Source organism: Balaenoptera acutorostrata, chromosome 10 (genome assembly GCF_949987535.1).
Source record: "Balaenoptera acutorostrata chromosome 10, mBalAcu1.1, whole genome shotgun sequence".
NCBI lineage: Eukaryota > Metazoa > Chordata > Mammalia > Artiodactyla > Balaenopteridae > Balaenoptera > Balaenoptera acutorostrata.
The window spans coordinates 78,313,874-78,458,052 of NC_080073.1; the positions used below are offsets into that span (position 1 = coordinate 78,313,874).

General features: G+C 43.0%; 1 protein-coding gene, 1 long non-coding RNA gene and 2 pseudogenes across 2 annotated transcripts; 1 reads left to right on the top strand and 3 right to left on the bottom strand.

Moving 5' to 3' along the window:
- Positions 1-16,648: 16,648 nt before the first annotated feature.
- LOC103020296 (uncharacterized) lies at positions 16,649-23,491 on the bottom strand. Its single transcript, XR_452132.2, has 3 exons — positions 23,449-23,491; positions 22,243-22,378; positions 16,649-16,902 (listed from the first exon to the last, which is right to left on the bottom strand). It is a non-coding gene; the product is annotated as an uncharacterized LOC103020296 (long non-coding RNA).
- A 15,304-nt stretch (positions 23,492-38,795) lies between these two features.
- TNFRSF21 (TNF receptor superfamily member 21) lies at positions 38,796-103,838 on the bottom strand. The gene is made up of 6 exons (XM_007193848.2): positions 103,330-103,838; positions 85,168-85,819; positions 83,125-83,619; positions 65,011-65,276; positions 41,557-41,785; positions 38,796-40,213 (listed from the first exon to the last, which is right to left on the bottom strand). The coding sequence occupies exons 1-6, from the start codon at positions 103,414-103,416 to the stop codon at positions 39,984-39,986; spliced, it is 1,959 nt and encodes a 652-aa protein (XP_007193910.2). The 5' UTR covers positions 103,417-103,838; the 3' UTR covers positions 38,796-39,983.
- LOC102999700 (CCA tRNA nucleotidyltransferase 1, mitochondrial-like) lies at positions 103,822-108,073 on the top strand (annotated as a pseudogene).
- A 19,302-nt stretch (positions 108,074-127,375) lies between these two features.
- Positions 127,376-135,358, bottom strand: LOC130709124 (60S ribosomal protein L24-like; annotated as a pseudogene).
- Between the last annotated feature and the right edge of the window lie 8,821 nt (positions 135,359-144,179).

The following is a 144,179-nucleotide window of genomic DNA, read 5'->3' on the forward strand; positions in this document are numbered from 1 at the left end:
AACAACCAGAAACATTAATGCTGATTCACTCCAGATCTAGAAAAACAACAAAGGAATCTTTTACTCCTGGTGATGAAATTCAAAGAGAGAGATTGAAAGAGACAGAGAAGTATTCCACCTTTGGAATCACAGTGTTGTTTTTTCCCCCCCTTCATCTGTTACATCTTTCTTCCCCACTATCCTTCCGTATGACAGATACTCAGCAAATTATAGTGAAAACTGCTTTGCCACCATACCTGGAAATTTGGGGGTATAAACTATACCCACTAGGTGGGTTTGAGGTCAGCTGATGGGCAAATATTCTTCTTCTAAGTCCTCAGTACTACGCCAAGCGCTAGAGAAAATAGAGGTGTTTACAAACTGGTCCTTATGCTGAAAGGGTGTATATACTTTTATGGAAAAAGATAATCACAAATGAGACAAGAGTGAGCCAATTAAAATATTAAATTATTACACTTTCTGGCATATACTACAAGTGCTGTAAGGTTTCACAAGGAAGGGGAATTGATTTGAAGGCTGTGGGTAGGCAGAATCAGGTTCGTTAAACTCCTCAGCCTCAACCTACCCCTTCCACAAGGCCAGCTCCGAGCCTGGAGGCTTCCCTGCCAGGCCAGTTGGCACCTTGCTTTGGTATTAACCATAAAGACTTCAGACATTCATCCCTTACTAGCTTCCAGTTCAAATAAACAGACATGTATTAATAAACGACCACGTGCAAAGGGCTTCCTGTCTTTTGAGGACACAGTGATCACTAAGAAACCAGCATTCTTCGACACTCACCTTCAGTCTTTGGATGTGGGCTGCTGCAGAAAAGAGGCGTGTGGCCTTGGGCAAAGCAACTCTCTTTAGCCAAGGTAAATATTGCGAAGCGCTGACAGCTGAGGGCATCTGCACATAGCACTCCCAGCAGGTAGAGGAATAAGCCCTTCAAGTGCTGATGGGGAAGCTAGGCAGGGCATCACTGCATACACTAGTCTTTCCTTTATACCGTTTAAATCCACTACTCTAAGTTCTGGAAACATCTCCTCTAGAATCCCGGGGTGGGGAGAGTCTTTTGAGGGAAACTTAAAAGAGGAAGGTTAGCCCTGGACACTACCGCTGGTTTCAGGGTCAAAACCAACGGTCATTATTTCCTTCCTCTTCAACCATTGTAGATTCTTCTACCTCCTGGCCAGCACTTCCGGGGTCTTGGTGGCTTACTTCGTGGCATCACCCACGTCCTCATCCCTGAGAAATCTCAGCCCTGGTCATCCAGCCTTTATCAGACCCTCTTTTATCATCAAACAAGGGAATTTCGAGAGGCGCCCAGGTGAATTACTTGTGTCTCCATTGTAGAACAGAAACCATACTTGATCCTGATAATCAGGGTTAATTATCCCTGTTGGATTGTGACGTGAGCACACATATACAGCCATTTACCCTTGAATCAAGCTGAGGCTTTTGCCTCATCCGTCAGCTGGTTGTTAGGGATCCGCCATATGGTCATAGGTGTGAGCTGAGGGAGAGGTTCTGTTGCAACAGTGATCCTCTTTATCTCCTATCTGGGCTACTTGCTCAGAAATCTTGCTTGTCCAGAAATCTTGCTTGTCCAGAAATCTTGACTATTTTTATTGCTCAAAAAAAAAAATCTCTATTTTCTACAGCACTGGCCCTGCTCAAGCTCCGTCCTTCACGTGCTGCTTCTATCTTGCAATGGATGGTTGCTGGACCTGTCCAACTTTGTGACTAGGTGGATCCAATAGAACTCTGCCCGTGATGGACACTTTTGACTCCATGATCATTGGTGTCTCCTGATGAGTCATTCCATCACTTCCATGGCTCAGTAGCACGCCAGAGGCTGTTTTTCAAAAAGTATAAAATTATTTGTTAGAATTGGTATGGTCTTGCTCTAGAATCCTATGGTCTGTGTTGTGATTCTTCTTTGGCACTTAGTATAACTTCTATGAGGAGTCTTTTCCCACCACTGGGGATACTTCTAATCTTATAGGCCTACTAGGTCATAAGGCCAAATAATGCATAGCAGCCTTGACCTGCTTCAGGGCTCTTTCCTGCCCCAGCCCCCAATCAAAATTAGTGAACTTCCATGTCACTAGGTATATCAGCTGGAGCAATATTCCAAGGTGTGGAATGTGCAGCTTCTAGAACAGCAAGAGGCCCACCAGGTGTTGAGCGTCCTTCTTTGTGCCAGGAGGCACAAGATGAAATAATTTGCCCTGTTCTGATATACCCCCAAATAAATGGACACCTAACATTTTTGCTAATACGGGGCCCCCAAAAATTTTCAGGGTTTTTTCTATCCTCTGAAGTGTATGGGCTTCCAGTGAACTAGCCATTATTTTTTTCATCTGGTCCAATTAGCATGATTCCATCCATATAGTGGACCAGTGGATGTTCTATGGAATGTCCAGCCGGTCCAGATCTCTGAAAGTTAACACAGCCTTAGAGCCAGACTATAAATTTATACAGTTGTCCAAGTAAATTTATAGCATTCCAGATATGTTTTTCTGATAGAGATACAAAAGAATGGATTGTCCAGATCAAGGACCACATTTCATGAATCTGAGGCTATGCTGACCTGATCTAAAAAAATACTCTCAGGAATCAGCTGCAATTAGCACCAGTCCTTGCTTGAGCTTGTGGTATCTACAAGCATCCCACAGGAGCCATCTGGTTTTTTCAGGCTCATACTGGTGAATGTAATGGAGATAGGATGGGAAAGAATTTCAAAGATGACACTCATTTCTTTTGTGCCCCAGGATGTAGTATTCTTTTTCACTTACTACCCTGCTAGGGGAGCAGGGTGCAATTTCAGAGGCTTCCTTCCACCCAGTCTTCCCCATTACAATAGCTCTTACTGCACAGGCCAAGGAACCAATGTCAAGATTGTGCCTATTACCAAATATGTCTTCTTCAATTATATACCAGGGGCTGGAAGAAGGACTCCCGGCTGAGTCCATGCAGCTAGTGGACATTGTGCTTAGCAAGAGCCACCCAATTTCACTATCCTTAGAGTTACATTTCCCATATTTCCCAGACATGGCACTTTCGAGAACATTCTCTCCCACAAGAATACTTTTCCAGTTCACCTCCAGTCTACGTGTTCACAAGTGCACAGCTGTCTTGTGCCAGGCACTGTCTGGTGGTGGGTGGAGGTCCCCATTGCCAACTGAGGGGCAAGTGACCCAGCTCCAAAATCTCATCCTAGCATCTGGTTTCTCAAACCACTCCTGGCACCAGCTGTCATGGGCTGAGTTCCCAGGAAGCAGACGCTGAGACACAGGGTAGCATGTAGGAAATCTATTCCAGATTGCTCCTGAGCGTGATACCTGTGGAAGAAAAAGGGTTCAGAAGCAGGACTGTGCAGAGGGAGGAGCTGGGTTAGAAGGCAATTTTGAGAAAGCATCAGTTGACTCATCAGGCAGCTCAGAATCTGGGATGACCTGGAGGGTTGTGCAGAGTTGGGGCAAGGGGCCAAGCATTATCTCCACGTCAACTAGGCATTAGATACAGGTTGACTCAGGAAGAGGGTCTTCAATTTGAGTAAGGTGACCCTTTTTAAATAATTCTGAAGAGGATGGACAGCTGAGGGCTCTGTGGACAATGCTCCCTGCAGCTGGGGGAAGAGGGTCCTTCAGTGTTACCAAGGGACCTAGGTGACACATTGCAGCATCTACTCCAGCCACTCTCTTCCTTGTGTAAGGAGATGGGATAACTAATGAGGGCTAAGAAACTTCAGAGGACCAACTTTGAACAGCTGGCCCTGGAAGGCCATGTGCCCAGAAAAGGACTGTTTTGTCCAGAAAAGTTGTGTGGATTAAATTGAAGAAAGGTTGCTGAGTCAGCGAGGTAAAGGCACTGCCTGAAGATTCAGGAGACAATGATTTTGACCTTTCCTTCCTCAGCTACTAAGTGACCAGGAAAGTCACTCCACTTCTCTGTCCTTCACTTTCCTCATCAGAAAATGAAAAAGGTACTAGAGGGTAATACAGGAGAAAACCTAAATGACTTTGGGTATGGCGATGACCTTTTAGATACAACACCAAAAGCATGATCCAACAATGAGATATGACCGCACACTTATTAGAAGGGTATGAATTCAAACCACTGATGACACCAAATTTTGATTTGGAGGATGTGGAACAACAGGAACACTCATTCATTGCTGGTGGGAATGCAAAATGGTACAATCACTTTGAAAGACACTTTGGTGGTTTTTTACAAAACTAAACATATTCCTACTATACAGTCCAATAATCATGCTCCTTGGTAATTAAACAAGGTGAAACCAAATAAGAACAGGAATTACTTAGGAGGAAATAGCCTGGAGCCTTGAGAGTGTCAGGGTGGAGCAGGGGTAATGTGCAAGGGCCCAAATTTAGGTTGGAGGGGCATACAGTAACTGGATTGTATAAGCTTCCAAGGCTTATTAAGGACTTTAACTCAAGAGCAACGGGAAGATGTGGAAGGGTTTCAAGCAGAGTAAGAGGTGATTGAAGCTGCACGAGAAATCTAAGCTATTTTAGGAAATTTGCAATTACAGTAGTAATTCAGCAATGGAATGGATTATCAACAGAGCTTGGGGGAACATTCTCCCAGAATAAATTGAGTTGACAGTTAAGGAAAATAAATAACTTCACGTGCGAAAGTTGCAGAAGAGAGTGCCAGGGGGCTGCAAATTAGGTCAGAGTTGGGGCGGGAAGGGTGGACAAAGCAGAGATTTCAGGCTCTTGTCCCTGAGATTGGAGTCTTCAAAGTGGGAAAGGAAGAGTAGACACTTTGCTCCTTTTGTCACAAGCTGAAAATCTATTCTGAAGGGATATAGGACCATTTTCCTGTTGTATCTTGGGCTCGCTAAGATGCAGGATAATAGGACAATATTTCAAAAGGGTAGGAATGATTATGACAGCCAGAAGAACTGCTCCCCCAAACATCTGCAATGACTTTTTCAGAGACTCCTCCATCCACATCAATGGATGATTATTTTCCTTGAGCACAGCCTGTCCCCAAGGTGGGCAACTTGTGAGAAAGGGAAATAAGAAAGTAGATGGTCTTAATTTTCAACAGATTCTCAGAGAACTTTTTCCTTTTTCTATCCAGTCTCCCTAATCTCAAGCTAAACTCTGTGACTCCTTTTATTTTATTTCACAATTTCTGCTACTTAAGGATGAATAGCTTCAATGCTGGAGTAGGGAAGCTTGTAAAATCCATGGTAACTAACAGGTCCATGGTGATCATTTCGAAGTACTTTCTAATTCCATTTGTGCTTAGTAATGACATGAACGTCTATTGACGACATATTAAGTTCCATGCACTATAAATTTTATGTTTTATACATGTACTTTTTAGAGAAGTTTTAGTGCAAATGTTTATTGAATGAGTGATTGAACAATAATTGGTAGTCACCATTAGGTAACTGGAAACTGACAAACTATATGAATGGATCAGCTAGGGGATGAGTGAAAGAGGGTCCTACTAAGTTAAAAAACAACACAAAACCCTGATTGTGCACGTGTATCAGAGAATAAATCTGGCTGAAAAAAAAAAGGGCAATAATCTTCTAATTAACTGTATTGAGAGATCTCTAAATTGGCTTGAACCCCTGAAAACTCAAGCATATTCTGGCTTGAGCCAGTTACTAATATATTTGATGGAATTGTCAATGAAAAGTTAAACAAACTAGCAGAGACTCCTGCATAAGCTCAGATCTCCTGTAAAAGAGATTGGTTTGAATGCATTTAATGGGAACTACCAGTTAAGAATCCTTTAATTGAATATGACCAGAGTTAGAAATGCTGAATAAACTATGGAAATCATGACCACAATGCGTAAGAAAGGACATGTATATGTATATGAATATTGTTGGAAATTGAAAATTCCATACCTAGTAGTACTTCAACCTAAGTCTTCCACTCTAATGTCTGATTTGGTATTTAAGATTCTTCATCACTGCCCCTTCTTAACTCCTTTTTTTTCCATTCATTGAACCCAAGGCTAGAAATTAAAGGAGAAAAAGCTGAGAAGCTGTAGAATGGTAATGAGATCAAAGCATATAGTAATCACCAGCATTTGGGATCTTTATTGTTCTATCAACCTGGGTCCCTGAGCAAAGACCCTCTGTTGAGGGTCATTTTCTTGCTTTAAAAAAATTAATCCATTTTATCATACATATATAGACCTAGGCAGTATATTGTTTTGGCTTTTGAACTTTATAAAAAGTATATCAAAAAAAAAAAAGAAAAAAAAAGGGCTTCCCTTGTGGCACAGTGGTTAAGAATCCACCTGCCAATGCAGGGGACACGGGTTCGAGCCCTGGCCCGGGAAGATCCCACATGCCGCGGAGCAACTAGGCCCGTGCGCTACAACTACTGAGCCTGTGCTCTAGAGCCCATGAGCCATAACTACTGAGCCCGCGTGCCTCGTGCCCGTGCTCCACAACAAGAGAAGCCACTGCAACAACAAAGAGTAGCCCCAGCTCGCAGCAACTAGAGAAAGCCCGCGCACAGCAAGGAAGACCCAACGCAGCCAAAAATAAATAAATTTTTTTAAAAAAAAGGTATATCATACTGTATACATTCTCCTGGAACTTGCTTTTTTTCAATCTAGTTCACCTATGTTCTTATTTATAGCAGTGATTATTTAATTACTGTATAATATTGTACTGTATAAACATCTCAATATTTTATCCATTCTACTGTCATTGACATTTGAGTTGAGTTCAGGTTTTTTGCTACTATGAATTATGCTGCTATAGTCATTCTTGCACAGGTCTACTAGCATACATTGGCAAGAATGATGAGAGAAATAAAAATGAAAACAATAAGATATCATTAGGTATGAAATTATTTGAAATGTCAAAAATGAAAAGGTCTATCAAGATCAAGGTTTGGAGTGATGAGCAGCAATTAAGATCTTGTTTACATTGCTGATAGGAGTGTAAGTACCAACACCATTTAAAATAACTCCGCATTATTGTTAAAGCGGAACATTGGCATACCCTGTAGCACATCTCAATAAATGTTGAATGAATACCTGAATGGGTAAGTCATCAATCAGAGAGTTAGTTAAGATACTTTCAACCTCTTTTTCATGTTTGTCCCTTTTCAGTCTCCTAGTGACTTTTCCATCATCATGGATTTTGATCCCTGGCCCACCATTTTCCTCTCTGCCTCATGTCCTGCACCATTTAGTTTACTTCAATTCCCAAATGGATGACCCATCCAACACGCTAACCTTCTCTTTACATGACATCAGTTATGAGGACTAAACAAGCTAATAAGTCCAAAGTACTTAGAACAGTGCCTAGCACAGTGTTACATAAATGTTCATTATTGTTGTATTTCCTTCAGTGCTCTTCCAGAAAAATATGACAATGGTATATAATTCAGGTGTTCTTGGTTCCTTGGCCAAATATATTTGTATACCCATTTCCATTTCATTTTTATTTGGGGCCAAGATATTTGTTTTCCTAGCATATTTTTCCAGATTTTCCAGTGGAAGTCCCCCAGAGTGAAAGATCAAATGTCCATGAGCTCTGGGTCTGCCCAAATCATCCATTATTCAAGTAAGTCACACCTCCTTTTCCATTCCTTTGGAGGGATAGTTCCACTCTGATGTTACCTGCTCATGGTCATTACAACGCCTAATGAAATCTGGACTTCACCCCTTGGAGCCATGCCTGTACCTCCTTTAGTGAACTTCATCTCCCCTTAGAGTTCTGACTTTATAAATTGTCCAGGTGTATCAGTCATTTCTACATTCTCCCCTTCAATCACACTGCCACCTTGAAACTTACTGACCAATGCTCAGAACAGCTTACTCTGATCTTGTTCTTTTCTTCCTCCAACCATCCGAATTTTCTCTACTGGCTTGTATAGCTGTCCCAGTCATCAAAGGCAAGTTCCACTATTGAATTTACTATTGATTCCCTTTCTATAGCTTTAAGAGAACTGCTGGAAACTTTCCTCCTTTGTCAGGATCAAACATGTGTTAGGCATTGCTATTTTGGGATTGAAAGCATGTGTAATTGGCCCTGGAGTTTACCAACTAGATTCTCTCTAAGCCAGGAAGGACTTGGAGAGCATAGCAAAGATTTAGATGAAGTGGCTTCCATACTGATTATGTGAGCCATCAAGCACAGTCTTTCATTTTTATCTCCACCAGGCAGAGGTCATCAAAACAAGTCAACTTCCAGGGTCTGTGAGATGACTGTGCCCCAAGCAGCCTGGATATATTGTTTACAGGCTTCTGGGAAAAGGTTTGGAATGGGATACGGGGGGGTCTCATAACATTGCCAGGAGACAGCTTGCTCAGTCAGGAACTATAGCATAAACTGGTAAAAAGAGAACAGAAAGAAAGGTGGATGAGTAAGAAGAGTGGAAAACAAGAATCAGATAACAAGGGTTGGAAAGGGGTCACACACTAGACCATGCATGCCTTAGAATTATTGAATTTCAGAACTGAAAGCGACCTTAGAACTTGTCTACTTTAACCAGCTCACTTTACAGTTAGGAAAATTTAGCTCATAGGGGTGAATGGATTTGTCCAAGGTCTTAGAGCTGTCAGCTGGATGGAAAATCCAGTTGTGGGAAATCAAATTTTTTGTTTATATCAAGAAGTTTATCATAAGATGCAAAAATGCTTCCTATATTGAAAGTTAAAATAATATGATAATGTACTATGATAAGATCATAATAAAATAAAATTAAATTAACCAAGAGTTAATGTCGTTCCCCTGATCGAGATCCCATGATTATTATACGTAGGCTTTAATCATTAGTGGCAGTTTTCTCTGGTACAAGGAATTAAAGGTATTTTTTTCCTTCTACTCTTCTGTATTTTCATTTTAATCACATATTCCTTTCACAGTCATTAAAAAAATGTTTTACCCATTTGATTTAGAGTTATTGGTCCCCATCGGGTTGTTCAGAAGGGAACAGTAAATTAGATAGTCTAACATCTCATTTTACGATATGGGAAACTTGGCAAATTTCTTTTGGTTACTATTCTTAGGAAGGTACCATTCTAACATTTTGTTTCACAAAGATTCTCAGATACCTGTTCTGCTTTCCAGTTTCCAAAGCACTAATACACAGTAATCTAGGAAACAGAACAAATTCCCATGGGAAAAAATTCCTCTATATGTCAGTCATGTCAAAAACACAGACCTGAAGGGGAGGGATATATTGGGAATTTGGGATTAACAGATACACACTACTGTATGTAAAATAGATAAACAAGGATAGTACGGGGAACTATATTCAATATCTTCTAATAACCTATAATGGAAGAGAATCTGAAAAAGAGTTTTTATATGCATATGTATAACTGAATCACTTTGCTATACACCTGAAACTAACACAACATTGTAAATCAACTATACTTCAATTTAAAAAAATTTTTAAAAGACACAAACCTAGGAGGATTCTAGAAAGATGGTGTGTTCAGTTCCAGACCACCCCAACAGAGTGAGTTACATGAATGTTTTGGTCTCCCAGAGCATATAAAAAAGTTATGTTTATACTATGCTGTAGTCTATTAAGTGTACAATAGCATTATGTCTAAACAAAGTACATAGCTTAATTCAAAAATACTTTATTGATAAAAAACACTAACCATCATGTGAGCCTTCAGCAAGTCATAATCTTTTTGCAATAGTAACATCAGCGATCACTGATCTCAGATCACCGTCGCAAGTATAATAATAATGAAAGAGTCTGAAATACTGAACGAATTACCAAAATGTGACACAGAGACATGAAGTGAGCAAATGCTTTCGGAAAAACAACACCAGTAGAGTTGCTTGAGGCAGGGTTGCCACAAATGTCCAATTTGTGTAAAACACGATATCTGTGAAGCACAATAAGAAAACGAGGTGCACCTGTAACAAAATATATATAGTCTATATAATATAGTACATAATACATAGAATTATATATAATACACTTTTCTAGTTTAATTGTGATATTGACACGTAACAACTTTCAAGTATGCCATACAGTATTGTCAACGGTACACACTATGCTGTACATAACATCTCCAGGACTTACTTATCTTGTAACGAAGTTTGTAACTTCTGGCCACCTTCACCGATTTCCCCCACCACTCATCCCCCAACTCTGGCAACCACCAACCTGTCCTCTGTTTCCATGAGTTCGTTTTTTTTAGATTCCACATACAAGTGAGATCATATGGTATTGGTCCTCCTCTGTCCGACTTATTTCATTTAGCACGATGCTCTCAAGGGCAACAGCCATCATGATGCCCTTCCTCTCCCTTCCCTCTACCTGTTGCTAGAATTCGCATGGTCCTTTTGATCCATCCAGCTGAAGGGGAGCTCTAACCCCAGCTTTCAAGACAGCCATGAAGCCTGTGAATGGAGTCTGTCTCCACACACTGACCCCAGGTTGCCCTCCTTACTCAGGTGTTGTCATGGTGATCCACCCTCTATTCCCCGCTAGAACCTTCCTTCTGTTCTGTGTTACCCGTCAACTCCTCCAGCATCAGGGTTAGACTTTCTTAACTTTCCCCAAACCCACGTATTTCATACATCTTTCCCAGCGGGAAATCTCAGTACACCATTCTGCACCTCTCCACTCCAACCCGTGAGCATTTCCGTGACAACTTCCTGATAACAGTACTTTTGCTGTTGTTGTCCTTTCATCATTTGTTACACTGAGGCTCATGTTAACATGTCAGACAAAAACAGCTGTGATAAGTCACTAGAGACATTTAGAGGCAAATTACTCTGTTTAGCAGAGTAACCCTGGATGTCAGACCAGGGCATGGGGGAGGGGGCATGAGGGCAGCAGGACTTAATTTTCTGTTTTCCTCCATGTTCTTGCCGGAGGAGTGGGATGGCTCACTCCATGTGGCTCTTGGTTACACCTGCTTGGTAGGGAAGAAAGAGTTGAATCTGGAGGGAGACGTGAATTCATTGCTAACTCACTCTGTGGCCCTGGACTCAGTTCTTAATGCATCTACCTGGGCCTCGGTTTCCTCATCTGCAAAATGGGGAAGTGAATATCTACTCCGTGAGATTGTTGTCTAAAGCACCTGGCATACAATAGAGGCTCAGAAAATGGTTACTCACGACCAGCCTCCTTGTTCTAAGACTCCATCCTTGCTGCCCCCTTCTGAAGCGCGGGGGAGACGTGAGCACACATGTTTGGGAGGGCCTTGGACAGACTGGGTGCGGTGTCCACATTCAGAGAAACACCCTGGGGTGTGGCGAGCCTCTTGCTTTCCTTTCCCCAAGTTACTACCCCCACTGGCTTCCTACAGCTCACATGACTCTGGGGCCACCGCAAAGCTTCCTGCCAGCGTCCTCGCCCCTCCCTGAGTCCTCCCAGGGCAAACATGTCAGCACTTGGTGTTCAGAAACAAAGCTTTGAGGCCCATCCAGGTGCAGCCAATGGCCATAAAACTCACTTGGCCTGGATCCACATTTGGCAATCAGGGAGCATCAGAGGGTATGCTGCAGAGACATGCGATTCAGGGAAAGAAATCCCCTTTCTCCCTTTCCTTTTTAATTTGTTCTATTTGCAGAATGCCATCCATAATTGCTTAATAATTATATTCATGGACCAATCTCTTCCTGCCCCAGACCTCCCCACACTCATGCTTTCAACTTTTGATATTCCTGAGCAACAAAGATTTATGTCCCCACCGCATACATCAAAGTTAAGAAGACAAGCCCTCCGGGTTCCATCATGCCTCTGGGGTTATTCAAGCTGTTCATCTGGTTATATTCATGGACACAGGAAACCAGCTTCCCTTCTGTTGTGAGGCCCAACACTGTGTCCAACTGAGTCTTCCTTGGCCTCCCTCATTCAATCCCCTCGTGTCCCTCGTCTGTTGTGGTCAGCCCAGCCTGCGTGGTACTCAGCTGACCCCTCAGGCTGACCGTGGGCCTCTACCACGCGGGTCAGCAAAGCTTTTCTGTAAAGGGCCAGATAGTGAATATTTTAGGCTTTAGGAACCAAGAGACAGAATCAAAGAAATCATGTAGGTACTTATGCAACCCTTTCAAACGTAATAATTTTTTACTTTTATTAATTTCAATTTTTGTTCCTGAAGGTTCTATTTGGTTGTCCAGTTGGCCCAGTCATTTTCAATAATCTCTTATTCTTTTTTTTTTTTTTAATTTTTTTAAATTTATTTATTTATTTATGGCTGTGTTAGGTCTTCATTTCTGTGTGAGGGCTTTCTCTGGTTGTGGCAAGCAGGGGCCACTCTTCATCGCGGTGCACGGGCCTCTCACTATCGCGGTCTCTCTTGTTGTGGAGCACAGGCTCCAGACGCGCAGGCTCAGCAATTGCGGCCCACGGGCCCAGCTGCTCCGTGGCATGTGGGATCTTCCCAGACCAGGGCTCGAACCCGTGTCCCCTGCATTGGCAGGCAGACTCTCAACCACTGCGCCACCAGGGAAGCCCAATCTCTTATTCTTTACTCATCCATTTGATAGCATCTTTTCTTTGATAAGCATATTAAATATACTTCAATTTATTCCATAATCAATAACCGAATAGCTGAAGTGTCTGGCAGGCCGTACCTGTTGTCTGTTCTTTTTGCTGGTTCTCTCTCACGAGGCCTTGTTTCCTCAAATGCCCTGTGATCCTTCTTTCAGTTGTGAACTCCAGTTCCGTGGAATTTTACATCTGGGCATCGGTAAGGTCTATGATAAAGGTGATTCCTTCAGTGTGGATTTGATTTGTTTCTAGACTGAGAAACTTGGCCCCATTAAAACAAACTATCAAGTAGGGTTTTTCAAACTACAGGGAAAGTGTGAAGTTGGCTGCAAGCCTGCAAAAGGTTAACCGGTAGTCATAAATTCTCAGCTTGTTCCTCCTGTTATCCAGAGCCTGTTAAGGCAGGCAAGTTTCCTTTCTATCCTCTTCAGTGGGGAAATGGAGTTGCAGGAATTCCTGGTTTCAACTGTCACCGAGGAGATATCCTTTGGGGTTAAAGTACTTTATAAGAGGGTCTCTGATCTGACTTCTCATGTTCTCTGGACTTTGTTTCACGTAGGCTGTGCAGATATTAAAACCAAGTCTCTGGGTCACTTGAGGGTAGAAAGATACCCACAGGGGAGCCGTCAGTTTCAACATTCACTTATGTCTCTGCTTCCTCATCCGTTCATTTATTTTGCCTCTTATTTTGCAATCAGCTTAGTGATATATTTTGAAAGATTAAAAAAAATTTTTTTAAACAAATTTTTTATTGAAGTATAAGATTTAAAAAATATATTTTAATTCAGAAATTGTAGGTATTTTAAAGAAGAAAACTTTTAGGATATCCAGGTCCCCCTATGACCTCTTGTATATTTTTGGAAAGCTCTAATCTCCCCAGAATATGAATTCAGTGGTACCAGCATTCCAGATGCTCCCTAGCAGTCCCACCTTCTGGTGTAATTCCCTTCCACGTTGCATCAAGGATGGTCTGTGTGACTGATAAAATACTGCAGAAGTGATGCTTTCGGAGACTCATAAAAGGCCACAAAAGGCACCGAGCTTCCTGTTCACACCTTCTTTCTTCCATCGCTTATTCTGGGGAAAGCCAGCTGCTGTGTTGTGAGAACACCCATGCGTGGAGAGACTCGTGAAGCTGAGGCCTCCTGCCAACAACCACGGCCCCAGTCAAGGCTTCAGAGGACACCACCCTGGCCAATATCTTGATGGCAACCTCATGAGAGATCTCCAGCCAGACCTACCCAGCTAAAGCAGCCCCTGAATTCCTGACCCTGAGGAACTCTGTGAGTTACATGTTTATTGTTTAAAGCTGCTAAGTTTGGGGAGAATTTACTGCATAATAATAGATACCAAACATAAGCTCTGTCCTACCTGTGATTCCAAAAGTGTAGAAATGTTTTATAGCAATAGGTCCAGAAATGCTTCATTACAATGTAGCTCAGTTCTGGGGGTGGGTTTATACATTAATACCTAACCACAGCTTCTCTTACGTAACTACCACTCTTCAGACGTGACATGCGTGAGATGTGGGATGGGGCGGTTCTGTAGGAGGGAACCTTGTGCTCTGGAGTGAAGACTGTGCTTCAGAGGGGCCTGCTGTGTTTGGGGAAGGAGCGTGGGTGATGCCACGGAGTGACTGGGGTCACTGAGGTGCAGCCTTTCCCCACAGCACCGCTCAAACTGTGTTCTCTGCTTGCAATCCTGCCTGGGCTTCTCTGGTTTTCCAAGCCCTGACCATTCTTCACTCAACTCAAGTCTTACCTCGTGTAACCTTCTGTCACTGTACCAAAATAGAGTGATGGTCCATTCTCTAGGGAGCTCCTGTCGCTTTCATGGTCCACAGCACTCAGGCAGCACAGAGCCTGCACTGCCTACCTTCAAAGCTAGATTCGAAACATCTAGGCATCTATGCAGCCCATACCCTAGAACCTGGCAGAGTACTTTGCATGTAGTAGGTGCTCTATACAATGATGAAGGCTGATGAAGGCCACTCTGGGAATGGTTTACCTCCCAAGAAAAGTCTATGATCATTTAGTTGGTAGCTTTCAATAAGATGTTTTATTCTCCTAGCTTCCTCACTGGTGAAAGAGGGATACAATTAGAGAGAAGTAGTTAAGAAGTTCCCATGGCCACTATGAACAGTTACAGAGTGTGTACCTCTACAAAGCTGAGGGGGAGCTGGAGGTTGAAATCCAGCAGCTACTCTCCCCCCCTCAAATCTTGTGCCAGCCCAGAGGAAGGGGCACATTTTTGTAATTCATCCATTCTGAAGGTGCCTTTTGTAACATACACAGGATGTTCACTGGCTAACAGGGCTCTGAGCACTTCACAGTATAGAGCGGCGTGGTCTTGCCAACTACAACCTACCCTAAAGCACAAGCCCATGGGCTCTACCCTTAGAAGTCCTGGATGGTCAAGGAGTCATCGAAGAACCCAGGCAGGAAGCTGGTTCTGTGTCTTGCCCAAATGGTAAAGAAGTGAGTGGTATTTTCTCTCTTCCCTATGTGACTGACTGTATCTGGCTATGACCTTGACTTGGGTACTTTTTTCCTGGCTAGGATTCCTGTAAGTTGTCACATTTCTCTCTCAACTCCTGTTCATTCTCTCTTTTTTCTGTTTTTAAATGCTCATTTGTTTCCCGGTTAAACCAGTTTTCAGTGTTGATATTTAATACATCTGCTCATAATAAACCCTGCAGGGTGTTTCTGTCTGTGCAAACAGAAGAAAGTCAAATAAATGGGCCTCACAACTGCCACTTGAATGAGCTGCCTATGATCCCAGGGCCCTTTGGTTCCATAGTATGCGTGCTCCTTTCCACCTTTTTTTTTTTTTTTTAATTTATTTATTTATTTATTTATGGCTGTGTTGGGTCTTCATTTCTGTGCGAGGGCTTTTCTCTAGTTGCTGCAAGTGGGGGCCACTCTTCATCGCGGTGCGCAGGCCTCTCACTATCGCGGCCTCTCTTGTTGCGGAGCACAGGCTCCAGACGCGCAGGCTCAGTAATTGTGGCTCACGGGCTTAGTTGCTCCGCGGCATGTGGGATCTTCCCAGACCAGGGCTCGAACCCGCCTCCCCTGCATCGGCAGGCAGATTCTCAACCACTGCCCACCAGGGAAGCCCCCTCCACCTTCTTTTTAACGTCTTCCGGCACACCATCAGCAGCCTCCTATGGCCAAGGGAAGATACTCATATTCCCTTAAATTATCAGAGTAAGCTCTTGGTTATTTACATGTAAATGAATTGAATCAACTTTTTTGTTTTCTTCTTCTTGAGTAGAAACCCATTACAGGATGAAAATATATAGGGAGAGGCAAGTGGACAAACTTCTGCTTCAATTATTTGCCTCACTGGAGCTGAATAGCTATTATTTTTTGAAGTTAGTAGCTCTTAAATTCTGGAATATATTTCTGTTCCCCAATAATATTATCATGAAAATCAATATTTCTAAGTAACATCATCATCTTCATTAGCACTTACAAGGATATTCTGTGCCAGGCACTGAACTGATTTCTTTATATGCACAGATCATTTAATCTTTACAACCACCATATGAGGTTTATCACTACTACTACTATTTTTATTATTTTACAAATGTAGAAATGAAGGTTCAGAGAAGTTAACTTGCTCAAGGTCATAAACACACAGCCTGTAAGTGGTGCAGCAGAAACTCAGAACCCAACATGTCAGACTTCCAAGCCCACTCAATAGTCAACATTCCAGCAATATTTACACAGCACCTGCTAAACCCCACCATGATTCTAGGCACCAGGTACACAGCAGTAATCAAAACAGACTCGGTGCCTAGAAGATCTTACAGTTGAGCGGAGGAGACATAGTAAACAAATAAACAGGCCAATTTTTTTTTTAATAAATGTATTTATTTATTTTTGGCTGAGGTGGGTCTTCGTTGCTGCGTGCGGGCTTTCTCTAGTTGCGGCAAGCAGGGGCTACTCTTCGTTGCGGTGCACGGGCTTCTCATTGCGGTGGCTTCTCTTGTTGTGGAGCACGGGCTCTAGGCATGCAAGCTTCAGTAGTTGTGGCGCGCAGGCTCAGTAGTTGTGGCTTGTGGGCTCCAGAGCGCAGGCTCAGTAATTGTGGCGCACGGGCTTTGTTGCTCCGTGGCACGTGGGATCTTCCCCGACCAGGGCTCAAACCCCTGTCCCCTGCATTGGCAGGCGGATTCTTAACCACTGTGCCACCACTCCGCCAATTTTGTTTAGTGAATGAATTTTTCATGGAAATCATGAGTGCTAGATTTTGTTACGCCTCATTCAGCAATAAAAAAAAAACACCCTGAAATTCCCCAAAATGAAATTGGTCAAAGATCACGGTCCAAAGAAGTAGGCCAATGGTATTGAAACAAAGATCAACTTCAAATGTAGATCATTAATGGCACATGACAATTTTCTTGGCGGGGAAGACTTTCTAAGGTATCCTGAAGATGAGAGAATAGGGAAAAGGGAATACAATCAGCAAAATCCTTAAAAAGAAATGGAAACAAAAAAGAAGACAAAGTCAATTGAGCACATAAAATGAATTGCACAGCCTCAGCCTGCTCCCATCCTGGCCTGGAGAAAGATGACGCAGAGTGAAGATCAACAGAGAAGAAACAAGTCTCTGAAAACTGGGTAACTTGCTGCAAAAGATTTCCAAAGGAAGCAGTGTAAAATAAACTTGGGAGGGAAAAGTCACCGAAATACCTTCTTAAGAACTCTTTTCACACAGCAGAAGAGCAGAACATGCTGTTGCTTCCACCTCAGCACTTCTGAGCAGTTGTGTCCATATTTCCACAGTTACACAGAACGTGTTTATATCTAGGATTAATCCCAGCAACTGAGACAAATAATCCTTGACTACAAATCATAGGAAAGTTTTAGGACCCAAGTTCCACAAGTGGGGACTATGGGGGATCAAAGTAGACTGTGTTTGATCTTTTTGTCTTATATCCTAGTAAACTGGACAAGAGGACAGCAATATAATTGCGATGATTGTCAAAAATAACTAAAGAATCTCTGACGATGGGGTCCGGACGTCAATACGTTGGATGTACTGGGTTGATTTTAAACGTGCAGCCAGGGTGAAGAACTCTTGGCTTCGGCGAAAGAGCCGGAGGGTTGGAGTCAAGAAACTGGGTTTGAATCGCAGCTAGAAGGTACCAGCCTTGAGGCCTTAGAGCGAGTTCCTCACCTCGCTCATTCTGTTTCCTCATCCACAAAGTTGAGCACATCTACCTTATGAGCTCTTGTGAGTATTCGATGGGACTTTGTAAGCCAAGTATCTCATGGTGCCTGGTAGAGGGGCCATTAAAGTTGTGGAGCGTGGGTTTTGCACATAGCCCAGTAACAATAAATACATGTCAGATTTGAGTGATTTTGCTAATGGCCACCCATTCAACTGTGCCTGGATAATTAGGAGATGCCAGAATGACTTATTTCTTCTCCCATCACACACACACACACACACACACACACACACACACTCAACACATTACACACACACACACAAGGCAAAAGTATCCAAAGGAAGCTGCAAATAATTTCTAGTTGGGGAACAAAGCACCCAGGGCCAGGGGAAAGGGAGAAGAGGGAAGTAAAATATGGTCGTGAAGGGCTGGATGAGGCGCTACAACATCTCAAGGTGCTGACAAGGCAGGCTTAGAACAAGAGATGAAGAACTGACATCTTAGAAAGCCAGACAATACTTTAGCCTGAGAGTAGGACATACCTTTGGCTTGGGACACTGGAAAGAAAAACCAAATGAGTTAAGACATTTCTCCGAAGGAAGACTGGGATCCATCCTGCATTTTTATGTTTCCAAATGATATATAGCTGATTCCTTTATAGAGTCCTTATTGTCTGTAGCAAAGTGGTTGCTGCTAAACTCAAGCTATCTAGTCTGAATGTATTTCAGTGTTTCCAGTAGTAACAGCTAACAATTACTGAACATTTTCTACGGAGCAGACACTCTGCTAAGCCCTTAATGTGCGTTCAGAGGACAGAAGGTAGATAGTGACTACAGAATAGATACCCGTGTCTTCTTACCATTTTACAGATAAGCATGATTTGAGAGTGGGTGGTTTGCTAAGGTACACGTGGTTAGGCTAGTGATGGGAACACAACATGGTCTGGTCCTCTGATTCCAAAGCTACGGCTCTTAGGATCTGTGCTCATACCTGCTGGTGTGACAGTCCCTTTACTAATCAACAAGAATTTACCAAGCAACTTCTTTGAGGAAGAAACACTGGGGGATGCAAATGTGACAAGCTTGCCATCGTCACATCTTGTACCTTTCAGTGAAGGATCCAGAAAAGTGCACAGCTATCTGTTAAAAAGTTAAAACACACACACGCACACGCACACACACAGTACAGGGTGCTCAGTTAAATTTTAATTTCAGATAACCGACAGAAAAATTTTACCGTAAGTATTCCCCCTATTATATCTAGGCCATAATTATACTAAACCAATGTACTCATTGTTCATCTGAAATTCAAACTTCACTGAGTGTCCTGTATTTTATCTGGCAACCCTGCTGTGTGATAGGTTTCATGGCAGAGATTCAAAGTAGAAATTCAGAAGAGAGAGAGCTCTGGGAAAAATTAAAGCCAAGATATAAAAAATGGTGAAGAGATAGAACACTGAGGTAACTCCAAAGAAAGATCACACCTAGTTGTGCAGTTAAGGAAGAATTGGGAATTCCCTGGCAGTCCAGTGGTTAGGACTCCACACTCTCGCTGCCGAGGGCCCGGGTTCAATCCCTGGTCAGGGAACTAAGATCCCACAAGCCGCGTGGAACGGCTAAAAAAAAAAAAGGAAGGGCTCACAGGTGGTATTTGCACTTGACCTTCGAGGTGAATAGAGTTTGCCTTTATGTGAAGGAGCAGAGGTGGCATTTCAGGCCAAGGTAATGGTGTGAGCAAGGGCACAGAAGTGGGGGAAAGTCAAGTTATAGCTCCATCTAGTTAAGAACAGTGAATTGAGCTGGATTAGGAGCCGAGTTTTTCTGTTTCCAGAGCCCATGCCTAAAACATTCTACCACTGAGAGGAGACCCAGGTCACACAAGGTAGAAGCCAGGGACAACGGTTGGCTGGGAACAGACTGCCCAGGGATTAGAACGCCAGGCTGAATCCTGTGGGCTTAATTAAGAATAACTCAGTATGAGGAAAGATGCAACCATCCAAGGCCACTACGTACCCAAGCCATAGCTAACAGAGGGATTCCAGGACCTTTGGGACTGAGGGTCAGGAGAGAGGCAGGGTCACAAAGCTGTCTGTCCCCACCACCCCAAGCTCATACACTGCATGGACATCCTCAGGACCTGTAACTTGGTGTGACTGAAGACCAAGCAGTCCCATGGCATTTTATTGGCCAAAGATGCATTTGGCTTCAACTAAGTATCAGTATTCCAGGCACCGCCTCCATTTTGCACTCATTTTTACCAGAAAAGCTACAACAGTGGGCTCTCCGTTGTAAGTCAGAGAAAAAGAAAAAAGCAGTTTAACAAGCTCGTCCATGATTGTGCTGACTCTGAAAATGCTTTTCTGATGAGTAGCTCGGTCATGACAACAGTCATTCTAACCTTATCTTGGCTACAGAAAAATGCATCTTTTCACCCAATTGCTCTAGGGATTGAGATGCAGACATTATCCTGCTTCCCATACCCCTTTTAGAGATGAGGAAGCCAACTCTGAAAGATAATAGTTCTGCTCAAGTTCATGAGGCTGTCGTTGGGGAGGACGAACGTGAGCTAAGGCCAGGGCTCTGTCCACTGTGCTGCCTCTCGTTATAAACATTTGTCCAACAGCTGGCCCAGGAGAGGGCACACTCTGGGACTTAGGTACAGCACATCTAAGGACAGAGCCTCTGGGGACTGAATTTAGGATTTTTAGAGCCCTCCCAGGCCCAATCTTCTGCGAACCAAAAACATTCTTAATTCTCCTTCCCAGCATCCCTGGGAGACTCGGGAGGTTGAGGTACAGTGACCTAAAGTCCCTGAGAGCTGGATTTTCTAAGTGTGGGTTGAGATATTACAGAGGATGTGTCAAGACACATGGAGACATTTCTTCCACCCACTCTTTAGCCATTCATCAGTCTGATTAACCCCTTTCCTTTCTGGGGTTTAGCCTCCAGCCTCATGACTCATCCATCAACCTCAACTCTCTCCTCTGTGGAAACCATCACCTCCCTTAGTTATGAAATAGTGAGTAAATAAGGAAAACAACTAACATATCAGAACACCATAGGGACATCTGTACCACTCAAACTGATTAGAAGGTGATGGCCTGGGAAATCCAAATTGAAAGAAAGCGTGGAGCCCTTGCCCGCTCCTAGCGCTCTATGGCAAGAGAAGGCAGATGCTGAATTAGGAAGCCTGTGTCCTCATTCACACTCCTCTTCCAATTCATTGTGTGACCTTGGGTGAGGCACTTCCGGTGAGCCTTTGTCTCCTCATCTGGACCAATGTACGAGGCAGCTCACTCTGTGAAGTTCTATAACATCAGGTGAGAGTGCCGGATCTGGCATCACACAGCCTGAATGCATAACGCTGGTTCCACCAATTGTTAGAGAGATGAATCTGGGCAAAATACTTAGCTTCTCTGGGTCTCATTTTTCTTATAAATAAATTAAGGATGCTAATAATGTCACCATCCTTAGACTTATTGTAAGGATTAAATGATATAATATGAATTATGCCCTTAGCACATTGCCTGTCACATAATTAGCACTTAATAAATGTTAGTTATTGTTGTTACAGGTTAGTGATTCTTAAAGTGTGGTCCCTAAACAAGCAACATCAGCCTCAGCTGGGAACTTGTTAGAAATGCCAATGCTCAAACCCATCCTAGACATTGTGTACCAGAAACTCTAGGGGTCTGGAACACAGCAGTCTATGTTTTAACAAACCTTCCAGAGGATTCTGATGACACATGTTAACGTTTGAAGAACCACGGGTGTAGATGGTTCTAAGATCCCTTCCAGTTCTAGAATTCTATTATTTCCTTCAAGTGTATACATCTATCCAAGGCCCAAGGAAATCATTATTATTCACCCATGTTGTTCCACAAACATTTATTAAATCTCTCTTTATACTGGGACCTGGGGATAAAAAGAAAAACAAGACATAGCCTAAGGCCCGAAGTAGTTTACAGTTCATCTCATGACAATTTATACGTTTAAAATCGTTATTTGTACAGTTTTCTGTATTTGTTCATGGATACTTGAGGTTCACTATAAGAAAACAATATCTTTCTTTTAAAAAGTATTTTCTTGTAGTTACAATTTGAGGAAGATGTTAGCTAAGTGACCTTGAATCTCAGTTTCCTCAATTCTAGAACAGGATTAATAATATCTCACTAATTTGTTGTGAAGATTAATATGATAAAATGTGATGACATGTATGAAATGATCTAGTTGGTTACAGATGCCCAGTAATAATCAGTTAGATCTCAATATGAATGTAGTTTATAACTAAGTATCGTTGATGAGCATTGATTTGGCTTTATGGTGTATATTATTGATATACAAAGTAGAGGAAAAATAGATCAATTTATGATACGTTGATACGTATCATAAATTGATACGTTGAAATCTAGCTCCTGAAAGTTATAACTTTCTTTTTTCTAGAATTCAGGCAATTAAGACCCTCAGAAGAAACTTTGTACTTCAGAGATGTCAGAGAACTAGCTGGTGTTTATCCAAAAGGACTTCTGATTAACCAGACAGATGGCAGATTCCAGAAGAGTTTCAGCCCTTTTGTTTAAAATCCAGAACTTACCCAGAGCTTGAACTGGAAATGAGGTTCCCTGCAGTTTCCAAAATTCAATTCGACAAATATCAAAGACCTGGATGGACTGCCTTTGAAGTCCACAGCTTCTTCGATGAAGAGGGCTCATTCAGAGCCTGAAAACTTTCTACACGTGGGGAGAAAGATACCAACAATCAATCTGTTGATATGAAGCATTGTGTCTGCTTTTTGTTTATCCGCCAGAGCTACTAAAGAGTGTTTGTCTTGAAACGCTTCAGGTAGAGATTTGAAATGTGAACCAAGATTTCACTGCGCCAATAAGTCCCAGGCAGGGAGGAAAGGTCTGCTAAAAGACTAGTCTGTCACCTTATCTACAGATGGGGACATTCCTGCTATTTACTGAATCATTATTTCTCTGGGCACAAGAACTTCTGTCCTGTTCCTCACCCTTCCCCAGCCCAAATCTAAGTGGCTTCTCACTTGTCTCTGAATCAGGTAAGCCTTGGAGTTCTAACAAGGCAGTATAGTCCCAGGTCCTATGAGTGAGATAGCAAATCAAAATAAGAATGTCATGAGCACTTCGATGTTGAAAACTTCAGCTAAAGAAAAATGCACAACCTAAAAGTTGTGAGTTAAGTTTTATTCGGAGACCTTACTGAGCACTCAGCCCAGACTTCAACCTCTCAGTGACTGGCACATAGTAAGTGCTCAGTAATTTTCCTGGAATGAAAAAGAGTGAGGGTAGTATATGACAGGTGACAAGTAGGTTGTACAGAAAACAAGATAAGAAGAGTGACTGAAGAGTTTGAGAGAAGGAGGAGATCATAGTGGGCCGGAGCATCCAACAACATCCTCATTTTACGTAAGAGAAAACTGAGAAACAGGGAGGTTAAGTATGTTGCCCAAGGTCACACAGCTAGTAAGTAGTAGAGGTAAGATTTGAATCAAGTTGTCAGACCCCGGGCTCTATCTGTATAAACCTTTTGTATTTTAACTGTTATGTATTTAATTTACAGAATACAAAAATACAAATATGAGCCAGTGATTTCATGGATATTCTTGTTTAGAATGAGGATAAGAAAACAATGAGTCCATTTAAAGAAAATAACAGAAGAAGAGTGGTTGTCTGAAAGGACAAAAATCAGGACGGTGGAATGCTAATGACTAATTAGTGATTATTTTTATAAAACACATAATTAACTATGATAAAAGGTAACAGACCTGTAGTTTACATACCTGCGCAGATAGCTGATGAGGTGTGCTCTATCTTCAGGTTGACTTGACTCAGTGAAAATGTATTGACTGGTTAAACCTTGTTACTGTAACCTTAGGACCTCTCATTCCACTGTCAGTAAGTTCCTTTACACTTTGGACCTTGGCCTTAAACACTTTCACCTTTTCCTCTCCTTTCATTTCTCTGCACTACTGAACACCTACCTTTCTCTTTAACCTAGCTTTTCACACTCTCAAGTAAAGTTTACTTCCTAATTTCTCCTATATCTCAGTCAAGGAAGGGCACATTCTCATTACCCTCTACTCCACTGTTGCTTCTGGATCATCTCTGCATAACTTTCTACCTTTTAAACTCAACAATCTCTCCTCTCTTGAAACTCATGTCAGATTATCACTTTCTCTCCATCTTTGCCCTGCTGTCCACCAACTTTCAAGTTACTTTTCCACACTCTGAAGACTCTGACCCCAACAATATTTGAGTGTGACTACCCTTCTTGAAAAATCTCTTCATCTTTTCTTTGCTGACTTTGTGTTTCTCCACTGAAAAGGAGAGATTTCTTCAAGGTCCCCCTCTTTTTCCTTTCTCCTCTCTCCCTGGTGACCTTCATGTCTTCAACCATTACTTCTTGTCAAATGGCTCTCAAATCCACATCTCTTGCTCAAACTTCCTCTGAGCTACAGGCTGGAATTTCCAAATGTCTCTTTGCAATATCTCCAAAATATCCTGGCAGCTCAAACTGTATATGAAAAAAAAAAAAAGAATGAGTTCACTCTCTTCCTTCTAATCCTGGCTTTCCCTCTACGCCCCTTGTCCCAGTGAATGGTAGTGGTATAGAAGAGAATAAGTCCTCTCTTTCATCATCCCTCAACATACCTTTGGTCACTATGCCTCTTCAGTGGATCATCGTCTTTCTGTTCTTACAGTCGCTCAACCAGACTATCCTGTGTGCCTTACTTCTCAGGTCATACTGCACCAGTTAACAGAACAGACTACTAGACTAACGCTAGAACACGGCATACTCTCTCTTAGGTCTCTTCCAAGTGTCTATTTTGTCTATAGCATGGAGCTAAAATTTTTTTATTTGAAAGCCAACAATCTCTCCCAACCTATTTGTCCCCTCCTCTCTTTCTGTATACACCCTATTGTAACCAACCCAGAGTTCCTGATGTCACCTGAAGAAACCATTCATTCTTTCAAGAAGTTATTTATTAAGTACTTGGTATGAGCCCATCTCTGTCCTAAGTGTTGGCAATATAATGGTGAACATGACCTCTGAGTTTAGATTTAGATGATACAAGCAATGAAAATACAGTGTTGTAAGCACCGATCTAGGAAGATAGCTGGGTACTATGGGCATTTATCTAGAGGCTCCTGACCACACAGGGGCAAGATCTGGGGAGCAGGAAGATACGGAAGACTTCCTGAGCTGAGACCTGAAACGTAAATAAGAATTATTCAGATATAATATGGGAAGGGATTGTCTATTACAAGAGAAGAAAATGTATGCATAAAGAATTGGGGCAAGAAGGAATGGCCAGAGGAAGGGAACTGAGAATAGAGATTAGAGAAGAAGAAGGAAACACAAGATGTTGTAGAAACCAAAGGAGGAGTGAGAAGACAGGAGCAGACCACAGCATCCATGTTGCCAAGAGGTCAAATAAGATGAGGATTAAAGAGTGTCCATTGGATCTGGAATGGAGAAATCGTTGATGACCTGACCAGAAGCCCTCTGAGCAAGTGATGTAGACAAAGGCTAGACCACAGTGGAGAGAGAAATGAATTAAAAATGAAGCATTGGAATTACAGACAAATCTGAGGAAATTCAAGAACCACTACATCTTTATGCTGTATCCTCATTTACACCACTTTCCTCCTCTCTTGCTTCTTTCCCTATTTTACCTATACTGTCATCCCCAATTCTCTTCCTATTGAAAGCCTAGCCATTTTTTTGAAGATCAAATCAAATACAATCTTTTTTGAAAATTTTTTCCATCTATTGTCTTATTTTATTTATTTTTTAAATAACAGAACATACTTTATTTTTTAAATTAATTAATTTATTTATTTTTGGCTGCTTTGGGTTTTTGTCGCTGCGTGCGGGCTTTCTCTAGTTGAGGCGAGCGGGGGCTAGTCTCTGCTGTGGTGCGCGGGCTTCTCTTGTTGAGGAACACAAGGTCTAGGTGTGCGGGCTTCAGTAGTTGTGGCTCAAGGGCTCAGTAGTTGTGGCATGTGGGCTCTAAAGAGCCGGCTCAGTAGTTGTGGTGCACGGGCTTAGTTGCTCCGTGGCATGTGGGATCTTTCCAGACCAGGGCTCAAACCCTTGTCCCCTGCATTGGCAGGCGGATTCTTAACTGTGCCACCAGGGAAGTCCCCAGATACAATCTTATTTTGAGCTTCCCTTCACTCCTGGCAGTTAAAACAGATTACTCAGTACTGGCTACATAAATCTTTGCTGAATTAGCAAACTGTTCTCATCGCACTGATCACATGGAATTTCCTTTGTATGTCTGTTATAGCACTGACTTCTTATTACCTTGTAATCTATTTAGTCATACACACCTGTCTCCCTGACTATACAACTTGATGATGAACTAGCTATGTATTAGTCACCTTTAAACCTCTCATAGTTTCTAAGTGTGTTGGGCAGTGGCATCATCCAAATCGAACTCTACCGACTGTTCTCTAGCTTGCATTGATGTAAGCACATGCTATGTATGCCATGATCTTTGTCCTTGGAGACAATGGTTTTTAATGGTATCTATAATCCTAGGATTTGCTAGAGTCATCTTTAACCTCTCAAAATCTTTCCACTATTATTCACATGCTTTACATATTCTAAATTCTATAAAATGTTATCAGATTGGATCTCTGTATGAATACTCTACAAGCCAACTTTCTGATTGAAGAAAAACAACTCACTCAACTTTTAAGCACAGAAGACTCAAGTAGCAACTCATTAATGAAGTTAAGTCAATATTCACACATATCTCTCTTTCCAAAGAACAACCTAGGAAATGTTAAGCCAAGCCAAAATAGAAAAATGACATTGAACTTTTGGGTTTCTGAGGACTAAAACCAAAAGAATAAGTCATATTCTTAAATTCTAAGTACCTGATGATTATTTGGATTTGATTGATTTGAAGAGGGCAAGGACCATACAATGTTCGATGGATTTATTATGTTGTAGACTGAAAGACTTCCAAAAACTTTCAAAAATTTAGTAGTTGGGGAAATTAAGAGCAACTTAAACTCTGTTAAATTCATACAATTGATAAACTCCAGTTTTAAAATATTTTAGAATTTCTATTAGCATGTTACATAATTCTTCTGCAATGGAATCTGGAACTTTTGTCACCTCCCCCCTTTCAAAGCCCCACCTTTCACCGCATTTTAAACAAAAAGCACAGAAGTAGCCAACTCATCTCTGGGTCACTCAATAGAATTGGGATTAAAGTCCAAAACTCCATTTCTTTAGAAAACAAAATTCGGAAGCAACTATGGTTAAATGTTAATATCTGACAAAACTGGGTAGTGGGGACCCAGGCAATAGTGATATTACTCTCTGTTCTTTTCTTTTGGTGGGAAATGTTTCACACCTTTAAAATTAGAGGGAAAATATTCATGTCATCCAAAATTACTGGAGAACTCAATAACTGAAAGAATTTCTTGTACTGATTCTTAGTTACCCAATTTCTGTACTTGCCCCATGAGCACTTAGGGCAGAGCTATTTCTTCAGTTTCCAGAGGAAGAAACAAAAGTAGTTAAGAGAAACCAAATGATTCTGGAGTAAGGGTAGGTGCAAGTTCAAGTCAGAGTTAAAATTCCTGGAGTATCAAAGGACAAGAGGCTGCCTCCAAATACTGAAAGGATAATAGACATTCAATTAGCACTGATTTGATTAATTGGTTGCTTGTTTAACAGGAGCAAGAGCTCAGCGCTTTGAGAAAGATGGCAGATGTCACCTTTCATTCATCACTGACCATGGCAGTGCTGGACCAGACTCAGGCGACCTTTGTGTGACTTCAGGAGTGGTGAGAGTTTAATGTGGAAGCAATCACACTCTCAAGGGGCCGTGCATTTATAAGGTGACTTACCTGGGGTTATGGGTACTGTTAATAGCCTCCGTGTGGAGCAAAGTTAATAAATCCAGTGATAGGAAGAACTACAGAACCTAAGGACAAGAAAGAGCAAAAATATCCGCAAGGAAATTAACATCCAATCTTCCTCATTTTGCAGCATTTCTGTTGCCGAAGAGGTGACTAGATGGTGCTGATTTGGTTGGTGGAAGAGTCCACCTAACAAGAGAGAGAATGCCTGGTGGTCCCAGTCCAGCTCTTTAAATCTTCTCTGTCCTTCAGTTTAATACAGCAGCATCTATTAAGCACGAGATTTTACTGAGGGCCAACAGTAAGATACGCCGTCTTTTCTCCCTCACCTTCTCAATGTGTTATCTCTCTATCAATCCTTCTCAATCAATCCCAATCTCTCTCTCTCTCTTTCTCTCTCCCTCTCTCTCTCTCTCTCACACACACACACAGATACACACACGCACACACACACACACATTCCCAATATTGCTAGCAATTTGTTCTGCCTACAAGAAACCCATGTTCAAAGTCTATGAGGCATCACTTTAAGCAGCTGTAGGGAGTTGAATGAGCCAAGGAAGGCCAACCTCAACTCTCAGGAAAGATATTGGCTGAAAAAACAAACTGAGCTCTTGTCAGTGCTCATTTCCTCGAGGCTGTTATTAGGATTCCTTAGCAGTGCTAACTCATAAGTAAGTCGCTACAATCAGCTGACCTTCCTCAGCAGCGACAAACACAACCTGGGCCCACCTTTCTAGGTGCCAGCTGTTCAGCTCATCCCCAGCGTCCTTGACTGATGCCTCCTTCTTCTCTCCAACATCGTCTCCCACTGCCCATGAAACCCTGCCTCAAACAGGCAAGTCCAGGCTCATCTTGGACCTCTTCTTTCTCGCATGCATCTTGGTTCATGTTCTCCTGGGAAATCTCCCTGTATCCACCCCACACAACAAATCCTCCCAGCCCTCACATCTCCACTGCAGGCATAACCTCTAGAAAACTTCCCTGGACCTATCAGCTCCTCAGCTGAAAGGAGGACCCTTGTGGCATTGACAGCCTCTCCCCTCTCTGGGTAGTTACTACATAAGCCTCTCTGCAGGACTGCTCACCTGTCTCCCTTAACCAGACTGAAATCTTCCTTCAAGCTGAAACCCTGGCTTGCCCCGGTCTGGAACAGCACGGTGGGCCATGCCAGAGTCGCCAGTACTCGACTTACCCATCCCCTGTTGACTATTGCCGCTGTGGGATGAGAATAGCAGGAAAGAGGGTCTGGCAATTCAAGGATATGGGGCAGATCTGAGGATCCAGAGATGCTATGACTTAGGGACCACATGAGTCCATGAAACATATAGAATTTCCCTTAGCTTTGTCTTAACCAAGGGCCATTACACGGTGCAGGCGGATTCTAGTGACAAGGGCACAGGTGATATATTCACTGAAGCTTCTTGGGAGAAGTGTAGTTCAAATGCATCCTCTTAGAGAGAGAGCGGTCAGAGTCACAAGAAGCAAAGATGTGCGTGTGTCTATGTGCGTGAGCATGTGTGTGACTGCTGTTTGCAGGAGTGGTTCCTACATGGAGGTGGCATTCATGTGCCCTCCCTGGGCAGTCACAGCCCTGGTTGGAGCCAGGATTCCACCCCAGCCAGGGCTGAGGATGGGAAGGTCCTCAGGAAATCCTGAGGGCTGCAGCTGGAAAGGACTTAGCAAGGAGCCCAGGCCCCCCCATTGCACAATGGAGAGGTAGGACCTGGAGATGATGCTGAGCTTGGACCAGACTCTGGGTGAGCGAGAATGTCAGCTCAGACTCTGTTCCTGACCTGACTGGGGTTGGGCACAAATGCCCGCCGGGAGCCTTCTTTGTCACCTATAAAACACCGCCAGTGACCGAGAGGAGGAATCATGAGGCTCATGCTCTCATTAAGTCACCCTCCCAGGCTGGGCCGTATACAGTGTCTTTCCAAACCTTGCCCCTGGGACTGGCAGTGGAATTTCTCCTCCACAGCTCCATGAGAAGGAGCCAGAGAAAGTTAGAGAAAGTTTCAAGAAGGGTAATGAATGAACAGGTGGGGGAAAGGGCTGCACAGAGGAGAGGGGGTATAAGATGAGCCAAAGGGAAGCCAAGGTCAGCCCTGGACACGTGACGGCAAAGACCAAGTTGAGCAATGCTTTTCTCCTCTCTGCAAGGGAGGAGAGCCAGACTAGGCAAGTTCTGGGAGTTGCCTCTGAACACTCCAGCCTGTGGAGTCGTTTGGTTTCTGTGACCTGGAAATGGTGGGTGAGGGAATGGCATGGAGGCAAAGCTGGTAGTGGGATAAGTCCCAGACACACACAGTCAGTGCCCCCGAGTGAGTCCATCCTTCCTAAGCAGGCTGCCATCACTGCACCTGGGGGACCAACGCTGGGCCAGACCTCAGAATAGGATACCTCCTTCAGGACTTCTCGCCAACCTTTGGTCTGAACTTGCCTAAGACCAAGACGTCCTATGCCTCAGCCAGCCTAATCCTCTTAAAAAATGCTTTCATCTCACCCCTCCCCGGATTAGATCACTCTCCTGGCTCCAGAGTGCCTCCTGCTTCAAGTCTCAACTTCTCTGCCCCCTTCCAGGCGCCTCTAGTTCAGCCCTGCCTCCTTCCCCATCCTCAGATCCCTCCCCTCGCTGCACACTCACTCTGTCCACTCCTTCCTAACTCCCTTGCCTTTCTCTCACCTCTCTTACCCAGGAAATCCTGTCTTCTCCCTCTGCCTAAAAATAATCTGCTTATCCATTCAAGCGTGGCTTGGGCTGACTTCTCCCATGAATCCTGCTTCTTTACGAATTCACATGGATCTCTCCCTTCTCAAAATGTCACTGTAACAATCCAGAGCACACCCGGGAATGTAGACTCTGAGCTCCGGGGAAAGAGAGCTCCCTGGCAGCAAGATGAAGAGTCAATGGTCTGACTCCCAAGTCTGCTGGGCAGGTTCACACAGGGCATCTGATAGTCCGTATGACATCTTTGTGCCCATTAGAAAGAGGTGCCCCACCTGCACAGCAGTACACAGCAGACCTGGTGCCAATCCCTTGTCTGCTGCCCACTAGCTGTGTGCCCTGAGGCAAGTCCTTAATTTCTATTAGCCTCAGTTCCTCATCTGTAAAATGGAGGTAATAGTGCCTACCCCACTGGGTTATTCTAAGAGTTAAGTATGAAAGCTGATATAAAGTGCTCAGCATTTGAATCCATGGAGCAGTTACTAAATATTAGCTATTACTGTTATGAGCCTTCACTATCTCTTTGATGCGCTGTCTCTAGAAAAAGGAAAGGTCTTCAGTAATTTTTTAAGACAGCCACTGATGCCTCTGCCTCCTATTCTTTTTTCTTTGCCATCGTATCACCACATCCCATAATTGGCAATTTCAAAAACCCTGGAACCAAAAATAATATAGCTGTGGGGAAAAATTACATCTGAGGAGTAATAGGAATCAGATTTAGCCTAAGATAATCCAGGCATCAAGAATACAAGAGAGAGAAGAAATTAACCTCTAAAATGGGAGAAAGGGAGTGAGAACATTGTCCCTGAAGCCAGTATTCGAGAGTGGGGAGGTATGAGCACAAATGAAATGGATGTGGAAGCCGAAGCATTATAGGGCTGACTTGGGCAGTTCTTAACGATTAAATGAATTGACTTTGGAGTTTGACACCATAGGGTTCAAATCTTCAGTTTGCTCCTTACTAGCAATGTGATATTGGACAAGTTGCTTGACCCCTCTGTGCCTTAAATTTCCTTTCTAGGGATAGTAGGTGAGTGGAACCAATTAAGGGAGATAACATGCTAAGTGTCCCCATATTTGATACATATTTAATATGTAAGAGGCCCTCTGTGGCATCCATGGAGAGGAGAAAGCTCTGCCCATTTTTCAGCCATGGGACCATTAATAACCCTTACCATCTCCTACAGAATAAATCATCCCTGAACTAAGTCAGGGTTCAGGACAACCAGGATTCACATTGAGGAGGAAGCAGGAAACATAGGGACAGTTGCATTTATCACAGTAAATATGTGACGCCTTGTCAAGTATCCGACACATTAACTTTTGTTGAAGGCATGCATAAACAAGCAGTTAGTATATAATTTAGCCTGGAATATTACTTAACCAGAGCAAAATTCATAATCCTGATGAAGATTTATTTTGTATTTTTTATTATGAATAATTTATACAAAAGTAGAAAAGTTTCATAAACCTCAGCATATTCATCACCCAGACGCAACAACAGTCAACTCATGGCCAGGCTTGTTCCACAGACATCCCACTCTCTCCCTGCCCAAAGCCAAATTATTTTGAGGCAAATCCAAAATACCATAGTATTTCATGATGAGGATATATTTTTTGTAAAGGAAAGGGAGAAGGGACACATACCTTTTACATAAGTTTTACTTTTCCTAAAACAAGGCATGCACGGCATAGAGGAGGCAGGATGAGCAGAAAGTGACTAATTTTAGTCCTTTTTAATTGCTTCTTCACTTTATATTTACACCATTTATTCTTTATCATTGCTGTTATGTATGTTGCCCTGTAATGTGTAGCTTTAGTCGTCTCACTTGGATTTGTTTCATCAACTCCAATGGAATCGAAAACACATGGCTAGCAAGAACCATGTTTTCCTCTCACTGAATTTAATGTACATTCTAATGTTCTGTATGACATCTGGTCTACCTTTCCACGTCCCTTTCCTCTTAACATCCTGCCTTCCACCCTCACCAATCTCCTTACCTCCTAATAGCTTCCTAACTTCCTTCTGTTAATCCCATCAACATTGACTGGGCACAGATCCTGGCGTACAGTAGACAAAATGAAAATGAGATGGGAACACCTAGCAGACCACTGGAGGTTGAAAGCTGGCAGGAAGGTGGTGCATGCAGCTGAGTCTTAAAGGATAAGAAAGAATTAGCCAATAAAGGAGGAGTTGTAAGGCAGTGAGGGTGCAGGAAGATCATTTTAGGCAGAGGAAGCAGCCCTGACAAGGGTCTAGGAAGAAAATTTGGGGTCTCTTTGGGGAACTGCAAAATGTACCATGTAGCTGGACCAATAAATTTGAGTGGCTAAAGGGGGGAGAATAATAAGGGTTGAAAAGGTAGAATTAAACATAGTCCAGTCCTTGGAGAACAGTAGTGGTTGGTTAGGGTGGGGGCTTGTTGGAGTAGGGCTGGTGGGAGTGAGGACCCCTGATATGATGGAGACAGAGCTAGGAGGCACTCTCCAAGTACCTGGAAGTCTTTTCAAGTCCTACAGCATCTCCTGGGAAAGCATAACCTCCCAAGACTAGCATATCTGTTTGCTAGTTTACTAAAAACTGGTTCCTCCCCCAAATATTTTTTTTCTTGATATAGAACCTACATGTCAAAGTAGGCATAATATCCAAAGCAGATACATTTATTTTGTTTGCAAACATTTGTTTTCCCTGAAAATATTTTCAAAACAGAAACTAGATCAGACCTTATTATTATTATTATTATTATTATTAAATACATTTTTAAAATTTATTTATTTATTTTTGGTTGCATTGGGCCTTCATTGCTGCGCGTGGGCTTTCTCTAGTTGCGGCGAGAGGCAACTATTTTTCGTTGCGGTGCACGGGCTTCTCATTGCGGTGGCTTCTCTTGTTGCGGAGCATGGGCTCTAGGCGCGTGGGCTTCAGTAGTTGTGGCTTGTGGGCTCTAGAGCTCAGGCTCAGTAGCTGTGGCACATGGGCTTAGTTGCTCCGCGGCATGTGGGATCTTCCGAGACCAGGGCTCGAACCTGTGTCCCCTGCATTGGCAGGCGGATTCTTAGCCACTGCACCACCAGGCAAGTTCCAGACCTTATTATTTTTATCTATTTCTTTTACTTGGTGCAGCAAAGTGCTAATTAGGGTGGAAAGGTGGTGATGTAGACAAATCATTTTTATGGTGGTGGTTGTTTTTATTAGGTTGACTGTATCTGTAATGCACCTGTGGAAATATATTTGGAAATGTTCACTTCATAGCCCTTGAGCTGTTTAATCCTGTAGCTGAGGCTTTGAGATAGATTTGTAAAACTCAAAATGAAATCAATTGACCACTGAATTGGAGTGCGTAGATAATCATTGCCATGGAATTATCTATTGTTTTGTCACTTCCCCAATTTGCTTGGCAGTTGAAAATTCCACACTTTGCACTTGAGTTGTTGCACTTGACTACTTTTAGAGCTCAAGGGCTGGAGGGTTGTTTTTAAGTTTCATGGGTCATGAATTTGAATTGCAGTGAAGTATGCAATAGAGCACCTTGGAGTGAGAAGTGTGATTAAATGACCTCTAAGCTTCCTTCCATTTACATAATATTCTAGTTCCTGGACCACAGAGATCTGGAGCTACTAAATTTAACTATCTATAACTATATCTATATCTATATATTAGTATTATCACTTTTAAGGTTCTATAAGAAGGGAAAGGCTATTTTCTACCTGAGCCCTAGTGTGATCAGGAAGAGACCGTGTACCATGGGATAGGCTCCTTTCTGATGGACCCCACCCCTCCAGGGATGGGGGGCAGAGCCAGAAGTGGGCTGGAGTTAGAATTAAACTAAATTTCAGGAGCATGACTCAACGACAAGTTTGGATGGTGGAGGTAAGAGTTTGACCATGTTGAGATCTAGTTTCATATTTTATGATATTTACATTCAGGGACCACAAAGAATCTTGTTCCAGGACAATTCCAGTTCCCCTGCATCCAAAAGTGACTTCGTTTCCACTCACTTGCTCCCCCTTTGAATCAGGGGCTCACTCACCTGTCTTCCTCAATTCCCATGGTTTTTTATGCCCCAATTGTATCGTCTTGCTTGATTGCCATCCACCCACCTCTCATCCTCATCTATAACGGCAATTGTGCCCCCAACTCCAGGGATAGATCTGATCTTAGGGGAGGAAGGGCTCTTTGGGGAGAACTTGGAGCCTAAAATCCCTGTCTTTAAATCCCCCACTCTCAAACCATTATGAGTGGGTTTCCGCCCCTATTTCCATCTTTGAGGGGCTGCTTGCCGAACCCATGCTGCTGGCCTTCTAAGTACTAACATCCTACTCTCTGGGCTTTGGCTCATCTCCCACTCTACTCCTGCTTGGGGCCACCACTGATTTTCAACTGGGAGGCCTTGAAAATTGTCCTTGTGACCTACGAGTTCTAGATCCCTGGGACACACACCCTCTGGAACCCTCCTCCATCTGTCTCCCAGCTGGGCTCCCATGTGGACCTTCAGGTTCTGTCTTGACTCAAGCTAAGCTCATAATCCATAATCCATAATTCCCTAGTCTGTCCCAGCCCCTGCCAGGCCTATGACCCTGGACTTGGTTTCAGGCCGAGGAGAAAGTGAAGGTGAAATCTCTGGCTCTGCCAAAGCCTTGCCTCCGTTATCAGCTCCACATTATCACTTTCTAATTGCTTTTCCCTGTATCGATTTTATTTCTTATATGTCCAAATGCTGGTCTCTGACCCAGAGCTTGACCTGATGATCACGGTAACAGTGTCTGTCTTATGCTTCCTGCTTCCTTGGAACTCTCAGGGCCTCTTTAGCCACTGGGATATTACCTTACTCTGATAGATGGCTCAGATGTGCTCAAACCTCCCTAGTCTTAACCAACAGCAGCTGTGGGCTAAGGACTTCTGACCCCAAATCCAGTGCTCTTTCTAGGATGCCACAATGTTATGATTTATACCAGTGCCCTAACTTCCCACCTGAAAACCACAGGCTCCCTGGATGATGTCCTGTGTTCCCTACAAAGGTAAGGGCTACAGTTTTGGCTAAACAAAAGATCACATTTACTTTTCTCAAGTCAAAGGTCAAGATGGGACCTTGCTGCATCTACAGGACTGTGCAATGAGATGGAAGCCCCAGTGGCCCAGGTGTTGCAAAAGTCTGAGATTCTATGATATAGTCAGTGCAGGTTTATGACTCATGATATCTTATTTCATTTCTTTGAAGTTGGCAAACCTTCAATCAAATATACAGATAGAAACATAAATCAGGATAACATCACTTCCCAAGTGTTCTTGTTTAGTCATATGTTCATAACATCACTTCCCAAATATTCTTGATTAATCATACCTTATATTATGCTCAAAGCCATGAAGAACGGATCAGTTGCAGGTGGGTTCATCAGTGCAATTAAGCCATAAGATGTTGCCCCAACTGTGCTTGGTAGTGTATTGATTCCTAGCAGTTACATAACATTTTTAAAATTTAATTAATTAATTAATTAATTAATTAATTTGTCTGCACTGGGTCTTTGTTGCTGCACTGGGCTTTTCTCTAGTTGAGACGAGCGGGGGCTACTTTTTGCTGCGGTGCACGGGCTTCTCACTGTGGTGGCTTCTCTTGTTGCGGAGCACGGGCTCTAGACGCGTAGGCTCCGGAGCGCAGGCTCAGTAGGTGTGGCGCACGGGCTTAGTTGTTCCGCGGCATGTGGGATCTTCCCGGACCAGGGCTCGAACCCGTGTCCCCTGCATTGGCAGGCGGATTCTTAACCACTGCACCACCAAGGAAGCCCGCTAACAGTTCCATAACATTTTACAGCAGGGTTATGTGTCCTAAAGCAAGTCTGCAGGGTTGAGTGGGACTGGCTATAGCAAAATGACAGTTGCAGATCCCCAGGTTACCCCCCTGTAAGATTTATCCATCAGATCTGGGGTGAGGCTCCAGAAGCACTCTCTTCACGAGCTCTTAAATCAGCAGTTGTGCAAGCTGACTACACATTGGCATCTCCTGGGGAGCTTTAAAAAATGCTCATGTCAGGGTCCCATCCCTGAGAGGCTGACATAACTGGTCTGGAGTTTAGCTTGGGCATTGGATTTCTCAAAGCTCCTCTGGCTGATTCCAGTTGCTGTAGATTCTGACCAGGATTGGATTGCCTGACGGTGGAAATCTCTTTAGATCATCAGAGATTTTTTCCTTCTCTCCTGCGGAACTGGTGTAAGCTTCTCCCATATCAGTGCTACTCTTTGTAAGCCTCTTTGAAACCGAAGCTTAATCTCAGGCCCCTCAATGTGATCTGGGGGTCAGCAGCACCCATGCCACCCAGGCACCCCCTCCTCTCCCCGGCCAACAACTGAAAAAGAATCTGTGCTGTAAAAAGATCCCCAAGTGTTTCATTGCTTATTAAAGTTTAAGAAGCACAGCAAAGTGGCCTCAAACTATGCATTTCTAAAAGCTCCCAGATGTAGTTCGGCTGGTCCCCAGTCCACAGTGGCAAGGATCTAAAGCACTTTTCTCAATGTGACCCGATGAGGGTTTCCAGAAAAACTGTGTGGGGAAGCTCGATCTCCACGTCACCACGAATCTCCTGAATCGAACTTTCTAGGAATCTGCCTATTTAGCATTCCCAGACGAGGCTTACTTACATGAAAGGTTCAGAAGCACTGAAGCACGTCCAAGTTCTCCTCAGAGGAGGAATCATTCTCTTTGAAAACCAGCCTCACCTAGTTGTGTCAAAGCTCCTCTGTATTTAGCCTAAGTTGGTCTAGAGAAGACAGTATGACTCTCTAAAGAAAAATAGTCTCTTGCTTATTAGCCTTTCAAATCACTGAAGGTAGTCTTTCCCTTGCCTCCATGGATCTTCCTCATCAAGTGTAGATTTCTCAGCCATTGCTCCCAATTCTGTTTCTTACTCTTCCCCCCAAACCCACAGTGGAGACCTTCCAGTTCAGCAGACCCCTCAAAGCAGGGCAGCTCCAATCAGAGAAAACCTCCAAAGTGAGTAAGATAGTATACAAATGAGATTATCATCAGCTCCAATCAGAACATTCTATTTTTTAATACTGCAGTTAAAGGTTGCCTTTTTTTTTTTTTAAAGAAAAGCTATATATCATGTTAATTCAATATTCAGCTTCTGTTTAACCACAACTCCTATGTCCCTTTCCCCTGGGTCATCAAGAGATGCCACCCCTTCCCTATATTTCCACAATTATTTATTGAACTTAAGTATAGGGCTTTCCTTCTAACCCAGATAAATTTTATCACCATGATCTCTGTGTCCACTGTTTCAGCCTGACAAAAGAGTTCTGGATAAACAGTCCTGAATAAACAGTCTTGGATTCAGATTCAAGTCTGATCTCTACAACTCTGCTGTTGGCCCTTAAGCAAGTTCCTTAGCCTTTAAAATAAGCCTATTTTTCATCTATAAAATGGGCACAATTATAGTCCCTGTCTTATAGGATAGTTGTGAGGATTCAATAACATAATATGAAAAGTACTTTGTAAAGTATAAAGCTGTGTAAAAGATTAATAAAAGCATCTCCAAGCTATGAATAATTTATAAATTACCGTTAACGCTGATTCATTCAATTATGATGTTCTCAGCTCCACATAAAATAAGTGGCAGTCCTGAAATCCTCTGAAAAACAAAAAATCTGCCTCCTCCACTACCATCCAGGACCCATTCTGGCTTGTTTTCCTTTTGTGAAGAGTTTCTGTCTTCTGTTGACAAAGAGGAAAGGAAACTTGGCCCGAGAACCATGAAACCAAATCCCAGGATGGCGCTCTAGAAACCAGTCACGTGGAAGTGGACAAAACCAGAAAACCCCTTTCATGTCACTGACATGGGTGTCCAAGTGTTCAGACAGGGTATCTACTTCCAATTTCTCACTGAAAGAGGAACTCAAAGTTGCTGAGGGTTCTGGCTGTGGGAATTCTGTAGAGCCAGGGTTCCCAAACTAAGGGAGATAAGCAATGAAATATAAAATATAACATAATAGATAAAATATAATGTAATATATCCCACCAACATAAGATGTTACCCTGCCATACTGCCAAGAAAGCCCCCTGAAGTTAATCAGGAGAAATAAGGTTTCATATAGAAGCCTATGAGCTTGTGTAGATAGGCCCATGAACTTATATAGACCCACCCATGAGTATTAATTTCCAAGATGGAAATGAGTTAAGAAGAATATAATCCAAAACCTAGTCAGTATTTATACCTCTCCACCTCCAAATCCTCATTTCTTAAAGCAGAGACAATCTCAAAAGCAGAAGCCTCAGATTTACCCCCAATAAACTAGGAAATGCTTGTTCATCCTCAATGCTTGGAAGTCTTTCTCTATGAATCTCTAGGTACTTTTCCAAACACAAACCTTCGCTAATGTGCATGATTCACAGTTTAGAAATGCTCAGGTTTTTAGAACACACTTTTCCAAGAGACTAATCAAAGAGTTATAACATGAGCACACAAACAAGGCAAGGATTAAATATACTCAACTACTCAAGTAACAAACACCTAATATTTATTAATAAATTAGTACACTTGAAGGCATTTTTCTGATATCAGTCCCTCACCACTACCCACAAACCCCACCCACACAAAAGGGAGTCCACACCACCTTTGCATTAGAATTCAGCAACTAAGCATCAAAGAGCACGTTTATAAATGGGAGCAGAGTTGCAAATATATCAGACAAGAGTTCTTACAGCTGCAGCCATTTTTAACTAAAGTGATTGAATGAAGGAAACCCACCAAGACCAAGGCCTTGAGGGCAGACCGGACCTATTGACTATGTGTGTATAAAAAACAAGACGTCTTGTAAAGCAAAGCTGGACAAATTCCCTTTGGAAAAGGTGCCATTTGTCACCAGCACTTCAATTGTGACTTTCCAAAGTGCAGCAATATGTTCCAGAACAGCTCAATCTCTAAAAGTTGAAGTTCAAGTTCCTTGGTGGCCCAGTTGTCAAGCCACTCAAATAGCAAGTCATGATGGCTTGTGAGGATTTCATGTCTCCAGCCCAGAGCAGATTAGCGTAAGGGGAGCACAAGTAATCAAGCATTCAACACGGTGTCCAGGTGAAAACCATACAATCAGCAACAGTGTGGTCAAGTTTCAGCCATAAATATGAACTATCCAACAAGGCATGTTAAAAAGATACCTCAAGATCTAATTGCATTACAGTAACTCAATGGGGTCTTACATTTCTTGAACACTTAGGAAAATTCATAAATGACAAATAATAAAATAGTAATAATAATAATAATAATAATAAAGCAGATGTGAATGTTGAGACATGAAGACAGCTTATAGCATTCACAAGATGCTATGACACTTTTAAGAAGTTAAGAGCCTCATAATCCAGTGTGTGGGAAAAGCCACACTGTATTTGTGATACATTAAGTGAATTTAAAGTGCACAGAACAATTTTGAGAATACATACGAAGGCAAAACAGAGAAAATATGGAACCTAAAAAAACTTCAGTGGTGGATATTCTGAAACAGTTGAAAAGGTTTATATGCTAACTTCCCAGGAGGGTTTTTAAAAAGAAAGAATGAACTCAAAACACTGGCCATATACTCTGTTAAACACACACACGCGCACACGCGCACACACACACACACCAAAAAACAAAAATTAAAAAAAAATAAGAATAAAAACGCCACCCTGCCACTAAATTGAGTAATTTCCAGAGTGCAGTATTCCTCGTGTTCTACAACAGGTCGGGAAGATGGCTATAAACAGAGTCCAGGAGGGTCTGGCTGGCTTCCTGGCTCTTGACTCCAATGATCTCAAACAGCCGGTCCAGCTTGTCCTCGGCCTGAGGAATCTCTTCAATCACCCGCAGCTCCTCGGGATTCAGGATGTGGAGCATGTCATCAAAAATAGGCTGCAAGTCGCAGGGGTCCAGGCGCACCTGTCGCAGCACTGTGTCCTTCTTTTCTGCAGGGAAGAGAGGAGAGGGGACAGCTGTAACGGGACTGTATTGGGGGATGGAGGAGAGCTAAGGTGACAGCGACCCTCTCCCCAGGCTGTGCCCATCCCACCCCGCAAGGTGAGGGAGTGAAGCTCAGGCACATTTTTAAACACCACAGTGGTTTTTACTGACGTTGCACGTAAGATGACAAACAAGATGTGCCTGACAGAGATCAGACAAGGATCTGCTTATCTGCTTGAATGCGTTGTTGATGGAACACGACATGTGCCTAGACTCAAATGACGTCTCCGAAATTCTCCTAAAACTCAGGAGAATGCTGAAATACCCAAAGAAACTTTAAAAAAACAAAAACAAAAACAAAACTTCACTACTTTCCCCATCTGTAACATGTTAGTAAGCAAAGATATGAGCCCAGCCTTTCCCCTCAAACATTCCAAGTCAATAATCGGCTTATCTGACTTCCTAATTACATTGCCATATTTTAAAATTAAACTGCTAAGAGCAAGAGTACATAAATAAGAAAATATTGCTTCTTGGGTCATATCTTACAATGGAGTGAGGAACTATAACTTCTATTACCATTTATAAAATGTATTCTCTAAAATATAATATGTAACATAAATTATAGACTAAAATATAAATCTTTATATAAGTATAGAGATAAATGAATATATAAAGTATAAAATATAATTATGTAAAATAGAATTATTTTATAAATATATAAAAAACAACATAAAATATAACCCTTTCGGTAAAATATAACCGGTGTCACCCAAACTAGGAAATTTCTAACAAAAACCTGTCATCAGTATAGTGTACATGCTAATTCCCTACCCTGCTATTCAAAACTGCAAGTGGCAAATTATTTACCGAAAGTACCAACCCATGATGTTTAAAACAGTGTTATTTGCAACCAAGCCTAACAGAGCGAATTTTAACTTGAGTCACTAAAACCTCTACTCCAGACTCTTAAGATAAGTTATACTTTAAATCCCCGGATTCTGCAAGCCTAGTAAATAATTTGCACACACACACAAAAAAAACCTGCCAGACTACATGTTATCGGACCTTCCCCGAAACACACACTCGATAGCATCATGAGGCTCAAGGGTGACCAATACTCCTGGACGCAGGCTCCCGGCCAGACGGCCCGGGCTGTAAAGATTTTCTAGACAGGTCCCGACTGGCTAATGACATAGTTTCTCGCAGGTCAGCCTCACCTCGGAGTCCAGGGCAGGTCATTTAGATGACCCAGCCCCTACTGGAATGGGGAACTGATGGAGGGAGAGATCCCACGGGCTCTTTGAGGGGAGGCTGAAGAATGAATGTGGGTCCAAGCCATCCGTACCTTTGGTTATAAAGGATCCGGTCCTGCTCAGCGCCGAGGAGCCGCTGGACGTGGAGTCACAGCGAAGGAGGGGCTCGGACTCGTCCACGAAGAAGCCCTTGTTCTTATCCAGCGGGGAGGGCTCCACCGTCAGGAGTGTGGAATTCTCAAGTTTCGGGTTGGGGCTGGCGACCGGGCTCGTGCTAAGCGGGCTGGGGCTCCTCGGGAGAGCCAGCTTGTCAGTTTCCAGCTGTGGAAAGAAACAAACAATTTTGAATTATACACTTCAAAAATTATAGAAACTGGGACTTCCCTGGTGGTGCAGTGGTTAAGAATCTGCCTGCCAATGCAGGGGACACGGGTTCGAGCCCTGGTCCGGGAAGATCCCACATGCCGAGGAGCAACTAAGCCCGTGAGCCACAACTACTGAGCCCACGTGCCTAGAGGCCGTGCTCCGCAACAAAAGAAGCCACCGCAATGAGAAGCCCGTGCACTGCAACGAAGAGTAGCCCCGGCTCGCCGCAACTAGAGAAAGCCCGCGCGCAGCAACGAAGACCCAATGCAGCCAAAAAAATAAAAATAAAAATATAGAAACTAAATGGAAAAGCATCTGAAAAAGAATATACATATATGTGGATAACTGCATCACTTTGCTGTACATCAGAAACTAACGCAAGATTCTAAATCAACTATACTTCAATTTTTAAAAAAATAAAATAGGGACTTCCCTGGTGGCGCAGTGGTTGAGAATCTGCCTGCCAATGCAGGGGACACGGGTTCGAGCCCTGGTCGGGGAAGATCCCACATGCCGCGGAGCAACTAGGCCCGTGAGCCACAATTACTGAGCCTGCGCGTCTGGAGCCTGTGCTCCACAACAAGAGAGGCCGCGATAGTGAGAGGCTCGCGCACCGCGATGAAGAGTGGCCCCCGCTTGCCACAACTAGAGAAAGCCCTCGCACAGAAACGAAGACCCAACACAGCCATAAATAAATAAATAAAAATAATAAAAAAATAAATAAATAAATAAAATAAAATAAAAAATAAAGATAGAAATAATTTTTAAATTAAAAAAATTATAGAAAAAAAATGAAATTAAAAGCCCTTCTTGGATGCTTTTTTTGGTTCCATTTAGTATTTTGTGGATAAATTCTCCCATTTTGAGAGTCCATAACTTACATTATTGCTAGATACACACACACACACACACACACACCCTTCAAAATGCACGTGAGGATATGTATGAACATTAAAAATTAGGAAGCATATGCACCAAGCTGTTACCTCACAGGAGTGAAACTGGGCAAGAAAGTGAGGAGGAAGATCTCCAACAAAAATATAATTTCGTACCGCTGGAAACGGTCTTAGATATTATCCAGCATATTCCCCTCTGTTTCGGGATGAATTATGTATGTGCCCCCAAAATTTGTATGTTGAACTCATAACTCCTTGTACCTCAGAAGATGACTATATTTGGAGATAGGGCCTTTAAAGATGTAATTAAGGTACACCTGGGCCCTCATCCGATATGACTGATGTCCTTATAAGAATAGATCAGGACACAGACACACAGAGGGGAAGCCGTGTTGAAGACACAGGGAGAAGATGGCCATCTTCGACACGCCTAGGAGAATCAACCCTGCTGACACCTTTATCTCAAACTTCTAGTCTCCAGAATTGTGAGAAAATACACGTCTGATGTTTAAGCTTCCCAGTCTGTGGTAGTTTATTATGGCAGCCTTAGCAAACAAACACACCCTCTCTTTACAAGTAAGGAAACAGGCCCAGAGAAGGTAAGTGACTGTCTTTAGGGCACTCAGCCAGGAAGTGGCAGAGCTAAAAACTAAACCCTCCGTTTCCTGATTCCCATTTCAAACTAGCTCAGGAAGTAAATAAAACTGCTTGAAAAAAATGAGAACAGGAGAACACCAGAGCAAAAGCAGCTGGAAGGAGAGAGGGAGAACCACCTCCGCTGAAGCCAGTGGATAGGCTCTTCAGGATGTAGGGGAGACCGTGAAGCTTGCATTCCAGGGCAGGGATCAGAGAGAAAATAACAAGAAAGCAAGCAAACAAGATGGTTTCAGATGGAGACATTGAGCATCCAGTGGAGGCTGGATTTTAGGGAGGTAAGAATCAACACAGGAAGACACTGCCACAGGAGTGGGCAGGTGAGGTGTAATCATGGCTTGTACCAGGGTGCACAGTGGAGATGGGCCTAAGTGATGAGTGGTATCACCCCATTTTGCAGGTGAAATGACTACGGCCCAGAGAGGGCACACAGACCCGGGGAGAGAGTCAGTGCTCAACTCAGGCCAGCTGGACATCTCTAGTTGTCCCTGTCATTTGACACCATACCCTAGAAATCTGGAGACACTGGTGGCATCTCCTAGTCAGCTGACTTATATTTTTATTGGTTCTTCCAGCACAGAGGGAAATCTGGGAGCCAGGTGGCCAGATGACACGGGGCAGGTTGCAGACAGTGACGTGCGCTCTTCCCGGAGCTGTTAATCACCGCTCATTAGAAACCTCATGACTCGACTCCCACTTGTCAAGGGAAACATTTTCAAGTTCCTCAATCAGGAAGACATTGACCCTTGTTTCAAAGGATGACGTTCACCAGTTGTAAAACGCACAAAGCAAAGCACAACTGCCTCTTTTACAAGCTTTACGGCCTGAGAAATTCTTGCAACTGTGCAGATTCTAAAGGCCTCTGACATGGCAAATCTAATGTTCCGACAGCATTTTCCCTGTATAACCACCCACATCCTGCTTCTGCAATCTTAAGGCTTGGATATCACGCATTCCCACCAGCCCGCTTCTGATCCACAGACAAGATTTATGGATACGCTTTTAAGATTTGAATTCATTAGGCCCTGGCATGCATGTGCCCCTCCTCCCTGAAAATGCACATGGCCATTCATGCCAAAACATGTGTTTTATTCACTCAATTAGACAAAGAACACTTGTCTACACTCTGGTTCTCAGGGACAGTACATCGGATGACCCGGCCAGTCAATATAGTGCACTGTTCTTGCTTAAAAAAGAAATTCCTGCCCACAAATCACATGCCAACAGCCTGAGAAGTCCACCCACCTATTTCCTGAACTCAGTTCAAAACCTTCAATGTTTAATATTCCCCCCAATTTTGCCAAAGGATATTATCAGTGGAAATTAAGTACATGACTTCTAACATAATTTGGAAGGCAGAATGCTGAATTGATGCTGTCCAATCATTAACAGTGAGTCAAGTGAATGGGAAAATGCCACTAGGAATGGTTTTAGCATCTCTACAATGGAGCTCACAACCACAGCTAAAGCCAGAGACCATCTGACAAGCATCTTTCTAGAAAATCTATTCCTCTACCAAGTATAGATATCTGTCACTATGTACAGGATACACAGTAGCTGGTTGCATTCCAGATTTCTCTAAAGTTACTTGCATTTTTTTCCTAGCAGGAAAAAAAAAAATTTGCCCCTAGAAACTTCCTTCTTTCCTCCCTTTACCTTACTATTGACAATATCCATCAAAATTGTTTTGCAGCACTGCAACTCAAGCATTGTGTTACCTGTGATTTCTCTAATGAGAAATTGAAGCCTCAGGATGTGTGGAATAAATTAATTCTTTATTTTCTTAGTTCAGAAAGTTCATGGTTCAGTATTGAGTTTATAGCAAATAAAGAGCACTTATAATAAGATTCAGATACTAAAAAAGAAGACAAATGCTCTAAACAAGAAAGCTAGATGTCCACAGAAGTGGGTTGTATCCTCTTGGAAAAGATTTGAACATAAACTTATCAAAATAGTCACAAAAGAGATCCTGAGTAAATTAATTTATTCCTTTTTCTCCTTTAAGCTTCCCGAATTCTCTACAGGGCCATATTAACTTTTATAATTAGAAAAACAATAAATGTTATTTTTAAAAGCAGTCACCACTGATAAGTATATTTTCCCTCTGTTAACTGGAAAATGTGGCTGCAACAGCTCTTATTTATATTGGTAGCCAAGGAACAGGACAGTTGGAAAATCATCTACTTGGCTGAGCTCCTCTCTTTACTTTTTTTAAGCATTCACAGGCACAAAAGGACAACACTCCTCCCAACTTATTGTGGTGAAGCAAATATGAAGACTTAAAAGAAAGGCCTCTGGGAAAACTTGGCCAATGAAGGCAATGGATCCACCAGATATTTGAAGTCCCTTTGGAGAAACTTGAAAAGTAGAGTTCTTTTTGCTCTATAGCCATGTGGTAACCATGCTAATTTAGAAGACTCATTTGAGAAATCAGGGTGAGACAGTTAAGACAGACCAAAAAGGGGGAGAAGGCAGGGATCATGAGGGGAGAGCTCTCTAAGTAACCCAAATCAGTACGAGTCTATTTGTATGAACTTCAAGACCATGAAATTTATTTTGGCCAAATGAGCCCCAAATGTCCTCCTGATTAGCTTCCATACAAATACACTTTGTCCTTCCAGATACTGTATTTATTGGTCTAAACTGATAAGAAAAGAGAGATAAGTGGTTCACCTTACTGGACAGCTGAGTCATACCTAAAACTCCATTGCTGACCTGACTATTTTCCTTTTGGATTCCCAGAACCACTGAGTATGAGGAACCATCCAAACGGATTAGGTAAACAAGCTATTGATTAAAATTCGTGGGCTTGAATGCCTCTGGGCTACAGAGGTTTGAGCAGTATCAGTGAGAACAATGATATAACTTGTCCTGGGTTGCCCTGGAAAGAGCCATTTCCAGCTGTGTCCTTGCAACCGTCCACTCCTCCCTCAGCCAGCTCCCCAAACTGACATGCTCGCTTTGGGTGCACAATCAAATCACAACCTGGAACTGAACCTCAAAAATAACTCTCCTCTGAACAAATATACACTACTATAGATAAAATAGATAATCAACAAGGACCTACCATATAGCACAGGAAACTCTACTCAATATTCTGTAATAACCTATATGGGAAAAGAATCTGAAAAACAATGGATGTATGTATATATATAACTGAATGACTTTGCTGTATACCTGAAACTAACACAACATCATAAATCAACTATACTCCAATATAAAATAAAAATTAAAATAAAAAAAATAACTCTCCTCTTTTAACATCAAACAAAATGCACTTCCCTGTTGACTGGCCTTTCCGAGGATGACACACTGTGGAAGGCTGAAATGTTTCTCCAGCCCTTGGGATGGTGGAGCCATGGATGCTGAAGCCATTGTCAGGGCGAGGGTGGTATATAAGTGAAACAAGAGTTTGAGACTACTTTGCTTCTCTCCTATGATGGAGCAGCATTTCTGAGGATACTCTGCAAACAGGAAGGGGTGGAAGACTCCAGCCCCAGAAGCCTTCTTTTCAGTGTGTTTCATGATCTTCATAGTCAACTCCTAAAAATCAAAGTCATGACAATCCTGGAACATCATGGCAAAGGAAGAAAGGAAATCTACCACTAACTAGCTGTGTGGTCTTAGAAAAACCGCACCCCTTTTCAGATCTGTTTCCTCATTTCTAAAAGAAAAAGGTTACTCTAGGTCATCTCTCTTCAAATGGTCTTATGGTTTGTCTCACTATGGCTCTTTCATTCTCCCCGCTCCCCACCTACAGACCCCAACTCCCTTTCTCCTTCCAAGTTACTTCCACTGGTTCCTCAACTAAGGTTTACCACTGAGTTATTTTCAATTACTACCTAATTACAATCTCCCTGTGGTTGTACAATTTGTTTTCATAAAACTAATTAACAACTTTGATGCATCAGTGATCCCCTGAAATGAAGCCTTAATTACCCAGCCCTGATGCCCCTTGCCAATCTGCTAAAATGGTTCAACTTAACCCCTTGGCTCCTGGCATCACCCAATCAGATTCCACAAGATCCTTTTCTCTCCCCTCTGTAGCCAGATATGTCTGATAGACTCAAGAAGAAAGCTCCTTACAATTAAAAATCACCTTCCTACTGAACTTTCCCTCCAGACCTCATCCAACACTTAAGAAAGAAGGAAGAATTCTTATGTTACATTTGTGAAAACTTCTGTCACTTTAATGATGGTTTTCAAAAACCCATTTGCTAAATTCAATGGAAACTAATTGCTATTCCATCTGAATTGACCAGCTTGTTACTCAGATCCAGTAAACAAAAAGGGACTTTAAAAAATAAGCCATCATCAATACTCTGCTAAACAACTCAGCATGAAATATATGGAATCCATTTGATGTTAAGGTAGCTCTTATTAGCTCCATTTTACAGATTAGAAAACTGTGGCTTTAAGAGGTTTAAGTAACCTGCCCAAGATCACAGAAGCCAGGACTCAAGATCAGGTCTGGTCTAGTTTCCAAGTAATCCTCTTTGCTGAGTCACGTCACTTCCCTGTCTGGACCCACTGCATTTACAGAAATTGACAAACCCTGTAAACTCAATACAAAGACATCACAGGACCACAGGGGGCTGCCCTGGCCCATCAGCCAGGGTGAAGGGGCCAGAGCCAGGGTCTCCAAGAACCTGTAACTCAATGGCAGATCTTGCAACCCAGCTGGATGACTGCCCTGAGATAAAGATGAGACATTATGTAATGAAACTTAAAAGCTTTTGCACAGCAAAGGAGACCATAAACCAGACGAAAGGACAACCCTCAGAATGGGAGAAAACATTTGAAAATGAAGCAACTGACAAAGGATTAGTCTCCAAAACATACAAGCAGCTCAGGCAGCTCAATATCAAAAAAACAAACAACCCAATCCAAAAATGGGTGGAAGACCTAAATAGACATTTCTAAGACATACAGATTGCCAACAAACACATGAAAAGATGCTCAACATCACTAATCATTAGAGAAATGCAAATCAAAACCACAATGAGGTATCACCTCACACTGGTCAGAATGGCCATCATCAAAAAATCTACAAACAATAGATGCTGGAAAGGGTGTGGAGAAAAGGGAACGCTCTTGCACTGTTGGTGGGAATGTAAACTGATACAGCCACTATGGAGAACAGTATGGAGGTTCCTTAAAAAACTAAAAATAGAACTACCATATGACCCAGCAATCCCACTACTGGGCATATACCCTGAGAAAACCATAATACAGAAAGACTCATGTACCACAGTGTTCACTGCAGCACTATTTACAATAGCCAGGACATGGAAGCAACCTAAATGTCCATCGACAGGTGAATGGATAACGAATATGGGGCACATATATACAATGGAATATTACTCAGCCATAAAATGGAACAAAATTGAGATATTTGTAATGAGGTAGATGGACCTAGAGTCTGTCATACAGAGTGAAGTAAGTCAGAAAGAGAAAAACAAATACCGTATGCTAATGCACATACATGGAATCTAAAAGAACGGTACTGATGAACCTAGTGGCAGGGCAGGAATAAAGACGCAGATGTAGAGAATGGACTTGAGGACACGGGTGGGGGGAAGAGGAAGCTGGGACGAAGTGAGAAGGTAGCATTGACATACATACACTACCAAATATAAAATGGATGGCTAGTGGGAAGCTGCGCATAGCACAGGGAGATCAGCTCGATGCTTTGTGACCACCTAGGTGGCGGGATAGGGAGGGTGGGAGGGAGGCTCAAGAGGGAGGGGATATGGGGATATATGTATACATATAGCTGATTCACTTTGTTGTACAGCAGAAACTAACACAACATTGTAAAGCAATTATACTCCAATAAAGATATTAAAATTAAAAAAATAAATAAAGATGAGAGATTTATGTAAATAACCAGACACTTCAACTGTGGCCAATAACTGTTTTCTATTAGAAAATATTTCCGATCCCAACAGACCAGTGACTATTTAAAAAAAACACAAATTCAATTTCCACTAAAGGTTTATCTCAAAGGAATTACAGTCACCAATAAAGACATGACTATAGCTACTTAAGGATGATGATATTATCTGAAGCTTGTTTCCCCCATTCTCCCAGCTGCCCATGTAATCAAGATCAAATTAGATTTCATGACCTCCCATAGGTCCATGTAGGTACGTAAGATTGGGCTGTGATAAAAACGAGCACTTTCCTCCTTGCTATACAAATATCTCTTGATATCTGAATCTATGTGGTTCCTACCTTGAGAGAACAGGAATTCGGATGATAAGAAACGCTTTGTCATCCAAAGCTATGTGGTTCCGGGACTTCAGATCTACATGAGGGTTCAGATAATGACGGTTACCAGCCCTATCACACAACATGTACCTGAATCTATTCAATTCCTAAGTTCAGATGCTAAAGAATACCTGTATACGATGATTTCTCCCTAAAAAAAAATAAAACAAATACACTGCCTCCAACAGACAAGGGGGAAAATAGGTAGGTTTCTTTAAAGTTCCAGCTGATGGGGGACGATGACTTTAATTATTCTTCCGAGTGTGAATTCTTGTTCAATCCAACCCAGAGAAAGGGGTCTTAAGAAGAATAACCCAAATTTACTCAGCCAAGTTTTTTGCAAACAAAAAGAAAAAAATTAAGAGGAAATTGAGAAGACGCGGATTCCTAAGCCTTTCAAAGAAGGGCTATCAGTTATAAATAAGAACTTTGGAGGGAAGTCTTAGAAAGAGGAATATGGGCTGGAAATATATACACACATATATCGATAAAGCAAAGATGTCAAAATATAATAGTCGAATCTAGGTGGTAGGTTCTGGGTGTTTGTTGTACTGTGTTTTAACTTTTCTTTGTTTCCTAAGTCTTATTTTTAAAAGTTAGGACAATAAATAAATAAAAAAGAAGGGCTAAGGGCCAAATAACCCGAAGACAGAAATTCCCCAAACTTTTCCTAGGCTTCTGATTATTTAGTCTTTTGTTGACCTTCCTTCTTTCTTCTCCAGCCCAGCCCAGACCGTAGGAAAGGGAGGCACCGAGGGGCTTCCATTGCATAAGTAGGGAACAGTGCTAACACTTAAACGTAAATCATCAGCGGGCAAGCGGACACTGCAGCGTTATGCTGTCTAGATCTCCCTGGGTTCACTGGAGGTCACGGAATGCAAGCAGGAACAGGAGTACAATGCCAAGATGCCCTGTTCAGCTTCCCTGGGAACCCCTGCGCTAGACCACAGAGGCAACAGAGCTGAGTGAACACTGAGCTATATGCACTGCCCAGGTAAGCTGCAAGCCAACAGCAGAACCTGCAGAACAAACTCACCCACCCTCAGGAAGCTCACAGGATTAACGCGACCAAAAACTGCCCAAACCACTGGGGAATTATTTTAAAAGACACCCTGCACGCCCCCTACATCTATCCAAGCGCAGGATAATTAAAGAATTTTGTTTCAACTGCAACCTTACTTAAGATGCCATTTAAACATTAGCCCAGGCGAGCTGGCCATGACTGGTTTCTCCTTTAAGGACGTCAAGCCCCAATCAAGGCAGTTGTCCGAGTCCTGTGTATACATGTCATCTGCTAATTCTGATCATGTCTAACAGTTCATTTCAAATCCACCCACTTTTAAGCCAAGGTGCTGTTGGTGGCCAATCCTTGCCTAGCAAGAGAACTTAAGAGAACTAGGTGCACGGCTGGGCGGGGCGGGGGGGGGGGGGCGCAGCCACAGAAAGCCACAAGCAGTGCTGTGCAAAGCTGCCAAAACTGGTAAGAACCAGCTGGCTCCGGAGGGAGGAGAGGAGGGCGTGGCCACCAGCTGCTGGCACATGTGTCTGCAAGCAGTTCAGGCTGCTGACATCAACCGTAATGTTGCAGCCCTGAGCTGACTCACCGACTAGCTTTCTCAAAAAAGGAAGCGAGGAGAGTAAGTCAGGGGGCTCCCTGGGTTCAGAGCCCGAGCCCGCTCACACTCAAATATACCGCCCAGCTTTAAAAGAGCACAGCCCCATCATGACAGGAGGAGATCCTGCTGTTGGAAATGCCTCGGGTTTTCGTAAACTTCACTCAATGAGACCTATTAGGAAGCCTTTCCCACAAAAAAGCCTTTGGACAATTCTAATCATGAAAAAAGGTTGCAAGAATCATAAGCTTGCCTTAAGACAAGATAGAAGTATCCAACTGTATAAAAGGAGGTCTTGTGCATTTCAAGTTTGCAAGGCACCTGTGTACTTAAGCTATGTACAGACACTTTCTGTACAGTAGCTTTGACCCTTTATTTGGGCTACATTAATCTTACAGTATTTATCCACCCAACCCCAGACTGAGATACTGCTCCAAGGGGCCTTCAGTAGCTGCCAGTAAGTTATTTTAATGGCTGTCTTGAAGTTAACAACTGTTATAATGAAATAGTCTGCCTGGTGCTAAATAAAGCCTTTAGAATGTTTTTTTAAAAAGTGTGGAGGATAGAAAATAATTTCATGCAGGAAATGCATGACCTTGAAATAAGAAGGCTCAAGCCGATCTTTGTGACTCAAGTTTTCTGAACGTCCCAAATTAGATTAAATTAGTGTTGTTTAATAAAACCGTTAATTGGATTCATGCCATTAGAATTAGACTATACGTGGTACACAATGCCACAGGTACAAAAGGGGACCCTGAAAATACTTCCCCCTCACTAAACCCTGACTTTAGCTTCTCAGTACCCACCCCCCAGTGTTAACTGTTACCAATTCCCCATGTATTCTTCCAGAAATAATCTATACTTATACCAGTTGGTAGGTACATATATTCTCCACCCAACTCCAGACCTTCTCTTTCATTTTTTACAATTTTTTTTTTACAATATGGTGGCAAGGTATACATACACACTGTCCTGTACCTTGCCCATTTTTGTTTAAAAACCTTCTTGAGGGGCTTCCCTGGTGGCGCAGTGGTTGAGAATCTGCCTGCTAATGCAGGGGACACGGGTTCAAGCCCTGGTCTGGGAAGATCCCACATGCTGCGGAGCAACTGGGCCCGTGAGCCACAACTGCTGAGCCTGCGCGTCTGGAGCCTGTGCCCCGCAGCGGGAGGGGCCGTGATGGTGAGAGGCCCGCGCACCGCGATGAAGAGTGGCCCCCGCACCACAATGAAGAGTGGCCCCCACTTGCCGCAACTAGAGAAAGCCCTCGCACGAAACGAAGACCCAACACAGCTATAAATAAATAAATAAATAAATAAATAAATAAAGTAGCTATAAAAAAAAAAAAACCTTCTTGAGGTTAGCACATAAAGAGCTGACTCACTGTTTTTGATAAGTGCATACTGTTACACTGTGTAGATGTTCCATAGCTTACATAACCAGTTTTCTATTGAAGGGCATTTGTGTTGCTTCCACTCTTTTGTTATTAATGAGGGATACTACAATGAATACTTATACTTGCATCATTCTGCACATATGTGGGATGTATATAAGGATATATGTAGGATGGGGTCGGGAAGGGATGGATTGGGAGTTCGGGGTTAGCAGATGCAAACTATTATATAGAGAATGGATAAACAACAAGGTCCTACTGTATAGCACAGAGAACTGTATTCAATATCCTGTGATAAACCATAATGGAAAAGAATATGAAAAATAATGTGTATATATATATATGTATAATTGAATTACTTTGCTGTACAGTAGAAATTAACACAACATTGTAAATCAGCTGTGCTTCAATAAAATAATTTTTTTTTAAAAAGAATATATGTAGGGCTTCCCTGGTGGCGCAGTGGTTAAGAATCTGCCTGCCAATGCAGGGGACACGGGTTCGATCCCTGGTCCGGGAAGATCCCACACGCCGTGGAGCAACTAAGCCCGTGTGCCACAACTACTGAGCCTGGGCTCTAGAGCCCACGAGCCACAACTACTGAGGCCGCACGCCTAGAGCCCGTGCTCCGCAACAAGAGAAGCCACCGCAATGAGAAGTCCGAGCACCGCAACGAAGAATAGCCCCCGCTCGCTGCAACTAGAGGAAGCCTGCGTGCAGCAACGAAGACCCAACACAGTCAAAGATAAAAATAAATTAAATAAATTTTAAAAAAATAATATATGTAGGACATATTCCTAAGAGTGGAATGTCCGTGGTCAATGGACATGTCCTTAGGTAGATGATGCCAGATGGCCCTCTGAAGGGGCAGGGCTGATGTACACACCCAATGGCAATGGATGCCATTCCTCTTTCCTTATTCCCTTCACAGTACAAGAATGGTGTCATACCTTTCCCTCTTTGCCAGTCTAAAAGGTTAAAGTTGTATCTCAGTGTAGGTTTCAATTTGAATTTTTCTTATTTGAGCAAGGTAGAAAAAAAAAAAAAAAAAATCTGTATACCTTTAAGAACCTTCAGTATTTCTTTTCTGTGCACTGTCTTGTTCAGACTGCCCATTTTGCTTTTGGATGGTTGGTTTCTTAATTAATTTGCAAAAGCTCTTCATTATTAAAGGAAATTAACCCTATATTGCAAACAACTTTCCCAGTTATTATTTTGTCTTTGATTTACATATGGTGTTTTCTGGCTTGTATATATATTGTTAAGTAGTTGAATCTTTCTTGTATGGCTTCTGTGTTTTATATCATTCTCAGAAGAGCCTTACTTATTGTTGTGATTATAAACATAAAAAATTTCCTCCATCTTTTTCCCTAGTACTTTTTTCCCTAAGCCATTTTAATGGTTGGTCATTCCAGCCTACCCCCTGACTCAGCCCAACTGTGGATAAATCAAAGTTCCTTCTGTAAAAAAAAAAAAAAAAAAAAAAAATTAATGAGGAATTCAGTAGTGACAGCTGTCTCTCCTAAGGAAATGGTGAGGAATAAGCGATTAAAACGTTGAAATTGACTAGTGTACAATAAAACCTACTGCTGACTGAGATACAATTCCTTATCAGTAAGTGTACATACTTTTGGAACTTGGGTTATAACGGATGAACAGACAGTCTCACAAACATAGGATGGAGAAGCTAGGCCAAAACTGAAAGGTATTAAGCTTTGTCTGAATATAAGTTTTGGCTTTAAAATAAAAAGAAAATATGATATCCAGCACTGGTAACTGATTGAGAAAATAAGCTTCTTTTCACAATATTGATTCTGATTTCCCTCCAATGCACATTTTGACAAAGCCAATAAGGGTGTGGATTAAAGGGGTAGAAAATGTCGTCAACTGATAGACACAGACTTTTCTGAATGTTGAGACACTGTGTCTCAGGAAAAAAAGAAAAGCCCACTGCAAGTCCTCTATGAGGCAGTCTCACAGAATGTATTCTAAAGTTTGGCTCACATACGCATCCCTCCTATAAAACTGCCAGCATCTTGAGGGATGATTCCCTGTTTTTGTGTTTTGGGGTGTGTGTGTGTATGTTTTCTTTTTTATACTGTTTTGAAAGGTTACTTTCCATTTACTGTTATTACAAAATATTGGCTATATTCCCCATATTGTACAATGCATCCTTGAGCCTATCTTATACCCAATAGTTTGTGCCTCCCATTTCCCACCCTTATATTGCCCCCCCCACTGGTAACGACTAGTTGTGGTTTTTTTTTAACATCTTTATTGGAGTATAATTGCTTTACAATGGTGTGTTAGTTTCTGCTGTATAACAAAGTGAATCAGCTATCATATACGTATATCCCCATATCCTCTCCCTCTTGCGTCTCCCTCCCACCCTCCCTATCCCACACCTCTAGGTGGTCACAAAGCACCGAGCTGACCTCACTGTACTGTGTGGCTGCTTCCCACTAGCTATCTATTTTACGTTTGGTAGTGTATATATGTCCATGCCACTCTCTCACTTTGTCCCAGATTACCCTTCCCCCTCCCCATGTCCTCAAGTCCATTCTCTACATCTGCGTCTTTATTCCTGTCCTGTCCCTAGGTTCTTCAGAACCGTTTTTTTTTGTTTAGATTCCATATATGTTAGCATACGTTATTTGTTTTTCTCTTTCTGACTTACTTCACTCTGTATGACAGTCTCTAGGTCCATCCACCTCACTACAAATAACTCAATTTCATTTCTTTTTATGGCTGAGTAATATTCCATTGTATATATGTGCCACATCTTTTCCATTCATCTGTCGGTGGACACTTAGGTTGCTTCCATGTCTTGGCTATTGTAAATAGAGCTGCAATGAACATTGTGGTACATGACTCTTTTTGAATTATGGTTTTCTCAGGGTGTATGCCCAGTAGTGGGATTGCTGGGTCGTATGGTAGTTCTATGTTTGGTTTTTTAAGGAACATCCATACTGTTCTCCATAGTGGCTGTATCAATTTACATTCCCACCAACAGTGCAAGAGGGTTCCCTTTTCTCCACACCCTCTCCAGCATTTATTGTTTGTAGATTTTTTGATGATGGCCATTCTGACTGGTGTGAGGTGATACCTCATCATTGTAGTTTTGATTTGCAGTTCTCTAATGATTAGTGATGTTAAGCATCCTTTCATGTGGGTAACGACTAGTTTGTTCTCTATATCTGTGAGTTGCTTCTTTTTTGTTATATTCACTAGTTTGTTGTATTTTTTAGATTCCACATATAAGTGATATCATACAGTATTTGTCTTTCTCTGTCTAACTTATTTCACTAAGCATAATACTCTCCAAGTCTATCCATGTTGCTGCAAATGGCAAAAATTTGTTCTTTTTTATGGCTGAGTAGTATTCCAATGTATATAGTGTGTGTTTTCATTTAGTATATCCGGTGCCTGGTACAGGGATTGAAACAAAATGGGTGTTCCATTAACAAATGCTAAATAAATTGCTTGTCTTAAACTATCTCATCTTTAAAGGCTACTAAAAAAAACAAAAAGCATGTGTAAGTCTGTGTGTGTTGGGGAGGGAGGGTATATCTATCCCAAGATCCCAAGAATCTGTTTCCCAGACTTTTCCCCCTATAACCTGTACTCTTCAAGCTCAACTACCATATTTCATTAATTCTATGGTGGATATTTCTTTTCACATTTTAACATCTCTGAAATAGGGATGTATCTAACAACTATAATTAGCAATGTTTTTACTGCTTTCTTAGTGGTACCTATAATAACGGTACATACATGGTTGCCATGGCATTCAACGAAATACAGAAATATATCTTAATTCTAATACTGACCTATAGCTCACAGGGCCATGAAGCTTGCCAGATAAAAGCAGATGCAAAGCACCCAAGACAGTGTTTGGGACACAATAGATACTCAGCAAACATTGGTCCCCTTTCTCCTTAATCTCCTTTTACAGAAAGTAGAGTGGTATTGCTCTTGAGTCAAAAAAGGAGAGTGTAGAATTCAAATTCCAACATGGAAAACAGTAGCTAAGATTTACTGAGCCCCCCTAGTAGATGTCAAGTGCACTACAATCATTACCTCTACTATGTACACTCTATCTCACCAGATGCTTACAAGACGGCTACGAATTCAAGAAGTAGGGAATTCCCTGGCAGTCCAGCGGTTAGGACTCGGTGCTTTCACTGCTGTGGGCCCAGGTTCGATCCCTGGTCAGGGAACTAAGATCCTGCATGCCGCATATTGTGTGCAAAAAAAAAAAAAAGTAAATATATATATATCTGTTCTTATTTTCTAGGTGTATTTTGGTGGGTCGCATACCCCTGCCTTCTGATGCTATCTTACAATTCCTCGTGCACACTTCTATTATACATTTGCTTATCCCACTGAATTGTCATTATTTGCACGTGTCTCCATCTCAGTGAGTGAGCTATTGAAAGGCACACACCTTTCTTCTTTACACAGTACCAGGAACACAGCTGGTGCTCGACAAAAGATTGTTGACTAACTGAATGAAACCTCGGAGTATGATAACAAGTAGAATGGCCTGAAATGTCATTAAAAGTCTAAAGGCTTATTCGTAGACATGGCTGCTTTGTACACAATGACCACCTTAAACACAAGCATCACTCAATGTACTTGGGCCTATTGTGTGTCAGCAATGCCTTTACAATGTCCCCTTCTCACCACCTCACAAGTTCCCCCGAGCCCACAGTCACACCCTGCAAATTAAGTAACTTGACCTGAAATGACCTTCCACACAGTGGTCACACAGCAGAAGTCAGGGGGGCTCGACACACGTGAGTTTAGCTAACATCTTAAGGCCTTAGGACGATAATCCCTGTTTTCTAAGAGATGATCAACTGGCAAGTTAAAGACAGATTTGAAAAGCCAAAAAGTCAACAGCTAAAGGTACAGCTGGTATTTGCCTCTACTCACCCTCACTGTATTAAATTCTGAAAAGAGCTGGTCTCAGTCACACTGTAGATAAAGACAGCTGCATCCTGCAGTTGGTAAGCAAAAAAAAAAAAACCAAAATCACGTAGTTCCCTTTGCAGCAAAAGCAGTGGTACCGTCCTCGCAAATAGAGTGCCCAGTACTCGCCTCACTGATAGATTCTCCCTGTTGATTATACAGAGCAAAACCACTCAGTCTCCAACACAGAGTCCACTATAGTTGAGAGAGAGGGAGAAAGAGAAAAAACTCTGTCCCTGGGATGTAGGTTTCCTATGCGGTTTCTGGAAAGGATTAAGAATCTCTAACAAAGAATCATTCTACTACATAGAAGTTAACCACAACAATACTGGCTTCAGAGCCACTGGTTGGTACATTACAGTGTAGTTTTAATCTAGTTAATCCTATGAAAGGAGGGCGGGGGGGTTGAGCTACCCAAACCCCCTGCCTGATCAACACCAACTCTTTTCATTTATGAATCTCTGGTCAAAGCAGGCAGCTAAAGTAACACTTTATACTATTTTAAATGATTGTGGTTGTTTTTAATATGATCATTTCTTTTTATGGAAGTGTAGTTGATTTACAATGTTGTGTTAGTTTCTGGTGTACAGCAAAGTGATTCAGTTATACATAGGTATATTCTTTCTCATATTCTTTTCCATTATGGCTTATTACAATATAGTTCCCTGTGCTATACAGTAGGACCTTGTTGTTTATCATTTTTAAATGTACCTAAAGTTCCTTTTTCCTCCCTTTCTCAAAATGAAACTATAAAGGAATGCTGGAAAATTCAAATCACCATGACTTCCAAACCTAGCCAGTAAGCATCACTTTCATTACCTCATTTTTTTTACATCCCACAGTTCAACAAGCGATTATCTGATTTAATTCTGAAAAGCACTTGAATTCCCATTTTAAATAGAAAACTCTGAGTCAGAGAAATCATTTGCCCAAGGTTTCCTAGAGAGAAAAAAACAAGTTCAAGGTGAGGGGAAAAAGAAAAGAAAATGATGGCACTGGGTAAGCCTGTTTGAATATACAAAGTCCCGGAAAAAAAAAAAAAAAAAGAAAGGAAACCTAGAAATCCAGTTGCTCAATTTCATGTCCTTTTTCTGACAGCCCTTGAGAGTGTACTTGTCTACACACACACCATCACCTTTGTTTCTTCACTAGAGAAAACATCCCTGCCAGCCTAGGAATGCTCACTCAGGCAGTAAGGAATAAGTATCTACAACTACTGGAATTTACAGTTCTTGGGCACTGAATGCAGATGGCAAACCTCATGCTCAACCATCTACCCGTCAAGCAGTCTTGGACTTGGCTGTCCCTTCCCACCCGACACTGAGTAACCCTTGGCGTTCAGGATTTAAAGGATCCATCATGTGAGGTGGAGCTAGTCAGGAACATTCTTCCACCTCTCTTGCCTCTAGAGCCTGGGAATAATTGCAGTGATTCATGGTAAACATTCACCAAGAGCTTTCTGTGGGTCACACTCACCTAATTTCACAACAACTCAAAGGACAGGCACTAAGGGTGCTCCCATTTTCTCAGGATAAAACTCAGGCAGAGAGGTCAAGTAATTGACCATTGAGTTCCCAGTGTGATATGCTGCCTGGACAGGAATTTAACCAGGCACACATCTCCACACTGACGTCCCGATTTGGAGCCTTAATGTTGATAAACTGTACATCCACCAATTTCCTCCTCCCTCCCTCCTGGGTTTACTCCCTTAGATTAAACATTGATATGAATACGTTTCTTCCCTTCAATGGTAAGCTTCCCTGACAGCAATGACTCTGTCTTCCTTGTCTTTGCATTGCCCAAAGTCCCTGGTGTAATATTGCACACGTAATTCGTTATGTAATATAGATTTAAAAATAAAATCACATCCCCTCCTTTGCTATTTATTTAGCAGGGGAAACTTAAACCCACGCAAGAAAGTACTGAAAGAAAAATAACTATCGAGCTGAAGTTCTATTTTCCAGCTCACCTTCAAAAACAAAGGGCAAATAATGCAATTTATTTTAGTCAGTGGGCATTTTCCAGATGAAGAAAAACAAGAGTTTATTGCCGGAAACCTACACTAAGTATTCTTTAGGCCAAAGAAAAATGATCTCAGGCAGAGATGGGGAATGAAGAACAACAGAAAATATCAGTAAGCAGGTAAATCTATGTGGGTCGTGACTGTGTAAAACCGTAATAATTATGCCTTTGGGAGGTTTAAGAAATGTGTAGTGTTAAAACGTATGACAACAAAAACACAATACAGGAGAAGGATAAACAGGATTAAAGTCTTTTAAGGCTGCTGTGTGGTCTCAAAAATAGTAGAAAGTACACATTTATAAAATGGCTCATAATTTAAGTAGGCGTGTTGTCACCTCTGGGGTATCCATTAAAAGTAAAGAAAAAATGTGTAACTAAGAAGTTAAGAGGAAAAGTAGAATAATAAAAAAATGCTTTATGAACAAGAAAGGAAAGGGGGGAAGAGAACAGATAGGACAAATACAAAACAAATAATAAGATGGCCAAATACATGGGTAATTACGTTAAAAATGTAACCACACTGAAATTCTCTAGTTAAATGACAAAAACTGTCAGAATAGATTTTTTAAAACCTTAAATATATGCTCCTTACAAAAGACTTTCTTGAAATAAAGCCACAGAAAAGAATCAAAGTAAAAGGACGGAAAAAAAGAGATAACATGAAATTTGGAAGGCTGTGTTAGGTTTTGTTTTGTTTTGTTTTTTAAAGAGTTTCAGCAAAGTCCCAGTAACTTCCAAACTATTGTCCCACTGCTTTACTGCTTCTCCCAAAAGCTCATGACCAGGAAGGAAAGAATTCAGATGATTCTGGAAGGCTGGGTTCAGTTTTGATGTTGAACTTGAAAGAAGAGTGAACTGAAAAACCCAGCTCATACCTCAGAGAAGGAAAGAGTCAGGCAAGTGAATGAATACATAAACTGTGATAAATCCAGACAACTGAATATTATTTGGTGCTTAAAACAAATGAGCATTCAAGTCATAAACAGACACAGAGGAAGCTTAAATGCATATGACTGAGTGAAAAAAGCCAACCTGAAAAGGCTACACACTGTATGATTCCAACTATATGACATTCTGAAAAAGGCGAAACTGTAAGAGACAAGGAAAAGGTTAGTGGTTGATGTGGGAGAGAGGTGGGTACTGGAGAAGAGAGAAATAGGCAAAGCATAGAGGATTTTTTGAGCAGTGAAAGTATTCTGTATGATAGTATAGTGATGGACATATGTCATTATACATTTGTCCAAATCCGTAGCACATATACGACACCAAGAGTGAACCCTAAGGTAAACTATGGACTTTGGGTAATTATGATGTGTCAATGCAGGTTCACTCTTGGTAAAACTGTACTATTCTGGTGAGTGAGATTGATAACGGGTGAGCCTGTGCATGTGTGAGGGGAGGGAGTATACAGGAAACTCTGTAACCTCCCTCTCAACTTTGTTTTAAACCTAAACCTGCTCTAAAAATTTGTTTTAAAAAAAAATGCAAAGAACAGTACACCAAAAAGTAAATTTTACTGTACAATTTTTTATGCATAAATTTTTTTTTTTAAGTAAGACTCTGGATGTGTTTAACTCAAAAATGGCTAATAGGCCACCATGGTTAATAATGGACCAGCTGTTCCTGACAGAGGTAACTAAAAGGAACACCAGGGCTAATCCTTTGCGTGGAACATAACATAGGTGTTCTCAGGCTCATGAATAGGAAAAAACATTAACCATTTTAAACACACACACGGAGTCATTTTTGCATATTAAGAGCCCATTAACTCCTGGGGCAAAGTCTCAAATTGTCAGCAGTACCACCGTACACACAGAATACAGATCCACTAGAAAATGGAAACTAGGTCTCAATTATGTCCCCTGCGTTTTGATTCTCTTGTTTGACTCCACAAGTCTCAGAGATAAACTATGAACAAACTGTGCAATCAATAATAGCTGGCAGCCAGAAATCCATGCTCATTGGCTGTTAAAATTAGAGTAAGAGCTGGGTCCACAACACTGCCAGACAATGATGGACATGATTAAAACATGGAACAAGAAGCTTAATACTGCCTTCTCAGCCTCCATCCTAACATGCAGGCTACACCAGAACCAAGGAGAAAGCTACAAGATGTCTTGATGTCACTGTTTCTTACAAAATAAACAACAAAAAATAGATACTAGAATCTTTTGTATACGGAGGCGATAAGAGGAAGGAAAAAAACTAAAAGGAACAAGGGCTCGGCACTCGGGGACTAAGGGTTTTGGTTTCTTATTCATTGACCCAGTGAATTTTGCTATAATCACTCTCCCTGACATGTAGTCTCCTCCATGGAGTCTGCACCTTTAGCCCACTTTTCCCAGCACCTAGGACAGTGCCTGGAATAAAGTAGGTGCTCCATAAACATTGATGAAACTCAATGGAACTATAAGAGAAACATACCAACGTCGTTTGGTATAGACAATACTCTACTACCATCATTACCATCATTAAGAAGTACCTTAAAGACTAGGCCCAAGGGGCTTCCCTGGTGGCGCAGTGGTTGAGAATCTGCCTGCCGATGCAGGGGACACGGGGTCGAGCCCTGGTCTGGGAGGATCCCACATGCCGCGGAGCAACTGGGCCTGTGAGCCATAACTACTGAGCCTGCGCGTCTGGAGCCTGTGCTCCGCAACAAGAGAGGCCACGATAGTGAGAGGCCCGCGCACCGCGATGAAGAGTGGCCCCTGCTCGCCGCAACTAGAGAAAGCCCTCACACAGAAACGAAGACCCAACACAGCCAAAAATAAATAAATAAATAAATAATAATTAAAAAAAAAAAAAAAAGACTAGGCCCAAATTCTAAGTGATTGCTGAGTGTACACAGAGAGAGGAGACAGATCTGCAGAACCCGAAAGTAAAGTAAGTTTTAGGCAAATATGACCCAACATAGCAAACCTCAGCCAGTCCTCCCAAGAAGAATGGATGGCACATAAACCACTGTCTGCTCTTCCTCAATTAAAATGAGGAGGGTTCCGTCTTGCAATTCAGCACGGTAAAACAAAGCCCTACCTATCTTTCCTCGTGGGCCCTTTCAGCTGTCATTTAAAAAAATGTTTTAAACCACAGAAGTAATGTTTTCATTACAGAAAATAATTTTTAAAAATCACTTCTAATTCAACCACCTAGATTTAATAAGATAACATTAACATTTATGCATTTTCCTATGTTTATATTTGTTTTTTCTAATGAGAAACCTTCTTTTGAACCCTTAACAAGACATCATGATCATCCTTCCACCTTATTAAATACTCCATTGAAGCGACATCAATTACATTTTCTCTTTTTTGAGAAACATCGCATCAATTACATTTTCTCTTTTTTGGAGGCATTATCAAGGCGATCCCGTGGCTTATTCTCAAGCATCTAAATCCTTCTTCAAATCTACTGCTCGCCCTAGCAGTTCTTTCCTTAAAGCCAGCACTCCAAGTAAGCACAATAATGTTTTGCCTCTTGAGTCCCTTTGTTTGAACTGCAGCCATTTTACTCAATTGGGGGCCAAACATCTCCCTCTCCTTTCCCCAAATCCAGCTACTCAAAGCCTTGTTTTAGTTGTGAACCATACTTAATTGAGATCGTTTCGCAGAAAGTCACAAGACACTGGTGTGTGCCTTTGAATATTTACCCCCGAGTCTATTAGTAAATCTTTTTTCCGAAATTCCACATTTCAAAAAAGTTAAAAATACACCAGGGGCTTTAAAGACTGCCTTCAGAGTCAATTAGCACCGATGAACTTTTATCTAGTCACTTAGATAAAAGATCCACCTGATGAATGTTTATTTCAATAATGAAGAAACATTACACTGTTAGTATAGAAAGATAAAGGCACTTGGACTTCTTAAATGTATAAAACTGAGTCCCTTGATACACAAATGTGGTACAGAATGATAGTAGATTAGAGTGGACGGGGGAAAATCTCTCCCTTGCACTTTTAGGTAATGAGTTTGGACCACTGGAAAAGAACACAGGCAGAATTGCCTTTTAAATTTTAAGTGGGTTTTATCAAGTCTCAGGGGCAGCGTTTTTCCTTTGGGAACACGTTACAAAACTTCAATTGAAGTCTAAGAAATATGATTCAATAGCCAAATTTGTATTTAATTCATGGCCTTTCAGGGAAGCACCTTATGATTAAGGAAAGGCTAAGTAAAATGAGTTACATCATGACCATAACTACGATTTGCAGAACACCTTCAATGTGTCAGGCATTTTATATACTTTATTTCCAGTTTTTATTAACCTTATAAACTTGGCTTACAAGGGAGGGAACAGAGGCAGAGAAAGTTGAAGTAACGTACCCTTGGTCACCCAGCTAGTAAGTGTCAGAGCCAGGATTCCTATCCAGTGCTGTCTGACTCCAAAGCCAGGGCTCATGGACCAACGATTATAAATAAATCACACTCTGGGGTCCCCTCAGTTTCATCTGAGGCACTGATTGGACAAGCCCAAGGAGAAATATCAATCCTGTTACTAAATACTGCCAGCGCCACCTGCATCCTTGGGGGTACTCAGGGGTAAGACAGAGCCTTCTTAAACCACATCACAGAAAATATCGTCTGGAAGGGGAAGGGAATAGAAAAAAGTCTTCCTTCTTATTTTTGTTCAAAGTGTTATGCAAAATGAAACTGTAAATTGGGTAACAAGGAATAGATCTAGCCATACAGTCTGATGCCAGAATCCACTCCAAAGGCAAAGATTCTCAACTTTGCACATTAGAATCACTTGGAGAGCTTTTAAAAATACTGATTCCTGGGCTTCCCTGGTGGCGCAGTGGTTGAGAATCTGCCTGCCAATGCAGGGGACGCGGGTTCGAGCCCTGGTCTGGGAAGATCCCACATGCCACGGAGCAACTGGGCCCGTGAGCCACAACTACTGAGCCTGTGCGTCTGGAGCCTGTGCTCTGCAACAAGAGAGGCCGCGATAGTGAGAGGCCCGCGCACCGCGATGAAGAGTGGCCCCCGCTCGACGCGACTAGAGAAAGCCCTCACATAGAAACGAAGACCCCACACAGCTAAAAATAATAAATAAATAAATTAAAAAAAAAAAATACTGATTCCTAAAAATACTGGTTCCTAGTCCTGTCCCTAGAGATTCTACAGTGACTGGTCTACAGTGGGGTCCAAATAACAAAATTTTTTAAAAGTTCTCTAGATGATTAATGGAAAACCATTGAGAAGTACTGCCCTAGAAGAGGGGTGTATGTGTGTGAGTGAGACAGAGAGAGAGAACCTAGACACCTACTATCAGTTCTTTCTCCTTATTACATATACCTGGTAAAATCTGGAGCACAGGGATCTAAAGGTTAGTGGGAAAGACAGACAATCCGGGCTGCATTACCTGGGCTGTATCTTCCATCAGGCCACGGATCTTCTCCACGACATCGTTGCGCCGGTGCTGGCGCAGGGCGCTAATTAACTGGGCTAGGCTGGCCTCGGGGCCCCGGATGGTCCAGTGCTGCAGCGCTGCGTAGGCCCGCTCGTGGTCCGCCGTGTACCCGTTGGAGAAAGCGGCCACCTCCCTCTCGCTGGCATTGCACAGAAGCTGATAGATATCCTTCCACTGGCTTCCCACTTGGGCTGCTACAAGCTTCAGGATGTCAATACCTATACCAGACACAAAATAAAATAAAACACAAATACAGATATGTGAGGTCTTTAGAAGGCCAACAGAAGGCCAATCTGTTTTAATGAACTTAAAGAAGCATGCTTTCCCATGGCTCTCGTCCGTCAAAGGGATGCAGTGCCTCCTACTGCACACGCAGGCCATCCTGGAGACTAGTTAGGTGCCCTCCTGCAAATGTCACTTCCAGAACATGGAACCAGAAGAAGCAACCTGGAAGAAAAATAAATCGCCTCTAAACAATATTTTGAAAGTCAAACCCAAACAAAGTACTCAGAGTGATTCCTTTATCACTGCTAAAAACTGGAACCAAATAAATTAGAGACTCTCAGATGAAAAAAGTGGCAACTTTATAAAATCTAGAAAAGGTAAGCCACAGGTTCAAACTGCAGTGGAGTTTATCCAGCGGTGTCTGGGTAATGGGTGGTAAGAGTCTGGCTATGGTGTCCAGTATATCAAACTGATGAAATTCCCAACTGATCCAGCCCAATGGGGGCATTCCTTCAGAACTTCTAACTTCCCATGCTCTAAAATTCTATGCTCAAAAGGCAACTTTCTGATCTATTAGTCAGTCTCCTAAAGTTGACTTGCACAGTAACAATGAAGACAACAGCAAAATGACAATATACTAACAATAGCTATTATCTTCCAGGTATTATGTGAAGGCATTCGCTCATTCACATTCCAATTGCCCAGGTAAGAAAAAAAAAAAACAGCAGAAAAGTCAAGCAACTTGCCCAATATCACAAAGGTAGGTGGGTTGGGTTTTGAACCCAACTCACTGGGTAATATTATAAATGGAGTCATTCTGGCTCATCAGTTACTTATAAACTCAATCAGCATGGGTCTGCAATCCGCAGATCTGATGAACAGAGGGTGAAAATGCCAAAATCAAATCTTGGGATTTGACAACTCAGGATAAGCACCTGGCACCGACCCTCTGTGAGGTGGGGTTTTCCCTGAGTGGCACACTTTGGTGTCTTCCTCTTTAAGGCACCTTCTCTCTGCAATTACACATTGGCTTTTCCCAAATTTATCCATGGAGTGTATATCTAACCCCACAGTAAGGGCTCTGGTAGGTATCACAACAGGTGAATGAGTCTTCTGAATCAATACCATATCTTTGAATGAGGCCATACTCACAAACCCAGGTACCAGATACCAGAGTTATTATAGTTAGTTACAGCTAACAAAGAGGATACACAATGGAATACTACTCAGCCATAAAAAAGAATGAAATAGGGACTTCCCTGGTGGTGCAGTGGATAAGACTCCGAGCTCCCAGTGGAGGGGGCCCGGGTTTGATCCCTGGTTAAGGAACTAGATCCCCCATGCATGCCGCAACTAAGAGTTCACAAGCCACAACTAAGGAGCTGATGAGCTGTGACTAAGGAGCCCAAGAGCTGCAACTAAGGAGCCTGTCTGCCGCAACTAAGACCCGGTGCAGCCGAATAAAAAAAAAAAGAATGACGTAGTGTTATTTGAGCAACATGGGCGGGCCTAGAGATTATCATACTAAGTGAAGTGAGACAGAGAAAGACAAATACCATGTGATACCACTTATATGTGGAATCTAAAATATGACACAAATGAACTTATTTACAAAACAGAAACAGACTCACAGATGTGGAAAACAAACTTATGGTTACCAAAGGGGAAAGGGAGTGAGGGAGGAATAAATTAGGAGTTTTGGATTAGCAGACACAAACTACTATATATAAAATAGATAAACAACGAGGTCCTACTGTATAGCACAGGGAACTATACTCAGTATCTTATAATAAACTATAATGGAAAACAATCTGAAAAAGAATATATATGTGTATAACTGAATCACTTTGCTATACACCAGAAACTAACACAACACTGTAAATCAACTACACTTCAATTTAAAAGGAAAGTTGAAAAAAAGTCTTTAAAACATTTACTACTCAAAAAAAAAAAGGGGGGGGGGGGAATTCCCTGGCGGTCCAGTGGTTAGGACTCTGTGCTTCCACTGCAAGGGGTACGGGTTTGATCCCTGGTCAGGGAACTAAGATCCCACAGGCCATGGGGCGAGGCGAAAAAAAAAAAAATGAAGTCAAGTTCCCAAGTGAAACTTGGGGAAGAAAGCAAAAGAAGAGAAGAGGAGCTTACGGTGATGGTTAATTGAATTTTTCAATTAACTAGAGGTTAGTCGGAAGGGAAAGAAAAAAACCTTTTTTGCTTCAATCAGTTGTTGGGGAAAATATTTATAAAATGAGCTATCAACTTTTGCCTGAGAAAAGAGCAATAACAATTCCCGAAGTTTCCTCGTAAGTGGAGGAATTTGTGCTTCCTCCATGGAAACCCTTCCTCTGCCACGCAATCCCACTGAAGCAGAGGACTTGGAAGACTTGCGTGTACATCCTGAACCAACCCCCTGAAAATGGTTTCGGAAAGTAAGTTCCTGGTAGCAGGCTGCTTTCTTGTCAACTGTAAAAGTAGAATGCCACAGATTGAGACCCGACTGTACTTCCCACACTATTTACCCTGGCAGTGTGAAATACACTTGAACCCTCTGCTTTTCAGTTTTCATAGCAAAGTTTAGCTAGATACAGAGCTTCTGATTTCAAGCAAACAGACACCTCAAAAAAAAAAACATGTCTTATTTAAAACCCCGCAGGTAACTTTCAGGAGCAAGCCAGCTCTTTGCGGTTGGTGTGGTCGATTCTTCCAAACACCAAAAGGCTTCTTAGCCCCTGAATCTTAATTTAGGTCAAGTTAACGAAGGCCCACAGTGTCTTACATGGAAACATGACTGTGTTTTCTTGTATGTGGGCCCTTTGCTTAAATCTTCGTAGTGCCAGTGACAGTGTGGCTTTGGGCAGACCACTAACTGTCATGTTCATTTCCTCATTTGTACAATGGAGATACTCAGTATGGTCCCTGGGAATGAGCTGATTAACATTTTCTATAGAGTGGATTTATTTTTGGAAGTACCCCATCATTATAAATGTTCCATACACTGGGCACTACAACTTAAGACTAAATGCATTTCTGATGGAAACACACAGGCTTTATAGAGTAATTACAGAGTTTAAAAGGCTTACGCTGAACAATAGCTCCTTCTTCCAAAAGCCAGTATTTATACTTTTTTTCTGCCACAAAATTTTTTTTAAAAAAAGGAAAACATGAAGAATGGGTGCAATGAGATTTTCCTTCAACTAAAATTGACAAGAAGCTAAATTTTAGGTCCACGAATCAGGTTTCACCTTATTCTTTTACTGTGTAAACATGGAGTCAACTTATGTGAGCCAGCCTGGATCAACAAGGTTCCTCACCACGGGCCCCTCCCACTTCGGAGCTGATAAATACTAAGATGTCAGAGACAACCACTACCTCCGGAGATCCCAGCCTCTCAGCCTAGCACAGTATCACAAACCACAGCAGCAGGAGGGAAGACCAGTCTGAACTAGCCCACGACTTTGGTGTACCCTGCCCCGACCCCACTATCACCACCAAAGGGAAAAGAAAAACCTGCAGAATATTTCAAGAGTATTTGTGGGGCAGCCACTGTGTGTTAACTTTGTTTTGCTGGACTGAAAGCCCTTGGGAGATTTTCAGACAAAGAGTTTAGCACCAAGAAAATGAAGTCACACTGATGAAGCACAAAATTTGATGGGATCTGAAAGTGCTCTTCCTTTAGAAAACAAGTTTCAGGCAAAACTAAACAATACAACTATAGGGAAAAGCAGTAGAATGATTAAACTAAATTGAGATAGCTACCGTTGGGGAGGGAGGGGGGTACGTTAGCTGTCCACTACTGGACAGGGACACAGAGGGGACTTCAAAGGTATTCCCGAGGTTCAATTTCCTAAGCTGGATGGTGGGGAAATGGGTCTTCTTTTTATTTTATGATTGTATTTGATATTTATGTTATTATTCCATTTAAAGCTACATACATATATATAACACACATATATAGACATATATTTACATATACTTTATACCTATACATACTATGATGTGGGATACATAATTTTTTAAATGTTTAATTTTATTGGTGAGGAATCTCATGTAGAAAGGTTAGTGACTAATTCAAGGTTGCCCAGCTAGTTAGTGGTACCTCTGTTGTGGTTAATAGGGAATATGGTATCGCAGAGGAACATTGCTATTCGCTGGAATTATGCTTCTAGGGCATAGTCCACATATGAATGCACTCGGCATAGACGATGGTGTGTGTGCTTCTTCCTGGCCTGTTATTACTGACCAAGCAGATGCTTGGAAAGTTTTTCTTTAGGGCTAGCAAGTGTAGTTCTTTCCTTTAAAACTATGGTACCCTTTTTTTTGAAAAAAAGGAAGTTTCAGCAAGCTTTTTCTATACAGGGCAAGAAAAAATATTTTAGGCTTTGAGAACCATACAGTCTCTGTTGCAAGTTCTCAACTCTGTTGTTAGGTGACAGCAGCCATAAGCAGTACACATGAACCCATGTGCTATAGTTCTCCAACCCCTGAAACTGTAGCAATTTAAAGAGACCATAGCTAGACTGTTAAACGGCAAAAAGATTTAGAAAAGCATTGTGTTAAAAGAAACACAAACACACACAAAGCTCCCAAAATGAAAGTTCCTACCCCAATGATTAATCTCAATGTGAAATGATAGTAAAATAGAGACCAAATCTCTGCGTGGCTGGGTGCCCTGGTCATCTGTCCATCAGCGTTCCGATAATTTTCATCTAGAATGGAGATAGTCACCATGTGTTGAATTAATCTAACTTGTTTAGCATGATGCCAAATCTCTTTTTTCTTAGGTTGAAAAGCAATACAACCGTCAACCCATGGAAGTGCTGATTGATAGGCAACGAGCTTAACTTCGATTTTCTTGTGATGGCAGGTCCTGGAGCTCTGGAAAATGGCTGAAGTTTCCAAAGAAGTCATGAAGCAGCCAAGCCCTATAAACCAGGGGCTGTACCTGCCAGGGGCTGTGTCTGAGAAGGTGGTCCTGACACCAGGGAAACGGCTTGTGACTTTTAAGGTGCAGGTAGTAGAAAGATCATAAACTTGCTAATCCCAAGATACAGTTTCAAACTCCATGACTTGTTAGTTGCGTGACCTTGGGCAAATGACCTCTAAGATTTCAGTGTCCTCATCAGTAAAATGAAAATACCACCTCTTATCTCATAGGCTGGGTAAGGAGATGTATGGGGTCAAGTATTAAACCCGTAAAGCACCTTGCTTCTCCTTCCTCTGTCCCCTCCAGTTCTGGACAAGAGTCACTGGGGCAACGAAGCTGACAGGCGGGAGGAGTTCTGCATAGACATGGGTTTTAGCACCAGGACCACAGGCGCTGAACAATGAAGCCGGGCACCAGCATCCTCGCCTCCTGGGTTTTTTCAGAACCTCATCAGTATATGTCCGAAGGGGCACCACTGCACAAGAGGGGCACCACCCACAGAAAGGCACACGTGAGAGGTCAACACTGCCCCCCCTGCCACACACAGGACATCACAACAGGACTCGGGCGGTTCTTCCGAATGAGCGGACTCTGCCCAGCTCCGATGTGAGGGAGCTCAAGGAAGAGGCACGAGGTGAGCAGTTGGGTTATCGTGGAAGACATGGCATTCTCCCATGCATTATAAAACCCTGAATCAGATATAATCTGGGTGACAACCCTCATCGGAGGCTCAATGTCAACATCAGTATGCAAAAAAAGTTCCTCCTCTTTTAATACGAACCTGAATTGACCTTTACAAGAGAAGGTATTAACGCTCCTTCCTTTTGGAGATAAATATCTGAAATGAGTGCATCATTAAGAAGCCATGGTAAAGCCTTCCCTGGAAGAGGTATGAAGGACGGTGACGACAGAACTGGAGGAAACAAAGGCCGTCTGGACCCCATGACACAGCCCTCTGGATTTCATGCTGTACAACCATATTTCGTACAGAATGGGTACATCGAAGAGGCGAATGTGTTTATAAGCTTTTTGCTGGTACCACATTCTCATCATTTAAAAGATTCAGGTATTCCCACTGCATCTCCCATCCTTGTTAAATGTCATGGCAGTTATCATTATTCTGCTAGGAAAAGAAATGGCGGGGGTGGGGGGGGTGAGAACAAATAATGAGAAAACTCCCATGGAGGCAATTAGTACACAAACTCCTCCCGCGACAGATGACTCCACAGCTATCCCTGTGCTGGTCTGCTGGTTTACACACACACACACACACACACACACACACACACACACAGAGTCTCCTGAGACACACATGTCGAAAACAGGCCATATGAGCTCAAAACGACTTCCCTGCTACCAACAGCCTGACCCCAAACATGCCCTTCATCGGCAAGTGCTGTGACCCCAGGCTTGCCAACTGCAGACACAAGGGCAAAGATGGACACGACACATAAAACAATTGTACAGAACAACAACTTGTAAGTCAAGTTCACAAATGTGAATAAAAGTCTGGCTTTAGCATGCCATGATGGTCTTCCCTGTACAATGGTCATGTCCTCAGAGATGCCTTTTCTGGCCACCTTCTGCCCGAGCCCCATGTCTGCTTCGAACACCATTATCCCCAGCTACTCCAGGAGCCTAGCACATAACAAAGTACAATGAATATCTCTGACTGAATGAGTGAATGAATGAATGAATGAGAGCCTTTTTACATCCCTCCCCTCTTGCCTGAAACTCCTCCCCACCATCTGTTATCCCATTAGCCCTGTAACTTAAGTCCCTGAGAATGAGAAGGACCAAATGCTATCACATCCTTGCTGTGTAGCCCTGCCAGATCTACAGTCTCTATGATGACAAGAAGGAAGGCCCACGTGTGGCTGCCAATGGGGGAAACGCGGGCTTCCTGGCACAGGAACCCAGCTGTTGTGCAATAACCTCTCCCTCTGCTGGCGCCCTCTTCCCATTGAGGGCCGTCCACTGAATCCATGTCAGGGCCCAGAGCTCACGAGGCAAAGAGGTCCCACCATGGCGGAAACCTCCTCCAGAGATAAGCTATCCAGGCCACGGTCTGTCTGGCCTGATAACATAGTAAATGCTCCTAAAAGCAACAACCCCACATGTGCATGGTTTTTTTTGCAGTAACCAGCATGTCATAGGATGGTTAAAACATGCTATATCAGGACTTCCCTGGTGGTCCAGTGTTTAAGACTCTGCAATTCCACTGTAGGGGGCACGGGTTCGATCCCTGGTCAAGGAACTAAGATCCCGCGTGACCAAAAACAAAAACAAAAGACAAAAAACACGCTATATCGAAAGTGATCACTCCCAAAGCATCACACAGGAAACTGCTTCATCCACGCCAGGAACTTGGTTTGCCCCAGGTTAAAAATACTCCTTCCCTATGGGGGTAAAAAGTTGGAGGAACTGTTTAGATTTCATTTGAAACCCCAAAAGTGATTTCCAAAGCTGAATTCATCAGTATCTTGTTGAAGGTTCAATGGACAATCATTACAAGCTCAGATGAATCGCGGGAGCCGCTAAAAACCACCGTGCAAAGGTCTCGCGGTTAATGGAAGAACTGTTTACCAAGGGCAAACTCTATCAAAGCAGTAGGAATGGAAGATATAAATTTCCATTTCCAGATGGAAGATATACATTTCACTGAGGCTGTGAGGACAAAACTAATAACCTTTTCTTTCATTCCAGGAGGAAAACAAAACAACACAAAACAAAAAATGCCCTCTTCCTCCCTGTCTTAGCCTCTGTATGAAGCCGTTCGTTTATTCATGTAATGAAAATGTACTGAGTCCTTACTGAGCACCAGACACGATTCTGGGCATTGGGGACGTGGCAGCGAACGAGGCAACACAAAATCCTTTTTCCTGGTGAAGTCTGCATTCTGTTGGGGAACGCGGGAAGTAATAAAATATTCCATACGCTGCACAGCCAGGAGTGCGAAGGAGTGAAAGACGGCAGGGGAAGGGGACCGAGGGGCAGGGCTGCAAATTTAGATACGGGGCCTTCTCCCTGATATCTCAAAGAAGGTTCCACTGAGCTAACGTTGGAATCAAGCCCTAATGGAGGTGAGGGAGCAAGTCCTGCGGAGGCAACAGCGGGTACAAAGGGAGGGAGGGTGCTGGCATGTACGAGGAGGGCAGGAAGGCCAGTGTGGCTGCAACAATGAGCGATGGGAAGGGTGGTGGGCGTCAGAGGCCGGATACGGATGGCCAGGAGGGGAGTACAGGTTGCACTGGGCCTTCAGGCTGCCGCTCTGCGTGCAGTGAAAAGTCACTGGGGATTTTGACTTTTCGAGGACAGGACCGCGGCGATGTGACTTACATTGGACAGGATCACTCCGGCCGTTGTGAAAAGAATAAACTCAAAGGGGCACAGGCAGAAGTGGAGCAACCAGTCCAGAGGCCATGGCAATGATCCAGGAGGGAGGTGACAGTGCCTTGGGCCAGGGTGGTGGCTGTGGAAATGAGGGCAAATGGTGGCCTTCTGCATCTGTTTTGAAGGTACTGCTGATTGGATTGGCTAATGGCTCAAATATGGGGTGAGAAAGCAGGAAAGGAGTTAAGGACTCTGCTAAGGTTTTGCTTGGAGCAGCGGGAAGGCCAGAGGAGCCATTTTCTGCGCTGGGTAACTGATGCGGGATTCAGGTTTTCACATCTTAAGTGGGAGGTGCCTGTTGGACATCTGGGTCCATCAGGCAGGTGGGAGGCTATCTGTATGTTGAGTTCAGGTACAAGATCCAGGCTGGGTCGATGCACTTGGGAATTAGCAGCAGATAGATGGCATTTAAAGCCATGGGTCACCCAGGGAAGGGGTGTGTGCGGGTAGAAAAGAGGGGTGAGTCCTGAGCCCTGGGGCTCTCCATTATTCAGAGGTGGGGTCCAAGAGGAGGAACTAGCCAAGGAGCTGGAGAAGGAACAGCCGGAGAGGTGGGAGGAGAGCAAGAGAGGATGGAGTCCAGGAAGCCAAAGGAAGGAAGTGTTTCAGGAAGAAGGGAACCAGGGGACCGAATAGGCCGTAGAGGAAAACTCAGAATTGAACAATGCAGTTAGAATCGTGCTGTCAGACTATGTGAAAAAGAGGCAAGACTGGGGCTAAAACATTGCTACCATATTTTAGAGGTGCTAAAACATCTAAATGCACTTTTTAAAAACTGAAGTATCGTTGATTTACAGTGTTCCAGGTATACAGCAAAGTGATTCAGATATAGATAGATGGATAGATAGGTATTCTTTTTCAGATTCTTTTCCCTTATAGGTTATTACAAGATATTGAATATAGTTCCCTGTGCTATACAGTAGTAGGTCCTTGTTGGTTATCTATTTTATATACAGTAGCGTGTACCTGTTAATCCCAAATTCCCAGTTCGCCCCTCCCCAACTCCCTCCCCCTTTGGTAACCACAAGTTTGTTCTCCAAATCTGTGAGTCTAATTCTATTTTGGAGATAAGTTCATTTGTATCGGTGTTTTAGATTCCACGTGTAAGTGATATATATGTTTTTAACCAATGCCTTTCCATAGCTTGGTGGCAGTGTGCTTTTTTCCTTAGTGGTATATAAAATAATGGTGCGTCTCACAATCAGTGGTGTCTTAGATTTGACGAAATATAGTAAGAACTATTATTTTTTTTAATTTATAAACCTGAACCCACCTAATTTTTACAATCTGACATACCATCAACAACCTAGTACGTCAAATTCTGTTCAGACGCTGCAAGGGTAACGACCAATTACTCGTGAAGAACAATCAACAGAATTAGAGAAATTCTTCCTTCTCTGCAAAATCTGCTTACGTAATACCTGACCAGGTTGATTCAAGGACACTCATCTGTAAGGATTTTCTTTTCTACTTGTATTTTAGCCCTACGTGGGGAAGATGCTTATGTATTTTTCAGTGTCCCAAACAGCTTAAATTCAAAAGCTGTTCGATAAATTAGAGAATAAAATATACATTTAAAACATAAATACCTGTCCTCTAAAGCCTAGAGGAAGAAGCCATTGGTGGGTGGGCCTGGGGAGGACAACAGCCTTCCAAGGGCAAAGGCCACACTTTCCTTGACTCTGTGCATGAGATAATGCTTTTGAGGCTGTCGCAATCAGAGGCTTTTCTCCTGCAGCGGTTGTGCGTGCTTTATAATTCTCAAACATCCTAGAGGTTCAACCGAAAGGTGCCATCCGGCTGGAAGCAGCATTACGGGAAGCAAAGGTGGCAAAGACCGGGGTTGGGGAGCGGAGGATGGAGAACAGCGTGCCTGTTCCTGCCTGCTCCCCGAAAATGACTACGGCCCTGGGGGCAGAGCAAGGGCACAGCAACCTCTTAAATGGAATAATCTGCTCCCTTCAGCCCGGCTTCCCGGTGTTTATACTTCAAGTCTACTTCCCGTAGGAAATTTGGGCTGACAAGACAGGATGACTGTCTGGAATTTGGAGTCCAGGAGCCTTTTGGCAAAGGAAGGAGAGTTTCTTTGGTTGCAGCTGCTGCTGTCTGGGGCTGAGAAAACTACCCCCAAGTTCAACAGATGTGAGTTCCGATTAGCACGATTAGCACGACTCCATCACCTCTGACTTATCTGAAACAGTCTTTATGTTTTCAAACAGCCCTCAGAGCCTTCAGCCATTGGGTATCTGGCTTTAGAATTTTTCCATTTCAAGCAATCCAAGAAAACAGTGAAAAGGAGGAAATCGGGGTGACTTCTATGGAGGAAAACTCATTACTGGTGACAATTTTTCAGTTGTTTTATTTCAGAACAAGCTGGGTTTTGCTAAGGGAAATAAATTTTTCTTGATTGAGCACAATTTAAAAAAATCAACGATAGAAACTAGAAATTTCTAACATTGGAAAAATTAAAATCCAGATTCCAAGAACCAGAAAAATAAATCCAGATTCTAAGAATCAAGGGGCAGTGTCCAGAGTCAGATCAGTGTCTGAGTTTAAAGCCTAGCACTGCCCCTTTGTAGCTGTGTGACCTCGGGCAAGCGATTCTCTGTACCTCAGTTTTCCCACCTGCAAAATGGTGATGATAGTTGTCTACCTCATATGGTCAAGAAAATTAAGTTAATATTTATAAAAATTGCTTAGAACAGCATATGGCATTCAGTAAGCATGATACAAGTCTTTGTTAAAGAAAAGTAGACAATGAAAACTTAATGGTTGGGCTTCCCTGGTGGCGCAGTGGTTGAGAATCTGCCTGCTAATGCAGGGGACACGGGTTCGAGCCCTGGTGTGGGAAGATCCCACATGCCGCGGAGCAACTAGGCCCGTGAGCCACAATTACTGAGCCTGTGCGTCTGGAGCCTGTGCTCCGCAACAAGAGAGGCCGCGATAGTGAGAGGCCTGCGCACCGCGATGAGGAGTGGCCCCTGCTTGCCGCAACTAGAGAAAGCCCTAGCACAGAAACGAAGACCCAACATAGCAATCAATCAATCAGTAAATCTTTAAAAAAAAAAGGAAAACTTAATGGTAGCAGAAACCTTTCTCATAAGGTTAGAAAATTATATTAGCAAGTCACAGTTTATTCCATCTTTTGCACCCCAAAATCACCTCAAGATCTTGCCTATGTGGGTGGTAGCAAACACTCCCTAATCTCACTTTAGAAAAATGTAAAGTGGAAAAGTACTTATTATTGAATTCCTAATGCACTTCATTCGTTCTTCATTTCTCAACACTGCTTATGGTGGTTTTAATAATTCAGGCGAAATGTTATGTCATTCCTGAAACCTGATTGAAGAGTATATTGATGTTGTTCAAATACATCCAAGGCACAGATTTCAGTTACTCAGCATCTGTCCCTAACCAACCCTGCAACTTCGGGGAAATATTTATAAGAGAAACACAATCACAATTCCACTCTTACAATTCAATTGCATCTTACTGCTTCCCCTCGGAAGAGGATGAAGTCTGCAGAGTTGTGAAACTGGGGGATGGTTTTGCTTCATAAGCCCCAATAAAAACCACTTCTCCCACACTGGGCCAATCCTAAAGAAGGAAGCATTTATTCGCAGCCTATTGTTGGAATTTGTAAGGACCCAGAACTGAGAACGTGGTCGTTACTGAGTAAAACCTAAAGACAAGAGAGATGGGAGGGGATTTGTTTCTGCTTGTTTGCTGGGTAAGGCAGGATGATGTCGGGTTTTACTTTGCTTGAGCAGTGAGTTGTGGATGGGGGAAAGGATGGAAGAAATTAAAAAATATATTACCAGAAACTCAAGATCTAAAATAGAGCTCAGTGCCAGGACAATATCTGAACCTTTTAAGTAAGTGCACTAAGCCAATTCTATCCTGTTCTTTAAGCAGCACTGTTTTCCCTAAGAACAGTCTTTAGGTACAGATTGGGACGTCAAAGTTATGCAAAAACATGGATGGACCTAGAGATGATCATACTAAGTGAAGCAAGTCACACAGAGAAAGACAAATACCGTATAATATCACTGATATGTGAAATCTAAAAAAATGATACAAATGAACTAATGAACTTATTTACCAAACAGAAACAGACTCACAGACATAGGAAACAAAGTTATGGTTACCAAAGAGGAAAGGGTGAGGGAGGGATAAACTAGGATTTTGGGTTTAACAGATACAGACTACTACAGGACCTAATATATAGCACAGGGAACTATATTCAATACCTTATAATAACCTATAATGGAAAAGAATCTAAGAAAGAATATAGATAGATAGATTGATAGATAGATAGATAGATAGATAGATATAACCAAATCACTTTGCTGTACCAGAAACTAACACAACATTGTAAATCAACTATACTCCAATTTAAATTTTTTTTAAATTTAAAAATTAAAAAAAAAAGAAATAGCATCTTAGTATCTCGTTCTACAGAATGAGCCCTTTGCCTTTTTGCTGCTGCAGGTACAAAACGGTCTGCTTGAGAAAACATCCGCCAGCTGCCTTCACAATCCCTTTTGCAGTCCACTGAAAGGAGATGCTGTCTTTATATAACACGTGCTTTAAGAAACTACACAGGGAAGGATTACTGTCCCTGTCAAATGCTTCCGATCTCCCTGAGATCCAGGACTACGAATGTGCTCATCAGAACTAAGTGCAGTTTAAACAACGTAAATCCAATTCCTTTGTCTCTCAACCTTTTCTCCCCTCATGTTTCTTCATAGCCTGAAGTCTGAAAGAAAAAGGGAATGCGATTGACGAGAGACACTGCCCGTTTTTTGCTCTCTTTCTCACTATCCAGAAGCTCCTCCTCAAGTATTTCAGGGCAATTTCCACGCCTCACCTGCCTTCCAAACGTCCCCTCAAAATCCCAAGGGCAACGGGGCTGCTGGGAACCCAGCTTCATACTTAACACAAATAGTTACAGGTCACAAATAGGAAGAGAGAGAAGTGGGGAAGGCAGAAGGGAGGAGAGGAACAAAGCAAGGAAAGTCAACAGCAAAGACCCATATTAGAAACGGCAATGGCTCCCGTTCTCAAGCCATCTCTGTCCTTAACTGGGACAGGACCACTGTTCTGTATGATCCATAATCCTAACGAAGTGAATGAGGTGACTGTTTTAAGATCATTTGAGACTTTCTCAGTGCAATGGATGGCCAGTGTGTACACGCTAAGTGTCACTCTCCTTACTATGGTCCTTTTTGTTTCCAAACCGATCAGACAAGAAATATTGTTTTCCGTGTAACTTCCCAAATAGCATGAACCCACATTAATCTTTAAGTTGAACATTTTGGACCCCCACTTGCCCCATTATGCTTGGGTTATGTTATCAAAAGAACTAAAGTTTTTAAAAATGACAAAAAGGGACTTCCCTGGTGGCAAAATGGTTAGGAGCCCTCCTGCCAATGCAGGGGACATGGGTTCGAGCCCTGGTCTGGGAAGATCTCACATGCCGCGGAGCAACTAAGCCTGTGCGCCACAACTACTGAGCCTGCACTCTAGAGCCTGCAAGCCACAACTACAGAGCCCGCGAGCCACAACTGCTGAGCCCGCGGGCCACGACTACTGAAGCCCGCACGCCTACAGCCCGTGTTTCCAACAAGAGAAGCCACCGCAATGAGAAGCCCGCGCACTGCAACAAAGAGTAGCCCCTGTTCGCCACAACTAGAGAAAGCCTGTGCACAGCAACAAAGACCCAACACAGCCCAAAAAAAAAAGACAAAAACATGGCACATTAAGCATTAACAGTAGACTTACATCTTGATGTTACTTGGACCTGGTAATAAACTCTTAAATAAATTCTGAATGGACATTCAATTCCTGCTGCTGAAAAGGACATATTACAGGAAACCACAGTACAGTCCCAATCTACCAACAGAAAACTGCTATGACTCCAGAAAGGAAGGAAACATACAAAATGCCACAGCCCCGCAGTCTCCCATCCTCCTGGCCACATAAGGTCTCGTCCTGTGTTTCCAACACTAGGATTCCATGGAAGTAGGGTAGCAGTTTTGTGGAGTTCAACTTTAAAACCATAAACCCATGGAAGGCAGAGAGGGGTGAGTGGAACCAAAAGAAGAGGCTCCTGTTGGTGAGAAAGATGGGAACCACTGGCCTGGCTTCACAGTGCTGGGGGTCTACATGGCATTCAGGAGCACAGCACCACCTGCTTAAGGTGGGTAAGGGTTAAGTGAGGTCCTACACCACCTCTTATACAGAATACACAGGACTAGGCGATTTTATCCCCACCCTCATCCTCTTGAACAATTCAGTGTGAAATGGACAAGGACCAGAAAACGATCTTATTATACAGGATTATCTGCTGCCCAGAACTCACTGCAATCAGATCAACAAGGTATTGTTTCCAGAGGCCTCTCCGGGCACCTGGAATGGTTTTTCTGAAACAGAACCTCTCTTTGTTATGGGATTTTACCTGGGTGTACCTTTGAGAATAGCAATTTGGAAACAGACCTTCCTTAAAAAAACACCTTAAACATAAACTTCCCAATGCAAAATCCCGGGGGAAAAACGTTAAACTACTGGAAGAGATAATAACATCTGAGTGAGAGGACTGTGATTTAGTTGGAAAAGTGTATTGCTGAAATACTGCTTTCTCGGAAGGTAGGGTCAGGTTTTGTTTGATTTGGCACTTCCATTCTTTCTACAAAATAAGATTGTTTCAAGGACACAGACATAGTAGTTTACAAGGTTACAGTGGCCATAAGAATGCCTAAGATCATTGTATTAAATTGCTTTCTGCTGCTGGACCAGATTTACTTCTACAACTCCCTGTGTTCTCAAGAGTTCTGAAAACTGCACTGCAAGAGTTTAGAACTATAGCTGACCATAATCTACTCTATAAATCCAGCTACTAAAGGAATGGAGTCGCTTCTTTCACAAAGTGAGGACTTCCCTGGTGGCGCAGTGGTTGAGAATCTGCCTGCCAATGCAGGGGACAGGGGTTCGATCCCTGGTCCGGGAAGATCCCACATGCCCCGAGGCAACTAAGCCCGTGTGCCACAGCTACTGAGCCTGTGGTCTAGAGCCCTCGAGTTACAACTACTGAGCCCGCGTGCTGCAAATACTGAAGCCTGCGTGCCTAGAGCCCATGCTCCGCAACAGGAGAGGACACCACAGTGAGAAGCCCGCGCACCGCAACGAAGAGTAGCCTCCGCTCGCCACAACTAGAGAAAGCCCGCGCGTAGCAACGAAGACTCACGCAGCCAAAAATAAAATAAATAAATAAATAAATTTATTAAAAAATAAAATGAAATAAGAGGAGAATTCCAAATATTTACATAATTAAGAACAATGTGAACACTGTTTTCTGCTAATTAGATATATTAGAAGAAGTGTTCTGCCTGGCCACCTTAAAGGACAATTTAATGAAATATCGGATCCTAGGCAGGATCCTATACCAGAGGAAAAAGTATGCTGTCTATCAAGGGCCTTACTGGGTCAACTGACAACTATGGAATATGGACAGCAAATTAAAATATGGTATCCATGTTAAATTTACTGAAGTTGAAAACTGTGCTAGTTTTTTAAGAGAATATCCTTACTGTTAGGAAATACATACTGAAGAATCTAGGCATAAATGGTCATAAAATGGTTCAGAAAAATTATTTTATGTCTGTATATATGTGCATATACATGCTATATACTGTGTACTATGTAACATTATATAACATTATATATAACATAGATTATTCTACATGGCACATTTTATAATATAAAATTTATATTTTTATAGAAAGAAAGCAAATGATAATGCAAAAGGGCAAAATGTTAACAATAGGTCAATCTGGGCACAGGTATATAGATATTCTTTGTACTATTTTTGTAATTTTTCCATACGTTTGAGATTATATCCAAATTAAAATTTTTTATTAAAAAGGAGGAAGAACTGGAGCCTCCCTTGCCCAGCTGGTTGCCTGCAAAGGGTTGTTTTATTCAAGTCTGTATAGGTTCATCCCAAGTCGGGGGTTCACCCCAGTCTGACTTTCACTTGGTTTGATCGTTCATATAAATCAGCAAAAAGAAGCAAAATGAGTTGTTTTTTAAAACTTTCTCTACATTTCTGATTATAAAAGTAGCATGTACTTATTATAGAAAATTTGGGAAAAAGACAGAAAACTAATAAAGAAGGAAATAAATCCACATAAATCTCACCAAATCCCACCAAACTGGAAGAAACATCATTGTCATTTTGGCATATTTCCTTCAGTCTTTATTCCCAAATTTTAAGAGAACTAGGATAATATTCTATAAAGTGTGTAGTGTGGAGCTTTTTTTTTCCCATTTTTTTTTTTTCTTTAGCCTAGTATAAACATTTTCCTATGTCATGGGTAAAAAAATAAAAAACTTCATAATAAAATCTTCAGTGTCAACATAATATTCTACTATATAGATATGCCATAATTTACATAGCCATTTCCCTAAAACCAGCCCTTTGAGTATTTCCAGTTTTTATTTATTATAAATAATGCTGAATTAAAAGCTCAAGATCTTTGTGCTTAAATTTTTTTTTAGTATTTCTGGTTTATATCTTTATGATAGATTCACAAAAATAGAATTGCTGGGCCAAAGAGTATAAACATTTTTAAGACTCAATACAAAAGGTCAAACCACCTTTTAGGAAGTTAAGCTTACCCCTTTATCTTTAAGGAAAACGATCCCAAATGGGATTATCAAAACTTTGAGCTGAAATATCATTTAATATTAAAGAAAGGGACGTTACTGCCATAGTCCGAAAACTGTAGTCTTCAGATCACACTTAGCTGCTAGGACAAGTTCTATAAGCTATTTTTTGCCCTCAAAAGAGGAAGAACTGAAATAGTCCAGCCTGTATCCACACACACTGACAACTAGGTAAAAGATATAGGGCCCAGCCTCAGATGATAACCGATATACTAAGCTTTGAATGTCTAAAACCCAAAAGACCTTTCTATCTTCCTGATAGAAATGGGATCCTAAAAATATAAGGGGGAAAAAGTACATGTGAGAAAAGTGATAGGAACCTAAAAGCAAGGTTCAAATTCAAAAAGGCAAATTTAAGACACGTTGTTTTTTTTTCCTCCCTCAATTTTCTGAGCAGTCTCCTGTGAAGAAGCAAGGGCTCCAAAGTCAGGAGATAGGGATTCAGTCCCATCTGTCCCAAACAAAAGACTCCCCTGGGTCAACGCGGCCAAACCTCTCTGAACTTGATTCCCTCACTTGTCAAATGACAAGGTCGAACAAAGTCCCTAAAGGTCACTCTCACGTCATCTCTGATGCCAAAACACTGTCCTCTAAATGTGCCATGGGAACAGGTGGCAGAGGAGTTATTCTCTCTGAACATATTATGTCGAATGCTGACCACACAAGGAGAGATCAAACAGCACTTGGTATTCAAAGGAGATTCCAGAAACTTTGCATTTCCCATTCCTTCCGCCCACAGGGACTAGGGAGGGAGAGGCGGGGGATCTGGAAGGGAGGGAAAAAGATGGGAGGCTCACCGTGGCCATTGCAGTAGTAGATCCACTTCTCCCGGTTCTGGGTGGGGGTCATGGATTTCTTGAGCCCCGCCTTTTCCACAATGGTGCTGGGATCCTGCCGGGGCCCCTTCTTCAGAGTCCTCGAGCTTTTCCGGATACTGCACACCACTATCACCACGAGCACCAGCAGCAGGAAAAGCACGATCATCCACGGCAGATGCTCGTTGATGTCGAAATGCTTGTGCGGGTTCTGCCTGGGATGGCCCCTCTTGAGGCCTTTGATGGGCGTGCTGGACTTCTCGCCCCCAGTGGCCTCCATGGATGGCAGCAGCTTCAGGATGTGTCTGTGGTGGGGGCCTTGCTGGTGGTTGACTACCTGGAGGTTTGGGAGGGTCTTGTTCATGCCTTCCTCCCCCTTCGCTGAGCTTGTGTTCTCAGGGACTGTCCCTTCCTGGATGCCACTCGGCACCTTTGGTCTAACAGAGGCAGAAGAGTTGGATTCTGTTGAGTTCATGCCTAGAAAAAAAGAGTAAGGAGGGGGGAAGAGCTTTTCTATATGTGGGGCTCTATACATTCCCTCCTCTTCCTAGTCATCTCCAAACCAGGCCAGGTAATCCAAGGAAGGATGACCTTTGGAGCTTAAGAATAAATGGCATTGTATATTTTCATAAAGACCCTGACAGCACCTTTATGTAGAAGGTAAAAACTCAGCTTAACAGCTAAACTCACTTCCTCATGTCAAAACCAAGGGCATCCTCAGGGATCCAGTGTCTGAGTTTCACAGCAGCTTCTCCTGTGCTGCACGTACTGGGTCAACCCTTAATTGTTTTGATTATTCAGAAAACTAGTTCCAATTGGATTCCTTTGTCCTTTAGTTTCTTTATTGCTACTCTCCCACCAGTTGGCTATTTCATGATGCAGTGGTAAAATGGAGAATATGACTAAAATAAAGAAAAGAGCTCGAACTCCAATCTAAGTTTGACTAGTGAAAAGTTTGGTGAGACAGGTCAGTGAATAAAATAAGGCAAGACTTGCTTAGTATGTGCTAGTGATAAGAGGAACAAGATTTGGGCAGGCAGCTTAGTGGACTGCTTTCAGAGAAGCTTCCACAAGCATTCTCTATTAAGGAGTGAAAGTCTGGGAATTTGAGTCCCAAGAGACGGGACGTGGCCTGAATCAAGCCCTGAGGAAACCTGGGCAGGTCACGGGATCTCTCTGAGGCTGTTTCTTCATTTCAACTGGCAGTTGTGAGAAGGCCCTCCTTATGGAGTCATCAGGAAGGTCAAACGTAACCACACGTGAGAGTCTGCTGGAAGGCGCAGCTCACATTGGCTGTCATCTCATGAAAATTAAATTTAATCAAAAAGGATTTGAAAATAAAAACAATGTTATTCTTGCCTGAGGTTCAAAATGAATTCTGAGGAAAACTGGGATATACTTAATGGAGGATATAAAGTCCTTTGAAAAAAAGAAATTCTTTTCTAGATGTGAATGCTAGTTACCTTCAACGTGACACGGATGTACTTGTTTCCTGAAGCTTCTGCCTTACTTTCCTTTTCTGGCCCACCTCAGATCCAACATTCATCCCTCCCTTCCAGATGTCATGGTATTTTTCTCCCCTTCTCCTTCTGACCTTCGGGCTGTGTCTCCCCCGAGGATTGACTGGGTGTTGGAAAACTTTTAATCTAGAAGGGACCTTAAAACAGCTAAAACACTCATTTATGGTGTCATATGATTGACAAGTTTGCAACCAAGGCCTGGAGAAGTTCAGTGACTTCCATAAGGCCACACGCTGACCTTGTTTCTCTCAGCTTTTATTTTCTAGCTTGATGTCACCTAGTTCTCAGATACTTGCTCCCCCCGATAGATAACTTCTGAGTCTCAATGTTTCTAACAGGTCCAAAGAAGCTAGACTTTAAATAGCCACAAAACGCAAGCCCTTTCTTCAAGGGGTGACTTTGGAATAGACCAGATGGAGAAAACATCCTGGGTCCCAGCCCATTCTCGGTACCTCCACGGGGCACAAAGCCTTCCTCACATACATAACTCATGAGGTTAAGTTACCTTTGGGAACATAAGTGGAGGAAGGGACTTCGTGGGGTTCCACGTGCTCAGGGCGGGAAAGGCTGGTTGTGCCAGGGGAAGGAGGGGTGGTGCTGGAGAGGGGCGGGAGCGTGCCACAGACGTTGTCTGCCTCCTGGGTCCCCAGCCTGATCACCACCAGGTTCTGACTCAGACAGTCTGTGTATGATCTGCATCTCATCACACTGGAAGGCACATCAGAGAAGGTCCCCCGAGCACACTGCTTACACCGTACGTCCTCCATCTCTGTCCCCTTCTTCCGCACCCCCCAACCCACAGGGCACGCCGTGTGGGGGGCGCAGGTACCATTTGACTGGAACATGCCAGGTGGGCAAGTGCATTCTCGGTCAGTCAAGGCAGCACAAGGTAATTTCTCAATCATCGGCCAGGGGCACGGCTGACTACACCCGTGGCATTTCTCAATGCCATTCTCGTGTCTGGTAAAGGTCCCCATGGGGCAGCTGCTGCAGACACGCAGGCTTGTGTTGGTACAGTGCTCAGACACATAGGTTCCTGCCGGACACTTGTCACAGGTAAGCACCTGGCCGGTGACACGGTCGACATGGTGGTATTTGCCAATGAGACTTGGGGCCTTCTGTTCCGGCTGAGCCCTGGTGGTACTGAGGAATCCAAGCTGAAAGAAAGAAAAAGCAGGTGGGGGGACAAAAACCAAGAAGGTGTTACACGGGAAGAGGAGGAGAAAGGATGGAAGAGTCCCAACCCCACCATCATCATTCCCATGACAGGTCTGAGCCGTTCTGTACCCTTTTAACACTGCGGCTGCAACGTAACAGAGAGAGAAACAGACCCCAGTTCCGTACGGGGGCCTGACCCGGCTGTGAAGCTTTGGTTTTGTTGCCTGACCTTTGCCTCAGCTTCCTTTTTTTTCCAGCTGTAAAATGAAGCTGACAGTACCTCTCGAACTGATTGTAAAATCAATGGAGACTATGAATGTGAAAGCACTTTGGGACTCGTATTAAAAATGCTACACAGAAGTCAAAATCCTAATGCACGAGGAAAATAACTTGCTGAATAGTGTCCTCCTTCTATGACTCAAATGTTGCGTGGCCATTTCTTGATACCAGGACAAGTCAGCTGAGAAGCAGGATGGCAAATATTTGAGCGGCTACTTCCATAACAGGGGACCCGGTTGGAGTTAACCAATGGACAAAGGTAAATGTTTTTTGCTTGTATTTTGTAAAACAGAGGCAGGCCCTTGGCATTCTTAACGAGCTTTAAATAATGGAATTAATGCACATCCTGTGTGTTGAGCCTCCGAAGGCCACAGTCAACCTGCAGCCGCCTAGGAGCCCAAGCACAAAGCTTGGGGAGGAGGGCAGTCAAGTTCAAAAACAGTATTTAAGAATGTTCCCTATGAAATGTAAAGACAAATTTAGATGATACCGAAAATCTGATGTTAGGGAAAACACCTGAATCGAGAGACACAGTCACTGAGAAAAGTTCAGGAGAGCAGGAGCCAGAAAACCTGAGGCTGGTTCTCCCTGATCGAGATCCTTACTTCTCTCCTTGACACAGAGGCAGGGAAACTAAATCAAAGCTTCAAACAAAGACTCGGGCCTCAAACCCAGCATCAAAATTACCTGAGAAGTTTTTTTAGAAATCCACATCCCCAGCCCATCACCTGAGATCATGTGGCTCTGCAGTGTGGCCAGGAATCTGTTTTGGTTTGGTTTGGTTTGCTTGTTAAGCTTTCCAAGTGATTCTCATCCCCAACTAAGTTTTAGACCTCCTGAACCACGACGGGCCTCCTCGGGCTCTAATCACCTATGATTCTGAGACAGCCCAGTTCCACGGTCAGAGCCCTTCCCTCTGCCTCTCACCCAACCTGGCACTTTTTATTGTTTTAATATTGCTCTTTTTTAATTATTATTTTTATAACAAAAATAAACATTCTTGTAACAATTTTAATAATTATGAAACAGAGTGAAATGTTTAAGTCTCTGCTCAAATCCACCCACCCCCAGAGAAACGCACTGTTCATTTTGGTGTGCACCGTTCCAGACCATTTTCTGAGCATTTACTCATAAAACACACATACACGCTTTCAGTTGGCCAGTTCAGCTACTTTGGGTTTGGTTTTGGTTTACATATATAAAGGGGACAGGCCATACCCACCATTCTGTGACTTGCTTTTGTTCACCTTCTAATACTGCATCACTGAAATCGTTCCATGTCTGAACACATAGGTACTTCCTTCTTTATAATGGTCAAGTTCTCTTCAACAGTATGGATATGTCTTTGAACATGCGCATGGTAAAGAATTTAGAGATTCTTCCTAACGAGGACACGTAGATTGCTTCTCTGTCCATGTGTCAGTGTATGCATGCGTCTTTCTATAACCTGTAGTCGCCTCCTTCCCTTCCCACTCCACACCCCAGTTTCCCTTTTCTTTCCTTCTCATCCCAAATGACAGCTACAAGCATGCTGCTCTCACAGTCTTTTGAGAACCCCTTTCTTCAAGGACCAAAGAAGTCTCCACACAACCCCTAACTAGGAACCTCTCACTCCTTCTCCTCTTTATGAATCTACTAGATACGTATTTTCAGCCTACAAGAGCACCAGACCTGAAATACAAAGAATACCTGGGCAAAGATTTAGAGAACAGAGGACTTGTGTTCTTGTCCGGACTCTGCCTTAAGATCAGTTGGACCTGGTTTTACATGCTTGCAAAATTATCAGGTTGGACTAGGTTGTATTCAGCTCTAACCTTCAAAGTGTCTGTGATTGTTTATCAAGTTCCACCTTCTCTATGAAGCCTTTACAACCATTCCTAGACACCCAGATTCCAAGCCGACGAGCAAACTCTTCATCGCATTTCCTGTTTCTTCTGTTCATCATGTTGGTGCCTAACGACATATTGCCTTGTAATGTTAGTTGATGGCTTCCTCAGTGTATATATTTATCTTCCCATAATGATTATAAGCAGCTCGAGGCCAGGGTCAACCACGTAGATTGCATTTCCTCCCTTGCTCAACCACCTCAGTGATGAAGGTCATGGAAATGATAAACAAAGCATCCTCTGAGCCAACGGTCAGCAAACTACATGCCCCCTGTTCCTGTAAATAAGTGTTATGGGAACCTAGGCATTCGTTCAGCTATTGTCTATGGCTGCTTTCATGCTATAACGGCAGAGTTGGATAGTTGCAAGAGAGACCATATGGCTGCAAACTTAAAGTATTTACTATCTGGCTCTTTACAGGAAAGAAAAAAAAAAAAAAAAAAAAAGCCTGCCAATACCTGTGCTCAGCAGTCAAAAGAAATGTCAAAAAATTCAGGGACCAGGAGCTCACTCACAGAAACACTCATACCTCCTCGGAGAGTCTAGCAAAGAGTATGGAGTTCGTGGTTTCCTTTCTTGACACCCATTCCAAGTGACACGCCAAATCTGATCCTTCCATCCCCTGCTTAAAATTCTCAATGGCTCCCCACATGACTTAAGATGGAATGCAAAATCTTTACCAGAGTTAGGACTTCCTCCGAGATGCTGTCCCTGCCCTCCCCTCCCCAACTTAAAACTGGTCTCATATTCTCCCCTCATATACATTTTTTTAGGCTAATAAATGTTTTATTTTTTAAAATTTATTTTATTGAAGTATAGTTGACTAACAGTGTTGTGTTAATTTCTGCTGTCCAGCAAAGTGACTCAGTTACACATATATATACATCTTTTTTCATATTCTTTTCCAGCATGATTTATCACAGGATATCGAATACAGTTCCCTGTGCTATGCAGTAAGACCTTGTTGTTTATCCATCCCCTCATTCCTGTTTTTCCTATACGACTACCCTCATTTTGTAGTTACACATTCATCTGCTTAGTGTGTCTTCCCCTCTGGACCACAAGCTCCATCATCACTCAAGAGATAAAGCAGGCTGGCACCCTTTGGTGGAAGGGCAAATAGTTAGTTTCACCTCCAAAGCCCCTGAGGATATCACTCTGTTTTAACAGAACCAAAACTGGTTTATAAGAATTATGCTCTGTGTGGTGCTTAAGAGGACAAGCAAACGTAATGAAGAATTTCAAGTATCTCCCCTTCATTTCATAAAAAGATTACACTAACTTGGTGCTTGGAATTATAAGCAGTATAATGAGATTATTCTCCAGAAGTCACCTATGTCCCATCTTAGTTTCAACTTTAGTTATTTGAAAAATTTCATGGACTTAGGACACTTATTTCACCACCAGTCATGGTTAAATGAGCAAATATCAGTGTACCACCCCAAACTGTACAGGATATGGGAGCACTATAAATACTTATGAAGTGATTAAAAGGGAAAACCCAAGACAAAGCAAATTTTTCAAAGGAGGGAAGAGGTAGCTCTAAAATGACCAGCTCTAAAGGCCTCCACACTCACCTTGGTGATACACGTCACACCTGTCCTGTTATATCACTTCTACTCTAGGGGCACAGAGATGGACCCAAGGAGCACCAGATGTGCTGATACATGTCAGAATACTGATGCCTATTTCTCTTTAACAATTCTTATCGCATGACGTCGTCCTTCAAACAAATGGGGAAAAAATTCCATGCAGTTTATAAGTACAACGTGTTTATGTCATTCTTGTTCCCTATCAAATTCCAATCACTTTTCATGGAAAATGAGCAATTGTTTAATGCTGCCTAAAACTAGTACATCAGAAGGAATCTCAGCTACTGTGGATACGATAACAAAGAAAAGGGAAACCAAGTTATTCCTGAGATGGTGACTATAAGACATACTAATAGATGCTCAAACAGCAAAAGCCTGGCAGGGTAGAGACACCCCCAGAAGTTCTGATCATTTTATTTTCAGCATCACATTAAATTTGTAATCGCAAGACACTGACTGCTGGGAATTCTCTAGACTTGAAGAAAGAAAAACAATGTACAAAGAGAAAGGCACCAGGGATAAAGCTTCTACAAAGCACGGACAGACCTGTTCTCAGTTGTGTTATATAAATTTGGTTGGCTCTGGCACTGCCTACTATCCTCTCTGATATAAAAAAGCCTTCTGTTGCTAGGGCAAAAGCAGGGACTGCTGTTAAAGCTGGCAAATCTAGAGAATGCTGAGGCTAGAATGTGCTGACAACAGGACCGGAAGGAGGCAAGCTCAGGGGACACAGGGGAAAAGGGAAAAAAATGGGGAAGACTGAACTAACCCAGATGCTGTCTTCCCTGGAACCTACAATGCAGAAGGGTGTGTACTCAGCCTTCAGGCCTTGGACCACAGAAACGCATCTCCCTCCATCCATCACGATGGCTAGTTCTATAGGCTAAGACCCCACCTACATGGAGAAGCCAAGTTATAAATAAGACAGTGGTAAAGGTGTAGGGGGAACATGCCTCTGGGCTCACTAAGAATTTATAGAATCCTCATATAAACCAAGGCAAAACTAACACCACCAGCCAGGCCAGCAACTCCAGCCTGAAAGTATAAACAAAACCTAATTTAGCCTGAAGCATCTGAGCAAGCCCAGCTCTACCAGATCCTGATTTGGAGCTGGGGCGGGAGGGGGGAGGTAGGGAGGGTATGGAAGTGGTTTGACCTGTGTCTCCATTTAATCATTAACATAATGGATATGATAATAATACAATTAAATAATTTTAATAATAATGCAATAAAAATAATACATAGGGTAACAATCCTAGGGTTGTTTTCACAATTAATTGTTACTACACATAAAGCAGGCAGAACACGCATGACCCAAGGAAGTTCTCCATGAATGTTAGTTATTTTAATCATCACTCCTTCTACTATCATTTTACTCTAGTTGAGCTTCAGTCCCTTGGGATTAGACAACTTTTTAAAACACCCCAATTAAAACACAAATATCCAATAGAGAACAAACTAGTGGTTACCAGTGGAAAGAGGGAAGGGGGAGAAGCAATATGGGGATGGGGGAAAAAGGGTCACTATGGGATTATATGAATACGAATCATGTGTATGAAACTTTTGAAAATTGTAAAGCACTACAGAATTTAAAGAATCTTTCATTCAATAAAAAAATAATAATAATGAATAATACCTGTTTTTTTACAACACTAACTAAAGAATAAACGTGTAGCCTCCTTTTTATTAAAAAACAAAACAAAACACGGGAGTTCCCTGGAGGTCCAGTGGTTAGGACTACATGCTTTCACTGCAGAGGGCATGGGTTCCATCATCCCTAGGTGGGGAACTAAGATCCCACAAGCTGTGTGGTGCGGCCAAAAAAAAAAAAAAAAAACACGAAAATATCCGATTCTTGATAAGTGTGTCAAAGACTCTAGATTAAAAAAAGAAAAACTGTAATCCTAAAACACACCCTACTAGGCTAGGAGCCCACACAAAACAAAACATACAGACTGCATGGCAAGGAGGTAAAAGACAAGCAAGGACCAACTGGCGTTTCCAAACAGATTTAGAATATAAACTTACTATACAGCAAATGAGAAAACACAAGAGGAGAAAGGATTTGTTACTAGTAGGTACACTGGAGACAAAGGGAGAAGAAGTTAAGTCAGCACTTTGCAGAGTGAAATTCCCTGATCTTGTCCCACAAGATGTTCACGATTCTAGGGTCTACAACACTGGTGAACAAACTCCGGCTTTTACATTTTCAATAGTTGGGGAAAAAATATCAAAAGAAGAATAAAATTTTGTGACACATGAAAAAAATGATTTGAAATTCAAATTTCAGTGTCCACAAATCAAGTTTACTTGGAACCCAGCCACACCCATTCTTCTGGGCATTGCCTAGGTCAGCTTTCAAAGTACAGAGGCAGAGCTGAGTAGTTTCCATAGAGGTCACATGGTCTACATGGCCGAAAATACTATCTAGCTCTTTATAGATAAAGTTCACCAACCCCTGGTCTAAAAGTTTAGGAAATGCTCCTGATTGGAGCCCTCTCTTGCAGAGGCACAATTAATGTCAGTCTGATGATGGCTCCAAGAGGCCCAGCGGGAGGGCTGCAGAAAATGGTGAAACTTATTTGATCATGAAATCCTTTACTCACACTAGGAGTATGAACATTCTGCAGAACACACTGATGTAGTTCTCACCACCAACATGATGCTGAATTCCAGAAAGGTTAATAAACCCAACATTAAAAAGATCAAATATAAAATTTAAAGTAATAGCAATAGTTGATTTAGCCCATCTGTAAAGAGATCAATGTCTAGAAATAAAGACACAGATGTAGAGAATGGACTTGAGGACACGGGGAGGGGGAAGGGTAAGCTGGGATGAAGTGAGAGAGTGGCATGGACTTATATACACTACCAAATGTAAAATAGATAGCTAGTGGGAAGCAGCCAAATAGCACAGGGAGATCAGCTCGGTGCTTTGTGACCACCTAGAAGGGTGGGATAGGGAGGGTGGGAGGGAGACGCAAGAGGGAGGAGATATGGGGATATATGTTTATGTATAGCTGATTCACTTTGTTATAAAGCAGAAACTAACACACCATTGTAAAGCAATTATATTCCAATAAAGATGTGAAAAAAAAAAAAGGAGATCAATGTCTGACTGTGAAAACAAAAATCAACAACAAAAAAGAAGATACTCTCAGACACAAAAGACAATACTCTCATTTTCTGATACTCTCAGAAAATAGGTTTAAGAAATTAACCGAGGGAACTCCCTGGCAGTCCAGTGGTTAGGACTCCACACTTTCAATGCCATGGCCTGGGTTCAATCCCTGGTCAGGGAACTAAGATCCTGCAAGCCACATGGCATGGCTGAAAAAAAAAAAAGAAAGAAAAAGAAAAAAGAAAAGAAATTAACAGAAATGTTTGCATTATGAAATATAAAAACATTAAAAGCAGACTGGAAAAATATATGCCATATACAGCTAATAAAAGCTTATAACTGAAAATGTAAAGAATTAATGCAAAGGAGGTTAACACAAATTCCACTCAATAGTTGAGACAGAATAATTACAAGAGAAATTATCCCATGGATAAATTGATGATATCCCTAGCAACTACTGAAATGTAAATTTGCACAGCCAAGGACCTTTACATGTCTATATTAAAGCAGCATAAATAAATTAAAATGAGAAACTTCAATGTTGGCAGGCTTGTGGGGTAGAAGGTACATTTATAGGTTCCTGGTGATGCTCTTAATGAATTTAGTCTTTCTAAAGACAATCTGGCAACACGCAGCACGAGCCATAAAATGGTTCATTCATTTCCTGCGACCCAGCAATTCCACTTTGGGGAATACACTTCAAATGTACCTCACTTTTGGGAACAACCCAAAAGGAAAAAGAGCAACTCGTCTGTACAGAGACAGCTCTACCAGTGCTGCTCGCTTGCAGTAGGAAAACAATGACGATAAACCAAGTGTCCAACAACAGGGGGATGACTCAACACACTGCCAACCAGAGAAGAGGTGGGCTTAAAAACTGGCGGGCATGAAGATTGCACTGACATAAATCACAGCACCTCAAACTCACATCCAAACTTTGGGTGCCCCAATCCCACCCACTCCTTCCCCAGTCTTCCCTTCAAAGGCATCAGACCATCAAAGACTCAACTCAAGAACCGGAGAGTCATGGGACTTCCCTGGCGGTCCAGTGGTTAGGATTCCGAGCTTCCACCGCGGGGGGCACAGTTTCGACCCCTGTGCCCCCCGGGGAACTAAGATCCCACCAGCCACACGGTGCCAGGGAGCCAGGCTTGATGACTGCTTCCTTTTCACTGCACCTGCCCGCTCGTATTTCACCATCAGGAAACTCTCTTCAAACTCTTGCAAATCTAACTGGTAACCCCGCATCTTCACTGCCACCACCCCAGAACCATCATCTTTCCCCTGAACTATGGCAAAAGGTTCCAACTGGCCTCCTGCATCTACGTTCCTCCTTTCCAACCCATTTTCCACAGAACTGCCAGAGTGATCTATTAAAAAAAAAAAATCTAATTAAAGCCATATTATAACCCTGCTTCCCACTGTACTCTGAGTGATATCCTGACATATTCGTATCTTTAAAGATCTTGTACAATCTGGCCTCTGCCCACCTCTTCGACCTCAGTCCATGCTCCCTCTGCCTCTATTTGCTGAGCACCAACCACAATGGGCTTCTTTCCAGTCTCTGAACATGTAGGCCCTTTCCTACCTCTGGGCCCTTCCACGTGCTGCTCCCTCTTACTGGAATATTCACGCCTCTGCTCTTTCAGAAGATTAGTCCTTAAATATCAACCCTTCTGTCTTCCCTGATAAACTATAAACTTCAAGAGGGAGGACCCATTAATAGCCTTTTACTATCACATACCCAAAGTCTAGCAATGCCTGATGTTTAACAGATGCACCATAAATATTTATTAAATGAATGAGAAATATATCCCTGTAAGATCACAGAAAAGTAGCTACATAAAGAAACACAGAGCACAAGCATGTACATATTAGTTTTAGCTGTACATGAATGGTTGTGTTAACATCCAAGAATAAGAATGAATTGGGAAGACACATAAAGAGACGTCCACGTCCACTAGGTTCTTCTAGTCTGCCAACTTGCTTATGTTTACAATGTTCTTTGTTGGGAATTCCCTGGCGGTCCAGTGGTTAGGACTCCGTACTTTCACTGCCGAGGGACCAGGTTCAATCCCTGGTCACAGAACTAAGATCCCACAAGCGGTGCAACGCAGCTTAAATAAATAAATAAAATGTTCCTTGTTAATAACTCAAATACCCTTGAGATGTAGCTCAAAGTATTGAGAGATAGATCAAGCTCCCACTACCCTCTAACTTGTCTAGAATGAATGAACAGTTAGTTTACAGCAAAATCCTTCTGGAATTCATTCAACAATCATTTATTGCTTAACTACTATGAGTCAGGGCATTGAGCCAGAAACACAAAGATGAATAGCACATTGTCTGTCGTCAGTAAGAAGCTGAAATGGAGTAACGCTGGCCCTGAGCATTCCATATGGGGAAGGAAGCATACCCAAATCTCATCCGATTTGGTATTTCTCCTGGACCAGGTACACAAGATTTCAACCAAAGAGAGAAGAGCCATAGACTTCTAGAAGTAAAGGAAGAGCAAGAAGTGACTAACGACCAGTTAGATTATTCTGGGAACCTGTCACCATTTGCCTTTGAGTATTTTTCCCCCTTCCCATCCTCCTGCCTCTCTTAATCCTGGTTATGCTGAACTGGCCATACCTAAGTTGATAACAGATTATGGTCTTGTCTCTAAAGGGTTCTTTGGGAAACCAGAATGCTAACCTCTTTCCTGGAACCAATGATAACATTTCTTCTCACCTTATGCCTTTCTTTAGTCTACTCGGCACCTACAATCTATGAAAACCTTGCTTAGGAGAGCACTACAAGCGTGATAAACCACACACAAACACATCACATACAAGACCATGCAAATCATGGAGCCCAACCAGTTTCTAAGAGACCTGAAATGAAAAGTTAACAAAGAACATACTAATAACAGATGAGGCAAACCCATGCACTGATCCTATACAAATAATCAGGCTGGCAGCAGAGAAAAAACCCCAAGAGGTCCTCAAGGTCTCAGGATGAGTTGAAACTGCCGTGCTAAGCAGAGCCCATGTCATACTGTTACTCACTAAGCAAATATTTTTCAAAATGACCCAAGGAGCAGGAAAGCAAAGCGTCTATTCCCTATTTATAACATTTCAATTTGCAAGAGTATCTTTCCATCTTAACCATGGCGCCGTTCTTCGTCAGAATCACACCATAGGAAAATGCTTGCCAATCGCTCCATGCCCTCCCCTTTCAATACACACATACACACACAGGTTGCTCTTACTTCATAATCAGCCCTTTTGGCTAAACTTCCAAATGCCATCGTGGAGCAGAACTGTTCACCCAGTGGAAAGAGAATGTTCGACTCTCAGGTAAAAGCATTCCTTTAACGGGAAACAAAATTCCAGTAAATTAAGGTTACTTGTGCCTTACCCACATCTTGGCAGAAAGAGCAGTGTGTAGGAAGCCAGGTTGGCCTAGATCTGAATTCTCTCTCTGGCAGTTGACAATTGCTTGACCATAACTTCTCCTAAGCCTCATTTCCTATAAAATGGGGCTAATGCTACTACCTCATGGACTTCAAGGTTTTATTGAGATCATTAGTAGAAGGTATTCAACACAATGTCAATGGTACATGCTCAATAAATAGAAGTTTAACAATACCAACATCGATGATTCATATTAAGAGCCATTAATATTCCTTCCCTCTGGGCTGTCAGGGCCAAAGCCCTCTTGAAGCCACCGCTGCTCATTTGATTCCAGAACCCATGAACTCACTCCTTTCCTTTCTCCTAAATCCATTCAACTCAGGCTCCTTCTCCCAAAACAGATTAGCAAATGGCTCCAAGAACTAGAGCCACCAAGCAGTCCTGGTGGCAAAAGAGCAAATGGAAAATTGTATCGGGACTTCCCTGGTGGCGCAGTGGTTAAGAATCCGCCTGCCAATGCAGGGGACACAGGTTCGAGTCCTGGTCCAGGAAAATCCCACATGCTGCGGAGCAACTAAGCCCGCGCGCCACAACTACTGAGCCTACACTCTAGAGTCCATGAGCCACAACTACTGAGCCCACGTGCCACAACTACTGAAGCCCATGCACCTAGAGCCCATGCTCCGCAAGAAGAGAAGCCACCGCAATGAGAAGCCCGCACACCACAACAAAGAGTAGCCCCAACTCACCGCAACTAGAGAAAGCCCACACACAGCAACGAAGACCCAACGCAGCCAAAAATAAATAAATAAAATAAATAAATTTTAAAAAAATTATATCAATATCAGCTCGAGCCTTGCTGTGACTTCGTTTATGAAGCCCCCTCTTTTTTATTTTTATTTTATTTTATTTTTTTTTTAACTTTTTGGCCACGTCTTGTGGCATGCAGGATCTTAGTTCCCTGACCAGGGATCAAACCCATGCCCCCTGCAACGGAAGTGCAGAGTCTTAATCACTGGACCACCAGGGAAGTCCCAGAAGTCCCCTCTTTTTTAAATTTGGTTTTGTCTTTTTCGTTTAGAACGAAGCCTTGGACAAAATGTTCAGATATTCTCAAGAGAAGATGGGGCTATAGCACACTGCCCTGAATCCCCACCCATGTCCTGCCCAATCCCACCCCTGCTTGAGGACCCCCTGAGCACAACTTTCTCATCACTGCAAGCATCCATCATCTCCAAGGCCAGGGTGCTGACATGTGGAAAAACTCCAGAGAGCCAGAATCCAGGAGAATGGACCGTTCCTGGAGGCCTTCAGCAGCTCTTACGAAGAGTGAGATCACCACTGCTTTCAAGCAACGGCCTAAACATCCGTGAGCGCCAGGTTTCTACAGCTCTCGTGAGCGTTCAGCAGACACTTAAACATCTGCCAGGTTCCTCCCTACTTATAATCCCTGCCTGGCTCCTCTCCGCTTGGACTCAGGCTGGAAATGGGAGGTGGCAGAGTAGCCAGGTGGCAGCACACAAGCCAATTTAGGATGCCTGTTTACTTTTTGGTATTTGACAAATACAAACACTGGGGCAAGGCCAGTATTTATTCACGATCTCACCCCGCTCCTAAAGAATTGAAGCTCAGCAGCTGCTATCCCAGCAACAATAATGCCCAGTGTCCCGCTAACGCTAAATGGGGATTCAATTTGGGGACCAGGTTAACTCCTATTACGGCTTCCGTTTTCATTCTGTCAAACACACATATCTGCGCCTAATGCTCCAGACTGCATCCGCTCCAAATGGTCATCGGGCACATGCCCAAAGACGATGATGAGGGACTCTTGTCACTGAAGAGAAGCACCTGAGTTTTCCAGGAAGTTGCCGGGTGACCTGGCATGACCGGAGTTTGCCAGGCCTGCTTGGGGGAAGAGGGCCAGCAGAGTTAGTGCTTACTGGAAAAAAAGGCATGGCAGTTGACAGAAAGAAAAGTCACTCAATTCACACTGGCCCCTGAATAATCTGATGATGCATCTGACCATTTCCCATCACACACACACACACACACACACACACACACACACACACACACACAATTAATAAAGTTTACTTGAGCCAATTATAGTTTGAATGCTTTATAAAGGGCCGGCTGAGTACAAAACCAATTTGCAATTTCTCTATGGGAGACGTTACCTCTCATCCTCACAGATGGAGTCAAGTGTAAGGTGAAATGTGATGTCTCCTGATCTACAAGCAGACTGAGCCTACGCTCAGTACGGGTACACAGAGCACCTGCTGGAGCCAGCGCAAGCCACGCCCACTCACCCCATCCACCTGGAGAAAGGGGCCTTCTGCAAACGGTGCTGGAAAAGACAGCCTTAACTGTGCTAACCACAGCCAGCTTGAAAGACTCTGTCCAAACTTAGCCACACTAAAATATGTAATCTAGCCGGTTGGTGGACCTATGCCGATTTAGTCCCAGTGATTTTGTGCGCCTGTGTATTTTCTTTACATGGTAGGTTTGTTTATTTGTTTCCGACTGGGCCTGAGACAGATTCAGCCATATGCCTTTAGAAACAGTTGAGATGAGAATTCAGATGAGAAAGCTCGATCCCATTCTATACATTTTGACAACAGGGATGGGAGATTCACGGGGTACATGAGAAACCCTGCCTTCCGGGACAGGTCTGCATTCCCTACTCTTCTGAGTCATAAGTCACTTTCCCTACCAAGGCTAGTAGATATTATTCTGAGAGTAGGAAGACATTTCTTCCTCTGACTTTCAGACTAAAAGCCAAAATTATTTCAAGTAGTTTAAAGACGTTAACATCTATCACATTTTGTGTATTACTTTGAGCATAGTACATTCATCCACTGATTCTTTCTGAACGCGTGAAACCCAACCAGCACTGTTGATAGCCATGTACATTTATACACCATATAAATTGCGCCTGAGGGGCAAGATCCAAATCCTAATTCATCCCCAGGCTCCCACAGTGCCTCTCACAGTAAGCGCTCAATGTAGGTTTGTCAACATGAAAAAATAATTTGCTTCCCCAATCCAGGCTCTTTTTACCCCTCCAGTTTTCTCTTCCGGTTTTCACACTCTAGGATTGTGGAGTTCAAGTACATAAAAAAGAGAAAATCTTTTGGATATAACATCAGCTCTAATTTAAAGTTCTCCTCGAACTTGTCACTAAGTCCATCCAGGACTTCAGCTCCAGCCAGCTACTCCACACCGACCTAGTCAAATAGCCAAAGTCAAATGCCAAGATACTAGATAATTAACTTTGATAAGCAAAGGTCAGGAGGTGGCATTAAGCTAGACATCTAGTCTCAAAGACAGTGACAAACACCATACTTGGAACTTTCTAGACTAGCACAGCCGAAGGATCTTACAGCAACTGTCCTATCTGGAATTCATAATCTGTGCAGATTATAGTGGTTTCTAAAATGTCAGACCTCATTCCCTTATCAATTACGGCTCCCTTCTTCTGACTGTCCCACTGCCAATATTCTATCTGTCCAGTCAAAGCAACTCCCTGAGGGCAAGAGACATCTTTGAGTGTGTTGTGTCATACTGGGCAAGCCCATCTAGGGCATTCCTTAACATTGGCACAAACCTTAGGTCTAATTTATCTGCTCTCCAGACTTTTGGCCTGAAACACGCAATATTGTTTTTTTGTCTTTTGGTTTTTTTAAAATATATTTTATTTATTTATTTTTGGCTGCATTGGGTCTTCGTTGCTGCGCGTGGGCTCTCTCCAGCTGCGGCGAGCGGGATCCACTCTTTGCTGAGGTGCGGGGGCCCCTTATCGCAGTGGCCTCTCCTGTTGCGGAGCATGGGCTCCAGGTGTGTGGGCTTCAGCAGTTGTGGCACACAGGCTCAGTAGTTGTGGCGCACGGGCTTAGTTGCTCCGTGGCATGTGGGATCTTCCTGGACCAGGGCTCGAACCCATGTCCCCTGCATTGGCAGGTGGATTCTCAACCACTGTGCCACAAGGGAAGCCCTGAAACACGCAATATTTTGCCTTTCAGTGTGTGGTTCACTTTCCAATATCACACAGACATCTCAACGCATCAGAAACAGGGGCTTTCAGACTTCCCTGGTGGTGTGGCCAAAAAAAAGCCACGTGGTGTGGCCAAAAAAAAAAAAAACAACAAAAATAAACGCATCAGAAACAGAAGTGCAAGCAGCGAAAATACTCTCCTCCAAAGGCACTCATGTAATTCTCATCAATGTCCTGCAACAAACCAAACCACCAGCCTCAACTCTCCCCCAGTGAGCCTTCTCTCTTGTTACATTTCATCATCAGGCAATTTGGAGTTGTGAAACCCGCAGAGTGGCACAGGAGGGAGGCATGAGGTGGGAGAGGAAGTCAGGCTGTCCTGGGTCCCAGCCCCAGTGCCATCAACCCTTGCGAGCTGGGTGGCCCAAGACAATCAGTGAAGTTTTTGCAGCCTCCATTTTCCCAACTGTAAAATGGAAATCATCCCACCTGCTTCAGAGATGTTGGGAGTAAGAGAGATACTCTCTCTAAAGCACCTGACACATACAATAATAATAATCATATTATATGTTATATATATACATATTATATATTATATAAAGATTTTTTAAAGCTTATAGTAAGTTCTCTTTCAGTTAGCCTGTCATCACAAGAAAGAAATAGTCAAAAATGATGACAATAACAAATACTGTCACCCAAAAAAGGAGATATTTGAAAGAAGAGGAGTGATGGAAAGCCCTAATAAAAAGACATTTTATTGGGTTTATTATTTTTGAAGCTAACGGCAATGAATGGGTAGGGCATTATCTCCCCACTGGCCCCGGTAGTGTTCTGAGCGTGCTTCCGTGTCTACCTGAGCTCCAGTACCCGGAGTCTGTCATTTTCACATGGCCAAGAATCCCAGTGGGATAAAGAATCCTTGTAACAATGTCATGAGGTCATCATTTTTTTTTTTTTTTTTTTGGCCGTGACTTGCAGCATGCGAGATCTTAGTTCCCTGACCAGGGATTGAACCCATGCCCCCTGTATTGGGAGCGTGGAGTCTTAACCACTAGACAGCCAGGGAAGTCCCATGAGATCACCATTTTATACACTAACAATGCCTGGGCTGAGGACTGGAGCTTGCAGAGCGGGAATGGGAAAAATAAAAGACATTGCCTCCCCACCCTGGTGACCCCTGGTCCACCCTGTCAGTTTCCCTTCAGGACAAAGGGGTCAACTCTAGGCCACTCCATGAACTGAAGTGGAACCTTTCTATCATAATTAGCAGAAGAATAAGGACTCTTTATTTTAGTTAATATCTCGAGATTGCTTCTAAACTCCACTGTAAATTTCATTTTTTTTTTTTTTAAAGACAGCCAAACTTACATTCTCAAGTCTTCAGCTGCAAATCCAGTGCACAATTTTTAGGTCAACCGGACTTAATGGTTTCAGAAAAGGAGCTGGGCTCTTTCTCCGGAGGTTAAAGCAAGCTGCACTTTGATTACATTCTGACCTTACTTTAAGCATCTCATGCAGAAATGGAAAGTCAATGAAATAGTGCACTGACTTAAGACTTAATCCAGAAATGGACTCTATGGGGAGCATAATGATCAGATGTGTTGGAGGGATTGGACAGGCATGTAGTGGGGTGGCACGTAGCGGGGTACAGTAGTAGATCTAAGGCTGACAAGGAGGCAGCTGAAGGATGGACCTACTTCACCTTAGGGTCAATGTTCCCTGGGCCTTCGATGGGTTTCTCTCCACACCAAGACTGTCCAATCCAGGTTCACTGCTTTACGAGACCCTCCCCCTCTACTACTCATCATCCACCACCCTTGTGTCAACGATAAAAATCTTGACTTTGCCATTTCTATAAAATGGGCAGAAAAGGGTCTTTGAAGGAAGACTGGGACTTGCCTCATTATAAATGCTAACAGCACCAAACTTTTCTTTAGTCTCTCTCTTCCCCTTTAAAACACACCCTCACACAGGGAACCAGAGTGTCTGTAGGATGAATTCCCAGGCCATAGCAACTGCAATGCCCTGGGATCTAAGAGATCTTGGCTGGCCAGGCATTAAGCCCTTTTCGGGAAGGAGACAGCAAGCCTGCCTTTCCCTGACACAGCCCTGCCATGAAAATAGGCTCTTGTTTTTTGTTTTTGTTCGGTCTTTAGCTAAGAATCTCCATCCTCCTTGCGGAGACAAAAAGATAGGCACGGTGAAGCTTATGGTGGCTCGGGTTTGATCTTAAATCAATTTTCTTCCACCTAACTCATCCCATGCCCCCTAACATTTGCAAAGAAGGGGAAGGGTTCTGGGGAAGTTGGGTTTAAGTTTTGGGTCAAAGGTGCTTGCAGGCTCTGACCAGATAACTGACGGAGAGGACTACCAACAGGGCACGCCCTGGAGCTGAAAACAGACCGAGTGCAGAAGGAGGAAGCTGCCTCACCCTGCAGGCTCACCTGCCCGGCCACAGGTAAGCGAGGGATAGGAAAGACTGGAGAAAATTCAGCTTCCTTTATGGAGAGCTCTCTCCCCCTCCCCCCACACAAGTGCCAACGCGCTGGCTGCCTGGCTGCGAGCCGGCGCTTTGGAGGCGCCTGAGAGCGGGTCTCAGGGTTCTTCTTTGGGCGTGCCGAAACCGGGACCCACCCAGCCAAGGCGGAGAGGTGGGGGAGGGGGCGAGGCGCCCGCGCGGAAGGCTAGGCGCGGATGCACGCGGCGGTCTCGGGAGCCGGCGCGCACAGGTCCCGCGCTCTCCCACTGCGGTAGCATCCCGACATGACACTGCAGCTGCAACAAAGCGGCGGCCGCCGCCAGCCTCGGCGCCCACCCCGCGGCCCCAGCCCCACTCCACGCGGCGGGGACAGCGGCCGGTGGCCGTGGGGGTGCGTGGAGGGGGTGGAGGACCCCGGAGGGGCAGAGGAGGGGGAGAAGCCCTGAAATGCGCAGGAAGCCTGGTGGCCACCTCCCGCACCTCGCCCGGCGCAGCCAGACTGCAAGGAAAACAATTCGCCTTCATGCCGGAGTCCCGGCTGAGCCCTACTGCTCCCCCAAATGACCCGATCCGAGCCCTCCGCTGTGTTGCCTTCCCTCGGTCGCAAACCTCCCGACCCAGCCGGCCGGACCCCAGCCCCCCGCAGCCCCGGCCCGGGGACCCGCCCGGCTCCCGGAGCGCGGTGCCTTCTGCTCCCGCTCGGCCGCCGCCCCCGGCTCCCCCCCAACCCCCTCCGCCCCCAGCAACCCCGACGTCTCACCAGGAAAAGGGAGCCCGCGATCATCGTGGCTCCGGCGATGCGGCTGCAGGAGGCCGGGGCGGTGCTGCTGCTCGCGGAGATCCCCATGGCTGAGCCCGGGGCTCGCAGGGCGCCCGGGGCGCGTGGCCCCCCGGCAGCTGGAATCAGCGGCTGCTTCTGCCCAGCGCCGCATCCACCGCCGCCTCCCGAGCCGGGAGCCCATCTACCTCCAACACCCCATGTGCACTGCGGCAGCCGGACAGCCCGACAGAGGAAGGAGGCGGCGAGGGAGGCTCCGGGGGCGCTCAGCACCTGCCCAGCTGCGCGGCTGCCCGGGCGGGGAGAAGCAGCCGCGGCTGCAACCCGCGCCTCCCCGTGCTCTCCTCCGACAGCGGCTGCGGAGAACCAGGGAGGAGGGCTGGGCGCGAGAGAGCGAAGGAACAACTTCCCATAGCGAAGCCTCCAGCCGCTGCCAACCACCCTCCTCCGCTGCCCAGACCGGCCGGCGAGGGAATGAGTCGGGTGGCCGCCGGGCGCGGGGACACACGTGGTGGTGCTGAAGGGGCGGGGAATCGGCCCTTTGTGATGTCACCGCGAAGGAGGCCGGCTCTTTGTGCGATCAGAAGTGGGAAGGCGGTCCAGGAGGAGCGAGGAGGGAGAAGATGCCGCCTGGCGTTCGCCGAAGAAATTGCAGCTGCTTATTGACCCGGGGAAAACTTTGCGAAGGTATGCACACCCTTGACCCAAATTTACTTCCTTTTTCTAAGATGATTCTCAGTAAATTATTTTCCGCGACAGACGCCTTTCTGTTGCTTCTGGCTCAATGATTAAGGACAGCAAACGACCATAAAGCATTAGATCAACTGTATGCCATAAAGAGACCAGCAATTTGGTTCTCAAACTTAGCTGCGCTTTAGAATCAGCTGGAGAGTTTAAAACATACGCGTTGATGCCTGGTCCTACCCCAGAGATTCTGCTTTACTTGGAACAGGATGTGGCCTGGGCATTGGGATTTTTTTCAGTTCTCCAGGTGATTTGAGGAGATTATGGGGCAAAGTTTGAAATCCTCTGGGCTAATGAATGCAGTTAAGGAAATCCAGACTAAAGAATTCCAAACCCGGAGTCCGCGGAAGCTGGGTTCGTGGATGGTCTTCCAGAGGTCTTGGAAATCCTTGAAATACGTGGGCCGGTGCATTTTCCTAAATAAAGGATCCAAAGTTTTGAATCAGACTATCACAGAGATAAGAAACACCCTTCCCCTCAAAAAAAGTGTTAAAAAATTTTGAGTTGAGTTCCAAATGCCTTTGTGGGATGTGAGTGGGTACAGAGGGAGGTAATATTCTGCCTCAGAAGTAAGAGCAACCGGAGCATTCCCTTGGTTGGTTGGCATCTCCTGTGTTTCTCAGTGTGAGAGAGGACCTGGCCTCCCTTTCTTTGTCTCTCCTGGGGGGAGGCAGAGTCTCCTGAGAGTGGCCACCATTTCTGGTACAGTGTCCATCCTCTAGGTTCTGCCAGCACAGGGCACACTATATTGAAATTACCTCTTTGGCCATCTGGCTCATACCACTCATTTGTGAACCCTATGGTGCTGGGCTTCTTCTAGCTTTCCCTGACCCCTTCTACTTCAAGATAACACACTTTCTCAATTATCTGCTTCAAGACTCAATACAGTACTCCTGAAGGTAACTTACCAAGGCAGAGGTGCCAGCTATTTATTTTCTTATTAAAATATTGTGCTTTGGCCTTTGTCCTATGCACACTTGGAAGATGCTAAAAATTAATCTGAGGATTAATTCCAATCTGTTCTTTCAAACATCTGTCAGTAAAGAAAAGGGTTGTCCATAAATATTGGAGCAGGCGGAGCCAAAATATGTAACCTCTGGTGAAAGTCAAAGAAGTTCTAGAAAACATTACCACTAAATATGGAGTTTGGGGGAAAGGATTATGTTTGGACTTGAATTTCTCTAGCTAGTTCCAGAAGTTCAAAAGAGGGAGGGACATGCATTGTGCCTCCATAGATAACAGCTTCAATTATTTCTTCAAAAATTCAAATGACTGGTCAGTACCATCGTAAGTCTTGTTTGGGAAATTCCCTGGCAGTCCAATGGTTAGGACTTGGTGCTTTCACTGCAGGGGCCCGGGTTCGATCCCTGGTCGGGGAACTAAGATCCTACAAACCCCGTGGAGTGCCCTCCCCAAGAAGTCTTATTTAAAAGAAGTTGCATAGGTATAAAAAAAAAAAAAAATAAGAGAGCAGTTGTTTGTTAGTCCATTTAACTCCTTCCATCCAAACTTAACATTTCTCAAAGTAGATTCTGATTGATTCACTCCATGAAGTCCAGCAAATTTTGAGTTTAGAGTTTGGGTTCCTACGTTGAAGTCCTTTCTCAACTGTCTGTCTTCCTGAAATCTGAAAGAAATCTGAATTGTGCTTCCAGTGCTTTCAAATTTCTTCATTTCACATAAATTTGAAATCGAACATCCACTTTGAGAGATGAAAAATTCCCTCAATCCTGTTTACTACTAATATTTAAATAATTGTCCCCCTATATGAGTGATAGATTGTGAATAGTTAGAATCTCAATAGAGTGTGAAACTTTTATTACTTTGAATTAAAATATATAAATGCTTTTCATTTCACTTTGTAAAACTTCTTCAACAACTGTTGATTAACTCATTGCCACATTTTCAGAATGGTCACTTAGTCATGTGTATTTTCTGGGAAAGGATAGAAATTCAATAACGCATAAGGATTACCTTTGCCCTATCTTTGCCGTAAAATCACCCTTCAACCCCCATCTCCTCGCACACATAGCGGCTTCGGGATTTTTCTATTTTTGCCAATGCTGCCCAGTTCACCTTGTTTCCCAGCCTCAAAGTCATTGTTAATTCCTTCCTCTCCCTTAGTCCATTTCCAGTCAATCTGCTTTTTCTATCCTCTTGTTTCCATTTTCAGTCTTTCCATTTCTCTGATTATCTATCTGGACACTGGAGAAATCACCAAAATTACATCTTGCCTTGAGTTTTGCCTTATTTTTTAATTTATCCTGCACATGTTTGACAAGGCTAGTAAAATTTCAGTTGTTAAGAATGTAAGTACGAAGTGCGTGCGGCGAGGACGGCGCAGCGGGGCCCGTGTGTGGTTGGTGACTTTCTCCCCAGACGCTGAGGTGCCTGGATCCCTGACGCAGGCAGTTACTGAGCTGCAGCTAGACTACACTGTGCCTTCTGAAGCACTCTCTGTTTACAACGAAGTTGCAGTCTCCAGAATTCCAGTCACTTGTCACAGAAGGCTTGAAGAGTCTGACAGAATTATTCGTCAAAGAAAATCATGAACTAAGAATAGCAGGAAGAGCAGTGAGGGATTTATTAAGTGGAGTAAAGCAGCAGGATGTGGGTTTTGTAACCCTTGCTCAAATGAAGGAGCTGCTTCAGTCGGTTGACATTCAGCATTCATATCATCAACAACAAAGGAAAAAAGCACGGGACGATCACCGTCAGGCTTCATGAAGAAAATTTTAAGTTACTACAGATTGACGTTGCCGCTGAGGGAAGACGTGCTGAGGTCGAATTCACAACTGGCAGAAAGATGCCAAACGCAGAGATCTCACTATAAATTCTATGTTTTTAGGTTTTGATGGTACTTTATTTGACTACTTTAATGGTTATGAAGATTTAAAACATAAGAAAGTTAGATTTGTTGGACAAGCTAGAGGATAAAAAAAAGATTATCTTTGATTTAAGATATTTCAGGTTTTATGGGAAAATTGTAGACACACCTGGTGACCACGATCCTGAGACTTTGGAAGCAATTGCAGAAAATGCAAAAGGCTTGGCTGGAATATCAGGAGAGTGGATTTGGGTGGACCTGAAAAAAATTTTTACTGGTAAGCATGTAAATCATTGGATTCACCTCATCTGTGATCTTGGTGTGCCTCCTTACATAGGCTTATCTGCTAGTGCAAGTTTAGAAGAATTTAACAAAGTCAGTAAAAGTGTTAAAAGTTTTTCACCAAAGCCAATGACTCTCTTGACCTCATTGTTCAAAGTACAGGATGACGTCACAAAATTGGATCGGAGGTTGAAGATTTCAAAAAAAGAGAAGGGCTTCCCTGGTGGCGCAGTGGTTGAGAATCTGCCTGCCAATGCAGGGGACACGGGTTCGAGCCCTGGTCTGGGAAGATCCCACATGCCGCGGAGCGGCTGGGCCCGTGAGCCACAATTACTGAGCCTGCGCGTCTGGAGCCTGTGCCCCGCGACGGGAGGGGCCGCGATAGAGAAAGGCCCGCGCACCGCGATGAAGAGTGGCCCCCGCTTGCCGCAACTGGAGAAAGCCCTCGCACGAACCGAAGACCCAGCACAGCCAAAAATAAATAAATAAATAAATAAGAAAATCCTTTAAAAAAAAAAAAAAAGAGAAGAATTTTGGTTTATTTATAGTTAAAAACAGGAAAGATTTAATTAAAGCAACAGATAGTTCAGAACCATTGAAACCCTATCAAGACTTCATTATAGATTCTAGAGAATCTGATGCAACTGCTCGTGTGTGTGAACTCCTCAAGTACCAAGGAGAGCACGGTCTTCTGAAGGAGATGCAGCAGTGTTCATTCCTCCATTTCCTATAAGTGGCCATGACATCAGAAAAGTGGGCATTTCTTCCGGAAAAGAAATTGGAGCTCTCTTACAGCAGTTGCGAGAACAGTGGAAGAAAAGTGGTTACCAAATGGGAAAAGATGAACTGCTAAGTTACATAAAGAAGACCTAAAATTGATGAGAGCTGGCTACTAAAAAGCAGAAAATTTTTGCCAGTCATACCATCTTTGTGTGCTACGGGCAAATAGCAATTTTGGACCTTGATAAAACAATTTTGAAAAGCGTATTTCTATTAAAGCCCTGCTAAGAGGAAGTGTGACAAACAAACCCTCAGCATATTAACAGAGGCTATGTTGCAAGAAAAGGAGCCTCAGAAACGACTGCACACAGGTCAGTAGTTAAATGTATTATAAAATAATCCACTGAAATATTTAAGTACTATTAAGATATATATTTGGACCCAACACTGTAGAATTCCTACTATGCTATATAGGAAGTATGCAGATTTAGCTATTTGAGGTCTGGTTTTGTCATGTATAAAGAGACTTTAAAATAGAAAAAAAAAAAAAGATGGTAAGTGCCCACTTTTTACAATGAAAATAACAGTTCACATTCTTAGTAGTGCCTGCTTTATGGTCAACATCCTGAGCTGATCCGTGAAGGAATGAATGACAGGAATTTGATGGGAAGAGGTGTGAGCATACAAAAGGTACAAGAATCAGCTTAAAGCCATGCTCAAAGGGAAAAAGAGCATGAAATTCATCTAAGGAACAACAAGATTGTTTCAACACTGACTGAGTAACTCCTATGTGTCCGACACTGTTGGGTACAGCAGAAACAATATTAAGAACTGATCTTGTCTTTGAGGAATTCACAGTCTCAGGAAGGAGAAAGGTTAAAAGATGACTAAAATAGTACAGCAGGTCTGAGTGTTAGAGATGGCTATTGTGCCCCATTATAGGTGTATACTTATTTCAACCAATCATGTGGCTGCGCAGAATAAAAGACTACTTTTCCCAGCCTCCAGTGCTCCTAGGTATGGCCATGTGACTAAAATTCGGGCCAAGTAGAATTGCCAAGTGTGTCTTCTGGGAAGCATTCCCATTGGCTAGACCTTAGTTATTCATCATCCCTCTCATCCAAGGTCATGAAGAACTGCTAATTCTATCTCAGTTAATTCTAATCTAATTCTATCTCTGTCATTTTTTCCCCCTTGCTCCTCCTCTAGATCCCTTCTGCTCTGGTCAAGGCCTCTTGTCTAGACGATTACACAAATCTCATGATTGGCATCCCTGCCTCTAGTTTTGCCTGGACCTCTCAGTCCTGCAATAAATCTCTTCTTCACACCCTAAGGATAATGAACATTTTAGAACCTAAATCTGGTCATGTTCTTTCCTCGCCAAAACCCCAACAAAGTTTCCTCATTATTCTCAATTTGAAGTTCAAAATCCTAACAAAACAATTCATTCTGATCTCTGTTCAACCCTCCCCACTGCTACAAGGTTGAGTAAACATGTACAAATACGGCACATAGAGCCTTTACTTCCTACATCCGGCTTAGTTCCATCCCCACTACCTGCCAATCCCTACAAACCCCAGATTCTACACACTAATCCCATTAGATCATTGTGTTTCTTAACTACCTTGTCCTTGTCATACTTCTGAGCCTTTGTTAGGTGTTGTTTTCTTTTCAATTCCCCTCCTCTGCTTATTGAATCCCTATGAATCTACCCTTTAAGACCAACCTCAAGTGGTACCTCATCTCAGAAGCCTTTCCTAATGTCCTCTCCTCACCTTCTCTACCCTCATATGGAAAGACAGTTGTTCCTCTAGTTTTATCCTACATGTCTCTGTTATAGCATGTATGACATTATACTATAGTTAGTTTACCTCTCTGTGTCGCTGGCCAGATCTTGAGCTATTTGGGTCCAAAGTTTATGTCTTAATCATCTTCTATCTGCATAGTCAAGATTCAAGATATTGACCTGGCTCAATAAATATTTGTTGAGTGAAACAAACTTGGAAAGTTTAACAAACCATGGAACAGTTAACACACCTGATGTACCTTTTCCTTTTCCAAGCCTTAAATCAAACATCCTGAGTTCTGTTATACAAATAATAACGGGTTTAATCTTGTGTTTTGCTAAAGTGCCATGTCCTGGACTTGGGTTAAGTGTTTTCTCCACAGCTTTGTTTCCTTAAACTAGTTCATTTAAGAACTTGCCGTTCTCTGGCCTAAGAAGGAGTATCAGCCATTCCACAACAGATTGCAAGATTAAATGCATGGGCATGGTTTGATCAAGTCTCCATGATGACATTCTACAAAGAAGGCATCCTTGGATAAGATCAAATGGGAATAGGATTGCAAGGCAGGCACGGTTCTGGAAGCTTCCTTCTCCCTTGGATGGTAAAAGAGGGATGATTTGAAAAAATAAAATAGCCGATCATTTGAAGGTATGACATCTTTGTCTCGCTCCCAGGAACAGTGAGGTGATTAAATTAGTTCCTTTTTCTTTTTCACCTGCAGCGCTGTGAAAAGTGGCCCTGACCTTGAATTGCCCTTCATCCATGTACCTTAGGAGTTCATACCTGTAATGTTCTCATTATGCCATAATCTCTTTCATGCAGGGGAATGGACAGAGAAACAACTTCATTAGCAAGAGAAAATTGGACCCAGAATCTTTAAAGCAATGGAAATTTAGGCAGTATAATCACATACCCCCCAACTCACCATCCCACACACACCCTGCCTCACCCCTTCAAGGGCCTTTAGGGTTTTTTTGGATGATTGGTCTTTGGTTCCCTGCCTACATCAACTGATCTAAGGAAAAAGGGATTTTTTTTTCTTTAGAGGGAATTTTCCCTTCTGATTCGATCTTTTTCACTTTTATTCTCCACAGCACTTACTATGTATAGTATTTGACAAAAGATGTCCCAAAGGTCTTAGTGCAATTTTAAATGTTCATACTTTCAGAAGTATATACGTTACAAACTTTAAAAACCATTTGAAAGTTCAGTTTTTTTACTTCTTCGTGCAATTACTACATTTTTTAATGTTTTAGAATAATTTATATTTAATTTTAATTTTTGTCCCTCTAATTGAAGTTAACAAACATTGACCAAAACAAACAAACAAACAAAAATGAAAACATTAGTCATTCAAGGGAATTCCCTGGCGGTCCAGTGGTTAGGACTTGGCGCTTTCACTCCTGTGACCCAGGTTCAACCCCTGGTCCGGGAACTAAGATCCCACAAGCCACCTGCAAGCCACGTGGTACAGCCAAAAAAACAAAAAACAAAAAAACAAACAAAAAACAAAGTCATTCAAAATACACCAAAATGCATAAAGGTAAAGAAATTGATATACTAACACTTTCAAATGATTTTTTTGTTGTTTGTAACATATATACTGTTGAAGTAATGAAAGCTTGAAACCACTTTAAGATTTTGGGGACATTCTGCGCACACTGTGCCTTAGGCTCAATTGAAGTAACTTGCTTGTATCTGAAGTCACTTTTAAAGCAGTATGAACTTTGCTTGGAAAATAATCATTTTATGGAAATATCTGAAATATTCAAAAGCCTTAGAGTAATCAACAATGTGGTTGTCACTTTGTGAGATTTTCAGCCATCTGTCTTCACAGCACTAAAACTAATATTAAAAAAAAGATTCATAATGATGAACACAATGGATATTTGTATCTTAATGTAGTCTTTTCTAGAACTGATTTATGAACGGGGTTGTTTGAAAACCCATCCTCCTCTTATGTCTTTTCCCAGATCAGTTAGACCCTGTTTTTAATATACGAACATTTACTGCTTTTAAAATTAAGGATTGTAAATGAGTTGATTGGCTGCTAAAATGGTATTTTATGCAATTTTTCTCTTAGAAGTAATTATAAAAATGAGTTTCATTTTAAGGCAATAAATTCCTGTTTCCCTAATAAAATAAGTATATCTGTTTACAAGCAATTTTAAAAAATAACTGCACCCTAATTCCTATTGCTTTTTTTTTTGGCCGTGCCACACGGCTTGTGGGATCTTAGTTCCCCAACCAGAAATTGAACCCGAGCCCTTGGCAGTGAAAGCGCCAAGTCCTAACCACTGGACCACTAGGGAATTCCCTATTGCTTCTTTTTCCAAATTCTCCTGTCAGGTGGGCTGAAGACAGAGGGATTTGCAAGGCAGAGAGCAAAATTTAAGGATGGGGAAGCCAGGGGTAGAAGGTTGAGTGTGATCTCTGTGGAACTCAGAGAAAAGTATAACTTGAAATTTCACAGGTCATAAACTCTTAGTTTGAGTGATTACTATATGCCAGACATTTTCACAAATATCATCCTACATTAATCTTATGAGGCAAGAATCCTTAATCATATTTTACAGATGAAGAGACAAATTTTCAGAGAGGCAAGCGACTGGTCCAAGCTCACACAGCCAAGCAGTAAAGCTAGAATCCTACCCAGCTGCTTGGCGATGACTCCTGCTGGTGGCAGAAACTAAGACCCAGTTTGAGAAATGCAACTTTATTCAGCTCAGATCAGGAAAGAACCTGAAATCCATCCTCCCTTTACCTCCGACCCTCGCTGAAGACAGATCTCTAAATTCACTATGTACACTGCCCCCAGCCATTATATATCCACACTATTGAAAGTTTTTCAAATTTGTTTGTTTGGCTTTTTTCTACCTTTTGACCCCGTTCACCCATTTCTCCCACCCCTACCCTCCACCTCTGGCAATCACCAATCTGTCCTCTGTATCTATGTGCTCGTCTTTTGGGAGTTTTGTTTTGTTTTGTTTTTTAATTTATTTTTGGCTGCGTTGGGTCTTTGTTGCTGTGCGCAGGCTTTCTCTAGTTGCAGTGAGCGGGGGCTACTCTTTGTTGCAGTGAGCGGGCTTCTCATTGCAGTGGCTTCTCTTATTGCGGAGCACGGGCTCTAGGCATGTGGGCTTCAGTAGTTGTGGCATGCGGGCTCAGTAGTTGTGGCGCGCAGGCTCAGTAGTTGTGGCCCACGGAGCTTAGTTGATCTGCGGCATGTGGGATCTTCCCAGACCAGGGCTTGAACCCGTGTCCCTTGCATTGGCAGACGGATTCTTAACCACTGCACCACCAGGGAAGTCCCTGTTTTGTTTATTTAGAGTCCACGTATAAAAGAGTCATACGGTATTTGTCTTTTTCTGTCTGACTTATTTCACTTAGCATAATGCCCTCGAGTTCCATCCATGTTATTATATTGCAAATGGCAAGATTTCCTTCTTTTTTATGGTCCATCCATGTTGCTGCAAATGGCAAGCTTTACTTCGTTTTTACACACATACTAGAATTTCTTTATCCATTCATCCATTGATGGACACTTAGGCTGTTTCCATACTTTGGCTATTGTAAATAGTACTGCAGTGAACATGGGGGTGCAGATATCTTTTTGGATTAGTGTTTTCATTTTCTTTGGATAAATACCCAGAAGTGGGATTGCTGGTAGTTCTTATTTCTTATTCGTGTTTGTATTACCTCACAGCACTTGGAACAATACTCTTCAAACAGGGGCTTGAGAAACATTTGCCTGCTTAATTCAAGATTAGCAGTAAATCCAAACTTTTTTCTGGGATACATTGACTTGAGCTGATATAAAAACAAGAATATGTTTGGGAAACTTACCCCCCAGGAATTTATATTCCAAGAGAGAAAGGAAGGGGAGAAAGAGAATTATGTAGTCTTTTCCTTCCTTCCTTTTTTCCTTCCTTCTTACTTTCCTCTCTTCTTTTTCTCCATCTCTCTCTCCTTATTGTTTTTGGTTTGGTATGACACCTCTTATACACACTGAAACTTTTTCTTAGAAACATGTCAACATGTTTATTAAAATCTTTTTGGTATATCTGTACTTTCTAAATATCTTTAGACTGTCATACCACTCTTTAAAAAATCAGAAAGAAGGGGTAAAGGGAGGGACTGAGGGAGGGAAAGCTAGAAAGGAAGAGAAAGAGCACTAACTACAGGCTAGGCAACTTGCTAGGTAGATCTCATTTGTTAATTTGTGCATTTGTGAGCTGGATAATTTAATCCACATTTACACGCAAGAAAAACTCAAGTGTGAAGAAATGTAACTTCTTACATTGTAAGAAGTAAATCTTCTTTCCCCATATAGGTCATTACTCCAACTCCTCTTTCTAAAATAGCAATCCTTGTTATTTTCCGTACTCTTCCCTGTTTTATTTTTATCAGCATTTTTCTTTACCTGGCATTGTATTTTATCTTTATGTGTTTGCCTTATCGTGTTCTGTCTCCCTGATAAGAATTTAAGCCCTGTACTTACATCTTACAATGTACTTAGATACCTAAGTTACACAGGTGTGAAGTTGCAGAATCCAGACTTGAACCCAGGCTTGCCTAGCTGGCCTCCTCTTTGGATTATTTTGTACAATAAACCAGAGTAGTGAGATTTGTCTCAAAAGTTACATTCGGGGAGTTCCCTGGCGGTCCAGTAGTTAGGTCTGCGTGCTTTCACCACCAGTGCCCAGGTTCAATCCCTGGTTGGGGAACTAAGATCCCACAAGCTGCGCAGCACGGCCAAAAAAAAAAAAAAAAGTTACATTTGGTTTTTGTAATTATGTTGTTGTTAATATTGGGTTTTGCCTTTTCAGTCCTCAATTTTTTTTTTTTTAAAGAATACTACAACCCAAATATCGTTTGTGTGGAGGAAGTAAGGTGTTTCCCCCATTCTTTTTTTTTTTTTCCTTTAATTTTTATTTATTTATTTATTTATTTATGGCTGTGTTGGGTCTTCGTTTCTGTGCGAGGGCTTTCTCTAGTTGTGGCAAATGGGGGCCACTCTTCATCGCGGTGCGCGGGCCTCTCACTGTCGCGGCCTCTCTTGTTGCGGAGCACAGGCTCCAGATGCGCAGGCTCAGTAGTTGTGGCTCACGGGCCTAGTTGCTCCGCAGCATGTGGGATCTTCCCAGACCAGGGCTTGAACCCGTGTCCCCTGCACTGGCAGGCAGATTCTCAACCACTGTGCCACCAGGGAAGCCCTCAGTCCTCAATTTTGACCAGTGTAATGAGCAGATTTAAAACCCTGTGGCCCATTTTTCATCCTCCACATCCTCAAAGATGAGCTCCCCAACCCTCTGTCATGTCAGCTGCAGGAGCAGGCGGGGCTGAGCCACCTGGTGAGGACAGGCAAGGACGTCCCCTCTGGCCCCTGGACCAGGCAGAAGGTGGGAGCAGCAGTGGTGTGGAAGCTGATTCCCAAGGGTGTCGGACTCTCCTTCTTTGCTCTGTTTTGTTTCTTTACCCTTCCTTGAATCACATGTTCTCAGCTTCATCTTCCAAGCTTTCTCCCACCTCCCCCTGACCCCACTTACACTTTTGAGTCCTCCTTCATCCCCTGTGTCCAAGATGCTAATCATGGAACAAAATCAACAATAGGAGAAGTAAACCAAACCAGACGATGGAGAAGAAAGCCAAATATCTTTCCAAATATAAGAGGAAGAAGCAAATCCTCTGCAAGACACTGTCATGGGGTGATGACTTGGGTATCAAGGCTTGGGAAGGGATGGTTCCTTTCGACTCTCGCAGGAAGGTTGAGCTGGTCCGATGCAGAGGCTGGGATCTTGAGAAATAAAAACTTGCCTGAGGTGGGGACTCTCAGGGCCACGGAAGGATGCAAGCGGCTATGATCAGTTACACCTTCAGGGGATACAGGAGGGCTTCTCAGCAGAGATGATACATGAAGAGGGCTTTCCTGAAGGCAGCTTAGCTGTGCCGTTGAGACGGGGAGAGGGGCATCTGTCTCCCCCACCAGAGGAGCAACCAAGCAAAGACAGAAGGTCCTCTAAGACCCTCCGGGGTACAACCCCTGGAAACCTGTCCACTTTCACCTAGCAGTCCTTTCCATGCTCACTCCTCTCCAGCCACACCCACTTTCCGGCAGGTTCTCAAACTCACTACCCAGATCCTGCCCCAGGGCTTTTGCACTTCCTCCCCTCCTTCCCTGCCTATCTCTTTCCTCCTCCCTCACTGCTCACGTGCCACTCCTCAGAGAAGCCCTCTCCAACTCCTCTTTCTTTTTTTTTTTTAATTTTTATTGGAGTATAGGTGATTTACAATGTTGTGTAGTTTCTGTTGTACAGCAAAATGAATCAGTTACATGTATACATATATCCCCTCTTTTTTTAGCTTCTTTGCCCATATAGGTCATTACTCCAACTCCTCTTTCTAAAATAACAATCCTTGTTATTTTCCGTACTCTTCCCTGTTTTATTTTTATCAGCATTTTTCTCTACCTGGCATTGTATTTTATCTTTATGTGTTCACCTTATCATGTTCTGTCTCCCTGATAAGAATTTAAGCACTGTACTTACACGACCTTTTCCTCTAGCTTCTTAGCAGACCTGGAAAGATTCCCCTTTTCTGCATTGGCCACATAACTTTCCCTCTGCCTTAGAATTCCATCACCCAGAGGGCTTTGCATAAAAACTCTTCCCACTCAGGGCAAATGGTCCTCACAATTCATTTGTGAATCCAAATGAGATTGCCTTATCCCCATTTAACCTTTGCTATCTTTTTTTCCTTGGACTTTATTATCTCAAAATGAATCATTCTACCTCTCCCTTACCTGTCTGTGCCCTGGTCTGTGTCAAGCTGTCTGCTGTAATGCTGAGGGCCTGCTTCAGATCTGGGGCAAAAAAACGTAAGGTGGGACCCGCTGGCACGGTTGTGTTTTTCTCCAGACTGGTCGAGCTGCTTGGATACAAGCACCTGGAGGACTGGGTGAAGTTGAAGCTTACAGCAGAAGGGAGAGGCAGGGTGTGGAGAGTGCCTGCAATGGGGGCCTCACAGAGATGGGTCCTGGAATCTACGCTGAGGAAGTGAGGACGTGGGGACAGATGGCAGGTGATGGGGGAGGTGGAGGCGCCTTCTCTGCCCCACCCAAAGCCACGTCCTAATTCCCAGAACCTGTGACGGTTACCTCAGAAGGCAAAAGAAACTCTGCAGATGTGATGAAGTTAAGGATCTTGAGATGCGGGGAGATTACTCGGGGTTGTCTGGTGGGTCATAACTGTGGTCACAAGGGTTTTGTTTTTCTTTTTTTTTTTTTAAAGGTGTAGGCTTATTTATTTATTTATTTATGTCTGTGTTGGGTCTTCGTTTCTGTGCGAGAGCTTTCTCTAGTTGCGGCAAGCGGGGGCCACTCTTCATCGTGGTGCGCGGGCCTCTCACTATCGCGGCCTCTCTTGTTGCGGAGCACAGGCTCCAGACGCGCAGGCTCAGTAATTGTGGCTCACGGGCCTAGTTGCTCCGCGGCATGTGGGATCTTCCCAGACCAGGGCTCGAACCCGTGTCCCCTGCATTGGCAGGCAGATTCTCAACCACTGCGCCACCAGGGAAGCCCTACAAGGGTTTTTATAAGAGGGAAGTAAGAAGGTCAAAGGATCGAGGAGGAAGTGTGATGGCAGAAGCAGAGGTTAGAGTGATGCACTTTGAAGATGGACGAAGGCCATGAGCGCAAGAGTGTAGGTGGCTTCTAGATGCTAAAAAACACAAGGAAATGGATTCTCCCCTGGAGCTTCTAGGAGGAACCAACCGTGCTGACACCTTGACTTTAGCTCAGTGACACTGATTTAAAAATTCTGACTGTACCACTGTAAGAGAATAAATTTGTGTCGTTTTAAACATCGTCCCTCCAAAAAGAGTTCTGCCCTAAGGCTGTGTGAGAACTGTCAACTCCCAGGGTGTCCCCTGGATTTAATCAGGAAGCCACTTTCATTGCACCCTCATCCTCATCCCTCTCACCATCCTCACCGTTAGCATCTTCAGGCTTACCTTCACTGCCGCCAGCCTCAGCAACAGTTAGTATTTACTGAGCTCTTGCCATATACTGGGTTCCTTGATGAGTGTTTTATATACATTATTTAAATTTCCTGTCTATAATAACCCTCCATGAAAGATACTATTATTACCCTTATTTGAGAGATGAAGAAAATGAGATTGAAAGTTAACTTATTGGACAGAAGTTTCATAGGCTGTCTACCAGGTAGAGAAATGCACATATTTCCTGTTTCATGGTTTGCCAAATTGTGCCAAACAGGGTTCGAGATTGGAAGTAGGGGAGCCGGTGGGGAAAAGGATCTGGATCTGATCCCTTAGTATATCCCTTTCTTATACCTGCCTCCCTTTTGGGGATTTGGGGTGGGGGAACAGACACCCCATCCATTAGAACCAAGCTAAGATAGAGCCCTAGTCCCTGATCCATGACTCTGGCCATGGGTCCCTGGAAGACACTCCAGTAATAATAATAATCACCATTTGTAAACCTGCTATGTCCTGGGCATGCCATAAATGGAATTTCTAATCTTCACAACTATCCTGTATAGTAGGTGTTATGACTGACATTTTATCGATGAGGAAACTAAATCTCAGCTAGGTTAAAGGACTGCCCAAGGTTGCCTAGCTGTTATACTTAGGAAGTGGCTAAGTCAAGATTCAAACCAAAGCGTAATATTGCAGTCCATGTTGTTTCAAGTACATACTTTCTGTACTCAACTCCCACAAACAGGGTATATCTTGAGGTCCATTCAGGCTTACACTCACCTTTGGCTTCAGTATCTGGTCTTGTCTTGGTTTAACTGGGGCCTCAGTGGGTGCTGTGACTACTGTAGTTCAGATTTCTGCTGAGCTGGACTCTTCATAGGTGGTGTTCTAGGTTTTGAACCCAGATCATAACTACCCCAGCCTTGGGGTTGGTTGCTTGGCTGGCTGCTTGGCCAAGCAAACCTCAGTATTTCATTCTGAGATAGTCACAGGTTCCAGGAATGCGGACATGGACATCTTTTATTAATTATTCAGCTACCACCAAGGGGGGAAGGTGGGGAGGTGGGTGGGATGAATTGGGAGATTGGGATTGACATATATACACTAATATGCATAAAATAGATAACTAATAAGAACCTGCTGGGGCTTCCCTGGTGGCGCAGTGGTTGAGAATCTGCCTGCTAATGCAGGGGACACGGGTTCGAGCCCTGGTCTGGGAGGATCCCACATGCCGCGGAGCAGCTGGGCCCGTGAGCCACAATTGCTGAGCCTGCGCGTCTGGAGCCTGTGCCCCGTGACGGGAGGGGCCGCGATAGAGAAAGGCCCGCGCACCGCGATGAAGAGCGGTCCCCGCACCGCGATGAAGAGTGGCCCCCGCTTGCCGCAACTGGAGAAAGCCCTCGCACGAACCGAAGACCCAACACAGCCAAAAATAAATAAATAAATAAATAAATAAGAAAATCCTTTAAAAAAAAATAAAAATAAAAAAAATAAAGTAGCTGCTTTCAAAAAAAAAAAAAAAGAACCTGCTGTATAGCACAGGGAACTCCACTTCGCTGTACAGTAGAAACTAACACAACATTGCAACACAACTATACCCCAATAAAAAAAAACAAAAGGACAAAATAAAATTATTCAGCTACCACGGCAGGTAACGCAGATCAACTCAACCTTGGACCTGGCGTCCAGGTCCCTGCTGTCCAAATGTGGCTCTGGAGTCCATATCTCATCTTACTGTACACTTTGTCCCCCTGTCACAACCGGCCAAACTCTCCAGAAATTCAACAGTAAATAGTTATAGAATGCCTACTACGTGCCAGTCACTGCGAGAGGCTCCAGGGATTCCAGAGAACCTACTCTCCCATCACGGATGGAAAGCAGAGGGTAAAAAACAAGTAAAAAGAGAATTAAGTAAAATAATTAGAAGTTTTAATAAGTTCTACAAAGTAGCAACATTCTGAGTGATATGGGCAGGAACTGTCTGAGGAGGTGTGCTTAAAACTGGGTCCCAAAGGAAGAAAAAGACCAAGAGCACATAAAGGGTGTGGGGAAGAATATTCCAGAGAGAGAGAAAAGGCTGGACTAAAGCCTTTAAGGAACTTGGCCCCTTCAAGGCACTGAAGGAAGGGGAGAATGCCGAAGATGGCCAATGGGGTGGTCGGGGGCCAGATTCTGTGAGCCTCGACAGTCCTCTGGATGTTATTCTCAGCAAAGTCCACTGAAAGGAGAGTACGATTTAAGCTGAGAGAGGTCGTCAATGATATTAAAGGACTTGCTTGCCCTCCAAACTCGGGTTGTACAATTCTCCAACAGAAAAATGGAGGACAAAATGCAAGCCACACCTCAAAGCAGGCTCCCTTCCCTTGATGGAGGAAACTGAATGTTCACTCAAAGATGTTTCTCTGTACTTGGAAAGGGGTTCCTGGCCTTGTTCCCATGTCTGACACTGCAGCTTCTTTACAACTCAGCCTCAAAGATAGCTTTTTTTGCCTTAAATATCATCATGCTCTTTCACTATTTCCCAATCTGGGAATCTATCCTAAGGAATAATCATCAACGCAAACAAGAATGTATGTAGGAGACTTATAGCCTCACTGCAATAGTGAAAATTGGAAAACAACCTAAATATCCACCAGGAGGGAAATATTTAAATTATACTATATATTGAAATAATGGAATATTATGTAGTTATTACAATAATATATTTTGAGAATAATGTCTTTCCATATGTTTAGTTATGTAAAAATCTTTGTAATATAACATGAAATTAATATAAATATTAGTTAAGAATATTATACATATATGCATATACATACACACATTCTCAATTTTATTTGAGGTATTGAAACCAAGCAAGACCCTGTGGAGCCCTCCTGGGTACAAAAGCCTTTCCATGTCCCCCAATTCTTGTTTCTGGAAAAAGGCTTTATTCCCCTAGGCCTTCCTGGGTTCCAAAGAGCAAATTCAAGCAATTGCTAATTATAGAAGTGAGTGAATGCAGAAACTGAGGAAAAGCAGTCAAGAAACAATAGTGTAACACAAAACTGATAAAACCTGAGTCCTAGTTCCTCCTCAAGGGATATCCATAACAATCTGATACTATATCTTTGAGTTGTTCTGCAGGAACTAAGGCCCCCACCCAGGTGAAGGAGCTAACTACCTGCAAAGATCCCAGACTGTTTGGAACCAGAAGGTTGATGATTGCAGATTCCCCGTAACCACCGTTACCTCCCACCAACCAATCAGAAGAAAGTCATGCCCCCTGCAGCCTTCACTCCAAATGTTTCCTTTAAAAACTATTCCCAGGGCTTCCTTGGTGATGCAGTGGTTAAGAATCCGCCTGCCAATGCAGGGGACGTGGGTTCGAGCCCTGGTCTGGGAAGATCCCACATGCTGTGGAGCAACTAAGCCCATGCACCACAACTACTGAGCCTGTGCTCTAGACCCTGCGAGCCACAACTACTGAGCCCATGTGCCACAACTAATGAAGCCCATGCACCTAGATCCCGTGCTCCACAACAAGAGAAGCCACCACAATGAGAAGCCCACGCACCGCAGTGAAGAGTAGCCCCCACTCACCGCAATTAGAGAAAGCCCGTGTGCAGCAATGAAGACCCAATGCAGCCAAAAAAAAAAAAAATTATTCCCTAAGGGACTTCCATGGTGGCACAGTGGTTAAGAATCCACCTGCCAATGCAGGGGACACAGGTTCGAGCCCTGATCCAGGAAGATCCCACATGCTGCAGAGCAACTAAGCCCATACGCCACAACTATTGATTCTGTGCTCTAGAGCCCATGAGCCACAACTACTGAGCCCTCATGCCACAACTAATGAAGCCTGTGCACCTAGAGCCCATGCTCCACAACAAGAGAAACCACCCCAATGAGAAGCCCGCACACCGCAACGAAGAGTAGCCCCCGCTCGCCACAACTAGAGAAAGCCCGTGCACAGCAATGAAGAACCAGCACAGCCAAAAATAAGTAAATTAAAAAAAAAAATTATTCCCTAAAGGCCACTGGGGAGTTTGCATCTTTTGAATATGAACCACCTGTTCTCCTGCTTGGCCCTGCAAAAAACCTTTCTGTGCCCCCAAACTCCGTTTCTATTTGTTTGGCCTCACCGTGTATCAGGCACATGGACTTGGGTTTGATAACAATAAGGTAAAATGCATGTAAAAATAAAAATATTTACAGTGGATATGTAACTGGCATTTTAAAAATATCACCCAGTCCCTAATAGGCACTATAATAATATTTGTTGATTAAAAAATAATGTTACGGAACAAAATTCATGTCCCCGACACACAGTGAGGCCAAACAAACCAAAAAGTCAGAGTCTGGAGCAGAGAAAGGTTTAGTGCAGGGCCAAGCAAGGAGAATGGGTGGCTAATGCTCAAAAACCCCAAACTCCCTGCTGGTCTGGGGGGAGAGGTTTTTATAGGCAACATTTGTGGTGAGGGCTGCAGGGTGTGTGACTTTCTTCTGATTGGTTGGTGGTGAGGTAGTGGGGAGGTGCTCCAGGAATCTTGTGCTCAGCCTGAAGTTGCCATCCTCCACCTGGGTGGGGGCCTTGGTTCTGCAGAGGGGCTCAAAAATATTGTTATGTATATTCCTTGAGGAGGAACCAAGACCCTGCCCCAAGGCTGCACTATTGTTTCTTGACTGCTCCTCCCTTGTTTCTGCATCCCCTCTCTTCTCTGATCAGCAACTGTTCGAATCTGCCCTTTGGAACTCAGGGAAGGTCATGGAGGCTGAATGAAGCCTACTTCCTACAAACAAGAAACGGGAGACACGGAAAGGATTTGTACCCGGGAGCTGCACAGGGTCCTGCTCCGTTTCAATAACTCTACAGGAATACAAGAGAATTAACTTCAGGTCCGTGAATGACAACTTACCTCCCCCTTGCAGGAGAGTGCAATGGGTAATGGAAAGTTTGAGGATTCTTAAATTAGAACCTTTTTGCCTTATAAAAGGACCTTCCCATCCTTCACCTTGTGACTTCTGAGCCTCTTTTAGAGCATAAAGTGTGCTTATTTGTGCCCATCTCAACATCCTTAATCTGGCTTATGCCCAGAAAAGTTATTCATTTCTTAATCTTCATCAGTGAAATAAAGGTGGTGACTGGGGAGATAATATATGTAAAAGAGGCTGGAAGCTATATTTATTGGCACGCAGAATAAGTTGTTGTTTGTATGGTAATTGGAGTAGCCCTGGGAAATTTGCTCCCTTCCAAATCTTTCTTTCCTTCTAGCACAGTATGAAATGCCGCATTAGAGGGTAATTTGTTCGGCTTAAGGCATCATTAAAATGTAAATACCCAGGATATAGACTAAGCCATTCTCAGTTATAATTAGTTTATCACCTCCTTTTCTTTTTTTTTTTTTATAATGTGAGTTGTTTTTTTTATTTTAATTTTTTTTATTTATTTATTTAATTTATTATTATTTTTTTTTTTTTGGCTGTGTTGGGTCTTCATTTCTGTGTGAGGGCTTTCTCTAGTTGCGGCAAGTGGGGGCCACTCTTCATCGCGGTGCGCAGGCCTCTCACTGTTGCGGCCTCTCTTGTTGCGGAGCACAGGCTCCAGACGCGCAGGCTCAGTAGTTGTGGCTCACGGGCCTAGTTGCTCCGCAGCATGTGGGATCTTCCCAGACCAGGACTCGAACCCGCATCCCCTGCATCGGCAGGCAGATTCTCAACCACTGCGACACCAAGGAAGCCCCTATCACCTCCTTTTCTATAATTCCAGGATCTGACCCTGGGTCCTGCTCTATGGGAGAGTGGATGCCACGTGGAGTGGGAGCTGGTGAGGAAGAAACACACAGGACCAGTGAGAACCAGGTGAGTTTGGCATGATGAGAAGGGCACGGAACAAGGAGTCTGAACACCTGGATTTGAGCCCTACCTCAGCCACTAATAGTTATGGGAGAGGCTGCTTGGAGAGGGGGTTCACACTGCCACCAGCACAGTCCTGTCTAACAAAAGCAAATTACTGCCACCCTGGGCACAGGCAATGAGTCCCAGGACAGCTGATCCCCAGGCCAGGTGGCAGTCTTCGAGGGGATCTGACACAAGAATATTGTCCACGAAGAATAACTATGAAACTAAAGGGGGACTTCCCTGGTGATGCAGTGGTTAAGAATCCGCCTGCCTTGGGCTTCCCTGGTGGTGCAGTGGTTGAGAATCTGCTTGCCAATGCAGGGAGCACGGGTTCGAGCCCTGGTCTGGGAAGATCCCACATGCCACGGAGCAACTGGGCCCGTGAGCCACAATTACTGAGCCTGCGCGTCTTTAGCCTGTGCTCCGCAACAAGAAAAAGGCCGCGATAGTGAGAAGCCCGTGCACCGCGATGAGGAGTGGCCCCCGCTTGCCACAACTAGAGAAAGCCTTCGCACAGAAACGAAGACCCAACACAGCCATAAATAAATTTAAAAAATTTAAAAAAATTAAAAAAAAAGAATCTGCCTGCCAATGCAGGGGACACGGGTTCCATCCCTAGTCCGGGAAGATCGCACATGCTGCAGAGCAACTAAGCCCATGCGCCAAAACTACTGAGCCTGCACTCTAGATCCCACGAGCCACAACTACTGAGCCCTCATGCCACAACTACGGAAGCCCGCATGCCTAGAGCCCGTGCTCTGCAACAAGAGAAGCCACCGCAATGAGAAGCCTGCACACCACAACGAAGAGTAGCCCCCGCTCGCCACAACTAGAGAAAGCCTGTGCACAGAAATGAAGACTCAACATAGCCAAAAATAAAGGAAGGGAGGGAGGGAGGGAGGAAGGAAGGAAGGAAGGAGCGAAGGGAGGAGGAAACTAAAAGAACCAATCAGCCCCTCTCTTGGGAACTTTTTTTTTTTTTTTGGCAGCACCATGCAGCTTACAGGATCTCAGTTCCTGACCAGAGACTGAACCCAGGCCACGGTAGTGAAAGCCCTGAATCCTAAGCACTAGGCCACCAGGGAACTCCCTCTTGGGAACTTTAAAGGCTAGACTGAGAGAAGGACTTAGCAATGGGCACAAGCCGATGATCCACAGAGACCCAGCAAGCAGAAACCACAAGCAGGAGAGGCCAAGAGTCAGCATGAGCCATAAAGAAGACAGATGAGTTGGGGTTTTTTCTTCTCAAGTTATTAACCTGTGGCAGCAGAAGTAGCAGGAATAGCAGAGGCAGAGATAAGAGGAGTGAGGCTGTCACCAGGTGTAACCCTTGGGTGGGACTAAGAATTCCCTAATTCTGGGTATGTGGCCAGATGCCTGTTTTCTGTGCTGTATCAACCCCTGCAGAACCTTAGAATGTTCCAACATCCATAAAGCCTGGCTGTATGGCTGCTGGGATTGTGTCTTACATTTTCCACCTGCCTGCATGGACCAGGGTGTCCTACCACACACTCTTCTCCAACACACACACATACATACACACACACACGCACACACATGCCTATCCCCCATCAGAGTAGGGAACCAAGATGTGCCTCTGTTGCTTTCAGCTCCAGAGTCTTGTTAGCTTGAGATAAATTCCCCTGATCTGTTTTTTTTAAAAATGAAGGAGCTAGATTTCACTAGACAATCTCTAAGGTCCCATCTGGATCTTGCCTTTAGAATTGCATGAATCCAACAAAGATATGAAGAGATTAGGATTGAACCATGTTTTTATTATGGTACCTTCGCCCACATTAAGGGAGATGCGGTCTAAGAATTTACCTCTTCCTTGCTGTGGAAATCCAGTGACTATCATGGCTTGCCATGACAAGAGTTAAGACAACAGGAGAGAGCCTGAGATGACTGAAGTGTGTGTGTGTGTGTGTGTGTGTGTGTGTGTGTGTGTGTGTGTGTGTGGTGTGTGTTGGGGAAAAGGAGCTGATGAATGGAGAGATGGAGAAGTAGAAATTAGTTCAGAAGACAGGCTGAGAAGCAGAGTGGGCTGAAGTAGTCAGGACTGAATTAAGAATGCTTGAGGTTTGCTGCTTTCAAACTAGTCCTAATTACATTATTTGAGTGTATATAATGGGTCTGGTGCCTTTTCTCCAAATGATGTTGACACATGTCTGCTCAAATAAATCAGTGCTCCTATCTCTATGGACTCATTTGGTGGGAATGACAAGCACACATGCTGACTGGAATAGAGATGAGGAGAGGGCACAGCAGCAGGAAAAAGAAAGACAGGGACGTTGTACAATTGATCAGACCTTCCCTTTGCCACAGGATAATATCCAAACTCCCAGCTATATGCGTGCCTGGCCCTGCCTCCATCTTTGCCTTCCCACTGCATATCCTATGAGCCAAACATATTAAGTTTCCTAGTGCTTTAATTATATTTCATTTTCTTTCTTGCCTTTATGGCTTTATGTATCCTGTTCTCTCTGCTGGAAAAGTCTTGACTCCCTTACCTATGCAGTGAATGCTTCTTCTTCCTGCAAAACATGAATCAAAATTCATAATCCCCAACTAGAATATAAACCCTGATAGGGCAGAGCCCTTGCTGTCTTGTTCATGACTATATCTCCAATGGCTAGAGCAGTATCTGGCACTTAAGCTGGCACTCAATGTTAGATGTATGGATGGATGGATGGGAGGATGGATGGGAGGATGGATGGGAGGATGGATGGATGGGAGGATGGATGGGAGGATGGATGGGAGGATGGATGGGAGGATGGATGGGAGGATGGATGGGAGGATGGATGGATGCATGCATGGACGATTCGTAAAGCTTTCCCTTAATCCCCACAAGTCCCTTTGCATGCAAGTCTTTCCTTTCCTGATGTCCTTTCAGCACTTTGTACATATCTTTATTAGGTGTTATTCCCAAGAGACTAAAATCTCCTAAAGGGAAGATAACATGCCGTAGTAGAGGCAGAGAGTAATGGGAGTGGGGGGAGGGGGAAATCTGCTATTTACAACCACAAATTTCCATTTACCAAGGCTGGATTCTGTTAAGTAGAGATCCCCTACTGTGCTGTTGAGCTCTCAAATACCCCATTAGCCTGGGACCTGGGACCTGGGTACCTTCTCAGAAAGCAAAGAGAAGAATTTTAAGAGGCATGAGGAAGAGAGCAGGAGGGTGGCGTCACTGGGTGTCTGTGCTGGGACAGTGGAAAGTCACTGTTAGTGATAAGGCTGGATGACAGTAGATTTGAAGATATAGCCTTACTGCATTGTAAACCCTCCCTCTGTCCCCTTAAGTCTTCAGGAGGTCCTATATCACATGCTTGGAGTGAAGGTTTCAGCAGGGAAAAGGGGCAGCACCTAGAATTTTGCCAGGTGATTCATCAATCTCTGAACTCAGGAAAAACAGGAACTCAGGTCAGAACAAACTGTAAGCTTCCTGGGAACGTGGTTATCTCAGGATGGGCTTTGCACTCCCATGGGGCATAGAATGGGGTTCAAGACAATCATGTCTAGATATTTGGGACCAGGGAAGGTCCAGCTGATGGCTAACTCCTAGAAGACTTTGAACAAATTTGTTGGGGGGAAAAAAAAAGCAGGGATGAGAGGAAATGAGTATAGAGGAAAGGGAAAGATGTGAATATGTATGCCTTGTTTTAAGAACGGAATCCGTTTTTTAGAGTCAGATCTTTATTTTAAAATCCGATCTAAAAAATAATAATTAATTAATTTAAAAAATCTGATCTGGCAATTTGATATTTTCCACCAACTCAGGGAGCAGAAACCTTCACTTCACAATTTGACATTTTCCACCAGCTCAGGGAGCAGAAACCTTCACGGGCTTCACAATATTTGTCTTACGTGCTGCCTTTGAGGGAAACTTAGCAGCAGCCTTTGCTGTATTTTTAGATGCTTTCTTAGCCCTCTTTTGCTTCCTTGGCAGCCCTGTTAGGTTGTTCTAGTTGAGCCTTTCTGATTCCTCTTAGCCCTTATATCAGCAAGGGCTATACCCGTGATGGCCTCTGGAATTTGACTATACCATGGGTTCTTTTTAAAATTTCTTCAGCTCTCCCTTTTTGTGCTTTCTTCTGGAGAGAACAGTCCAGTTTACCCGCCAAGGATTCCTGTTGGAAAGAAACACCAACTTGCAATTTGCATTATGAAGTTGGAAAACCTTCCAGTAGGTCCTGGTGTAGAGCCTCTGGTGTCCAGGGTAGATTGTATACCCACCAAAACTGCAGAGCTCGACCCTCTTGTCTGTGGCTGCCAGGGAAGAGGAAAGATGGCAAAGAGAAGAACTGGGTCTTGATTATTTAGTGCAGACATGGAAATGAAGATAGTACCCTTGTAATAATAAGAGCTACTCAAAATTAGAATTTTCTCTCACAAACTGTCAGCAAAGTCTTTAGCAAAATTAAAAATGGGAGAAAATTTGTCTTACCCTCTCATCCATTTCATCCCAGATGTCAGGTGCTCTCCCAAAAGCATTTGCACTGCCAGAGGACAACTTTCTAACCCCAAAAGACCTCTAAAGGAAGGAATTACATGTGTGGGAAAAGGGAGGGAAGGCTTTATGCATGAGAACTTTAGGATTCTCTTCCTTTTCTCTGGGTCGACAAAATTCCCCACTGAATCAAGGAGTAATTAGAGGTTCCACCTTGAGCCCTCATGCCTTTTCCCTCTATAAGTCCTCCTGCCCAGTTTTGAGCACATTGGTGGACTTAATAACTAACTGACCACTGATCATCGTTTTGGGCTTCCCCTCCAAAGGACCTTTTTCTGCACTGGAAGCCTCCACACCTACAGATCTTTGTGCCACACGGGAATTTATTTTTTTTTTAAAGAAAAATCTGTAGGTGAAAAATTACTAGTGAAACTGTGTACGTGTATGTGCATGCAACATGAAAGTATAGTAGCACCTAAGGAGCTCAAATCTTGGTTCCTGTAAAACTGCAAATTGATGTGGTATTAATACAAAAAGAACACAGTGGAAAAAACATAACTGTGTGTTTGCTGTGTACAGATTCTCTGCCATCTGTCCCCACCTTCCCTTCTCTGTGTTCACGGCTCTAACTTAGGATCCCTAGTATCTCCCATCTTGTTCCTGATTGACCTAACAATTTATCTCCTCTCCATCAATTTCCATCCTCCATCAACTAGTATTAAAATGCTGTTCTGATTCTGCTGTCACCTGTGCCCTATTATGAAGAATTAAGAATAGACTCTCTCATCAGCATGTCTCCTGGGCTGCTGCTTCAAGTTTCTGCTTTCTTGGGTGAAATTTAGTCCTTCCTATTCTCCAAACAGAGTACTTTTTACAGGTTCCTGCTGTTAGAATTCATTGTTTTTGTGTCTGTTTCCACACAAGATTGTGATCCCCCCAGGATCCAACCATGCCTTAGTTCTCTGTAGCTCTGTGGCTCTGGCCCAATTCACTCACTCCATGACTGTTTGTTGAGTGAGTAATGGGCATGAAAGAAACATTTTTAAAGTAATTGGGAAGCTACAGTATTCAAAGCTCCCCACAATTTGGAGTGAGACCAATGTAATGTAGTAAAAAAGTAAAGATTTGGGAATAGACAAACTCAAAGTTTCAACTTAATCCCTGTGACTGAGTAGCTGTGTTGGACAAGTTCTATAGCTCCCTGAGCCTCAGGTACTTCCATCTGGTTGTTATGATGGGATGCAGGCTGTCAGGTTTCACATCCTGACTTGACCTCTTGCCAGCTATGAGATATTATGCAAGTTACTTCACCTCTTTGTATTGTACTTCACTTTTATGGGTATGCAAAGTAAGCCTCAACAAAGCTGTTTTTGTTTATTTTTTATTTTTTAAAATTAATTAATTTATTTATTTTTGGGCTGCATTGGGTCTTCATTGCTGTGCATGGGCTTTCTCTAGTAGCAGGGGCTAGTCTTCATTGCAGTGTGCGGGCTTCTCATTGCGGTGGCTTCTCTTGTTGCAGAGCATGGGCTCTAGGCACACGGGCTTCAGTAGTTGTGGCGCACGGGTCCAGCTGCTCTGCAGCATGTGGGATCTTCCCGGACCAGGGCTCGAACCCGTGTCCCCTGCATTGGCAGGCAGATTCCCAACGACTGCGCCACCAGGGAAGCCCAACAAAGCTGTTTTTAAAAAAAGGAAGGGAAAGCTACCCAGGTCTTCTTGTATTCCCTCCACGGGTGAGAATTGCTATTCTGAAGCATTCACGTAGTGCTTTGTTCATCTTGACCGCTTGGCACGATGTGTGCATCAAAATGTAACTGGATTGATTTAAATGTATGGAACAAATGGCCTCTGTGTTAAAGCCAGGTTATAATTACTTTAAGTTCCTTTGAAGGCTATAGCCCTTCATAGAAATTTGTATTACATTAAAAGGCGTAGAGTCCTTTGGCCCAGGTGCCTTGGCAGTCACCCTGGAGCTGGCTGAGTGATTGGCTTCCTGGGGACGACCATGGCATGGAAACTAGAAGGGCACTCCCTGTGCACTCCCACCATGCAGGACACACAGCTCCCTGCACCCCAAAAAATAGGAAGCACCCCTTTTCCCAGTGAATCTTGGGGAAATGGGCTGGTAATATAGCCATGAAATTGTCCATTTGGCTTAAGGATTTGAGTTGAACTTCTGCTTTCAGTACCCTCCCTTACCAGCTAACCTGTATTTTCTCTGCCTGGGAACAGTAGGATGAAACTGAACTATTTCTGTGGTTTGGTGTATCATTACGGGCCTATGTGAAATTATGAGTTTAAATGAACTAGAAAGAGAGAATCCTTTTTGACTGTGGGTGTTGCCTAGTTATCTAGAGAAAAGAGTGATTACCTACTTTAGATTTGTCATAGGGAAAATAAAGTGTCCAGCTCCCTTTGTGACAGCAGAATAAGGAGCGATTGAGTCACTGCTGTATTTGTGGAGGGCGAAACAAAGGATCTGGTTTCCCCCTGCTGACACCCCGTTTAAAAACGTAAAGATAAATGAGTGTAGCTTCTCTGTGGCTGAAAATACTGCATTCAATTTTGTTTTACCTAAAACACCATTTTCTGATGAGAATTTTCAGACTTTTTTTCTATAACTGATGGCCAGTGGGGTATTTTAAGAGAAATGCAGGGGCCCCTCCATCCTTTATCTGTTCATGGTACTTTGGTAATATGCAGCCAAGCTCCTGTTCTAATGAGTGTTCTTTGTGGGGAAGGTCAGAAGAAGGAAAAGAAAGTTCATGCTAAGCTCTTCCGGGTGAGATAAAAGTTACGCCAGGAAGTGAGATTACAATCAAGATAGGAAGTCACCGAGTTGCACCTGCAGGTGCTGGGGAAGTTCCGAGAAAGGAGAGATCAACTGAGACAAGAGGAGTCAAAGGAATGAGAAGGAGAGAGAATGTGTAAATATTGATTTGAGTGTCTCCTCTAGTTTTTTCATTCTCACAACAACTTGAAAGTTAGGTATTGTTTTCCCCATTTTGTTCAGGAAATTGCAGCACAATGAGATTTCATCTTCTGCCCAAGCTCATACAGCTAACAAGCAGTTGAGTTTAGATTGGAACCCATGTTTGTCTGTATCCAAGGCCCTTATTCATCCCATTCGCTCTTAGACTTGAGATGAGACTTGAAGAATGATTATGAATCGGATGGGTACTGGTAATAAAGTAGGGACGCTCCAGGGTTAGCTAAGTAGAAGGAAGTATAATTTGGACTGGTGCTTTATAAGGGCAAATCCTCTTTTTTTTTTTTAACTTTGGGAATTGCTGTGCAGAAGTAAACCAAGGAGAGTGAAAGCATCCCAGTGACCTTCTTCCCTTGGAAGCTCTCCTGATGCTCTGGTGCCTCAGATTTTTGCCTTGACAGCTTTGTGGAGACAGTCCATTCAGGTGCTGGAAAGTTCCATAATTTTATGAGCAGATGGCAGTGTTTGGACCGTATTTCAGGACTTACAGATTTTGTCCAAGAATTTTTAATTTTCATTTTCTGGTATAATTCATATGATCCTTGACAGCTTGCCTTGCTGAAATATTTTCTTTTTAAGCTCTACCCTCCCAGTTAGTCTCTACCTGACTGAGCCACTGGCCAATTTAAACAAATAAATAGTCATTTTTATAGTAGCAATTCATACCTAGTTTTTTTTTTTTTTTTTTAAACTCTACCACTAGAGAAACATGTCTTTTTTTTTTTTTTTTTTTTTAAGGATTTTCTTATTTATTTATTTATTTATTTATTTATTTTTGGCTGTGTTGGGTCTTCGGTTCGTGCGAGGGCTTTCTCCAGTTGCGGCAAGCGGGGGCCACTCTTCATCGCGGTGCGCGGGCCTTTCTCTATCGCGGCCCCTCCCGTCGCGGGGCACAGGCTCCAGACGCGCAGGCTCAGCAATTGTGGCTCACGGGCCCAGCCGCTCCGCGGCATGTGGGATCTTCCCAGACCAGGGCTCGAACCCGTGTCCCCTGCATTAGCAGGCAGATTCTCAACCACTGCGCCACCAGGGAAGCCCCATACCTAGTTTTTACAAAAGTAATTCAAACTATCATTTCTGTGGAAATTTTCAAAGCCCATCTCAAATGTTCATCTCCCTAATTCTGGTGCTATCTCTGTAAGGTAGTCAGAAAGGAAAGGAGAATTAGCAAAGATGGTTGAACTGCTAGTCACTTACATATACCTTATCTTATTGTATCATCATCATTAATGGGTTTTTGGGAGCACAGAATAGGACTGATAGGAACAACCATACTCCTTAGTTTGTGGTGCGTTATTGATGCCACCACCAGCATAGTCCCTTTTAAATTTAATTTTATGCATTTTTTTTTGTCTTCTTCATCTTCCATGCTCAAAGCCGTTTGCCACCTCCTTGCCACCATTCACATCCATGCTCCTGTATTCAGTGTATATCATTCCATCATCCATGCCTTTATTCACAAAGTTGTGTAACAATGAACAACAGAAAGCATTATTTTATGTTTTACATCAATTGCATTGTGCTAAGCATTTCATTGTGTTTTTTACTTTTTAAGCTCGATACTATATTTGTGCACTATCCTTATTGATATATATGGATCCAGTTCCTTCTTTCTGATTGATAAACTGTATTTGATAACATGCATGTACCCCACCATGTTCATCCTTTCTCTGTTCAGTTTTTAGGTTGGTTCCAAATCTTTGCACTGACAAACATTAACAACAATGCTGTCATGAATCTTCCTCCCCTTGTTTCTTTGTGAAAGATTTTCTAAAGTACCCAAGCATGGAATTTTCTGGGTCGTAGGCTATATGTGCACTTAATTTTACTGAATAACACCAAATTGTTCTCCAAAAGCTTATAGTCTCACCAACAGTACATGAGTCTTTCTGTTTCCCCACTTTCATCAGCATTTGATAGCTTATAACTCAATTTTTGCCTACTGTTGAGAGTAAAATGGAATCTTATTTTAATTGCATTTTTATGACTGTTAATGAGGTTAAGTCGCTCCTCATGAATTCAACTAGCTGTAAGAGTTTCTTCCTTCTGTGACCTGCTTAGTCATCCATTGCCCATTTTTCTATGAGGTTACCCATCATTTTCTTGCAGATTTATAGAAATTCCTATATATTCTAGATGTATATCCATTAAAAATATACAATATTTTATTATCAATCTACTTTGTAAATATTTTATTTCAGTTGCCCACCTGGAAGTCATCAGTTGACTTTCTATCTACCACCCATCCTTGAACAAAAACTTTTTATTTTAATGTAGTAAAAACCAACAAATTTCCCCCTTTATGATTTTGGAGTTTTGTTTAAAAAATCACTACTACTTCTACTTTCAGAATGGCAGCATGAGGAGCTCTGTAGATCACTTCACAGGATACAACTATAAATGGTGAAAATTATATAAAACAGCCATTTATATATCTGAAGAAAAGGAAGACACTAATTTCAAAAAGATCCATACACGCCAATGTTCGTAGCAGCACTATGTTCACAGCAGTTTATCTATGTATAAAATAGATAAACTACAAGGATATATTGTACAACACAGGGAATAGAGCCAATATTTTATAATAACAATAAATGGAGTGTAATCTGTAAAAATTTTGAATTACTATGTTCTACACCTGAAACTAATGTAATATTATGAATCAAGTCCACTTCAATAAATAAATAAATATGGAAATTGTCCTAAGGGCAGAGAGCCATTGAAGAAATATTTACTCAAGAAAAGCTACTAGGGGGCTTCCCTGGTGGTGCAGTGGTTAAGAATCTGCCTGCCAATTCAGGGGATACAGGTTCGAGCCCTGGTCCGGGAAGATCACACATGCCGCGGAGCAACTGAGCCCGTGCGCCACAACTACTGAGCCTGCACTCTAGCGCCCATGAGCCACAACTACTGAGCCCAAGTGCCACAACTACTGAAGCCTGCGCACCTAGAGCCCGTGCTCTGCAACAAGAGAAGCCACCCAATGAGAAGCCCACGCACCGCAACGAAGAGTAACCCCCGCTCGCTGCAACTAGAGAAAGCCCGCACACGGCAACAAAGACCCAACACAGCCAAAAATAAAAAATAAATAAATAAAATAAATAAATTTATAAAAAAAAAAGAAAAGCTACTAGGGAATTCTCTAGCGGTCCAGTGGTTAGGCCTCGGCACTTTCACTCACGGGATCCAGGATCAATCCCTGGTTGGGGAACTAAGATCCCACAAGCCCCGGGGTGCAGCCAAAAAAAAAAAGCAAAGCTACTAAGTCTCAGTAATAACAACATGGATCTGCAGCATTTGAGCCACCACCTCCTTCCCTCATCCACGTCTCTTAAATGACTGAAGCTCCAATCCAAGGGCGTGTGGCCAAGAAAACAAGGCTCCCTTTCCTCTCAGCTTCCAGTCATGGACCAGAGTACCTCACCAGGAGTGGCAGACCTCCAGCATTTCTCTCTCTTCCCTGGGAGAAATGCTATTAGCACCTTCTCTAGCTCACACAAATCTTAATCATTACTACTCTTAGTCATTTTGTTTTTCATTATGTTATTGGGCACCAAATCCCTGTGAGATGGGCAGACTGTGTTTCTTCTCCCTCATTTAAAGGTGAGGAAAGCAAGGCTCAAAGATGTTAAAGTAGTTCATCAATACCCAGTGATGTGCTGGTAAATGTTTAACAACAAGTTTTCTAGGGAGGGTTGTGGATGAAGGAGCCCTGACTGACAGCATTTGCCAACTTCCATGGTGTAAATACTCCCACCACAGCAAATTTCAAGCTACCAACATGATGTCCCTGAACTTGAAACAGGGCAGAAATTGACCCTAAATCCAGCGTGAGCCAATTCCAACACACCACTATATGAGAAAGAGAACTCGTGGAAAGGAGGCGGAAACTGATTTCTGAGTACCTGTTAAGTACTGGGTAATCTCCAAGGTGCTTCACCAGCAGTATCTTCCCTCATCACGATAATAAACGTTTGTGGTAGGTATTCATTATCCCCATTTTAAAGCTGTGGAAAATAAGACTTAGGTTAGGTAACATGCCCAAGGTTGTTTGCTAATATATGGGATGATATTTGGCTAAGCCAATGGAAAACCCTCCCTCCTCCTTTACTTTTCAAATCTCCTATATATTTGGGTTTTCCATCACTGGTCTTTGTAAAAGTCCTATTTTTACCTGGACTAATTTCTATGCCAGCTCCCTCAAGGCTCTGCCCAAGACCGAGGTGACACCAGCTTGACTCACCAAATATGCCTACAGCTGCATTTCCTGCTCCATTGAATGTTACGAGTTCTTCTAAAAATATTTTAGGGTTTCCACAGAACAGAAGGGTCATGGAGCCTGGGGTGGAGAGCTTTCAAGGGGGGCAAATACAAGTGTTCATGTGGTCACTCTGGCCCTAGGACATCCCTCTCCAGGCTTGGATCCACGGTCAGCGTGTATGTGATCATGAAACGTAGAATAAGACAGCATCAGCAGTGTGCATGGGATAGGAAGAGAAGCCCATCAGGATGACAGAAATTTATATTTCATTTTAAACTCATTTCAAGTAACCTCAGCTACAACGAAGAATGAGTTTATAAGCAAGATGGGTACAAAACAAAACAAATGGGTAAGGGAGGCAAGGGACTACTTTTTTTTTTTTTTTTTAATATTTATTTATTTATTTATTTATTTATGGCTGTGTTGGGTCTTCGTTTCTGTGCTAGGGCTCTCTCCAGCTGTGGCAAGTGGGGGCCACTCTTCATCGCGGTGCGCAGGCCTCTCACTGTCGCGGCCTCTCTTGTTGCGGAGCACAGGCTCCAGACGCGCAGGCTCAGCAATTGTGACTCACGGGCCCAGTTGCTCCGCGGCATGTGGGATCCTCCCAGACCAGGGCTCGAACCCGCGTCCCCCGCATTAGCAGGCAGATTCTCAACCACTGCGCCACCAGGGAAGCCCCAAGGGACTACTTTTTGAAGCAAAATTTCATCTTCAAAATCTATTTATTGGTCTAACTGGTAGACAGTAGTTTCTTTTAGCACATAAGGGAAGAGTTGGCTACTTTCTCCCACCTGAATATACAACAGACATTATCAAACTTGACCTTGTCTCTCCCTAGTGTCAAAAACAATGACACATACTCATGATTGAGTGCTGCGATGTATCATATGGTTTACATACATGTCTCTAAATTCTTACCACAAATCTAGACATTTAATAACATAGCCCTGTTTTAATCTTGGCAGTAGGGCTCAGATATTTAAGTAACTTGCAAAGACCCTCAGCTGGGATTTGAATCTGCGTCTACCTAACCTCCAAGCACACGATGTCTCCATCACCCCATCCTGAAACGTAGGACCCAGACCAAACCTCTGCTTCCTCAGCTGCCTCTCTGGGGCCCATGTGCTGCCTTCTGTTTCTGTTGTTTCCCGTTTCCTTGCGTGGCTGCTCTATTTGATGCCAATCTCAGTTCTGAAAGCTGGGTTAGTGGCACCTGGCACGTGGGCAGACAGATAATTAAAAGACACTTTCCACCTGTCCTGTGTTCTCTTTGGTGAGGCAAACAGCAGCTAATGAAGCTTGCTGACATCCAAGTTACAGTCCTGGGGGAAGGTATGGTACGCACACACCCATTTCATAGATCAGGCAAACAGAGGACTAGGGAAAGAACCAGACCTACTCAAAACAAATGGGTGGGAAGAAAAGCCTAACACTTTGTCCTGTTGCCTCATCATTAGTACCTGCTCATCTAGATGACCTTTGAGGTCATGTTATTATTCTAAAACTTGATATCTAGAGGTCTATTTCAGAACTTTTCCAGAGGGACAAATTACCTGAGCCAGATGAATACTTTTTTTTTAAATTTATTTATTTATTTTTGGCTGTGTTGGGTCTTCGTTTCTGTGCGAGGGCTTTCTCTAGTTGTGGCAAGCGGAGGCCACTCTTCATCGCAGTGCACGGGCCTCTCACTATCGCGGCCTCTCTTGTTGCGGAGCACAGGCTCCAGATGCGCAGGCTCAGTAGTTGTGGCGCATGGGCCTAGTTGCTCCGCGGCATGTGGGATCCTCCCAGACCAGGGCTCGAACCCATGTCCCCTGCATTGGCAGGCAGATTCTCAACCACTGCGCCACCAGAGAAGCCCCAGATGAATACTTTTTGAGCAGACCATCCAAGATCTAGCTAATAAAATTCCATGCTCCATTTCATGGCAGAGAATACACTATGTACCCATGAAGGGGACTTCGGATATGTATTTTTTTTGCAAAGAAACCTGAACTATGGCAGCAGATTGTGGCACTGGAAAACTTCTAAAGGTAAGTGAGGGAACCCTTCCTGGTGAAAGAAACATTCACAAAACACCCAGGGATCCATGGGGATGTACAGTTTAGTTTCAAAGATGTAGTGGTGACACGGCCTGTGATATAAAGAACGGTGTGAAATCAAAGTATGGGCTGTTCTCTGATGCGTATCACAGAGCCCAAAGATGTATGTTTTTACCCGTCTGTGGTGACTCTGAGCCTCTTTGATTTCAGCGTCCTTGGGAATACAAAGTGATGCATGATTCACTGATTCATTGATTCAACACACGTTTGTTGAGCACGTGCTATGTACAATGTACTGTACTACAATCTGAGGATTCAACAGAGGACAGGACAGATGGTCCATGCCTTTGTGGAGCTTACAGTTCAAGTGAGAAATGGGTATTATTCAAGTAATTACAGGAATACTAACTTTGTTAAAGATAGCCACACCGGATCTAATCAGGGGAGGGGGAGTTGTAATCATTTTAGAGATTGAAAACCAAGATTCTAGAATGTTGTCACAAATCTAGAAAATCTAATGGACCTGGACTTAATCCAGATTTTCAGACTCTTGCATCCAAATGTGGGAAAATAAGGTTTAATTTGTGTCATCTTAATTGACAGGCTGTACTAGGAATGTAGCTATCAAATAAATGGGGAATTCACTGGCGGTCCAGTGGTTAGGACTTGGAGCTCTTGCTGCTGGGGGCCTGGGTTCGATCCCTGGTCTGGGAACTAAGGTCCCACAAGCTCTGAGGTGTGGCAAAAAATAATAATAATAAAATAAAATAAATAAAATAAAATAAAATAGCCGTGCTATTCATTTGTTATGTTGGGTCAGGATTGCAGGGCCCGCTCCGAGCACAGCTGAGATCAGTAGGTGGAGAAACCAGAACGTGCCATGTAGGCTGACTGCAGGTCAAAACCGTGTTTGTCCTTCTCACTTGTCATCTAGTTAGGAAACCAAGTGGCCCTAACCTTCCCCCTCCCCATCAGCAGTATTCCTTCTTTCATTCAGTGATTCATTCAAAACATTATAAACTTAATAAACTTCAGTTTATTCAGTTAATTATTCAGTTAATAAACTTCAGCTAATAAACTTCAGCTATATACCAGACATTGTTCTAGGTCCTGAAGATACAGAGGTGAGCAAGACAGACAAGATCTCTACCCTCCTGGATTTATAGACTATAGTCTAGTCATCAATAATTACATTAGGGTAACCAGTAACCACTTTTTTTTCCAATATAGAATAAATAAACAATTCAGGGAGTTCATGTTCCCATCATCTGCTGTAAATCCCCTTACCATGTTCTATTCATCTTGCTCATGGTCAATGGTCTGTGGTGGCAATGTTTACATAATGAATTAGCTGAGCCATGCTTGGAAGACTTCAAAGCCCAGCATACCTCCGTAGTCAAACTTCTAACTAGTCCTTTAAGCCAGGACTAACAAATTGCTCAGAAGGAAATAATAAAAGCTGATCAGACAAGGGTATTTATTAATTATCAAAAGGAAATTCAAAAAGGAAAACCAAAATGGAAGGCGAAGCTCTTGTCCCTGAAAAAGTGCGTCATTCAAATCACAAAGCAGGCAGAAGTAACCCATGAATGAGTATCAACCTGGAACTCTAGATCTGATGACAAAGTTAAGAAAGAGTGAAATGCATTCAGTCAACAGATATTTACTGGGAGCTCATTAGATGCCAGTTTCTGTTCTAGGCATGGAGGGTAAAGTAATGCAGTAGGCAGTATCCCTGCCCTTGTGGGTCACATATTCCAGTGGGAGCCAGAGGCCATAAACAAATTATTGAATAAAATTATAAAATGATGTCAGCTGTTTGGATGAAAATAAAGTAGGGTAAAGGAATATGATTGATTAGGGATGCTGTTTTGTATAAGGAAGTCAGAAAAGGAGGAGGCATGATGTATGAGACATGAGAACTTATGGGGGAAGAGAGTTCCTAGGGGAGACATAGGCCATGAAGTGTAGTTGGCTGGCATTTCAAGGACCAGGATAAAGACAATGAAGATGGAGGGGAGTACGTGCAGCTGCATTTTTCAGGCCTTGGTGCCCTTGCATTCCTCCTCCATTTCTTTCAAATGATATTGCTTTGACATTCCATCTGAGAGCAGGAGAACAGAAGTTAAAAACATGGGTCACCATCTACCATTAATGGAGTTAATTATAGGAGCACCACGGGAGAGTCTGGTTTTGGAGCGTGCATTACTATCCTCCCCTGCTTTCTTATCTCCAAACGCCTGTATTGGGAAGCAGTGGAACAGAGAAAGACATCAGCCTTGGTGAGATTTACTTCTGTTCAGAGGGTTCCTACTTCTCGATATCCAATTAGTATTTAGGTATACTCTCATAATTTTTTTATTTGGGGACTTAGATTAGTTTTTAGATAACAGTGACTTGGTATATGACATTCCTATTTGAAAGATAAGAAAATTAAGTTTCAGAGAGGCTGGTCACCACATCCATCCACCACCAAACAGGACTGTGGGAAAGAAGGTCTCACTACACAGTATATTGGTTCCCACCCCAGAAGCTCGAGACTATTCCGCAAGACACAGCCATGAGCTACGGTAGATCTAAGTATGCATCACTCAGGGAGATTGGAATTACTTTAGGAAATTCTGATAAAATACTACCAACTGGAAAATTCACTTAAAGGAGGTCTGTGAAAAACACCTTAGGAGGGGGACTTTTTTCCCTGTGAGTTTCCTCCCATCAGACTCAACAACCCCCTCTTGGGAATTCCCTGGTGGTCCAGGTGTTAGGACTCCATGCTTTCACTAGGTTCAATCCCTAGTTGGGGAACTAAGATCCTGCAAGCCACATGGCATAGCAAAAAACAAAACAAAACAAAAACCCTCTTATAATAAATATTTTGTAATATCCTTTTCCTTACTCTGAAATGCAATTCACAGATGATATAACCTCCTGGTTATTTGTCAAATGGAGATATGTTCTAGGCCCAGATAATTATAAACAGGTTCCTCACCTACATCAACGTCCAAGGGGATGTATGCAAGTGGGGTAGGACTGAAAAGTTGTTATAGAACATGGGTCAGTTATTTATGTGGAAGTGTCCCACACAATGAGCATCCCTGGTCCTTGCCCACTCTGCGTCAGTCCTTATAACTCCCAAATTTCCAAAATTCTCTCTAGGTGGCATTACGTTTCACATCAATTTCTTTCCTTTTGAACGTCAGCATATTTGACCTACAGAAGAAAGCTGGGACACTCACCTTTAGCCATGTGTAGTGGGTTGCATGGTGGCCCCTGCAAAAGGTATGTCAATATCCTAACCCCTCAAACCTGTGTATGTGAGCTTATTTGGAAAAGGGGTCTCTGCTGAAGCAATTAAGTTAAGGGCCTCGAAATAAGATCATTCTGGATTATCCAAGTGGGGCCCTAAATCCAATGACAAGCATCCTTATGAGAGAAAGAAGAGAAGACACAGATAAGAAGTGAAGGCTACGTGATGACAGAGATTGGAGTTATGCTGCCACAAGTCAAGGAATGCCAAGAGACAACAAAAGATTCCATCTTAGAGATTTGGAAGGAAACACAGCCTTGCTGACACCTTGATTTTGAACTTCTACCTTGCAGAACTGTGAGAGAATTTTTGTTGTTTTAAACCACAGAGCTCATGGTAATTTGTTAGCGCAGCTCTAGGAAATGAATATGCTATGGATACCTCTTCTTTGGAGATACGTCCTCAAAAAATTTTAGGAAGTTGGATCCTGAGACTGGACACTGAATTCACATTCTACATTCTCCACAAAGAGCTCTTGTACCACTTTTGCCATGAGTCATTTCTCCTGTAGAATTACGTAGCAATGGGAAGGGTTGCAAAGTGCTCTTGTCTCAGTTCGCAGGTGAGGAACCTGAGGCCCAGACGGCAAAGAGACCGGCCCAAGGTCATGCAGCTAGTTGGTGGCTAAGCAGTGAACAGAACCGAGGGCTTCTGATTTGCAGAACACTGCTCCATCCACAGCACCAGCGCGCCTTCTCTGCTGACAGCTTGCTGCTGTCGATGTCAACTACTAGGCATTTAGCCCTGTTATCTCACAGCCTGTGCTCAGAAGCCCTGCCCTGTAACTCTAATTCGGTCTCACTGAGGGCAAGCATCCTTTTGTGTCTCCTTTGCCATCACAATAGTCTGAAAGTGCTATCAGTAAGACCCATCACTTTGCCATCACAATAAGTCTGGAAGTGCTATCAGTAAAACTCCTCACTTTGACGGAAGGCTTTTTCTTCCCTTTGGTCCCATCTTTCCAGCCTCATCTTCCACCACTTCCTTTCTCACACCTTGTGCTCTAACAACACGAGCCTTCTCTTTATTCCTTTAATGTACCACCTTTATCCTTTCCTCTGAGCCGTCATGTGAACGGATGTATCAGTTCCTTTCCCAAGTGGAGGCTTCAATAAGCAGCCCAGAAGAAATACGGCAGGAACCAGGGAAAGGAAAACAGAGAGGGGAGAAAACAGTAATTCCCAGAACTAATATCCTAGAGCCCTGGCTACTCAGGCTTCATTCGTATTAACTCAAGCTTATCCTCACATGATCCAAGGATGTAGATACGTTATTTCCCCTGTTTTAAAGATAAGAAAACTGAGGCAGAAAGGTTAACTAACACGTGCAGAGTCAATAGTTAGGAGGAGAAGTTCTCAGTATTAAAATGCATGTGGCCCAGCCTGTTCTTAGTGTCCATTATAATTTACCCTCAGCTGACCTCTGCCATAAAAAGAACGACCTATCATATTTTGTATTTTAAATATTTCCCTTGCATTAGGGATTTTATATTCATAATCTCAAATTCTCAAAACCTGTGTAAAAATAAGTGTTATTTTCCTTCTACAGATAAGGAAACTGAGGGGTCAAAATGGCTTGCCTTAGGCTACTTCACTGGTAAATGGTAGAATTAGCATTCCCAAGCCGGCCCCTTTTTGCTGCCATACTTTTGCTGGCCAAGCCAAGCATACTGATAAATCATTAAGGGGAGAACAGAGAATTTCTTCAGAGCAGTTTGGAAAGGCTGCCAGCAAGGGCTGTCCTCACACTGGTCCATATGTGGCACTCAGGTCCAGCAACCAGGAATACAGCATGCCATGTAGATGGTGTTGGGGCCCAGGTTGGGGGGTGGGCAAATAAAAACTCAGATACACTGTGACCTCCTTACAGAATCACCTGGATAATATAAGACAAAGTTTCATCCTCTCTAATTTATCCTTTAAAGTCTGAGTGTCCCTTTTATCAAAGCCAGAACCATGGAGGAGGCTGGCAGCCTCAATGGTGATGATAATGGTAATGATGATGGTGATGATGGTGATGATGATAATGATGACGAGAATGGTGGTGATGATGGTGATGATGACGATGACAAGGACAACAATGCCAATAACTTTAAGAATCTCATTTGGAAAAATCTTTCACACTAAGCCAGTTGGCACAAAGCTGTCTGGAATTGGCAGCTGCAAAAATAAATTGGAAGAAATTAATCCAGAATTAATCCTACTGATTTTCTCCATCAACTTGAACTCCAAAAGGCACTTGATTGAATAAAAAGGAATTATTGTGGGGGGCGGGGGGAAAAAAACCTTAACAGAGAGTTTGAGAGTGAATTTTTTGTTCATATTTTTGAAGTATGCTGAAACAACCTTTTATCATTTAAAAACAATCTAAACTATCATTTAAAAATTATTGCACTTAAATGAACTCTAGAAAAATGAAAAGTTCTCCTTGTTTCTACTTCAAAAATGAATGCTATAGAACAACTGACTCTGCAGAAATACAAAAGATCATGAGAGATTACTACAAGCAACTATATGCCAATAAAATGGACAACCTGGAAGAAATGGACAAATTCTTAGAAAAGCACAACCTTCCGAAACTGAACCAGGAAGAAATAGAAAATATAAGCGGACCAATCACAAGCACTGAAATTGAAACTGTGATTTAAAATCTTCCAACAAACAAAAGCCCAGGACACGATGGCTTCACAGGCGAATTCTATCAAACATTTAGAGGAGAGCTAACACCTATCCTTCTCAAACTCTTCCAACATATAGCAGAGGGAGGAACACTCCCAAACTCATTCTATGAGGCCACCATCACCCTGATACCAAAACCAGAGAAAGATGTCACAAAAAAAAGAAAACTACAGACCAATATCAGTGATGAACATAGATGCAAAAATCCTCAAAAAAAAAAAAAAAAAATCCTCAACAAAATACTAGCAAACAGAATCCAACAGCACATTAAAGGGATCATACACCATGATCAAGTGGGGTTTATCCCAGGAATGCAAGTATTCTTCAATATACGCAAATCAATCAATGTGATACACCATATTTACAAACTGAAGAATAAAAATCATATGATCATTTCAGTAGATGAAGAAAAAGCATTTGACAAATTCAACACCCATTTATGATAAAAACCCTCCAGAAAGTAGACATAGAGGGAACTTACCTCATAATAATAAAGGCCATATATGACAAGCCCACAGCCAGCATCGTTCTCAATGGTGAAAAACTGAAACCGTTTCCACTAAGATCAGGAGCAAGACAAGGTTGCCTACTCTCACCACTATTATTCAACATAGTTTTGGAAGTTTTAGCCACAGCAATCAGAGAAGAAAAAGAAATAAAAGGAATCCAAATCAGAAAAAAAGTAAAGCTGTCACTGTTTGCAGATGACATGATACTATACACAGAGAATCCTAAAGATGCTACCAGAAAACTACTAGAGCTAATCAATGAATTTGGTAAAGTAGCAAAATACAAAATTTATGCACAGAAATCTCTTGCATTCCTATACACTAATGATGAAAAATCCGAAAGAAAAATTAAGGAAAC

What these genes read in the sequence shown, in the direction of transcription:
- TNFRSF21 (XM_007193848.2), bottom strand. Translation starts at nt 103,416, where the DNA reads ATGGGGATCTCCGCGAGCAGCAGCACCGCCCCGGCCTCCTGCAGCCGC. An exon ending in TCGCGGGCTCCCTTTTCCTG is followed by an intron (nt 85,820 to 103,329) that starts GTGAGACGTCGG and finishes TCTTTCTTTCAG; the next exon opens with CTTGGATTCCTCAGTACCAC. An exon ending in TGATGGAAGATACAGCCCAG is followed by an intron (nt 41,786 to 65,010) that starts GTAATGCAGCCC and finishes TTCTTTCCACAG; the next exon opens with CTGGAAACTGACAAGCTGGC.